General features: G+C 39.1%; 1 protein-coding gene across 5 annotated transcripts; it reads left to right on the top strand.

Annotated features, from left to right (window-relative positions):
* The first annotated feature begins 59882 nt into the window (after positions 1–59882).
* MAGED1 (MAGE family member D1) lies at positions 59883–130370 on the top strand. Of its 5 annotated transcripts, XM_057538212.1 has the most exons (16): positions 59883–59979; positions 71944–72018; positions 91750–91853; positions 91962–92049; positions 124246–124319; positions 125019–125747; positions 126393–127061; positions 127194–127257; positions 127474–127553; positions 127781–127872; positions 128099–128178; positions 128270–128312; positions 128581–128643; positions 129217–129331; positions 129566–129951; positions 130160–130370. In XM_057538212.1, the coding sequence occupies exons 5-15, from the start codon at positions 124275–124277 to the stop codon at positions 129941–129943; spliced, it is 2358 nt and encodes a 785-aa protein (XP_057394195.1). In that variant the 5' UTR covers positions 59883–59979; positions 71944–72018; positions 91750–91853; positions 91962–92049; positions 124246–124274; the 3' UTR covers positions 129944–129951; positions 130160–130370. The 5 variants fall into 5 exon arrangements, with proteins under 5 accessions (XP_057394195.1, XP_057394196.1, XP_057394194.1 ...); XM_057538213.1 differs by lacking the exons at positions 91750–91853; positions 91962–92049 and adding an exon at positions 73604–73637; XM_057538211.1 differs by lacking the exons at positions 91750–91853; positions 91962–92049.
* The last annotated feature ends 13809 nt before the right edge of the window (positions 130371–144179 follow it).

Here is a 144179-nt window from a genome sequence, read left to right as displayed (position 1 = left end):
TCTTCCGTATTTGAAAGTTGATAACTGTATGGTCAGACCACTCCAGATGGCTGTTCTCTTGCTCTCTGTACATCCCCTGCTCGACCAGTGCCTGCTTCACCTATCCCCTACTCACATGACTGACCTTCCTACATACTTGCCCCAGGGCTCAGCTACTGAGGATTGTTCTTATTAAAGGGGCAATGCAGAGCATGCTCCTCTGCTAGTTTCCCTGGTAACCGATGAGCTAACCTAAGGCCAACTCCCCCTATCACTGGCAATCTCCCCTTCTCCCCGGGAGAGAAGACTGCAGCCATGCCCTGCCCGCCATCCGCAGCACACGGTGGGATGTCGCTCCAGGACCTTGCTTCAGACATGTAAGATCCCCCATCCACTAAACCACTGATGTCTCTGTCGCTGACTCCAGGCTCTTTTTTTAGGTCTTGAAGCTGGGCAAGCACAGGCCTTGTAAGCGTGAGGGGTGCCACCCAACACTAAGAGACTCAATCTTCAAAGTTCTCACCGGGGCGGAGGAGAAGATGGCGGAAGAGCAAGATGCGGAGATCACCTTCCTCCCCACAGATACATCAGAAATACATCTACATGTGGAACTGCTCCTATAGAACACCCTCTGAACGCTGGCAGAAGACGTCAGACCTCCCAAAAGGCAAGAAACTCCCCACGTACCTGGGTAGGGTAAAAGAAAAAGAAACAACAGAGACAAAAGAATAGGGACGGGACCTTCACCAGTGGGAGGGAGCTGTGAAGGAGGAAAGGTTTCCACACACTAGGAAGCCGCTTCCCGGGCAGAGACTGCGGGTGGCGGAAGGGGGAGGCTTCACAGCCACAGAGGAGAGCGCAGCAACAGGGGTGCAGAGGGCAAAGCAGAGAGTCTCCCACACAGAGGAGCGGTGCTGAGCAGCACTCACCAGCCCAAGAGGCTTGTCTGCTCTCATGCCGGGGCAGGCGGGGTCTGGGAGCTGTGGCTCGGGCTTCGGTAAGACTGCAGGGAGAGGACTGGGGTTGGTGACGTGAACACAGCCTGAAGGGGTTAGCGCACCGCAACTAGCCAGGAGGGAGTCCGGGAAAAGGTCTGGAGCTGCCGAACACGCAAGAGACTTTTTCTTGCCTCTTTGTTTCCTGGTACGCGAGTAGAGGGTATTCAGAGTGCCGCCTAAAGTAGCTCCAGAGACGGGCACGAGCCGCGGCTATCAGCGCGGACCCCAGAGACGGGCATGAAACACTAAGGCTGCTGCTGCCACCACCAAGAAGCCTGTGTGCGAGCAAAGGTCACTATCCACACTGCCCCTCCCGGGAGCCTGTGCAGCCCGCCACTGGCAGGGTCCCGTGATCCAGGGACAACTTCCCCGGGAGAATGCATGGCACTCCTCAGGGTGCTGCAACATCACACAGGCTCGCCCAAAATCCGTACCACTCCCTCCCCCCAGCCTGAATGAGCCAGAGCACCTGAAGCAGCTGCTCCTTTAACCCCGTCCTGTCTGAACGAAGAAAATACGCCCTCAGGCGACCTACATGCAGAGGCATGTTCAAATCCAAAGCTGAAACACGGGAGCTGTACGAACAAAGAAGAGAAAGGGAAGTCTCTCCCAGCAGCCTCAGAAGCAGCGGATTAAAGCTCCACAAACAACTTGATGTACCTGCATCTGTGGAATACCTGAACAGACAACGAATCATCCCAAATTGAAGAGGTGGACTTTGGGAGCAAGATATATTATTTTTTCCCCTTTTCCTCTTTTTGTGAGTGTGTATGTGTATGCTTCTGTGTAAGGTTTTGTCTGTATAGCTTTGCTTTCACCATTTGTCCTAAGGTTCTGTGCATCCGTTTGTTTGTTTTTTTGTTGTTGTTGTTGTTGTTGTTTTACTTAAAAAATTTTTTTTCTTAAAAATTGTTTAATTGTTTTATTTTAGTAACTTTATATTATTTTATCTTACTTTATTTTATTTTATCCTCTTTCTTTCTTTTCTTTCTAATTTTTCTCCCTTTTCTTCTGAGCTGTGTGGATGAAAGGCTCTTGGTGCTCCAGCCAGGCATCAGGGCTGTGCCTCTGAGGTGGGAGAGCCAACTTCAGGACACTGGTCCATAAGAGACCTCCCAGTTCCATGTAATACCAAATGACGAAAATCTCCAAGAGATCTCCATCTCAACACAAAGAACCAGCTTCACTTAATGACCAGCAAGCTATAGTGCTGGACACCCTATGACAAACAACTAGCAAGACAGGAACACAGCCCCATCCATTAGCAGAGAGGCTGCCTAAAATCATAGTAAGGCCACAGACACCCCAAAACACACCACCAGACGTGGACCTGCCCACCAGAAAGACAAGATCCAGCCTCATCCACCAGAACACAGGCACTAGTCCCCTCCACCAGGAAGCCTACACAACCCACTGAACCAACCTTAGCCACTGGGGACAGACACCAAGAACAAGAGAAACTACGAACATGCAGCCTGCAAAAAGGAGACTGCAAACACAGTAAGATAAGCAAAATGAGAAGACAGAAAAACACACAGCAGATGAAGGAGCAAGGTCAAAACACACCAGACCTAACAAATGAAGAGAAAATGGGCAGTCTACCTGAAAAAGAATTCAGAATAATGATAGTAAAGATGATCCAAAATCTTGGAAATAGAATAGGCAAAATGCAAGAAACATTTAACAAGGACGTAGAAGACATAAAGAGGAACCAAGCAATGATGAAAAACACAATAAATGAAATTAAAAATACTCTAGAAGGGATCAATAGCAGAATAACTGAGGCAGCAGAACAGATAAGGGACCTTGAAGATAAAATATTGGAAATAACTACTGCAGAGCAGAATAAAGAAAAAAAAATGAAAAGAATTGAGGACAGTCTCAGAGACCTCTGGGACAACATTAAACGCACGAACATTCGAATTATAGGGGTCCCAGAAGAAGAAGAGAAAAAGAAAGGGACTGAGAAAATATTTGAAGGGATTATAGTTGAAAACTTCCCTAATATGGGAAAGGAGATAGTTAATCAAGTCCAGGAAACACAGAGAGTCCCATACAGGGTAAATCCAAGGAGAAACACACCAAGACACATATTAATCAAACTATCAAAAATTAAATATAAAGAAAACATATTAGAAGCAGCAAGGGAAAAACAGCAAATAACATACAAGGGAATCCCCATAAGGTTAACAGCTGATCTATCAGCAGAAACTCTGCAAGCCAGAAGGGACTGGCAGAACATATTTAAAGTGATGAAGGAGAAAAACCTACAACCAAGATTATTCTACCCAGCAAGGATCTCATTCAGATTTGATGGAGAAATTAAAACCTTTACAGACAAGCAAAAGCTGAGAGAGATCAGCACCACCAAACCACCTTTACAACAAATGCTAAAGGAACTTCTCTAGGCAAGAAACACAAGAGAAGGAAAACACCTACAATAACAAACCCAAAACAGTTAAGAAAATGGGAATAGGAACATGCATATCGATAATTAGCTTAAATGTAAATGGATTAAATGCTCCCACCAAAAGACACAGACTGGCTGAATGAATACAAAAACACGACCCATATATATGCTGTCTACAAGAGACCCACTTCAGACCTAGGGACACATACAAACTGAAAGTGAGGGGATGGAAAAAGCTATTCCATGCAAATGGAAAACAAAAGAAAGCTGGAGTAGCAATTCTCATATCAGACAAAATAGACTTTAAAATAAAGAATATTACAAGAGACAAAGAAGAACACTATATAATGATCAAGGGATCGATGCAAGAAGAAGATATAACAAGTATAATATTTATGCACCCAACAGAGGAGCACCTCAATACATACAGCAAATACTAACAGCCATAAAGGGGAAATCGACAGTAACACAATCATAGTAGGGGAGTTTAACACCGCACTTTCACCAATGGACAGATCATCCAAAATGAAAATAAATAAGGAAACACAAGCTTTAAATGATACATTAAATGAGATTGACTTAACTGATATTTATAGGACATTCCACCCAAAAACAACAGAATACACATTTTTCTCAAGTGCTCATGCAACATTCTCTAGGATAGATCATATCTTGGGTCACAAATCAAGCCTTGGTAAATTTAAGAAAATTGAAATCGTATCAAGTATCTTTTCCGACCACAACGCGATGAGACTAGATATCAATTACAGGAAAAATCTGTAAAAAATACAAACACATGGAGGCTACACAATACACTACTCAATAATGAAGTGATCACTGAAGGAATCAAAGGGGAAATCAAAAACTACCTAGAAACAAATGACAATGGAGACACGACAACTCAAAACCTATGGGATGCAGCAAAAGCAGTTCTAAGAGGGAAGTTTATAGCAATACAAGCCTACCTCAAGCAACAGGAAACATCTCGAATAAACAACCTAACCTTGCACCTAAAGCAATTAGAGAAAGAAGAAGAAAAAAAGCCCAAAGTTAGCACAAGGAAAGAAATCATAAAGATCAGATCAGAAATAAATGAAAAACAAATGAAGAAAATGATAGCAAAGATCAATAAAACTAAAAGCTGATTCTTTGAGAAGATAAACAAAATTGATAAACCATTAGCCAGACTCATCAAGAAAAAAAGGGAGAAGACTCAAATCAATAGAATTAGAAATGAAAAAGGAAAAGTAACAACTGACACTGCTGAAATACAAACGATCAGAGAGATTACTACAAGCAACTCTATGCCAATAAAATGGACAACCTGGAAGAAATGGACAAATTCTTAGAAATGCACAACCTGCCGAGACTGAAGGAGGAAGAAATAGAAAATTTGAAGAGACCAATCACAAGCACTGAAATTGAAATTGTGATTAGAAATCTTCCAACAAACAAAAGCCTAGGACCAGATGGCTTCACAGGCGAATTCTACCAAATATTTAGAGAAGAGCTAACACCTATCCTTCTGAAACTCTTCCAAAATATTGCAGAGGGAGGAATACTCCCCAACTCAATCTATGAGGCCACCATCACCCTGATACCTAAACCAGACAAAGATGTCACAAAGAAAGAAAACTACAGGACAAGATCACTGATGAACATAGATGCAAAAATCCTCAACAAAATACTAGCAAACAGAATCCAACAGCACATTAAAAGGATCATACACCATGATCAAGTGGGGATTATTCCAGGAATGCAAGGATTCTTCAATATACACAAATCAATCAAGGTGATACACCATATTAACAAATTGAAGGAGAAAAACCATATGATCATCTCAATAGATGCAGAGAAATCTTTTGACAAAATTCAACACCCATTTATGATAAAAGCCCTGCAGAAACTAGGCATAGAGGGAACTTTCCTCAACATAATAAAGGCCATAAACGGCAAACCCACAGCCAATATCGTCCTCAATAGTGAAAAACTGAAACCATTTCCAGTAAGATCAGGAACAAGACAAGTTTGCCCCCTCTCACCACTATTATTCATCATACTTTTGGAAGTTTTAGCCACAGCAATCAGAGAAGAAGAAGAAATAAAAGGAATCCAAATCGGAATAGAAGAAGTAAAGCTGTCACTGTTTGCAGATAACATGATACTATACGTAGAGAATCCTAAGGATGCTACCAGAAATCTCCTAGAGCTAATCAATGAATTTGTTAAAGTAGCAGGATACAAAATTAATGCACAGAAATCTCTTGCATTCCTATACACTAATGATGAAAAATCTGAAAGTGAAATGAAGAAAACACTCCCATTTACCATTGCAATGAAAAGAATAAAATATCTAGGAATAAACCTACCTAAGGAGACAAAAGACCTGTATGCAGAAAATTATAAGACACTGATGAAAGAAATTAAAGATGATACAAACAGATGGAGAGATATACCATGTTGTTGGATTGGAAGAATCAACATTGTGAAAATGCCTCTACTACCCAAAGCAATCTACAGATTCAGTGCAATCCCTATCAGACTACCACTGGCATTTTTCACAGAACTAGAACAAAAACTTTCACAATTTGTATGGAAACACAAAAGACCCCGAATAGCCAAAGCAATCTTGAGAACGAAAAATGAAGCTGGAGGAATCAGGCTCCCTGACTTCAGACTATACTACAAAGCTACAGTAATCAAGACAGTATGGTACTGGCACAAAAACAGAAACATAGATCAATGGAACAGGATAGAAAGCCCAGAGATAAACCCACGCACATATGGTCACCTTATCTTTGATAAAGGAAGCAAGCATATACAGTGGAGAAGAGACAGCCTCTTCAGTAAGTGGTGCTGGGAAAACTGGACAGCTACATGTAAAAGTATGAAATTAGAACACTCCCTAACACCATACACAAAAATAAACTCAAAATGGATTAAAGACCTAACTGTAAGACCAGACACTATCAAAGTCTTAGGGGAAAACTTAGGCAGAACACTGTATGACATAAATCACCGCAAGATCCTTTTTGACCCAGCTCCTAGAGAAATGGAGATAAAAACTAAAATAAACAAATGGGACCTAATGAAACTTAAAAGCTTTTGCACAGCAAAGGAAACCATAAACAAGAATAAAGACAACCCTCAGAATGGGAGAAAATATTTGCAAATGAAGCAACTGACAAAGGATTAATCTCCAAGATTTACAAGCAGCTCGTGCAGCTCAATAACAAAAAAACAAACAACCAAATCCAAAAATCGGCAGAAGACCTAAATAGACATTTCTCCAAAGAAGATATACAGATTGCCAACAAAAACATGAAGGAATGCTCAACATCATTAATCATTAGAGAAAGACAAATCAAAACTACAATGAGATATCATCTCACACCACTCAGAATGGCCATCATCAAAAAATCTGGAAACAATAAATGCTGGAGAGAGTGTGGAGAAAAGGGAACCCTCTTGCACTGTTGGTGGGAATGTAAATTGATACAGCCACTATGGAGAACAGTATGGAGGTTCCTTTAAAAACTACAAATAGAACAACCATACGTCCCAGCAATCCCACTACTGGGCATATACCCTCAGAAAACCATAATTCCAAAAGAGTCATGTACCAAAATGTTCATTGCAGCTCTATTTACAATAGCCAGGACATGGAAACAACCTAAATGTCCATCATTGGATGAATGGATAAAGAAAATGTGGCACATATATGCAGTGGAATATTACTCTGCCAGAAAAAGAAACGAAATGGAGTTATTTGCAGTGAGGTGGATGGAGTTAGAGTCTATCATACAGAGTGAAGTTAGTCAGAAAGAGTAAAACAAATACAGTATGCTAACACATATATATGGAATCTAAGGGGGAAAAAAAGGTCATGAAGAACCTAGTGGTAAGATGGGAATAAAGACACAGATCTACTAGAGAATGGACTTGAGGATACGGGGAGGGGGAAGGGTAAGATGTGACGAAGTGAGAGAGTGGCATGGACATATATACACTACCAAACGTAAAATAGATAGCTAGTGGGAAGTAGCCGCATTGCCCAGGGAGATCAACTCAGTGCTTTGTGATCACCTAGAGGGCTGGGATAGGGAGGGTGGGAGGGAGGGAGATGCAAGAGGGAAGAGATATGGGAACATATGTATATGTATAACTGATTCACTTCGTTATACATCAGAAACTAACACACCATTGTAAAGCAATTATTCTCCAATAAAGATGTTTAAAAAAAAGTTCTCACCAAAAGAAAAGGAATTTTTAAACTATGAATGGTGATAGATGTTAAGTAGAGTTATTGTGGTGATCATTCTGCAATATACAGAAATATCAAATCATTATGTTTTATACCTGAAACTAGTAATGTTGTATGTGAATTATATCTCAATAAAAAATAGATTTTTAAAAAGAGAAGAAGAATGGCAGAAAATGAGCTAAGCATCCATCCTGAGCAGTTAAAACATAGCAAGATAAACGCAAAGAAAAACAAAGAATCATTAAAGTTAAAAATCAAAATAATGAAAGTGAAAACAAACATACAATAGAGCATTTTAACACAACATTTTACAGGCCCTTTGAATAGTCAGTAAAATGGACAAGCCTCTGGTCCGACTTATGTGGAAAAATGAATAAAGGCACAATTTATTAATACCAGGAATCAAATAAGGTGACATTACTAAAGACCTTTATGACAAAATGGAAAATTAAGAGGAAGTGGACACACAGTAAAATACAACTTAATGAAACTGAGAGAAGTTAAAAAACCATGATTTGAAGTAAAAATATGAAACACATGGAATAAAAAATCTCCACAGAGGATCTCTTAGCCCAGATAGCTTCATAAATGAGTTCTGTCAATATTTAAATAGGAGATAATCCCAATATTACATAAAATTTTTAGAGAATAGAGATAGAGAGTACACTACCCTTTTGCGTTTTATGTAGCATAACATTGGTACCAACACTAGACAGGGCACTTTCAGAAGTTTAAGTTACAAACCACCTTGTTTCATAAACAGAGATGAAAGTATCCTAAGCAACATACCTGGAAAAAAATAATAAAGCCCAGGAATATATAGAGAAGATACCATATCATGACCAAGTTGCTTTTATCCCAGGAAAGCAAGATTGGTTTCACATCAGAGAATGTCAGTGTAATCCATCACCTTAACAGATGAAGGGGAAGGGAAAACTAAATATGATCTCCTCAGTAGATGCAGAAACATATTTTGTTAAAACTCATCATTCATTCATGCTGAAACAACTGTTAGAAAAAGAGGTGTAGAAGAGACTCTCTGAAGATTTTTAGGTATAATTTTGGCGTGAACAGGATCTTTCTAGGCATGTTGCAAAAGCAGAATTTTTTTTTTTTTGGCTGCGTTTGGTCTTTGTTGCTGCGCGCAGGCTTTCTCTAGTTGTGGCGAACGGGGGCTGTTCTTCGTTGCAGTGCGCGGGTTTCTCATTGTGGTTGCTTCTCTTGTTTCGGAGCACGGGCCCTAGAGCGCATGGGCTTCAATAGCTGTGGCGTGCGGGCTCAGTAGTTGTGGCTCTCGGGCTCTAGAGCACAGGCTCAGTAATTGTGGCACACGGGCTTAGTTGCTCTGTGGCATGTGGGATCTTCCCGGACCAGGGATCAAACCCATGTCCCCTGCATTGGCAGGCGGAATCTTAACCACTGTGCCACCAGGGAAGTCCGGGAAAGCAGAATTCATAAAAGAAAAAGGGGATAAATTCTAGTACAACGAGACTGAAAAGAGATTCACCAAACTAAATCTATCTAAAGTAAAAACTCAAAAGGCCAAGTTTAAAGAGTATTTGCTATCTATATCACAGACGATGGGCTAATTTCCCAAATAAGAAAATAGTCTTTTATTGAACCATGTTTGGAAAAAGGAACAAAGGCCTCTCTTTGTTTGTGATAACACCAGCTGATGTAACAGAAGGCCTCCCAAATCTCAGTGGCCTTGCACTCTAGAAATGTTTCTTGCCCACGTAAAATCCAAATGGAAGCAGGCGTGGGAGGCTTGGCTCTGCTTTTTGAACTTATTCGGGGACCAACTGACAGAAGAATCTCTGCCACTTTCAGCATTTGGCTGCATTGGTCACTCTGGTGCAAACAGTTTGCCAGCAGATGAGGCAAGAAAGAGAATAGGAGGATGTCACAGGAGGCCTTTAGGAGTCAGGCTGGTCAATGTTGTACATCACTTAGGTCCACTTTCCCTTGGCCAGGACTCAGTCCATAGGCCACAGTTAGGTTCTGGAGGGCTGGGGAACTCAAGGAGGTAAAGGAACAGGTTTGGAGAAGAGCTACTCAGTCTCTGCTACTGGTATGACAAATACGTTCACAGGAGGGAAATTACAAAACGCCTCTAAATATGTTTTAAAAATCCCCAGCCTTGTTCATAATAAGGCAAATGTGTATTTTAACTACAATAAGATAGCACTCATTATTTATCATGTTGCCCAATCTACTGTTTGAAACACACTGTTTTGGTGAGGATGTGGGGAAACAGAAATGCTCCTGCATTGTTAGTGAGGGTGTGAACTGATACAACACCTGGACAGGGCAATTTAGCAATATCTGTCAAAACCATGTGTGCATTTACCTTTTGATCCAGGAATCCTAGTTCTATGATTTTATCCACTGGATGTACTTGCACATGTGTGGCATGATGACACATGTAAGCTTATTCAATGCAGCTTTGTCTGTGATAACATAAGATTGGAAAAACCAAGAGTGGGGGCAAGATGGCGGAAGAGTAAGATGCGGAGATCACCTTCCTTCCCACAGATACAGTAGAAATACATCTACACGTGGAACTGCTCCTACAGAACACCCACTGAACGCTGGCAGAAGACGTCAGACCTCCCAAAAGGCAAGAAAATCCCCACCTACTTGGGTAGGGTAAAAGAAAAAAGAAATAACAGAGACAAAAGAATAGGGACGGGACCTGCACCAGTGGGACGGAGCCGTGAAGGAGGAAATGTGTCCACACACTAGGAGCCCATTCGTGGACAGAGACTGCGGGTGGCAGAGGGGGGAGCTTCGGAGCTACGGAGGAGGGCGCAGCCACAGGGGTGCAGAGGGCAAAGTGGAGAGATTCCCGCACGGAGGATCGGTGCTGAGCAGCACTCACCAGCCCGAGAGGCTTGTCTGCTCAGCCGCCGGGGCGGGCGGGGACTGGGAGCTGAGGCTCGGGCTTCGGTGCTAGCCAGGAGGGAGTCCGGGAAAATGTCTGCAGCTGCCGAAGAGGCAAAAGACTTTTTCTTGCCTCTTTGTTTCACGGCACGCAAGGAGAGGGGATTCAGAGCGCCGCCTAAACGAACTCCAGAGACGGGTGCAAGCCGCAGCTATCAGCGCGGACCCCAGAGACAGGCGCGAGCCGCAGCGATCAGCGCGGACCCCAGAGACGGGCAGGAGATGCTAAGGCTGCTGCTGCCACCACCAAGAAGCCTGTGTGCGAGCACAGGTCACTATCCATACCTCCCCTCCTGGGAGCCTGTGCAGCCCGCCACTGCCAGGGTCCCATGATCCGGGGACAACTTCCCCAGGAGAATGCACTGCGCGCCTCAGGCTGCTGCAACGTCACGCCGGCCTCTGCCGCTGCAGGCCCGCCCCGCCTCCTCTGTACCCCTCCCTCCCCCCGGCCTGAGTGAGCCAGAGCCCCCGAAGCAGCTGCTCCTTTAACCCCGTTCCGTCTGGGCGGGGAACGGACGCCCTCAAGCAACCTACATGCAGAGGCGGGTCCAAATCCAAAGCTGAACCCTGGGAGCTGTAGGAACAAAGAAGAGAAAGGGAAATCTCTCCCTGCAGCCTCGGAAGCAGCGGATTAAAGCTCCACAAACAACTTGATGTGCCTGCATCTGCTGAATACCTGAATAGACAACGAATCATCCCAAATTCAGGAGGTGGACTCTGGGAGCAGGAGATATTAATTTTTCCCCTTTTCCTTTTTTGTGAGTGTATATGTGTATGCTTCTGGGTGAGATTTTGTGTGTATAGCTTTGCTTTCACCATTACTCCTAGGGTTAGGTCCATCCGTTTTTTTGTTTTGTTTTTTTTTTTTTTACTTAAAAAAATTTCTTTTCCCTAATATATGTTTTCTTAATAATTTTTTCCTTATTTTCTACTTTTAGAAATCAAAAAAATTTTTTAATAAGTTTTTTCACATTTTTTATTTTAAAAAATTAATATTGTTTTTCTTAATAAATTTATTCTTAATAATTTTTCTTAATTTTTATTATAAAAAATTAATAAATCTATTTTAAAAATTAAAAAAAATTTTCTGAATACATTTACTCTTAATAATTTTTTCTTATTTTTTATTATAATAGTTTTATTTTATTTTATTTTATCCTCTTTCTTTCTTTCTTTCTATTTTTTTCTCCCTTATATTCTGAGCTGTGTGGATGAAAGGCTCTTGGTGCTCCAGCCAGGCATCAGGACTGTGCCTCTGAGGTGGGAGAGCCAACTTCAGGACACTGGTCCATAAGAGACCTCCCAGCTCCACGTAATACCAAACGGTGAAAATCTCTCAGAGATCTCCATCTCAACATCAAGACCCAGCTTCACTCAACGACCAGCAAGCTACAGTGCTGGACACCCTATGCCAAACAACTAGCAAGACAGGAACACAGCCCCATCCATTAGCAGAGAGGCTGCCTAAAATCATAATAAGGCCACAGACACCCCAAAACACACCACCAGATGTGGACGTGCCCACCAGAAAGACAAGATCCAACCTCATCCACCAGAACACAGGCACTAGTCCCCTCCACCAGGAAGCCTACACAACCCACTGAACCAACCTTAGCCACTGGGGACAGATACCAAAAACAACGGGAACTACGAACCTGCGGCCTGTGAAAAGGAGACCCCAAACACAGTAAGATAAGCAAAATGAGAAGACAAAAAAAACACACAGCAGGTGAAGGAGCGAGGTCAAAACACACCAGACTTAACAAATGAAGAGGAAATAGGCAGTCTACCTGTAAAAGAATTCAGAATAATGATAGTAAAGATGATCCAAAATCTTGGAAATAGAATAGACAAAATGCAAGAAACATTTAACAAGGATGTAGAAGAACTAAAGAGGAACCAAGCAATGATGAAAAACACAATAAATGAAATTAAAAATACTCTAGATGGGATCAATAGCATAATAACTGAGGCAGAAAAACGGATAAGTGACCTGGAAGATAAAATAGTGGAAATAACTACTGCAGAGCAGAATAAAGAAAAAAGAATGAAAAGAACTGAGGACAGTCTCAGAGACCTCTGGGACAACATTAAATGCACCAACATTCGAATTATAGGGGTCCCAGAAGAAGAAGAGAAAAAGATAGGGACTGAGAAAATATTTGAAGAGATTATAGTGGAAAACTTCCCTAATATGGGAAAGGAAATAGTTAATCAAGTCCTGGAAACACAGAGAGTCCCATACAGGATAAATCCAAGGAGAAACATGCCAAGACACATATTAATCAAACTATCAAAAATTAAATATAAAGAAAACATATTAAAAGCAGCAAGGGAAAAACAAAAAATAACACACAAGGGAATCCCCATAAGGTTAACAGCTGATCTTTCAGCAGAAACTCTGCAAGCCAGAAGGGAGTGGCAGGATATAGTTAAAATGATAAAGGAGAAAAACCTACAACCAAGGTTACTCTACCCAGCAAGGATCTCATTCAGATTTGATGGAGAAATTAAAAGCTTTACAGACAAGCAAAAGCTGAGAGAGTTCAGCACCACCAAACCAGCTTTACAACAAATGCTAAAGGAACTTCTCTAGGCAAGAAACACAAGAGAAGGAAAACACCTACAATAACAAACCCAAAACAGTTAAGAAAATGGGAATAGGAACATGCATATCGATAATTAGCTTAAATGTAAATGGATTAAATGCTCCTACCAAAAGACACAGACTGGCTGAATGGATACCAAAACAAGACCCATATATATGCTGTCTACAAGAGACCCACTTCAGACCTAGAGACACATACAGACTGAAAGTGAGGGGATGGAAAAAGATATTTCATGCAAATGGAAATCAAAAGAAAGCTGGATTAGCAATTCTCATATCAGACAAAATAGACTTTAAAATAAAGACTATTACAACAGACAAAGAAGGACACTATATAATGATCAAGGGATAGATCCAAGAGGAAGGTATAACAATTGTAAATATTTATGTATATATATACATAAATATATATATAAATATATATATTTAAGTAACCACTGTCACTGCAGAAATACAAAAGATCATGAGAGATTACTACAAGCAAATCTATGCCCATAAAATGGACAACTTGGAAGAAATGGACAGATTCTTAGAAATGCACAACCAACCGAGAATGAACCAGGAAGAAATAGAAAATATGAACAGACCAATCACAAGCACTGAAATTGAAACTGTGATTAAAAACCTTCCAACAAACAAAAGCCCAGGACCAGATGGCTTCACTGGTGAATTCTATCAAACATTTAGAGAAGAGCTAACACCTATCCTTCTCAAACTCTTCCAAAATATTGCAGAGGGAGGAACACTCCCCAACTCATTTTACGAGGCCACCATCACCCTGATACCAAAACCAGACAAAGATGTCACAAAGAAAGAAAACTACAGGCCAAGATCACTGATGAACATAGATGCAAATATCCTCAACAAAATACTAGCAAACAGAATCCAACGGCACATTAAAAGGATTATACACCATGATGAAGTGGGGTTTATTCCAGGAATGCAAGGATTCTTCAATATACGCAAATCAATCAACGTGATACACCATATTAACAAATTGAAGGAGAAAAACCTTATGATCATCTCAATAGATGCAGAGAAAGCTTTCAAAAAAATTCAACACCCATTTATGATAAAAACCCTCCAGAATGTAGGCATAGAGGGAACTTTCCTCAACATAATAAAGGCCATATATGATAAACCCACAGCCAACATTGTCCTCAATGGTGAAAAACTGAAACCATTTCCATTAAGATCAGGAACAAGACAAGGTTGCCCACTCTCACCACTATTATTCAACATAGTTTTGGAAGTGTTAGCCACAGCAATCAGAGAAGAAAAAGAAATAAAAGGAATCCAAATCGGAAAAGAAGTAAAGCTGTCACTGTTTGCAGATGACATGATACTATGCATAGAGAATACTAAAATTGCCACCAGAAAATTCCTAGAGCTAATCAATGAATTTGGTAAAGTAGCAGGATACAAAATTAATGCACAGAAATCTCTTGCATTCCTATATACTAATGATGAAAAATCTGAAAGTGAAATTAAGAAAACACTCCCAATTACCATTGCAACAAAAAGAATAAAATATCTAGGAATAAACCTACCTAAGGAGACCAAAGACCTGTATGCAGAAAATTATAGGACACTGATGAAAGAAATTAAAGATGATACAAATAGATGGAGAGATATACCATGTTCTTGGATTGGAAGAATCAACATTGTGAAAATGACTCTACTACCCAAAGCAATCTACAGATTCAATGCAATCCCTATCAAACTACCACAGGCATTTTTCACAGAACTAGAACAAAAAATTTCACAATTTGTATGGAGACACAAAAGACCTCGAATAGCCAAAGCAATCTTGAGAACGAAAAATGGAGCTGGAGGAATCAGGCTCCCTGACTTCAGACTATACTAGAAAGCTACAGTAATGAAGACAGTATGGTACTGGCACAAAAACAGAAACATAGATAAATGGAACAGGATAGAAAGCCCACAGGTAAACCCACGCACATATGGTCACCTTATCTTTCATAAAGGAGGGAAGCATATACAGTGGAGAAAAGACAGTCTCTTCAGTAAGTGGTGCTGGGAAAATTGGACAGGTACATGTAAAAGTATGAAATTAGAACACTCCCTGACACCATACACAAAAATAAACTCAAAATGGATTAAAGACCTAAGTGTAAGGCCAGACACTATCAAACTCTTAGAGGAAAACATAGGCAGAACACTCTATGACATAAATCGCAGCAAGATCCTTTTTGACCCAGCTCCTAGAGAAATGGAAATAAGAACACAAATAAACAAATGGGACCTAATGAAACTTAAAAGCTTTTGCACAGCAAAGGAAACCATAAACTAAACCAAAAGACAACCCTCAGAATGGGAGAAAATATTTGCAAATGAATCAACTGACAAAGGATTAATCTTCAAGATTTACAAGCAGCTCATGCAGCTCAATAACAAAAAAACAAACAACCCAATCCAAAAATGGGCAGAAGACCTAAATAGACATTTCTCCAAAGAAGATATACAGATGCCCAACAGACACATGAAAGAATGCTCAACATCCTTAATCATTAGAGAATTGCAAATCAAAACTACAATGAGGTATCATCTCACACCGGTCAGAATGGCCATCGTCAAAAAATCTAGAAACAATAAATGCTGGAGAGTGTGTGGAGAAAAGGGAACACTCTTGCACTGTTGGTGGGAATGTAAATTGATACAACCACTATGGAGAACACTATTGAGGTTCCTTAAAAAACTACAAATAGAACTACCATATGACTGAGCAATCCCACTACTGGGCATATACCCTGAGAAAACCATAATTCAAAAAGAATCATGTACCAAAATGTTCATTGCAGCTCTATTTACAATAGCCAGGGTATGGAAGCAACCAAAGTGTCCATCATCAGATGAATGGATAAAGAAGATGTGGCACATATATACAATGGAATATTACTCAGCCATAAAAAGAAATGAAATGGAGGTATTTGTAATGAGGTGGATGGAGTTAGAGTCTGTCATACAGAGTGAAGTAAGTCAGAAAGAGAAAAACAAATACAGTATGCTAAGACATATATATGGAATCTAAGGGGAAAAAAAAGGTAATGAAGAACCTATTGGCAAGATGGGAATAAAGGCACAGACCTACTAAAGAATGGACTTAAGGATATGGGGAGGGGGAGGGGTGAGATGTGACAGGGTGAGAGAGTGTCATGTACATATATACACTACCAAATGTAAAATAGATAGCTAGTGGGAAGCAGCCGCATAGCACAGGGAGATCAGCTCGGTGCTTTGTGACCACCTAGAGGGCTGGGATAGGGAGGGTGGGAGGGAGGGAGATGCAAGAAGGAAGAGATATGGAAACATATGTATATGTATAACTGATTAACTTTGTTTTAGACAGAAACTAACACACCATTGTAAAGCAATTATACTCCAATAAAGATGTTAGAAAAAAAAAGATTGGAAAAACCATAAGTGTCCATCAGTAGCAGACTGGTAAATAAATAAAAGTGAGTACATCTATATAAAAGGATACCACGCAGCTATTTAAGAAAACAGAATGTTATTTAGCTTAGTGGTTAAGTGTACATTCTGCAACTACACTGCCTGGGTCCAATCCTGATTCTCCCCACTTTTAGCCATGTTACCTTTGACAAGTTATTCACATTCTGTGTGCTTTAGTTTCTTCATCAATAAACAAGGATAATATTTACTTCATTGGGTATGATGAGGGTTAAATCAACAGGTTTAAAGCACTTAAAACAATGGCATGACAAGCACTCTCTAACTTTTGCCTCATTGTGATCACGCAGGAAGACCTCCAAGATACATTAGAAATGGAAAAATTCAGGCCCAGACTCTGTTATTTAACCACTTGCATATAAAGAAGAGAGGTTGAAATACATATATATGCTTGTATATGCACAATATAAAAGAAAGGATATATAAGAACCTGGTGGAAAAGTGTTGTTGCCTTTGGGGAGGAGAACTGTATGATTCTACAACTGCGGTGAGAGGCATACTTTTTTTTAAAAATTTATTTTTGGCTGCGTTGGGTCTTCGTTGTTGCATGCAGGCTTTCTCTAGTTGCAGCGAGTGTGGGCTACTCTTTGTTGCGGTGTGCGGGCTTCTCATTGCGGTGGCTTCTCTTGTTGCAGAGAACGGGCTGTGGCACGCAGTCTTCAGTAGATGGGGCATGCGGGCTTCAATAGTTGTGGCTCGCAGGCTCTAGAGCACAGGCTCAGTAGTTGTGGCACACGGGCTTAGTTGCTCTGAGGCATGTGGGATCTTCCTGGACCAGGGTTCGAACCTATGTCTCCTGCACTGGCAGGTGGATTCTTAACCACTGCGCCACCAGGGAAGAACCAAGAGGCATACTTTTGACTGTATGTTTTGAAAGTTTTGAATTTTATACTGTGCGTGTTCAATTTTTTTTCTTTTCCTTTTTGTTAAAGGCAAGAAGAAAAGACAAAGCAATAACATGGGCTTTGGAGCTGTGCAAACTGAATTTGTGACCTTTTCTACCACGCAGGTCCAACTATATAAGGAGAGGCCTAATGCAAAATGAAAATGTGTGGCTTCTCATTCAAAAAAGCAGTGAAGGGACTTCCCTGGCTGTCCAGTCGTTAAGAATCCGCCTTCCAATGTAGGGAACGCAGGTTCAATCCCTGGTCAGGGAACAAGATTCCACATGCCACAGGGCAACTAAACCCACGTGCTCTAGAGCCCGTGTACCGCAACTACTGAGCCTGCGTGCCACAACTACTGAGCCCATGCACCACAGCAAAAGATCCCGCATGCCACAATGAAGATCCCATGTGCCGCAACTAAGACCCACCCAACGCAGCCAAATAAATAAATATTAAAAAAAAAATTTATTCCCCCCCTTTCTCCCAGTCTCTCTGTTGACCTGCCATTGTGTTTTGTTTTTGCTGTTTAATGCCACGAAGGTCCTCACAGGTATCTTGGGCCCCCTCCCCCTGGACCTGGCACTCTCCACCCTACCCCTTCCTGTACCCACACCCAGGCCCCCACCATGTGTGCCATTAGTTAACTTCTCTGGGCCTTCAATCTCTTCATCAGCAAAACGGAGGTTTTAGAAAATACACAAAACCTCACACTTTTTTGAAACTTCAGTGAGATTTTATGTGTAAAGTGCTTAGCATATTACCTGATGCCGTGCCACAAATCATTACATGTTCAATACAACTATTAAATTACTAATGAGACTATAATTTGTATTATGTTAGGAAAAATGAATAGGTATATCAGAATTCTCATCATTAAGTACTTTATTAAAATACTGTACGGTGGTATAATGAACACATACAAACATCACAACAGGTAGAACCATCGACCACTGTAGATTAAACAGGAGTGTTCCTCCTACAGTTTCAGGTGGAGTTATGTGTCCCATTGCATCCCCAAAGCTGTCACCCGTCTCTAAAGCTGTCAGCTGTTCACCCATCTGCAGATAATATCAGCAAGTTCAGAATGAAGCATCTGACTATCATGAATCCATTTGGGGAAAAGTTGGTCCTGATGAGACACATGTGGTTCACAGAAGCTGGATCAAGTACCTGAGTTTCCATGGCAACCAAGGATATCAAGGAACTCTGTCTCCCATAGAAAATGCAGGGTGAGGCTTTCTCTAAGAGGTAGGCCTGGAAGTTGCTGGGAAGGGTTGGTGCCTCTCTCCACTTTACACCAGGCCCACATCCTTTCTACATACAAAAACCACCTCTTGGAGTGCCATTTTCATGCTTCCATGGAACACCAGTGCCCATGAGTTCAGACATCTTCTGTGTCCCCAGCCCAGAACATATTCCTCCTTGCCTCCACCTGTCCTTCCTTCCTCATGGGGTTGGGTGCTTCTTTTCACTCAGCAAAGTACCGCTGTCCCTGTACATACTCTCTCACTGGAGTTATCCCGGGGTGTGTTACATTCCCCTGCCCCATTAATAGGGTGACCAGGTGGGGCAGTAGCTGCAGGGGAGTGTGGGGGTCAACACAGGAGAAATTATAGCAGGTTTGTGGCCTGATGGGAATGATCATATGTGGCGTAAGGCCGCGACTCAGTGTTAGTTTTCTCCATGTGATGAGCAGGTTCTCCAAATGTTGCCCTTTTCAACAACACGGTGTTGGAAGAGGAAGTCCACCATGGGCCCTGAGTGTTCCTTTGTGGTTTTGCTGGGTATGCCAAGAATTTAAAGCCCTAACCACTCTTAACCAGGGAGATTTCTCAGGGTTTTATTTGTACTGAGCAATCCTGAGGGATAAGGTAACACCTCCCCCAAAGAGCAGGATTGCTTCTGCAGTAAGTCTCCCAAGCTCAGGGCCCCCTCCTGTATCACAACCTTCTGCACGTGCAGGCATCCAGGTAAGTCTACCTTCATCGCCCCCAGGGGACTTTGGGCACATGTAGCACTGGTGCAGACCTGTTGCTCTGGCTACTGCTTTTGCTGCGAGTGTAAAGTCCTTTGTCTGTCACCCAGGAGTCTTCTGTCTTCTGCCAGGATCTGTCAACCTGTGGCAAATTAACTTGTGAACTTGCAAGTAGGATAAAATCTCAGACCCTCCAGTGTCCCTGACACACAGACTTAAGTACATCATGCCTCTGTTTCCTTTGGCTTTAAGATAAAGGCCAACTTAGCCAACATGGTCTTCCAGGCCCTGCCTGGACCGGCCCTGCCTACCTCTCCAGGTTCTTGTGCCACTTTCCCCCACATCTCTCTGCTCTTTAGTCATATGAAGGAAGGAAGCAGTGGTTGATGTGTGGCACTTGCCTGATGGTTACAAGGAGGCCTCAGTGTTGCTGACAACATGTCCTGCTACTCACGGCTAAGCCCTGCTGTTCTCCTGTTGGACATAAACAACCAAATCACCCAACCCAAACTCAACTCCCATAATAGGTCCTGTCTAACATGATCTTCCTGGCACATATTCACGGTTCCACACGACATTCATTTCTTCACTGAAATGAGTAATAAATACAACTTAAATTTATCTCCCTGTGTATTCCTAGTGTTCTTTGGCTAGAAGCCATTAACATATACAATGTCAGTAGTTCTTTCAGCTTATCAAACATGCCAATTTCTTTTCTGCCACGGGGACTTTGAAGATACTCTTCTGTCTGCCTAGAATACTGTTCTCCTCACCTCCTTTCCCTTGCTAACCCCTCCCAATCCTGAATTTGTTGGCATAAATTTTGCTTTCTGTAGAATGTTTTCCTGACTTTCTGAGCAAAATTTGGTTTTATATTCTGATAGCACCATGTATTTTTCCTTTATACACGTGTGTCATAATTTAGAGCATTGATATATATTTGTTACTTTTAATTTTTTTATACCTAAATATAGGTACCACATCTTCCTTGCTTATTACTATTATGCAATATCTGCCAGTAGGTCTGGTACATTGTGGGGACCCAATAGACATCATTTACTTATTCTACAAATATTTTTTTTTTGCCTACCCTTTGCTGGTTACTATTCTATGACCTGCAGATCCAAAGGTGAAACAGATAAAATCGTGGCCCTAGTGGAGATTACATTTTTTCCAGTGAAGGAAACAATATAAGAATTATACAAGTCCCTCCAAACATATTTATTGAGAGCCTGGGAGATATAACACACTGTTCTAAAAGCTAGCGATGCAGCAGAGTACAAAATCAATATAATTTGTGCCCTCAAGATGAGGTTAATTTGATAAGATTTGGCACTAAATAAAATGTGATGTGGTCATAGAGAATGGAGGGGTGCTCCCTCCATTTGATGTGGCAGACAGGAAGGTCTGTCTGAGAAGGTGATATGTGCTCAGAATACTGTGGAATAAATAGGAAATGCAGTCATTGATCATGTATTTTGATGGTCATTGTATTAACCTTTTTTTTCCAAAGAAAATGGAGAGCAATAGGAGGTTGTCGAGCTGAGTAGGTGATTTAGCTTACATTTTACCAGGATTTCTCAGCCTATTGTGAGGAGTACTGACACAGGAGTGAGAGGTGAGGGACAAGAGTGATAACAAGAAAATCAGCTAAGTGGCTACTGAAATTATCCAGGTAAGAAATGATGGTGTCTTAGATCATGATGCTGTGGCACATATATCTGAGATGCACCTGTCATATTCATCTTCAAAATGATACTTGCCATCCAATTGAGAAGAATGTGTTTAACTGACAACTGTTAGCTCTCTGAGCCTGGCTTTGCTTTCCAACTGAACTCCTAATCTTCTCTGCCGGCCCCCACCCAGTAACTGAACAAGATAGTGGTAGCCAAAGTCAAGATTCTTACTGGGTGACTCCCAGCCACCGTCTGAGCAAAGTGGCTATACAAGGGCTTAACCATTTCCACCAAACATGGGCTCCTCTAACAGACAATATTTGCCCTAGAGCTCTTCACTGTGCTGAGAGAGATTTCTCCAGCTCTGCATCATGGTTCAAAGGCTCTCTCTGCTTAATCTCTGTTCTTCCCTTTCATTTCACAGGTGTTACTCCCTATGGTGGTTAATTTTGTGTGTCCAGGGGTTCCCTGACATTTGGTCAAACATTATTCCTGGATGTGTCAGTGAAAGTGTTTCTGGATGAGATGATTAACATTGAATTAGTGGACTGAGTAAAGCAGATTGCCCTCTCTAATGTTGGTGTGCCTCTTCCAATCAGTTGAAGACCTGGATAGAACAAATGGAGTAAGAAGGAACTCTTCCTGCCTGCCCATTGAGCTGGGATATCAGTCTCTTCTAGCTTTCGTATTCAACCTGAAAAATCAGCTTGTTTCTGTTCATACACGTGATAAATAGCAAAACTGAATTTTAATTCAATTCTATTTGACTCCAAAGCTTATGCCATTTACCGCTATATCCTTTCAGTTTGGGCTTAGGTGGTTGGATGGTGGTGGCTTGTCTTTAATAGATACATTTATTTAAGGTAATTCTTAAATCATAAGATGATACAGGAAGTATTCTTGCCTCTTTTATTTTCTGGAAGAGATTGTGTAAAATAGTGTTAATCATTCTTTAAATATTAGGTAGGCTTGTCCAGTGAAACCATCTTGGCATGGAGATTTCTTTTTCTAGAGCTTTTTAATCACAAATTCAATATCTTTCATGGTTACAGGACTAATCAGATTATCAGATTATGTATACTGTCTTGGTTGAGTTTTGGCAGGTTGTGATTTTTGAGGAATATGTCTTTGTCTTCTAAGTTGTCAAATTTATGAATGTAAAATTATTTGTACTCTTCCTTATTATGTTTTTAATTATGTAGACTCTTTAATGATATCCCCTATTTTATTCATGGTTTTGGTGATTTGTGAGTCCTCTCATTTAATTTTTACTATTCTAGCAAAATGTTTACCAATGTTATTGACTTATTCTCAAAGAACTTTTTGTTAATACTTGCATTATATATTTTTTCTATGTTTTCACTTTACTTATGTCATTGAGCTTGAAGTGAGTTTCTTGTAAACAGCAGCATTTGTTATTTTGTCACAGGTTCTTGAGGCTCTGGTTTGTATTTGGTCTACTTCTATGTTCAGATTGAATAAATTCTCTTGATATGTCTTTGATTCACTGATTCTGCCCTTTCTTCTCCACTGTACTATTGAGCTGAATTTTCTTGTTTCAGTATTATATTATTTCTTACTGAGAGTTCCTAATTTTTCATTTAAGAGAATTTCAAATTACTTGTGGAAGCATTTTTATGATGGCTGCTTTAAAATTCTTATCAAGGGGGTCTCAGGCCCTGTGGATGAAGAGGGTTCCTGGGTGGAGCTGCTTGTTGTGGTAGGAGCACTCTGGATCCTGCCACCTTGTTACCTCTTATCTCCTGTAGGGGAGGGTAGGCCAGCAGGGAAGAAATGAATTTTCCCTGGCTGCTTATTATCAGCAGGTCTCCTGATAAATCCTCCTGGCCATTGCCACCAGGCTCCATTGGGTGTTGGTGGTGGTATTTCTATTCACCTCAGGAGAGAAATAAGCCTACCTGGGTTTTCTGCCGCTGATAGGTTGGAGTTTGGGAAATGCCAGGCCTGGGTTTTGTGTGTGTGTGTGTGTGTGTGTGTGTGTGCATGTGTGTGTGTGTTGTGGTGGTTGTGGTGGTGGGGTTGTCAAAAGACACTCTGCCACCATGTTGTTCCTACAGTCCTGGGGCCCTAACTAGCTTGCCTTCCTCTTTCCACCTTTCAGAGTTCCCATTTAGTTCCTTCTTGCATTATTTCCAGAGTTTATAGTTAGAAGGGAGGAACAGGAAAAAATGAGTCCATGGCTGCTCACTTATACCATGTTTAGAATTCCATTTTTATTTATCTATAGTGTTTCTGAGTGTATCTCTCTGTATATATTTTTAGTTATTGTTCTAAGTATTACATTATACACTATACATATTACTCCATTATACATTGTAGGTCCATTACTTATCACAGTCCACCCATGTCTTCATTTTTTAGTTTAAGTAAAGTGTAGAAAACTTTCCAGTTTTTAAGTCCCTTTGCTCTCCCCTATTATAATATAATCATCTTAAATATTTTTCTACATACTTTGTGAACCACTTAAAACAATGCTATAATTTATCCTTCAATTCCTAAACATAGTTTAGAAAACTAAAGAGAAAGAAAATCTACTATATTTACCCCTAATTTTTCTCTTTTTGTTGTTCTTTCTTCCTTCTCAATGTTCCAAGACTCCTTTCATCATTTCCTTTCTATTTAGAAAAATTGTTTCTAGCCATTCTGTTGGGAACAAATTCTCTTAGTTTTCCTTCATCTGAGAATGTCTTGATCTCCTCCTTTTTTCTGACAGATATTTTCTCTGGATATAGATTTCTATGTTAACAGTTCTTTTCTTGCAGCACTTGAAAAATGTTTTACCACTTCTTTCTAGCATCAACGTTTATGATGAGAAATCTATTGCCAATCTAAATTGTTTCTTCCTTATGTATAATGCATCACTTCTCCCTTGCTGCTTTCAAGAATTTTTCCCCCAAATTTGGGAAATTTTCTTCCAATATTTCTTCAAATACACTCACAGCTCCACTCTTTTTCTCTCTCCTGTGAGTCTCTGATGACAGGAATGTTAGGTATTTTGTAATAGTCCAAGTACCTGAGGCTCTGTTCTTTTTTTTTCAGTCTCTCTCTCTGTTCATATTAGGTAATTTTATTGTTCTATATTCAAGTTCACTTATTCAGTTCTCTGTCTTCTCTATTCTGGCTCCAAGTCCATCCAGTGATTTTATTTTGGTTTTTGTATTTTTAGTTTTAAAATTTCTATTTGAGCCTTCTTTATGTCTTCTATTTCTTTGCTGATACTTTATATTTCTTTGCTGAGGTTTTCTACTTTTTTTGTTTCAAGTGTGTTTGTAATGCACATTGAAACATTTATATGATGGCTGCTTTAAATACTTGTCAGATAATACCAATATCTGTGTCATCTCAGTGTTGGCACGTGTAGATTGTCTTTTCTCATTCAAGTTGAGATTTTCCTGGTTCTTGATATGATGAGTGATTTGTGTTGTATTTTGGACATTTTTTGTATCATGTTATGAGACTCTGGATCTTATTTAAATCCTTCGTTTCAACAGATGCCCTCTGACACCATACTAGTGGGAGAAGGGGAAGTGCTGCCTTATCATTGCCAGGTGTATGTGGAAGTCTAGGTTCCTCACTCAGCTTCCCTTGATACCCAGGAAGGGAGGGGCTCCTTGTTACCGTTAAAAGGTGGACAGGAGTTCAGGCTCCCTACTAGGCCAACACTGAGACTACCCTATCTGTATGTTGTGGGGCACCTCATTACTGTTCCCTGTATGGCCTCTACTGAAACCATAGGGGAATGCTTCCTTATCACTGGGTGAGGATAAATGTCCCAGCTCCCCACTGGGCTTTGTCTGAAACCACTCTGATACAGGAAAAGACGTACCTTGTTACAGCAGGTGAGAATGGAAGTTTAAGCTCTCCACTCAGCCTTTATTGACCAAGGGGTGAGGTAAGGCCACATTATTTTCCATGATGTTTGGCTGGAGTAAGGCAATAATTGCCTTAATTTTCCTATCTTGTTATGCTGATGCTTGTTATCTTTTCCCAGTTCTTTGGCTACAGAAATAAGGCTTTTCTTGAAAATGTACCCATTGGCATTTCTGGGTAGCTAGATTCTGTTGCACCCAGTCTTGGATATATGAGGCAAAAGAAAAAAAAAATCTAGGAACTCACTGCTGTGTTGTACTTCATGTCCTGAGGTTCCTAGCTGGTCTGATTTCTTCTTTTCACCTATCAAGTGTAGGGTTTTTAGCTGTTCTTAGTGGGAAGAATAAGGAGAAGCGTGTCTACTTTATCTTGTCCCATAAACCGACAGGTGATTTTTTAATGAGAATTTTAGTTTGCAAGTGGATCAATAATTTATATCTTTGCATCAGTATGTTCTCTTCCTATCTACAATGGAAAAAAGTCCTAATGAGAAGGTTTCCTTGGTGCACAAATGAGTCATAGCTCTTATGGGTTATGATTCTTATGGGTTATGTCAATGAACCTAACATACTCATCGCTCCTACCAAAGGAATTAAATGTTTAAATTTTCTTCTTAATGTACCACTTGCTGGACTCCATACTGACACCCTATTCCCTCTTTGTTTACTAGCTTTTCTACAGCCTGTGTCCAATATAGTCTATTAGATTTCAAGTTTCTTGGATTCTAGCCTATGCTTTTCATATTGTACTCTTGTCATTTTTATTGATCTAGGCATTGCTAAATTACTTCAGACACAAATTTGTAGACATGATTGCAAATACAACATACATGGTAGTCCATGATACATTATACAACAGCATTTTGGTATCTGAATAATACATGATAAATTTTTAAAGTGAAGTTAATATACCTTAATGGCATGATAAAATGACTTCATAAGTTTAGAGAAAGATAGAACTCAATTATCTAAAGTTCTTATGATCTCTAACTTTAAAATATCATAACATGTTAAAGACATTTAAGATGGTATATAGAATTGTACGATGTAGGCCCATGCACCCACCATCCTGCTTAATAAATTAAACTATACTAATGCTAATTTTTTGTGTTCTTTGAACCATTATTATGGTTCTGCAAATTTTGAGTACAGAGTAAGGAACATAAGAGTTGATGTTGGGCCCAGGATCTAGTCCAAGCTTTACTATTGACTAGTTAATTGACTTAGGCAAGTAACTTAACCTCTTTGACACTCAGTTTCCTCATCTGTAAAACTGGGGTAGGGATGGTGCCTATTTCACAAGGTGGTTGTAACAGTTAAATTAGATGATTTCCTTAGTTAAGATGTTTTATCCAGTGCCTGGCACCCAATAAATGTAGTTTCTATTGTCATTTTTGTATCATCCCAAGCAGTGCGAGGAAAACAATAGTGAGTAGGCCATTATTCTAGTCTTCAAGGAGCTTGTCAAAAAGTAAGAAGGATAAATTGGATACAAAAACAGCTACTATAAGAGCTGTGGTAAGATAAATACCATAAGGGTAGGATTGCCAAAATGCTGTGAGAATTCAAAGGTTTGGAACATGGTAGCTGATGTCAGAATTTTGTACCCAATTTTTACATGTGTGATTTTGTTAACACTGAGGTCTGGATATACAGCATTAAAGCTAGGAGGGCAAGTATGCTTCCACCCCCCTTCCTATATCCATGGGCAGACACTACTTCTTGATCTCAGATATGGCCTTAAAAGTTTCTTGACATACTGCCTCAAGTCATCATTATTAATCAACTGGAGTTGTCCCTGAAATAGAGTGCTCCTGGGAGGACATCAAGAAGAAAGGGACATAGGTTAAGAGTGCCAAATAGTAGAAGCAAGAGATAGAAAGGTATCAAATTTTGAAGAAAGTCATCATTGGTGAATTTTGAGAGGCACATTACACTAAATTGGATCCATAGTAAAGGTCATAGAGTTTGGAGCTTGAAGTGGATAGAGTTAATGGCCGTTGGAGTTGTGGGCATCAAGGAGCTTTGAGGCTAAATTTGGATGGATAATCCAAATAAATGTTGAAGTTGCCCATGAAGACAGCAGAAATTGCAGTGAAAAACAAGAACTGACGACAGTAGTCCCACCTTATCCGACGTTTTGCTTTCTGTGGTTTCAGTTACCCACAGTCAACTGCAGTCCAAAAATACTAAATGGAAAATTCCATAAATAAAAAATTCATAAGTTTTAAAGTGCACGCCATTCTGAGTAGCATAATGAAATCTCTGGCTGTCCCGCTCTGTCGCAGGCATCCCTTTGTCCAACATGTCCTGCCTGTTCGTCTCTTAGTAGCCGTCTAGGTTATCAGACTGTTGCAGTATCGCAATGTTTGTGTTCAAGTAACCTTATATTACTTAATAATGGCCCCAAAGCACAAGAGTAGTGATGCTGACACTTTGGATACACCAAAGGGAAGCTGTAAAGTGTTTCTTTTAAGTGAAAAGGTGAAAGTTCTCTACTTAAGGAAAGAAAAATATATGCTGAGGTTACTAAGATCTACAGTAAGAACAAATCTTCTATCTGTGAAATTTTGAAGAAGGAAAAAGAAATTCATGCTAGTTTTGCTGTCGCACCTCAAACTGCAAAAGTTAGGGCCGCAGTGTGTGATAAGTACTTAGTTAAGATGGAAGAAGCATTAAATTTGTGTAATAAGATATTTTGAGAGAGAGAAAGATCATATTCACTTAACTTTTATTACAGTATATTGTTATAATTGTTCTATTTTATTATTAGTTATTGTTAATCTCTTATTGTGCCTAATTTAGAAATTAAATTTTATCATGGGTATGTATATGTAGGAAAAACATTATATATATATATATATATATATATATTTCAGTACTCTCTGCAGTTTCAGTCATCCACTGGGGGTCTACTCTTGGAATGTATCCCCTGCAGATAAGTGGGGACTTCTATACATGCTGAAGAGGAATGACCTAGAACATAATAGACTATAATAAGGAAGAAGATTTGTTTACATGTCTACTCCCTCCCTCTACTAGATTGTGGCATCTCAAAGCCAAGGAATTATATTTTATTTTCTTGGAATCTCAACACCTAATACAGAGTACAAAACATTGAATGAATGGTTGAATGAATAAGGGAATGTTTGGTGATCATCAAGCAAGTGAATGTAGGCAACGTATTTGTAAACAAGTTGAAAAGACCACCACAAAAGAGATTAGACTGGGGACTAAAGAGAAGTGCTGAAAGCTGAGTTTCCCTTGAGCAAATTGTATCTTCCTTTTCCTGAGTCTTCAATAGGTAATTTGCCCTATTAAGCACTCATCCTTACCTCAGTCTATTTCAAAGGCTCTCATCCTTGTCTGCAAGTTAGAAACACCTAAGTAGTTTTATTAAAAATTCAGTTGCCCTAGCTGTACCCCCCAGACCAATCAAATCAGAATCTCTGGAAGTATGACTTAGTCATCAGTATTTTAAAAAGCTCCCCAGGTAATTTGTGCTGCCAAGATTGAGAACTACTGGGTTGGGACTGGCTAAAACAAGGTACAATTGTATTAAATTATTTAATTACACAAAAATTCAGTTTTACAGCCAGAATTAATTTCCAGTACTTTTTTTTAATAAGAAATGAAGTATCTCAGTTCTCAACTTCTGTTTACAATGTTTATTCCACGATTACATAGTGCCTGGAGGCCTACAGACGGGTTGTGTTAGGCCCTCATAGTGCTGAAAAGTTTTGAATTGATTGCCAACATTTAAAAATCAGATTTTACATAAAAATAGTAGCTTCCAACTTCTCCTGAAAATTAGAAGTGCTGGTAACATGATGTTTGCAAAATTTATTGAGAATGCAAGTTCACTAGTGGTACCAATCAGTCAAAACTGAATAGCTGATACCCCAGTTAGATGGAAATAGTCAGTTGTGTTTCCTTTTTTTTCTTTCTTTTTTTTATTCTGATTAGAGATTTACCCATTTTATTGATCTCATAGAACCAGCTTTTTGTTTCATTAATTATTCTGTGTTGTTTTTATCTTTTCTCTTTCATCAGTTTCCACTTTGATCTTCACTATTCCCTTTCTTCTGCTTACTTTGGGATTAATTTTCTCTTCTTTTTCTAGTTTCCTAAGGAGGTCATTAATTTGAAACCTTTCTTATTTTCTAATGTAGACATTCAGTGCTATAAATTTCCTAAGTACTTCTATATTTTTATATAATTGACATGTAACATTACATTAGTTTCAGGTGTAAAACATAATGATTCAATATCTGTTCTAAGTACTTCTTTAGCAGTATCCCACAAAATTTGATATACTGTGTTTTCATTTTATTCAGTTTTAAAAATACTTTTTAATTTCCTTCTTGACTTACCCTATAGTCCATGAGTTATTTAGAAGTTTATTATTTAGTTTCTAAATATTTAGGGATTTTCCAGAGTCTTTCTGTTATTGATTTCTTATTTAATAACTTTAGCATCTGATAATACACTTTGTATGACTTAATTCCTTTAAAATGTATTAGGACTTGTTTTTATTCCACAGAATATGATCTATAACAGCAAATGTTCCATGTGTACTTGAGAAGAATGTGTATTCTACTGTTGTTGGGTACAGTGTTCTGTAAATGTCAGTCAGGTCTAGCTGGTTGATTGTATTGTTCAAGTTGGCTTCATATCCTTGCTGATTTTCTGCTTACATTTTCTATTAGCTATTGAGACAGGAATATTGAAATCCCTGACTATAATTGTAGATTTGAATATTTCTCTTTGTAGCTGTGAGATAATAGAAAATGTATATTGGTCTCAAACCCCAATTTCTGGGACAGAGCTCCTAAAACCCTTGTAAGTTCCTAAGGGATAAGAGTACTAGAAACATCTCTTGTTATAATATTTGGTCTTTGACCCCAGTTCCTGACACAGGGCTCCTGAAACCCTTGGAAATTTCTAAGTGATAATAGCACTAGGAGCATCTTTTGTGCTAATGAGGTGACTCTGGGTGGGCTTCTGGTGGTCACCAGAAAGAAGTCATGGTTAGAAGCTTGGAATTCTCAGCTTCACCCTCTCATCCTCAAGAGAGGGAAAGGGGGATGGAAGTGGAGCTAATAATTCATTATGCCTACCTGAGGAAGCCTTCATAATATCCCAGTAGTATGGTATTCGGAGAGCCTCCATGTACTGGGATGGTGATGCATCCCAACTTCATGGAAACAGAAGCTCCTGTGCTCAGGACCCTCCCAGGCCTTCATCTATGTATCTGGCTGTTCATCTATGTATCTGGCTGTTCATCTGTATCCTTTATCATATCCTTTAATAAACTGGTAAATATAAGTGTCTCCCTAAGTTCTGTGAGCTGCTCTAGCAAATTAATCAAACCTGAAGATGAGGTTATAAGAATCCATTGGTCAGAAGCACAGGTGACAACCTGGACTTTCAGTTGGGAGGGGAGCAGTCTTGTGTGATCTGATGCTATCTCCAGGTAGTGTCAGATTTGAATTGAATTGAGTTAAATTGTAGGACACCCAGCTGGCGTCACATAATTGCTTGGTGTGGGAAACCCACCCAAACATCTGGTGTCAGAGTGTGATAGTAGTGTGAGAGTAAAGGAGAAACACAGGAAGAGGACTGGGTTTTTTTTTTTTTCTAACACAGTTCTATCAGGTTTTGCTCCATATATTTTGATGCGATGTTATTAGGTATATAACCATTTATGATTGTTATGTCCTCTTATTTAATTGACTAATTTATCATTATTAAATATCCTTCCTTTTCTGTGATAATATCCTTTACTCTAAAATGTACTTTGTCTCATAAATTTAGCATCTCCAGGTTTCTCTCCACTAGAGTTAACATTGTATATCTTTATCAAATCTTTTATTATATTTTTGCCTTTGAAACTAACATATATTTCTTATAGGCAGCACACAGCTGTGACTTGTACTTTTATCCAATCTGCCAATCTATAACTTTAAATTGGGGTGTTCAGACCAGTTATATTTTGTCATTATTGATACGGTTTAGTTTGAGTTTAGTATTTTTCTATTTGTTTTCTATTTGTCCCATCTGTTCTCTGTTTCTTTCTTCCTTTTTCTCTGCCTTCTTTTCCATTAGTCAAGTATTTTTGTGATTCCATTTTATCCCCTTTGTCAGCTTATACTATAACTTTTTGTTTTGTTATTTTAGTGGTCAGTCTTGCATTTATGGCATATATCTAACTTATTGTAGCCTAACTTAAAGTAATATTATACCACTTTGGGTATAATATAAGATCCTTAAAATAGCCTGCCCATTCTCCCCTCCTGGTCTTTATTCTATTGCTGTATACATTTTACTTCTACATATGTTATAAAACTTACAATACATTATTATTTTTTTGTTTGTTTAAACAATCAATTTTCTTTTAAAAAGTTTTAAATAATAAGAAAAATATTTTCTTATAGTTATCCTTTTTGGTACCATTTCCAGAGGAAAAACACATTACTGTGTGTCTCCTCCATTCTCAATACTCTAACACTACTTCACTTCTGACACCAGATGTGTCAGGGTGGCAGGGGGTTTCCCCACACCACACAATTCTGCATCAGCTGGGTGCCCTACAACTTAATTCTGACACTATCTACCTGAAGATAGTGTCAGATGCCAAAGGTTAAGGATTCAGTCCCACAAAACCGCCCCCCTCACTTCAGATGTCAATCGCAAGTCCAAGTTGTTACCTGTGCTTCTGACCTGTTGACTATAAATCAGAGGTTTCCATGACCCCCTCCTCATATTCAATTAATTTGCTAGAGCAGCTCACAGAACACAGGAAAACATTTATTCACTAAATTACTGGTTTATTATAAAAGGAATAGTCAGGTGAAAGATTTGCATAGGGCAAGGTACGTGGGAAGCGGCAGAGTTTCCATGCTCTCTCTGGGTTCACCCCACTCTTCTTGCATCTCAGGATGTTCAGCAATCTGGAAGCTCTCTGAACACGTCCATTTGGGTTTTCATGGAGGCTTTATTACATAGGCATGATGAATTAAATATTTGGCTGTTGGTGATTGAACTCAATCTTCAGCCCCTCTCCTTTTGCTGGAGGTTGTGTGTGTGTGTGTGTGTGTGTGTGTGTGTTTTGGGGGGAGGGGGTAAGGCTGAACGTTCCAACCCTCTAATCAAGGTTGTTTTCCCCTGGCAACCAGCCCCCATCCTTAGTGGCTTTCCAAAAATCACCTCATTAACATAATCTCAGACGTGGTTAAAAGGGGTTTGTTATGAATAAATAACAAGACACCCATTTCACCTTTATGCCCTAAAACTATTTCAGGAACTGAGGACAAAAGACCAAATATTATAACAAAAGATGCCCTTATGGCTCTTATGCAGGAAACTGCAAGAATTTTAGGAGCTATGTACCAGGAACAGCAGACGAAGACCAAATATATATTTCTTATTATTAATAACAATATCACACTATTTCTGGCCCTCTTTATTCCTTTCTGTAGATACATATTTCCATCTGGTATCATTTTCCTTTTTCATGAAGCACTTTTAATATTTCTTATAGTACAAGTCTGCCAGTAATAAATTATTTCAGCTTTTATATGTCTGAAAAATGTCTTCTTTTTGCCTTTATTTTTGAAAGATATTCTTGCCAGATACAGAATTTTACCTTACCATTTTATTTCCTTTCAGTATTTTAAAGATTTTTCTCCACTGTCTTCTTACTTGCATCGTTTCCCAGGAGAAATCTGATGTCATCATTTTCTTTCTTCCTCTGTACATAACAAGCCTTTTATCTCTGGGTGCTTTTAAGATTTTATCTTTTTCACTGGTTTTAAACACTTTGATCATAATGTAATAAGTGTAGTTTTCTTCATTTTTCTTGTGCTTGGAATTCATTTATCTTCTTGGTTCTGTGAGTTTATAGTTTTTATCAAATTTATACATTTTCAGCCATTATTTCTTCAATTTATTTTCTGTCTCCTTCCCTTCTCCTCTCTTTCAGACTCCAATTATCCTTTCATTAGTTACTGGTCCAGAGCCCACTGATACTCTGTTCATTTTTTATTATTCATTTTTCTCCCTGTTTCATTTCAGATAGTTTATGCCATCAAGTACATTAATCTTTTCTTATGCAACATCTAATCAGCCATTAATTCTATCCATCATATTTTTCATCATAAAAATTTTATTTTTCATCTCAAGAATGTCTATTTGGGTCTTTTTCATATATTCCACATCTCTACTTAACTTTTTGAACATTTGGAATACAGTTATAATGTCTATTTAAATGTCTATGTCTGCTAATTCTAACATCTCAGCTTTGAATCAGTTCTAATTGAATTTTCTCCTCAATAATTTTTGTTTATATTTTTACGCTTTTTGCATTCTTTGTAATTTTTAATTGAATATTAGCTAGATATTATAGATTTTACCTTGTTCAATGTTAAATATGTCTGTATTCCTATAAATATTCTTGACATAGTTCTGGGAAATAATTAAGGTACCTGGAAATGGTTTGATATTATTGGGTCATGCTTTTGTTTTATTACAGTACTGGAGTAGTGCTCATTCTAGGCCTAATGATTCCCCACTACTGAAGCTACCCTTCTGTGTACTCTACCTCATGCTCCATGAATTTTGAGGTGTTTTAGTGTGGCTGGTGGGAACAGGCATTATTTCTGGCTCTGCCTTCCCAGCATATACTGTTAGTTCTAATCCTTTTGGGTGATTCTATATCTGGCCTTGGGTACTTTCCTCACATGCATGTTCTGATCAGTCATCAACTGAATGCTAAAGGGGAATCTCAGTAGATATCTGAAGTTTGACCTCTGTGCAGTTTCTTTTCTTTAGTACTCTCTCCTGAAAGTTCTAGCCACCTAGATCTCTCTGGACACTCAGCCCCATGTTCTCAATGCAAGGAGTCCATCAGTCTTCTCCTCAATTCTCCCTCCCTGCACTGTAGCCCAGAAAATCTCTCAAAGCAATAAACTGGGGCAATCTTTGAGTTTACTTCATTTGTTTCCTGGATCTCTGGATTGCTGGATCTCTGGATCTCCAGTGTCTTGAAAACTGATATTTCATATTATTTGAAACATCTTTTGGTTGTCCCAGCTTTGAGGGTAAATCTTGTTTTTTTACTCCATATTATCCATAAGCAGAAATACCTGTTCTTTTTTCTTATTGTCTTTTAAATTGAGGTGTTTTACATGAAATAATATGCACTACTCATGTGTGCAGAGCTCAATTATCTATATCCCTGTGCAATCATTGTCCAGATCAAGTTATTAAAATTGTTAAGCACTCCTAGAAGGTTCCCTCATCCTCCTCCACTACTTTGTTTTATTGCAAGCCAGCTACCTTGTTCTTATGCTACAGTCACGATAAATCCATGTAATTTTATTGCTGCCACACTTCAGCTATCAATCCCTGTCTTCTCTCTTCTAGAAGTAGTCTCACTTCAGATATTTTTTTTAACAGATGGCTATTACAGAACAGAGTGGATTTTTTTTTTTACTTTTTAAAAATTGAGGTATAAAAACTGGACAGCTACATGTAAAAGAATGAAATTAGAACATTTCCTAACACCACATACAAAAATAAACTCAAAATTGATTAAAGACCTAAATCTAAGACCAGATACTCCTAGAGGAAAACATAGGCAGAACACTTTTTGACATAAATTGCAGCAGTATATTTTTGGATCCGTATCCTAGAGTAATGGAAACAAAAACAAAAATAAACAAATGGGACCTAATTAAACTTAAAAGCTTCTGCACAGCAAAGGAAACCATAAACAAAACAAAAAGACAACCCACAGAATCAGAGAAAATATTTGCAAACAATGCAACCGACAAGAGATTAATTTCCAAAGTATACAAACAGCTCATACAGCTCAATATCAAACAAACAAACAAACAAACAACCCAATCCAAAACTGGACAGAAGACCTAAATAGACATTTTTCCAAAGAAGACATACAGATGGCCAACAAACACATGAAAGGATGCTCAACATCACTAATTATTAGAGAAATACAAATCAAAACCACAATGAGATATCACCTCACACCAGTTAGAATGGCCATCATCAAAAAATCTACGAACAATACATGATGGAGAGGGTGTGGAGAAAAGGGAACCTTCCTACACTGTTGGTGGGAATGTACATTGGTGCAGCCACTATGGAGAATAGTATGGAGGTTCCTTAAAAAACTAAAAATAGAGTTACCATATGATCCAGCAATCCCACTCCTGGGCATATATCTGGAGAAAACTGTAATTCAAAAAGATACATGCACCCCAATATTCATAGCAGCACTATTTACAATAGCTAAGACATGGAAGTGACCTAAGTGTCCATTGACAGATGAATGGATAAAGGAGATGTGGTAAATATATACAACAAAATATTACCCAGCCATAAAAAAGAATGAAATAAAGCCATTTGCAGTAACATGGATGGACCTAGAGATTATCGTACTAAGTGAAGTAAGTCAGACAGAGAAATACAAATATCATATGATATCACTTATATGTGGAATGATACAAACGAGGTTATTTACAAAACAGAAATAGACTCACAGACTTAGAAGACAAATTTATGGTTATCAAAGGGGAAGGGGGGAGAGATAAATTTGGAATTTGGGATTAACAGATACAGACTACTATATATAAAATAGATAAGACCTACTGTATAGCACAGGAAACTATATTCAATATCTTGTAATAACCTATAATGCAAAAGAATTTGAAAAAGAAATAGATATATATATATATAATTGAATCACTTTGCTATACACCTGAAACATTGTAAATCAACTCTACTTCAATAAAAAAATAAAAATTAAAAAAATAAGTAAATAAGGTAGTGGGAAAGAATGATAAGGAAGAGAAAGAAGCCAAAATAGGTGCACAATTGGAGTTAATCCAGCTGGGCAACTCTGGGAGATAGTGAATGCATCTTAGAGTTATATCAATTAAGGTAGAAGAAACTACTGTATTTAGCCACTCACTCCCATCACTCATTAGTTGAGCGTTACTTCTAAGGGAAATGTCTCTCTAACACTTTTGGCTTGTTCTGATTGAAAATAAGTGTACTCCTGTAGCAAAAAACAAAATCAAAAGGTCCCTCAGACAGAAAGTTGAGATTTTCAATAAGGGCAACCTTCATTGTAAAGATGTGAGTGTCGACAGGATATGGTCAGGGCAAAAATATCTGCCACAGTGTCTATTTGATACTTAGTGATTATGTAGGGTATACAAAACCTTCAAATGTCAAATGTCAAACAAGACATGAGTATTAAAGTGTTAACTGACAATATTAAATACTATAAAGATTTTCTTAAAGAACACGTGGATCAGTATAAATAAAAAGTACAGATAAATCATTTACGTTCAAAGATATGACAGTTCTAGGTGGGAAATGAAAGTAATAAAAATAAGAAAATGCAGTATATTTTTTGATCAGCCAATGTAGTGGAAAACAGATGGAAATCTAAACTTTGAAAAAAAATAAAATTGAGGTATAATTGACTATAACATTATATTAGTTTCAGGTGTACCACATAATGATTTGATATTTGTATGTATTGCAAAATGATCACCACAATAAGCCTAGTTAACATTTGTCACCACACATAGTTGCAAAAAATTTTTTTTCTTATGATAAGGACTTTTAAGATTTACTCTCTTAGCAACTTTCAAATATACAATCCAGTATTATTAACTAACTATAGTGACCATCTGTACATTACATTCCCATGACTTATTTTATAACTGAAAGTTTGTACCTTTTGACCCCCTTCACTGATTTTGCCCACCCCCTACCCCCTGCCTCTGGCAACCACCAATCTGTTTTCTGTATCTATGAGCTTGGTTTTTTTTGTTTCTTTGTTTTGTTTTGTTTTTAATTCCACATATAAATGAGATCATCCGATATTTGTCTGTGACTTATTTTACTTAGCATAGTACCCCCAAGGTTTCCATCCATGTTGTCACAAATGGCAAGATTTACTTCTTTTTTATGGCTGACTAGTAGTCCATTTCATATATATATATATATATATATATATATACACACACACACACATATATTTATACCCATCTTCTTTATCTATTCTTCCATTGATAGACACTTAGTTTTCTTGCATATCTTGGCTATTGTAAATAATGCTGCAATGAACATGGGGATGCTTATATCTTTTCTAATTAGTATTTTAGTTTTCTTTGGATAAATTCCCAGAAGTGGAATTGCTGGATCATAAGGTAGTTCTATTTTCAGTTTTTTGAAGATTCTCCATACTGTTTTTGATGTGGCTGCACCAATTTACATTCCCATCAACAGTGAACAAGGGTTCCCTTTTCTTCACATCCTTGCCAACACTTTTTGTCAAATGATACTGAGCCTGAGTATTTATATTTTCCCAGTTTGACACCAAAACCCACCCAATCTCACTGTTACCAGTTATTTATCATTCACATAGTAGCCTATCAATAGATGCTAGCAGAAGTGAGAGTTGCTAATAGAATTACAACCATGACTCCAATCAAGAAAAGTAGCATGATGCTGTGGAAAAAATAGTGGCTTACCTCTTCTTTTTCATCTTTCCTGTCTAGATAGCAAGTCAAAAACTTTATTTTTAAATCAGTGGTATTCTTTCCTGAGTTTATGATATTTTTTCATCTGCCAATTACCAATTTTTCATGTTTCCCAGACCTCAACAGTCAAAAAAATTAAATAACTAATAAAGGAATATTTCTTTGATTCTGCTCCCACCTAATCTTCAGAAACTTCAGTCATTGCCAAATTCCACCTAAATGACTTTGAGAGAACTCAGGGAGGTTTCTTTTGCCCTCCAGGTTTTCTTACCTTGCTTATCATAAGAATTACCTCAGAATCCTCTCACACCTACCCACTTCCTCCTCCTCCTCCTCCACCTTCTTCTTCTTCTTCTTCTTCTTTTTTTTTTTTTTCAAACATCTTTATTGAAGTATAATTGCCTTACAATAGTGTGTTAGCATCTGCTTTATAACAAAGTGAATCTGTTATACATATACAATATGTTCCCATTTCTCTTCCCTCCTGCATCTCCCTCCCTCCCACCCTCCCCATCCCACCCCTCTAGGTGGTCACAAAGCACCGAGCTGATCTCCCTGTGCTATGCGGCTGCTTCCCACTAGCTATCTATTTTACATTTGGTAGTGTATATATGTCCATGACACTCTCTTACCCTGTCACATCTCACCCCACCCCCTCCCCATATCCTCAAGTCCATTCTCTAGTAGGTCTGTGTCTTTATTCCCGTCTTGCCACTAGGTTCTTCATGGCCTTTTTTTTTTTTCCCTTAGATTCCATATATATGTGTTAGCATACTGTATTTGTTTTTCTCTTTCTGACTTACTTCACTCTGTATGACAGACTCTAACTCCATCCACCTCATTACAAATACCTCCATTTCATTTCTTTTTATGGCTGAGTAATATTCCATTGTATATATGTGCCACATCTTCTTTATCCATTCATCTGTCGATGGACATTTAGGTTGCTTCCATGTCCTGGCTATTGTAAATAGAGCTGCAATGAACATTTTGGTACATGACTCTTTTTGACCTATGGTTTTCTCAGGGTATATGCCCAGTAGTGGGATTGCTGGGTCGTATGGTAGTTCTATTTGTAGTTTTTTAAGGAACCTCCATACTGTTCTCCATAGTGGCTGTATCAATTTACATTCCCACCAACAGTGCAAGAGTGTTCCCTTTCCTCCACACCCTCTCCAGCATTTATTGTTTCTAGATTTTTTGATGATGGCCATTCTGACCCGTGTGAGATGATATCTCATTGTAGTTTTGATTTGCATTTCTCTAATGATTAATGATGTTGAGCATTCTTTCATGTGTCTGTAGGCCATCTGTATATCTTCTTTGGAGAAATGTCTATTTAGATCTTCTGCCCATTTTTGGATTGGGTTGTTCGTTTTTTTGTTATTGAGCTGCATGAGCTGCTTGTAAATCTTGGAGATTAATCCTTTGTCAGTTGCTTCATTTGCAAATATTTTCTCCCATTCTGAGGGTTGTCTTTTGGTCTTGTTTATGGTTTCCTTTGCTGTGCAAAAGCTTTTCAGTTTCATTAGGTCCCATTTGTTTATTTGTGTTCTTATTTCCATTTCTCTGGGAGCTGGGTCAAAAAGAATCTTGCTGTGATGTATGTCATAGAGTGTTCTGCCTATGTTTTCCTCTAAGAGTTTGATAGTGTCTGCCCTTACACTTAGGTCTTTAATCCATTTTGAGTTTATTTTTGTGCATGGTGTCAGGGAGTGTTCTAATTTCATACTTTTACATGTATCTGTCCAATTTTCCCAGCACCACTTATTGAAGAGGCTGTCTTTTCTCCACTGTATATGCTTGCCTCCTTTATGAAAGATAAGGTGACCATATGTGTGTGGGTTTATCTCTGGGCTTTCTATCCTGTTCCATTGATCTATATTTCTGTTTTTGTGCCAATACCAAACTGTCTTGATTACTGAAGCTTTGTAATATAGTCTGAAGTCAGGGAGCCTGATTCCCCCAGCTCCATTTTTCGTTCTCAAGATTGCTTTGGCTATTCGGGGTCTTTTGTGTTTCCATACAAATTGTGAAATTTTTTGTTCTAGTTCTGTGAAAAATGCCAGTGGTAGTTTGATAGGGATTGCATTGAATCTGTAGATTGCTTTGGGTAGTAGAGACATTTTCACAATGTTGATTCTTCCAATCCAGGAACATGGTATATCTCTCCATCTATTTGTATCATCTTTAATTTCTTTCATCAGTGTCTTATAATTTTCTGCATACAGGTCTTTTGTCTCCTTAGGTAGGTTTATTCCTAGATATTTTATTCTTTTTGTTGCAATGGTAAACGGGAGTGTTTTCTTAATTTCACTTTCAGATTTTTCGTCATTAGTGTATAGAAATGCAAGAGATTTCTGTGCATTAATTTTGTATCCTGCTACTTTACCAAATTCATTGATTAGCTCTAGGAGTTTTCTGGTAGCATCTTTAGGATTCTCTATGTATAGTATCATGTCATCTGCAAATAGTGACAGCTTTACTTCTTCTTTTCCGATTTGGATTCCTTTTATTTCTTTGTCTTCTCTGATTGCTGTGGCTAGGACTTCCAGAACTATGTTGAATAATAGTGGTGAGAGTGGGCAACCTTGTCTTGTTCCTGATCTTAGTGGAAATGGTTTCAGTTTTTCACCATTGAGGACAATGTTGGCTGTGGGTTTGTCATATATGGCCTTTATTATGTTGAGGAAAGTTCCCTCTATGCCTACTTTCTGCAGGGCTTTTATCATAAATGGGTGTTGAATTTTGTCAAAAGCTTTCTCTGCATCTATTGAGATGATCATATGGCTTTTCTCCTTCAATTTGTTAATATGGTGTATCACATTGATTGATTTGCGTATATTGAAGAATCCTTGCATTCCTGGGATAAACCCCACTTGATCATGGTGTATGATCCTTTTAATGTGCTGTTGGATTCTGTTTGCTAGTATTTTGTTGAGGATTTTTGCATCTATGTTCATCAGTGATATTGGCCTGTAGTTTTCTTTCTTTGTGACATCTTTGTCTGGTTTTGGTATCAGGGTGATGGTGGCCTCGTAGAATGAGTTTGGGAGTGTTCCTCCCTCTGCAATATTTTGGAAGAGTTTGAGAAGGATAGTTGTTGCTCTTCTCTAAATGTTTGATAGAATTCGCCTGTGAAGCCATCTGGTCCTGGGCTTTTGTTTGTTGGAAGGTTTTTAATCACAGTTTCAATTTCAGTGCTTGTGATTGGTCTGTTCATATTTTCTATTTCTTCCTGGTTCAGTCTCGGCAGTTTGTGCATTTCTAAGAATCTGTCCATTTCTTCCAGGTTGTCCATTTTATTGGCATATAGTTGCTTGTAGTAATCTCTCATGATCTTTTGTATTTCTGCAGTGTCAGTGGTTACTTCTCCTTTTTCATTTCTAATTCTATTGATCTGAGTCTTCTCCCTTTTTCTCTTGATGAGTCTGGCTAATGGTTTATCAATTTTGTTTATCTTCTCAAAGAACCAGCTTTTAGTTTCATTGATTTTTGCTATTGTTTCCTTCATTTCTTTTTCATTTATTTCTGACCTGATCTTTATAATTTCTTTCCTTCTGCTGGCTTTGGGGTTTTTTTGTTCTTCTTTCTCTAATTACTTTAGGTGCAAGGTTAGGTTGTTTATTCGAGATGTTTCCTGTTTCTTGAGGTAGGCTTGTATTGCTATAAACTTCCCTCTTAGCACTGCTTTTGCTGTGTCCCATAGGTTTTGGGTCGTCGTGTCTCCATTGTCATTTGTTTCTAGGTATTTTTTGATTTCCCCTTTGATTTCTTCAGTAATCACTTCGTTATTAAGTAATGTATTGTGTAGCCTCCATGTGTTTGTATTTTTTACAGATCTTTTCCTGTAATTGATATCTAGTCTCATAGCGTTGTGGTCGGAAAAGATACTTGATACGATTTCAATTTTCTTAAATTTACCAAGGCTTGATTTGTGACCCAAGATATGATCTATCCTGGAGAATGTTCCATGAGCACTTGAGAAAAATGTGTATTCTGTTGTTTTTGGGTGGAATGTCCTATAAATATCAATTAAGTCCATCTTGTTTAATGTATCATTTAAAGCTTGTGTTTCCTTATTTATTTTCATTTTGGATGATCTGTCCATTGGTGAAAGTGGGGTGTTAAAGTCCCCTACTATGATTGTGTTGCTGTCAATTTCCCCTTTCATGGCTGTTAGTATTTGCCTTATGTATTGAGGTGCTCCTATGTTGGGTGCATAAATATTTACAATTGTTATACCTTCCTCTTGGATCGATCCCTTGATCATTATATAGTGTCCTTCTTTGTCTCTTGTAATAGTCTTTATTTTAAAGTCTATTTTGTCTGATATGAGAATTGCTACTCCAGCTTTCTTTTGATTTCCATTTGCATGGAATATCTTTTTCCATCCCCTCACTTTCAGTCTGTATGTGTCCCTAGGTCTGAAGTGGGTCTCTTGTAGACAGCATATGTATGGGTCTTGTTTTTGTATCCATTCAGCCAGTCTGTGTCTTTTGGTGGGAGCATTTAATCCATTTACATTCAAGGTAATTATCGATATGTATGTTCCTATTCCCATTTTCTTAAATGTATTGGGTTTGTTATTGTAGGTGTTTTCCTTCTCTTGTGTTTCTTGCCTAGAGAATTTCCTTTAGCATTTGTTGTAAAGCTGGTTTGGTGGTGCTGAACTCTCTCAGCTTTTGCTTGTGTGTAAAGGTTTTAATTTCTCCATCGAATCTGAATGAGATCCTTGCTGGGTAGAGTAATCTTGGTTGTAGGTTTTTCTCCTTCATGACTTTAAGTATATCCTGCCACTGCCTTCTGGCTTGCAGAGTTTCTGCTGAGAGATCAGATGTTAACCTTATGGGGATTCCCTTGTGTGTTATTTGTTTTTTTTCCCTTGCTGCCTTTAATATGTTTTCCTTATATTTAATTTTTGACAGTTTGATTAATATGTGTCTTGGCGTGTTCCTCCTTGGGTTTATCCTGTATGGGACTCTCTGTGCTTCCAGGACTTGATTAACTATTTCCTTTCCCATATTAGGGAAGTTTTCAACTATAATCTCTTCAAAAATTTTCTCAGTCCCTTTCTTTTTCTCTTCTTCTTCTGGTACCCCTATAATTCGAATGTTGGCACGTTTAATGTTGTCCCAGAGGTCCCTGAGACTGTCCTCAGTTCTTTTCATTCTTTTTTCTTTATCCTGCTCTGTAGTAGTTATTTCCACCATTTTATCTTCCAGGTCACTTATCCTTTCTTCTGCCTCAGTTATTCTACTATTGATACCATCTAGAGTATTTTTAATTTCATTTATTGTGTTTTTCATCATTGCTTGGTTCCTCTTTAGTTCTTCTACATCCTTGTTAAATGTTTCTTGCATTTTGTCTATTCTGTTTCCAAGATTTTGGATCATCCTTACTATCATTATTCTGAATTCTTTTTCAGGTAGACTACCTATTTCCTCTTCATTTGTTAAGTCCAGTGTGTTTTGAGCCTGCTCCTTCATCTGCTGTGTGTTATTCTGTCGTCTCATTTTGCCTATCTTACTGTGTTTGGGGTCTCCTTTTCACAGGCTGCAGGTTCGTAGTTCCCGTTGTTTTTGGTATCTGTCCCCAGCGGCTAAGGTTGGTTCAGTGGGTTGTGTAGGCTTCCTGGTGGAGGGAACTAGTGCCTGAGTTCTGGTGGATGAGGCTAGATCTTGTCTTTCTGGTGGGCACGTCCACGTCTGGTGGTGTATTTTGTGGTGTCTGTGGCCTTATTATGATTTTAGGCAGCCTCTCTGCCAATGGATGGGGTTGTGTTCCTGTCTAGCTAGTTGTTTGGCATAGGATGTCCAGCACTGTAGCTTGCTGGTCGTCGAGTGAAGCTGGGTCTTGATGTTGAGATGGAGATCTCTGGGAGATTTTTGCCGTTTGGTATTACGTGGAGCTGGGAGGTCTCTTGTGGACCAGTGTTCTGAAGTTGGCTCTCCCACCTCAGAGGCACGGCCCTGATGCCTGGCTGGAGCACCAAGAGCCTTTCATCCACAAGGCTCAGAGTAAAAGGGAGAAAAAATAGAAAGAAAGAAAGAAAGAGGCTATAATATAGTGAAGTAAAATAAAGCTATTGTAAAGCAAAGCTATACAGACAAAATCTCACCCAGAAGCATATACATATACACTCACAAAAAAAAGGAAAAGGGGAAAAATTAATATCTCCTGCTCCCAGAGTCCACCTCCTGAATTTGGGATGATTCGTTGTCTATTCAGGTTTTCATCAGATGCAGGCACATCAAGTTGTTTGTGGAGTTTTAATCCGCTGCTTCTGAGGCTGCTGGGAGAGATTTCCCCTTCTCTTCCCTGTTCGCACAGCTCCTGGGGTTCAGCTTTGGATTTGGACCCGCCTCTGCGTGTAGGTCGCCTGAGGGCGTCTGTTCCCCGCCCAGACAGGACGGGGTTAAAGGAGCAGCTGCTTCGGGGGCTCTGGCTCACCCAGGCCACGGGGAGGGAGCGGTACGGAGGAGGCGGGGCGAGCCTGCGGCGGCCGAGGCCGGCGTGACGTTGCACCAGCTCGAGGCGCGCAGTGCGTTCTCCCGGGGATGTTGTCCCCGGATCCCGGGACCCTGGCAGTGGCGGGCTGCACAGGCTACCGGGAGGGGCGGTGTGGAGAGTGACCTGTGCTCACACACAGGCTTTTTGGAGGCGGCAGCAGCAGCCCCAGCGTCTCACGCCCGTCTCTGGGGTCCGCGCTGATCGCCGTGGCTTGCGCCCTTCTCTGGAGTTCGTTTAGGCGGCACTCTGAATCCCCTCTCCTTGCGCGCAGCGAAACAAAGAGGCAAGAAAAAGTCTCTTGCCTCTTCGGCAGCTGCAGACCTTTTCCCGGTCTCCCTCCCGGCTAGCTGTGGTGCGCCAACCCCTTCAGGCTGTGTTCACGCCGCCAGCCCCAGTCCTCTCCCTGCGATCCGACCGCAGCCCGAGCCTCAGCTCCCAGCCCCGCCCGCCCCGGCGGGGGAGCAGACAAGCCTCTCGGGCTGGTGAGCGCCGCTCGGCGCCGAGCCTCTGTGCGGGAGTCTCTCCGATTTTCCCTCTGCGCCCCTGTTGCTGTGGGATCCGCGCTGATAGCCGCGGCTCGCGCCCTTCTCTGGAGTTCGTTTAGGCGGCGCTCTGAATCCCCTCTCCTTGCCCGCCGCGAAACAAAGAGGCAAGAAAAAGTCTCTTGCCTCTTCGGCAGCTGCAGACTTTTTCCCCGGACTCCCTCCCGGCTAGCTGTGGTGCGCTAACCCCTTCAGGCTGTGTTCACACTGCCAGCCCCAGTCCTCTCCCTGCCATCCGACCGAAGCCCGAGCCTCAGCTCCCAGCCCCGCCCGCCCCGGCGGCTAAGCAGACAAGCCTCTCGGGCTGGTGAGTGCTGCTCGGCGCCGAGCCTCTGTGCGGGAACCTCTCCGCTTTGCCCTCCGCACCTCTGTGGCTGCGCTCTCCTCCGTGGCTCTGAAGCTTCCCCCCTCCGCCCCCCGCAGTCTCCGCCCGCGAAGGGGCTCCTAGTGCGTGGAAACCTTTCCTCCTTCACGGCTCCCTCCCACTGGTGCAGGTGCCGTCCCTATTCTTTTGTCTCTGTTATTTCTTTTTTCTTTTGCCCTACCCAAGTACGGGGGGAGTTTCTTGCCTTTTTGGAGGTCGGACGTTTTCTGCCAGTGTTCAGTGGGTGTTCTGTAGGAGCAGTTCCACGTGTAGGTGTATTTCTACTGTATCTGTGGGAAGGAATGTGATCTCCGCGTCTTACTCTTCCGCCATCTTCTCTATCATCCTCTTCTTTTTCTTCTTCTTCTTCTTCTTCTTCTTCTTCTTCTTCTTCTTCTTCTTCTTCTTCTTCTTCTTCTTCTTCTTCTTCTTCTTCTTCTTCTTCTTCTTCCTCTCCTTCTCCTGCTCCTTCTTCTGTTAATTTTTTTGTATAGTATGAGGTAGGGGTCCAAATTCATTCTTTTGTATGTGGCTATTCAGCTGCTGAGGACCACTGAAAATACTATTCTGTCACTATGAATTGTCTTGGCACTCTTGGTCTATGGTTGATGAAAATCAATAGACCAATTGCAAGAGTTAATTTCTGGACTCTCCACTTCATTCCATTTATCTATATGTCTATTTTTATGCCAATACCACAATGTCTTGATTGCTCTAGGTTTGTAGAAAATTTTAAGATAAGGGATTCTGTGTCCTTCAGTTTTGACCTTATTTTAAAGACTGTTTTAGCCATTGTGAGTCCCATGAATTTCCATATGAATTTTAGGACTACCTTGTCAATTTCTACAAAAAAATCTATGTAGGATTTGATAAGGGATTCCACTGAATCTGTAAATCAACTTGGAGAGTATTGCCATCTGAATGGTACTAAGTTTTCTGATTCATGAACTTGGGATTTCTTTCCATTTATTTAGGTCTTCTTAAATTACTTTTAATAATGTTTTGTAGCCTAAGAGTATAATTTTTAAACTTCTTTTATTAAATTTATTCCTAATTATGGAGGGGAGAAGATGGCGGAAGAGTAAGACGCAGAGATCACCTTCCTCCCCACAGATACATCAGAAATACAACTACACGTGGAACTGCTCCTATAGAACACCCACTGAACGCTGGCAGAAGACCTCAGACCTCCCAAAAGGCAAGAAACTCCCCATGTATCTGGGTAGGACAAAAGAAAAAAGAATTAACAGAGACAAAAGAATAGGGACGGGACCTGCACCAGTGGGAGGGAGCTGTGAAGGAGGAAAGGTTTCCACACACTAGGAAGCCCCTTCGAGGGTGGAGATAGCGGGTGGCAGAGGGGGAAGCTTCGGAGCCATGGAGGAGAGCACAGCAACAGAGGTGTGGAGGGCAAAGCGGAGAGATTCCCGCACAGAGGTTCAGTGCCAACCAGCACTCACCAGCCCGAGAGGCTTGTCTGCTCACCCGCCAGGGTGAGCAGGGGCTGGGAGCTGAGGCTCAGGCTTCGGTTGGATCGCAGGGAGGGCACTGGGGTTGGCTGCGTGAACACAGCCTGAAGGGGTTAGTGCACCATGGCTAGCTGGTAGGGAGTACGGTAAAAGGTCTCGAGCTGCCGAACAGGCAAGAGACGTTTTCTTGCTGCTCTGTTTCCTGGTGCGCGAGGAGAGGGGATTAAGAGTGCCTCTTAAAGGAGCTCAAGAGACGGGCGCGAGCCGTGGCTATCAGCGCAGACCACAGAGACAGGCATGGGACGCTAAGGCTGCTGCTGCCACCACCAAGAAGCCTGTGTGCAAGCACAGGTCACTATCCACACCTCCCCTCCCGGGACCCTGTGCAGCCAGCCACTGCCAGGATCCTGTGATCCAGGAACAACATCCCCAGGAGAACACACGGCACATCTCAGGCTGGTGCAATGTCCTGCCAGCCTCTGCCGCTGCAGGGTCGTCCCGCATCCGTACCCCTCCCTCCCCCCCGCCTGAGGGAGCCAGAGCTCCAGAATCAGCTGCTCCTTTAACCCCATCCTGTGTGAGCGAAGAACAGACGCCCTCAGGCGACCTACACTCAGAGGCGGGTCCAAATCAAAAGCTGAACCCCGGGAGCTGTGCGAACAAAGAAGAGAAAGGGAAATTTCTCCCAGAAGCCTCAGGAGCAGCGGATAAAAGCCCCACAATCAACTTGATGTACCTGCATCTGTGAAATACCTGAATAGACAACGAATCATCCCAAATTGAGGAGGTGGACTTTAGGAGCAAGATATATTATTAATTCCCCTTTTCCTCTTTTTGTGAGTGTGCATGTGTATGCTTCTGTGTGAGACTTTGTCTGTATAGCTTCGCTTTCACCATTTGTCCTAGGGTTCTGTCCGTCCGTTTATTTTTGCTTGTTTGTTTGTTTTTTACTTAAATTTTTTTTCTTAATAATTATATTTTATTTTAATAACTTTATTTTATCTTTAGTTTATTTTATTTTATCCTCTTTCATTCTTTCCTTCTATTTTTTCTCCCTTTTATTCTGAGCCGTGTGGATGAAATGCTCTTGGTGCTCAAGCCAGGCATCAGGGCTGTGCCTCTGAGGTGGGAGAGCCAACTTCAGGACACTGATCCACAAGAGACCTCCCGGCTCCACATAATACCAAATGGCGAAAATCTCCCAGAGATCTCCATCTCAACACCAAGACCCAGCTTCACTCAACGACCAGCAAGCTACAGTGCCGGACACCCTATGCCAAACAACTAGCAAGACAGGAACACAACCCCATCCATTAGCAGAGAGGCTACCCAAAATCATAATAAGACCACAAACACACCATGAAACGTGGACCTGCCCACCAGAAAGACAAGATCCAGCCTCATCCACCAGAACACAGGCACTAGTCCCCTCCACCAGGAAGCCTACACAACCCACTGAACCAACCTTAGCCACTGGGGACAGATACCAAAAACAACGGGAAATACAAACCTGCAGCCTGTGAAAAGGAGACCCCAAACACAGTAAGATAAGCAAAATGAGAAGACAGAAAAACACACAGCAGATGAAGGAGCAAGGTAAAAACACACCAGAACTAACAAATGAAGAGGAAATAGGCAGTCTACCTGAAAAAGAATTCAGAATAATGATAGTAAAGATGATCCCAAATCTTGGAAATAGAATAGACAAAATGCAAGAAACATTTAACAAGGACGTAGAAGAACTAAAGAGGAACCAGGAAATGATGAAAAGCACAATAAATGAAATTAAAAATACTCTAGAAGGGATCAATAGCAGAATAACTGAGGCAGAAGAACGGGTAAGTGACCTGGAAGATAAAATAGTGGAAATAACTACTGCAGAGCAGAATAAAGAAAATAGAATGAAAAGAACTGAGGACAGTCTCAGAGACCTCTGGGACAACATTAAACACACCAACATTCGAATTATAGGGGTCCCAGAAGAAGAAGAGAAAAAGAAAGGGACTGAGAAAATATTTGAAGAGATTATAGTTGAAAAATTCCCTAATATGGGAAAGGAAATAGTTAATCAAGTCCTGGAAGCACAGAGAGTCTCATACAGGAAAAATCAAAGAAGAAAATGCCAAGACACATATTAATCAAACTATCAAAAATTAAATATAAAGAAAACATATTAGAAGCAGCAAGGGAAAAACAAGAAATAACACACAAGGGAATCCCCATAAGGTTAACAGCTGAAGTTTCAACAGAAACTTTCCAAGCCAGAAGGGAGTGGCAGGGCATATTTAAAGCGATGAAGGAGAAAAACCTACAACCAAGATTACTCTACCCAGCCAGGACCTCATTCAGATTTGTTGGAGAAATTAAAACCTTTACAGACAAGCAAAAGCTGAGAGACTTCAGCACCACCAAACCAGCATTACAACAAATGCTAAAGGAACTTCTCTAGGCAAGAAACACAAGAGAAGGAAAACACCTACAATAACAAACCCAAAACATTTAAGAAAATGGGAATAGGAACATACATATTGATAATTACCTTAAATGTAAATGGATTAAATGCTCCCACCAAAAGACACAGACTGGCTGAAGGGATACAAAAACAAGACCCATATATATGCTGTCTATAAGAGACCCACTTCAGACCTAGGGACACATACAGAGTGAAAGTGAGGGGATGGAAAAAGATATTCTATGCAAATGGAAATCAAAAGAAAGCTGGAGTAGCAATTCTCATATCAGACAAAATAGACTTTAAAATAAAGACTATTAAAAGAGACAAAGAAGGACACTACATAATGAGCAAGGGATTGATCCAAAAAGAAGATATAACAACTGTAAATATTTATGCACCCAACATAGGAGCACCTCAATACATAAGGCAAATACTAACAGCCATAAAAGGGGAAATCGACAGTAACAGTATCATAGTAGGGGACTTTAACACCCCACTTTCACCAATGGACAGATGATCCAAAATGAAAATAAATAAGGAAACACAAGATTTAAATGATACATTAAATGAGATGGACTTAATTGATATTTATAGGACATTCCATCCCAAAACAGCAGAATACACTTTCTTCTCAAGTGCTCATGGAACATTCTCCAGGATAGGTCACATCCTGGGTCGCAAATCAAGCCTTGGTAAATTCAAGAAAATTGAAATTGTATCAAGTATCTTTTCCAACCACAATGCTATGACACTAGATATCAATTAGAGGAAACGATCTGTAAAATATACAAACACATGGAGGCTACACAATACACTACTTAATAACGAAGTGATCACTGAAAATATCAAAGAGGAAATCAAAAAATACCTAGAAACAAATGACAATGAAAACACAATGACCCAAAGCCTATGGGATGCAGCAAAAGCAGTTCTAAGAGGGAAGTTTATAGCAATACAATCCTACCATAAGAAACAGGAAACATCTCAAATAAACAACCTAACCTTGCACCTAAAGCAATTAGAGAAAGAAGAAGAAAAAAACCCCAAAGTTAGCAGAAGGAAAGAAATCACAAAGATCAGATCAGAAATAAATGAAAAACAAATGAAGGAAACGATAGCAAAGATCAATAAAACTAAAAGCTGGTTCTTTGAGAAGATAAACAAAATTGATAAACCATTAGCCAGACTCATCAGGAGAAAAAGGGAGAAGACTCAAATCAATAGAATTAGAAATGAAAAAGGAGAAGTAACCACTGACACTGCAGAAATACAAACGATCATGAGAGATTACTACAAGCAACTCTATGGCAATAATATGGACAACCTGGAAGAAATGGACAAATTCTTAGAAATGCACAACCTGCCGAGACAGAACCAGGAAGAAATAGAAAATATGAACAGGTCAATCACAAGCACTGAAATTGAAACTGTGATTAAAAACCTTCCAACAAACAAAAGCCCAGGGTCAGATGGCTTTACAGGCAAATTCTATCAAACATTTAGAGAAGAGCTAACACCTATCCTTCTGAAAATCTTCCGAAATATTGCAGAGGGAGGAATACTCCCCAACTCATTCTACGAGGTCACCATCACCCTGATACCAAAACCAGACAAAGATGTAACAACGAAAGAAAACTACAGGCCAATATCACTGATGAAAATAGATGCAAAATCCTCAACAAAATACGAGCAAACAGAATCCAACAGCACATTAAAAGGATCATACACCATGATCAAGTGGGGTTTATTCCAGGAATGCAAGGATTCTTCAGTATACTCAAATCAATCAACGTGATATACCATATTAACAAATTGAAGGAGAAAAACCATATCATCATCTCAGTAGATGCAGAGAAAGCTTTAAACAAAATTCAACACCCATTTATGATAAAAGCCCTGCAGGAAGTAGGCATAGAGGGAACTTTCCTCAACATAATAAAGGCCATATACGACAAACCCACATCCAATATCGTCCTCAATGTTGAAAAACTGAAACCATTTCCACTAAGATCAGGAACAAGACAAGGTTGCCCACTCTCACCACTATTGTTCAACATAGTTTGGGAAGTGTTAGCCACAGCAATCAGAGAAGAAAAAGAAATAAAAGGAATCCAAATCGGAATAGAAGAAGTAAAGCTGTCACTGTTTGCAGATGACATGATACTATACATAGAGAATCCTAAAGATGCTACCAGAAAACTACTAGAGCTAATCAAAGAATTTGGTAAAGTAGCAGGATACAAAATTAATGCACAGAAATCTCTTGCATTCCTATACACTAATGATGAAAAATTTGAAAGAGAAATTAAGAAAACACTCCCATTTACCATTTCAATGAAAAGAATAAAATATCTAGGAATAAACCTACCTAAGGAGACAAAAGACCTGTATGCAGAAAATTATAAGACACTGATGAAAGAAATAAAGATGATACAAATAGATGGAGAGATATACCAAGTTCTTGGATTGGAAGAATCAACATTGTGAAAATGACTCTACTACCCAAAGCAATCTACAGATTCAATACAATCCCTATCAAACTACCACTGGCATTTTTCACAGAACTAGAACAGAAAATTCCACAAGTTTTATGGAAACACAAAAGACCCCGAATAGCTAAAGCAATCCTGAGAACGAAAAATGGAGCTGGAGGAATCAGGCTCCCTGACTTCAGATTATATTACAAAGCTACAGTAATCAAGACAGTTTGGTACTGGCACAAAAACAGAAACATAGATCAATGGAACAGGATAGAAAGCCCAGAGATAAACCCACACACATATGGTCACCTTATCTTTGATAAAGGAGGCAAGCATATACAGTGGAGAAAAGACAGCCTCTTCAATAAGTGGTGCTGGGAAAACTGGACAGGTACATGTAAAAGTATGAAATTAGAACACTCCCTAACACCATACACAAAAATAAACTCAAAATGGATTAAAGACCTAAATGTAAGGCCAGACACTATCAAACTCTTAGAGGAAAACATAGGCAGAACACTCTATGACATAAATCACAGCAAGATCCTTTTTGACCCACCTCCTTGGGAAATGTAAATAAAAACAAAAGTAAACAAATGGGACCTAATGAAACTTAAAAGCTTTTGCACAGCAAAGGAAACCATAAACAAGACCAAAAGACAACCCTCAGAATGGGAGAAAATATTTGCAAATGAAGCAACTGACAAAGAATTAATCTCCAAGATTTACAAGCAGCTCATGAAGCTCAATAACAAAAAAACAAACAACCCAATCCAAAAATGGGCAGAAGACCTAAATAGACATTTCTCCAAAGAATATATACAGATTGCCAACAGACACATGAAAGAATGCTCAAGATCATTAATCATTAGAGAAATGCAAATCAAAACTACAATGAGATATCATCTCACACCGGTCAGAGTGGCCATCATCAAAAAATCTAGAAACAATAAATGCTGGAGAGAGTTGGGAGAAAATGGAACCCTGTTGCACTGTTGGTGGGAATGTAAATTGATACAGCCACTATGGAGAACAGTATGGAGGTTCCTTAAAAAACTAAAAATAGAACTACTATACGACCCAGCAATCCCACTACTGGACATATACGTTGAGAGAACCATAAATCAAAAAGAGTCATGTACCAAAATGTTCATTGCAGCTCTATTTACAATAGCCAGGACATGGAAGCTACCTAAGTGTCCATCATCGGATGAATGGATAAAGAAGAAGTGGCACATATATACAATGGAATATTGCTCAGCCAGAAAAGGAAACGAAATAGATTTATTTGTAGTGAGGTGGATGGACCTAGAGTGTGTCATATAGAGTGAAGTAAGTCAGAAAGAGAAAAACAAATACAGTATGCTAAGACATATATATGGAATCTAAGGGAAAAAAAAAAAGGTCATGAAGAACCTAGTGGTAAGATGGGAATAAAGACACAGACCTACTAGAGAATGTACTTGAGAATATGGGGAGGGGGAAGGGTAAGCTGTGACATAATCAGAGAGTGGCATGGATATATATACACCACCAAAGGTAAAATAGATAGCTAGTGGGAAGCAGCCGCATAGCACAGGGAGATCAGCTCGGTGCTTTTGACCACCTAGAGGGGTGGAATAGGGAGGGTGGGAGGGAGGGAGATGCAAGAGGGAAGAGACATGGGAACATATATATATGTATAACTGATTCACTTTGTTATAAAGCAGAAACTAACACATCATTGTAAAGCAATTATACTCCAATAAAGATGTTAAAAAAATTTATTCCTAATTATGTTTTCTGATTCTATGGTTAGTGGAATTATTTCCTTGATTTCATTTTTGGATTGTTCAATGCTAATGTATAAAAATATAACTGAGTTTTGTATATTGATCTTGTACTTTACAAGCTTGCTAAAGTCATTTATTAGTTCTAATAAGTTTTCTTTTGGAGATTCTTAGGATTTTCTATAAATGAGATCACGTCTTCTGCAAATAGAGATAGTTTTACTTCGTACTTTTCAATCAAGATTTATTTTTTTTTTAATCTTGTTGCATAACTGCCCTCTCTAGAACCTCTAGTACAATGCTCTAGTACAATGTTGAATAGAAGTGGTGAAAGTGTATATCCTTGTCTTATTGTTTATCTTACGGAGAAAGCATTCAATCTTTAATTATTAAATATGATAATAGCTGTGCATTTTTCATAGAAGACCTTTATAAGGTTGAGGAAGTTCCGTTCTATTTCTAATTTGGCTTTTTTTTAAATCATGAAGGGGTATTGGATTTTGTCAAATGCTCTTTCTGTGTCTGTTCAGATGATTTGTGGTTTTTGTCCTTTATTCTATTGATTTGGTGACTTACTTCAATAGATTTTCAGATTTCATACCAACTTTGCATTTATAGGATATATTCTACTTAGTCATAACATTACCCCTTGTATATGCTGGTAGGTTTGGTTTGGTAGTATTTTTTTGCAGACCTTTGCATAGAGGTCTGTTGTTTTCTTTTCTTGTCATGGCTTTGTCTGCTTTTGTTAATAGGAAAATACTGGCCTTCTAGAATTTGGGAAATATTTCTTTTCTTATATTTTCTGTAACAATTTGTAAAGAATTGGTATTGATTCTAATTAATCATTTAAAAGTTTGGTAGAATTTATCAGTGTGTCTGGACCTGGACTTTTCTTGTAGGAAGTTTTATAAATTACAAATTCAATCTCTATAGTTGTTATAGGTGTATTTTGATTCTCCACTTCTTGAGTTAGTTTCAGTAGTTAGATGAAATGGACAAATTCCTAGAAAGAATCAAAGTATTCTAATTTATTGGGAACAGTTGCTCATAGCATTCTCTTATATTCTTTCTTGTTTCTTTAATGTCAGTAGTAACACTCACTCTGTCATTCCTCATTTTAGTAATTTGAGTCTTCTGCCTTTTTTCTCTTGGCCATTCTAGATAAAGAGTTATGAATTTTGTTGCTCTTTTCAGAGAATTGACTTTTTTGTTTTGTTGATTTTCAATTTGTTGTTTTATGGCCTAACATATTGTCTAACCTGGAGAATGTTCCACGTGTACTGGACAAGAATATGTAGTCTGCTTTTTTTAGGTGGAGCGTTCTATAGATGTCTATTAAGTCTAGTTTCTTTATAATGTCGTTCAGGTCTTCTAGCTCCTTGTTGATCTTCTGCTTTATTGTTCTATACATTCCTGAAAGTAGAGTGTGAAAGTTTCCAACTATTATTGTTGAATTCTCCATAACTCTCTTCAATTATGCAACTTTCTGCTTCTTTCATTTGAAGCTCTGTTTTGGGGTGCATATATATTTACAAATTTAATATCTTACAGATGGATATACTCTTTTATCCTTATAAATTTTTTCTTTATTTATAATAAACATTTTTGTTTTAAAGTCTATTTTTTTCTAATATTGTTGTTGTCACTCCAGGTTTTATACCTAATAGTGAAAAGCTGAATGCTTTCCCCCTAATTTCTGGAACAAGACAAAGAAACTATTCTTACCTCTTCTATTCAACATTGTATTGGAAGTCCTAAACAGTGCAATTAAGCATGAAAAATAAATAAAATTTACACTAATTGAAAAGGGGGGAGAAAAGTTCCCTATTTGCAGACATAATTGTCTAGAAAAAAATTCCCAAGCGATCTAGTGGGAGGGAGACGCAAGAAGGAAGAGATATGGGGACATATGTATATGTGTAACTGATTCACTTTGTTATAAAGCAGAAACTGACACACCATTGTAAAGCAATTATACCCAATAAAGATGTTTAAAAAAAAAACCCTAGAAGTATCAAGTGAGTTTAACAAAAACTCAGGATATCAGTCAACACACAAAATCAATCATATATCTAAATACTAGTAATGAAATTTTAAAAAATTATACTGACTCCAATATTTAAACAAAATTGAAGAAACAACACAATTTATGATAGCTCAAAGAGGGAAGCAATTAGGTGTGAATTTAACAACAACAACAACAACAAAACAAACAGAATCTGCATATTGAAAACTGTAGGACACTGATTAAAGGAAACTACGAAGATCTAAAGAAATGGAGACAGATCTAGTGCTCATGGATTTGTAGAGTCCTCTTTATAAGATGACAATTATCTTTAGTTAATCTACAGGTTTAACACAATTTCAATCAAATCACAACAGGGTTTTTGGTAGTTATAGGAAACCTGATTCCTTAATTTATAGGGAAAGTCAAAGGAATTAGAATCACCAAGCCAACTTTGAAAAAGAAGAATATATTTGGAGGAATCACACTACTTGAGATTAAGATTTCCTTTAAAACTACAGTTATCGGGATAGCATGGTATTGGTGAAGGGATAACACATAGATCAGTGGAAAGGAATAGAGCGTTCAGAAATAGACCAATACAAATATAGTGAATTGATTTTTTTAACAAAGGTACAGATTCAATGGAGAAATAATTGTCCTTTTAACAAATTGTGTGCATACTAAAATCACAAAGAGATTCTACTACATATCTATTAGAAGGCTAACATAAAAATAGTGTAAAGAATACCAAGTGCTGGCAAGGATGTAGAGCAGCTATAATTCTCACACATTGATGGTGGGAACACAAAATGGTATAGTCACTTTGGAAAACATTTTGGCAGTCTCTTATAAAGTTAAACATCTACACATCATAACCATTTATGAGCAGTCCTATTTCTAGGCATTTCTTTTGAGAAATTAAAATTGATGTTCACACAGAAGACTGCATATGAATGCTATAGCTGCTTAATTCATCATCTTCAAAAGTGGAAACCACCCAAATGTTTTTCAACTGGTGAATTGATAAACAATTTGCAACACATCCATATGATGAAATACACTTCATAAATAAAGACTAATGAATGGTTGATATATGCATCAACTTGGATGAATCTCAAAGGTGTTATCCTAGGTAAAAGAAGCCTGGCTCAAAAGGTTACATATTCTATGCTTCCATTTATGTGACATTTTAGAAAAGAAGAAACTAGATTGAAAGAGAACATTAGGGGTAGGGAAGACTGTGTGACTAAAACAGGATATCATAGGGACTTTTGGGGGTTATGGGATCTGAACCATCTCTCAACCAAGATAATTATTAATAAATTTCCTTGGGCTATGCAGTCCTCCTCTGCCTCTCATCACCTACCCTATCCATCAATCCATATCTTTCTGTTCATATAGGCATGTGTTTCCTTTTTAAAAATCTATTGAAATTTTTTATCCTATTCCATTTAATCCCTCTACAGGTTTAAATGTATGCATTTTTCCTTATTCTGCTTTTTACTCTCACTGTGATTCTGTTATTTTAGTGGTAACTTTTGAATATTTCTTATAATTATTTAACTTAACAACGTCTGAACTTTAAAAATATATTAACCTCTCTCCCAAACAAATGAATTCTGATGTCCACCTCCTCCTGAGTTGTATGATATTTTTGTTCAGAATCTTTGAATCACCATTTTTTTCAACCCCAGCAATCAGTATGATTATTATGTTTTTATACACACCATGTTGTTTTAGATTGACATACATGTTTATCATTTTATTTGCTCTTAATTCCTTAGCTTTTCAGACTGTCCTTCTGGTATCATTTTCCATAACCTGTAGTGCAGTAGTTTTCAATCTTCTCTGTGCATCAGAAAGAAGCTTTAAAGGAGGTTTAAAAATGTATGTAAATGCCTGACCTCACTCCTAAGCTTTAGATTAATTTTGGCTGGGATGGGGATCAGGCATTGGTATTTAAAAAAAGAAGAAAGACGAAAGCTCTCCTAGTGATTCTAACGGGCACCCAGAGTTGAGAACTACTGCTTTATAAGGTCCATATTTATGTTATTTTGTTTATTGCTTGTCTTCCTAACTAAAATGTAAGTTACAAAAATGCAGGGATTTTTTTCACTTTTTATGTATGCATGTATCTCTACTGCCTTGAACAGTGACAATTACACAGAAGTTGACCAACAAACGTTTGTTGAGTGAATGAAAGAAAGTGCTAAGAATACTAAACATGGCAGAGAAGGGGAGCAGTTGTCTGGTTTTGGTTAAGGAGTGAAACGAAACATCAGCAAGGTTTCATGAGAGATAAAGTGTGAGCTGACCTTTGAAAGATGAATATGAGTTAGCAGAGTGTGAACGCACAGAGATTTGAGATCTTGGTGCACTTTCCAAATTATAAACAGTTGTGTAAGACTTGGATTTAGGGTGGGAGAGGCTGAATGATGAGAGATGGGATGAGAGAAAGAGACAGAGTTAGACAACCAAGGCTTTTGTATACCATAGTTGGCATTTGGGGAGTAATATAGAAGGTCTGAACTAAGATAGTGATCCTGGTTACTGAGAGAAGTGGATAAAGTTTATAAATGTTCAGTGAGCTCTTCTGTAATGGCAACCCTCTTCCCGTCCCCCACATAGTGTAATCCCCATAGTACATTGCTCTCCCATTTACCTGGTTTATTTCTATGTAGCGCTTGTCACCATTTGGCATGTGTTTTCTTAAATATTTTATTATCCGTGAAACAAGAATGTAAGTTCTGTGAGGGCAGAAATTTTTGTCCATTTTGGTCATGGTTCTATCCTCAGGGCCTGGTGCATATTAAACTGCTCAATAAATATTTGTTGCATGAAATAATCAAAATTTTGGTTGTGGAGGGCATCAAGGAAAATGCTCAGGTTTCACTGCCTCCGGATTTCTGATAATCCACTGACTATTTTTCTCCAGCTCAGTTCCAAATACAATTAATTCTTAATAGCATAAACCCCTCATTTTCTGTATTTGGTCATTGATTACCACAATAGCCTCTAAACCAACCTCTCTGCCTCCAGGTTGCACTGGTACAACCCATTTTCTATATTTTGGTTTGAAACATTACTAGATGCTTTTTGTTGTTGTTGTTGTTGAGGCAAGAGATAGAGACTTTATTTGGAAAGCCAGCAGATGGAGAAGATGGCAGACTAGAGTCCCCAGGAAACCATCTTGACTAGATGCTTTCTTGCTTAAAACTCATTTTTGGCTTTCTGTTTTCCTCATAATAAGCTCAAACTCCATAACATGGCATGCAAGGTCCTTCTTTGTCTGGTCTCTTCTTACATCCAGGCTTCATCTCTCATCACTGCTTCTTTCACACCACACTTCAAATCCACTGTCATTCTTCCTTTTCATTCATCCATTCAATCATTTATTCAACATTAAACCAGCCTTTATTGAGCACCCTCTAGGAGATAAGGTCTATTTTAGGTTTTTAGTATTCACCAGTCAATTGGATAGCCATAGTTGCAACACTGTCTTCTCTTTACTGATTATTACTGTCACATTATAGTGCTGCTAGTTGTTTATGTGTTCATTTCCCCCACTGGTTGGAGGGTCTTGAAATCCAGGACTATGTCTTATTCTTCTTTATATGGACAATATCAGGAACAGAACCTTACACTGAGTGGTTGTTCAAAATCTGTTGGCTGAATGACAAAATATGAGTCAAATGTTGAAATGAACTATACAAATACTAGCAAAAGTAAGGACCTTGTGCCAGCCCCCGTCATTGCCTTGACCACATTTTGGTCATTTACTCATTCCACAAACATTTATAATCACCTATTTTATGCTATACTCTTATGTGTTTAAATGTCGCCTTTAGCCCCTAGGCTGTGGGCTTCTAGTGTGATGCCTCTGGGTATAGAATAGTGTTTGGTACACTTGTGGATTTATTGAAAATGACCACAAAAGAGGAGGCCTGGGGTACAGATTTTGGGCCCAGAAGAGCTTTCTGGTGGTAATGACAATAGTTAACTCAATATTGAACTTTTAACCAGAGTAAGGATTATTCTTATTATTGAAACTTTTTATCAAATTATCATTGTCTTCATTTTCGGGGGGAATATACAAGTATACAAGAACGCTTTCTAAATGAGTTCACTTTTATTTATTTGGAAATTTGAGTATGGCACGTAACTCTCTGGATACCATTCCAAGACAAAAATGATTCAGATTAAGAATTTTAAAAAATCTTGAAATCGAAGTATACCACTAATAAACATGAATTTATTATTATTTTTTAATGCCAGGAAGCCGTAAATCAGTATCGTAAATACGTAACTGTAGACATCCGAGAGTTAAGGGACTAAGGGTAAGGGAGGTATTTGAAAGTCTGAATCAGGAAGGCGAGGTGACAAATTGGATACGTAGAGTTTGGCGGAGATGCTGCAGTTCCTGGGATGACTAGGGCTAGGATTTGTAGAAAGTTACTGATTCCCTCTTCCAGACATTTGACGTCACTATCCGGGTTCCCATCTGGTGAGAGAACCATTGAGATACAGTATTTCAAGAGCTTGCTAGAGAGGAACAGGAAGTTGTCTGGAGTGAAGGCGGGGGGAGGGTGTGGCTGCCCGGGCTAAAGCTTCCTCCAAACAAAAGAAAATAGCACTTCCGGTCACGCCATCGTCGCGTCGCGGCGTTCTTCATCAAGGTGAGTGTAAAGAAAGGGACTGGTAATTTTCACAAGTGAGTCCGCAGACACCTCAGGGACGGTTTCCTCCTTGCTTCAACACGAGGTGGAAAGAATTTATCCCCAGGGTACATTGAAGGATGTTTCTGACGCTTGTGGTTCCGATCGCTCACTCTCTCCTCTCTCTTACGCCTCGAGAGATGGCTGGCCGTCATCCCCTCCCCCTTCTGACTCTCGTGGTCCTTTTATCCCTGATTATTCTTCACTTCTCCTCTTTATCCCGAATCCTCTAACCAATCTTTCTGAGCTTGGGTCATTCCCTCTACCACCGATTTCTTTCCTACCTCTTACTCCCACCTTCCACCCCACCCCCCTCTTAGCCTCAGAACTTTTGCTACCTCCTTCCCCCAGTCTGAACCTACATTCTTCCTTCTTTTTACTTTCGACCCCAGTATTTTACTCGCCCTGAAGACTTCTGATCTCCTCGGTGCCACTCCTGCAGAGGCCGGTGAATTATATACTTTCTAAAATCAGACGTGACTTCTATTTCAAGGGCAAGGCTGTTTTTTGTTCTTTTTAAAAATAAGAAAAGGAGCAGAAATTTTAGAGCTCTCAGAGACAGGAACTTGTTCAAATTATGTCCGTTTATTTATTTATTTTTTACCCAAAACGAAATCACATATCAGGTATTGCACTGGTTTCAGCCCTCCACTCATGATATTTAAAACAATTTTGGTATACAATTGAATCCCCAAATATTTAGAGTGGCAAACATAGTGGATTTTGCCTATAATTTGGTGTCAGCTTTAGAGGGTGGAAGCTTTCCCATCCCCTTTAGAATTTCTCACAGAGCAGAAATGGTTGACAGATATGACATCCAATCACAAATTTATCGTTTCATATGAGTTCGGTTTATTATGTAAATCTTTTTCTGGTGTCCAGTAGCAACATTGAAGAGCAAGTTGGCAGAATTTTCAGACAAAGATTTTTTTCTAGGAGCTTCACATGTATTATCTATTTGGTGCAGTATGAACTTTGTCTTTTTTTTTCATTTGTTGCAATGTGAAATATATTTTTCTGCTCCATTTATCATGTGTAATTTGTCTTGCGAGAATATTCATTAATTATCACAATTTATTATTTCAATTCTTTACCCAAGGGAGAGGAAATGATCATTAAATTTATGAGTGTCAGGGATTTTTCAGGCTCTAAAGAGGAATTTAACCAGAGATCTCCTTGAACAAGCAACTTATTCCCTCTTCCTCCTGTAGCTAATGTGTTAGGCTTGCCAAAATAAGAGATGATTCTTTTTTCTAGGCCAGGTATAATTTTCAGTTCTTTAACAAGGAGACTGAGGTTTCATGACACCAAAACACTTAGGAACTTTTTCAAAGGGTATTGCTGATGTCTATTTATTCTCTATTCAAATCATAATTACACAGCATTTAAATATCACACTAGCTTTAACCCACTGGGTGTGCATCCATCCATCCATTCATTCAAGAGTTTTTTTATTGAATAGCTGTTATATGCCAGACAGTGTTTTAAGCACTGAGGATACAACAATGGAAAATAAAAACAAGAACAAAGTCCTTTAAACTACTCGAGAGACAATAAGTGAATATATAATAAATATATAATAGGTTGTGATGGGGAGGCTGTACTATGTTAGATAGGATGGTCAGGAAGGCCTCCCTGGTATCGTGACATTTGAGCAGAAACCTAAAGGAAGAGAGAGCACAAACTATACAGTTATTAGTGGAAAAATAGGGTATATCTGTGACAGTGTCTCTGCATTTGTTGGTCACTCTGCTTCCAACATTCCCTCTCCTCCCCTCTGCTTGTGGTCACTTTACTGCATAGCATTAATGCACCACTCTGCATACTCAGATGATCTAATCTGTCCACGTAAATTCCCCATATTCTCTTCTGCTTGGCTAGCTTCTTCCTACCATTTAAGTGAATTGTCAGTTACCAGCCCCTCTAGGAAGACGTATCTCTGTCTCTATCCTCACCTCTTCCTCAATCTGTTTATTTGTGGTGCATTGTGTGCTGTCCTACAGCATACTTGCTTTCCTCTCTCACTGCTCTTATCACTGCGTGTTCATAATATGTTGCCCATAAATGTTTGGTATGGTAAATTGAAATGAATTTAGTGGCTCCCTAATTAATGTTCAAAACCACTCTCTAAAGTCAGTATCATCATTGTCATTTTCCTGATGATAAAACCAAGACTCAGGTGGATAGTAACTTGCTAACTAATAAAACCAAGTTAGTAACTTGCTAACTAATAAAACCAGGACTCAGGTGGATAGTAACTTGGTAGTGGAGTTAATGGAGTTAAAGTCTGTCAGACACTCAGTCCTGGCCTGGTCCTCTCTTCCTCTGTCTCTTTTCATTAATGAGAAATAGAAAATACACAGAATATTTTATTTTATTAGAAATAGTCTGGGTATAAAAATTTCATTTTGTAAGTTTCCTTTCACAAGTCAGATTATATCAGGTGCTTGATTTACTTCCTAGTTATAAATATTAAGAACTGAGAAGTGTGATTACTCTTTTTACTTGAATATTGTTTAATAAAATATTTAAACAAGCATAAGTTGAAAGAAGAGTACAATGAATACTTTTATACTCTGAACCTAGATTCAACAGTTGTTAACTTTTGCCATATTAGCTCATTATTCACTGACTTGCTCACTATTCATCCATCCAATTTTTTAAAATTGAAGTATAATGTTTCATCTATTTTTTGATCTATTTTGGCTGAACCATTTGAGATTTGCAGGCATTATTTTTAAGTAAACTTAAATACATGCAGAAAGGTGCACATATAAGTGTACAGCTCAAAGCATTTTCACCCCTGTGTAACCTACCATATGATCTATCAATTCCACTCCTGGGTATATATCCAGAAAAAATGAAAACACTAGTTCGAAAAGATGCATGCACCCCAGTGTCCATAGCACCACTAATTACAATAGCCAGGATATGGAAGCAACTCAAGTATCCATCAACAGATGAATGGATAAAGATGTGCTGTATATATACAATGGAATATTACTCAGCCATAGAAATGAATGAAATTCTGCCATTTGCAGCACTGTGTATGGACCTGGAGAATATTATGCTTAGTGAAATAAGTGAGACATAAAGACGAATACGTTATGGTATCACTTATATGTGGAATCTAAAAAATAATACAAATGAATGTATATAGACAAACAGAAACAGACTCAGAGATATAGAAAACAAACTAGTGGTTACCAGAAGGGAGAGGGGCAAATTACAGGTATGGGATTAACAGATACAAACTACTATGTATAAAATAGATAAGCAAGGAGGATATGTTGTATAGCACAGGGAATTATAGCCATAATCTTGTAATAATTTTTAATGGAGTATAATCTATAAAAATATTGAGTCACTATGCTGTACACTTGAAACTAATATAATATTGTAAGTCAACTATACTTCATTTAAAAAAATAGAAAATGATCAGTATTTGAAATCCCTTGAATGTATTCCCTACCAGTCACAAACTAAACTCCAAATTAATCACATCTTGGCTTCTATCACTGTATAATAATTTTGCCTGTTTTTGGACTCTATAAAAATATAATAGTATAGTATGTATTTTTTGGTGTTTGACTTCTTTGGCTTAAGATTTTGTTTTTGAGATTGATCCAAGTTATTGGGTGTAGTAGTAATTCCTTCATTCTTATTGCTGTGTATTCCATTGTGTGAATATACCGCAATTGATGCGCATTTTGGTTTTTTACATCTTTGGCCTGCAAATAGTACTGTAAACATTCTAGAACATGTCTTTTGGTGATAATATGTACAGCTTTCTGTTGAGCATACACCTAAGAGTAGAATTGATGAATCACAGGTTATGGATAAGATTAACTTTAGTAGATACTGCCAATTGGTTTTCCAAATTGGTTGTACTAAAAAACTCCTAATAGAAAATTTTAAGAGTTCCATTTGCTCTAGAATATTGCCAACACTTGTCATTGTGTTGTCTTTCTAAGGAAAAAAATAAGTAGCCATTCTAGTGGTTATTAATGGTACCTCATTGTGGTTTTAATTTGCATATCTCTGGTGATAAATGTGTGTCTTTTCATGTTTGTTGGCCTGGGTATCTTTTTTTTGAGGTGCCTGTTCAAGTCTTTTGACCACTTTTTCTCTTGGACTATCCTTTTCTTATTGATTTGTAGGAGATCTTTCTATATTAAGGATGTGAATACTTTGTTAGCTCTATTGCAAATCTCAGTTGCTTGCATTTTCAGTCTCAATGCTGTCTTTTGATAAACTGAATACAGGCACACCTTGGTTTGGTTCTAGACCATTGCAATAAAGTGAATATCACAATAAAGCAAGTCATATGAAATTTTTGGTTCCCAAGTACATATAAAAGTTAATTTTACACTATGCTGTAGTATAGTAAGTGTGCAATAGCGTTGTCTAAAAAACAGTGTACATACCTTAATTAAAAGATACTTTATTACTAAAAAAAGTTAACCGCTATCTGACAACACAGGGTTGCCACAAACCTTTAATTTGTAAAAAATGCAATATCTGTGAGGCGCACTAAAACAAGATATGCCTGTATCTCAATTTTCATATTGTTCAATTTATAATTTTTCCCCTTCATGAGTAGTGCTTGTTTGTCCTGGTTAAGAAATCTTTGCCTTTCCCAAGGTCATGAAGATATTTTTCTATGTGGTGTTATTGTTTAATCTCATTTATATTTCCAATTCATTTGATATTCATTTTATTGTATGTTGCCAGTATGAGTTATGGATATGGGTAAAGGCCCATTGTTTTGTTGTTGTTGTTGAAACGGACATACAGTCAATCCAATACCACTTATTGAAAAGATCATCCTTTCCCTCCTATAGTGTCATCACCTTTTTCATAAATCAAATGGTTAGGTTATATGTGAGGGTTTGTTTCTGGATTCTGTTCATTTTGGTTTCTCTATTCTTGTGTGAGTACCACTGTCATAATTAATGTAACTTTATAATGTATCTTATATATGGTCAGTAAGTCCTACAGTTTAGCTCTTTTCCTTCAATAATGCTTTGGTTATTCTTCGCCTTTTGAATTCCAATATAGATTGTAGAATCAGCTTGTCAATTTTCACAAAAATCCTTCTTGGCATTATGATTGAGATACCACTTTAATAGATCAGTTTGAAGAGCACATATGGCACTTTCCCCATAAATATCTCAGTGTTCATCTCCTAATATTAGGAACATTTTGTAAATAATTTAATTGCCATTATCTCACTAAGAAAAATTAACAATAATTCCCTAATATCATCTAATACCTACCTACTCCATTTTCAAATTAATTTTTTTCCACACAACTATTTTATACTTGGTATTTAAAACCATCAGCCAACGTAACGTGTTTTTTTTTTAACATCTTTATTGGAGTATAATTGCTTTATAATGTTGTGTTAGTTTCTGCTGTATAACAAAGTGAATCAGCTATATGTATACATATATCACCATATCCGTTCCCGCTTGCATCTCCCTCCCACCTTCCCTATCCCACCCCTCTAGGTGGTCACAAAACAGCGAGCTGATCTCCCTGTGCTGTGCAGCTGCTTCCCACTATCTATCTATTTTACATTTGGTAGTGTATATATATCAGTGCTGCTCTCTCACTTCGTCCCAGCTTACCCTTCCCCCTCCCCGTGTCATCAAGTCCATTCTGTACTTATGTGTCTTTATTCCTGTCCTGCCCCTAGTTTCATGAGAACCATTTTTTTTTAGATTCCATATACATGTATTAGCATACGGTATTTGTTTTTTCTTTCTGACTTACTTCACTCTGTATGACAGACTCTATGTCCATCCACCTCACTACAAATAACTCAATTTCGTTTCTTTTTATGGCTGAGTAATATTCCATTGTATATATGTGCCACATCTTCTTTATCCATTCATCTGTCGATGGACACTTAGGTTGCTTCCATGTCCTGGCTATTGTAAATAGTGCTGCAATGAACATTGTGGTACATGACTCTTTTTGAATTATGGTTTTCTCAGGGTATATGCCCAGTAGTGGGATTACTGGGTCATATGGTAGTTCTATTTTTATTTTTTAAGGAACCTCCATACTGTTCTCCATAGTGGCTGTATCAATTTACATTCCCACCAACAGTGCAAGAGGGTTCCCTTTTCTCCACACCCTCTCCAGCATTTATTGTTTGTAGATTTTTTGATGATGGTCGTTCTGACTGGTGTGAGGTGATACCTCATTGTAGTTTTGATTTGCATTTCTCTAATGATTAATGATGTTGAGCATCCTTTCATGTGTTTGTTGGCAATCTGTATATCTTCTTTGGAGAAATGTCTATTTAGGTCTTCTGCCCATTTTTGGATTGGCTTGTTTGTTTTTTTGATATTGAGCTGCATGAGCTGCTTGTATGTTTTGGAGATTAATCCTTTGTCAGTTGCTTCGTTTGCAAATATTTTCTCCCATTCTGAGGGTTGTCTTTTCGTCTTGTTTATAGTTTCCTTTGCTGTGCAAAAGTTTTTAAGTTCCATTAGGTCCCATTTGTTTATTTTTGTTTTTATTTCCTTTTCTCTAGGAGGTGCGTCAGAAAGGATCTTGCTGTGATTTATGTCATAGAGTGTTCTGCCTGTGTTTTCCTCTAAGAGTTTGATAGCGTCTGGCCTTACATTTAGGTCTTTAATCCATTTTGAGTTTATTTTTGTATATGTTGTTAGGGAGTATTCTAATTTCATTCTTTCACATGTAGCTGTCCAGTTTTCCCAGCACCACTTATTGAAGAGGCTGTCTTTTCTCCATTGTATATTCTTGCCTCCTTTATCAAAAATAAGGTGACCTTATGTGCGTGGGTTTATCTCTGGGCTTTCTATCCTGTTCCATTGATCTATATTTCTGTTTTTATGCCAGTACCATATTGTCTTGATTACTGTAGCTTTGTAGTATAGTCTGAAGTCAGGGAGCCTGACTTCTCCAGCTCTGTTTTTCTTTCTCCAGATTGCTTTGGCTATTCGGGGTCTTTTGTGTTTCCATACAAATTGTGAAATTTTTTGTTCTAGTTCTGTGAAAAATGCCGTTGTTAGTTTGATAGGGATTGCACTGATTCTATAGATTGCTTTGGGTAGTATAGTCGGTTTCACAATGTTGATTCTTCCAATCCAAAAACATGGTATATCTCTCCATCTGTTTGTAGCGTCTTTAATTTCTTTCATCAGTTTCTTATAGTTTTCTGCATACAGGTCTTTTGTCTCCTTAGGTAGGTTTATTCGTAGGTTTTTTATTCTTTTTGTTGCAGTGATAAATGGGAGTGTTTCTTTAATTTCTCTTTCAGATTTTTCATCATTACTGTATAGGAATGCAAGAGATTTCTGTGCATTAGTTTTGTATCCTGCTGCTTTACCAAATTCATTTATTAGCTGTAGTAGTTTTCTGGTAGCATCTTTAGGATTCTCTATGTATAGTATCATGTCATCTGCAAACAGTGACAGGTTTACTTCTTCTTTTCTGATTTGGATTCCTTTTATTTCTTTTTCTTCTCTGATTGCTGTGGCTAAAACTTCCAAAACTATGTTGAATAATAGTGGTGAGAGTGGACAACCTTGTGTTGTTCCTGATCTTACAGGAAATGGTTTCAGTTTTTCACCATTGAGAATGATGTTGGCTGTGGGTTTGTATTATATGGCCTTTATTATGTTGAGGTAAGTTCCCTCTATGCCTACCTTCTGGGGGCTTTTTATAGTAAATGGGTGTTGAATTTTGTCAAAAGCTTTTTCTTCATCTATTCAGATGATCATATGGTTTTTATCCTTCAATTTGTTAATATGGTGTATTGCATTGCTTGATTTGTATATATTGAAGAGTCCTTGCATTCCTGGGATAAAACCCACTTGATTATGTTGTACGATTCTTTTAAGGTGCTGTTGGATTCTGTTTGCTAGTATTTTGTTGAGGATTTTTGTATCTATGTTCATCAGTGATATTGGCCTGTAGTTTTCGTTTTTTGTGACATCTTTGTTTGGTTTAGGAGTGTTCCTCCCTCTGCTATATTTTGGAGGAATTATAGGTGTTAGCTCTTCTTTAAATGTTTGATAGAATTCGCCTGTGAAGCCATCTGGTCCTGGTTTTTTGTTTGTTGGAAGATTTTTAATCACAATCTCAATTTCAGTGCTTGTGATTGGTCTGTTTATATTTTCTATTTCTTCCTGATTCAGTCTCAGAACGTTGTGCTTTTCTAAGAATTTGTCCATTTCTTCCAGGTTGTCCATTTTATTGGCATTTAGTTGCTTGTAGTTATCTCTCATGATCCTTTGTATTTCGGCAGTGTCAGTTGTTACTTTTCCTTTTTCATTTCTAATTCTGTTGATTTGAGTCTTCTCCCTTTTTTTCTTGATGAGTCTGGCTAATCGTTTATCAATTTTATCTTCTTTAAGAACCAGATTTTAGTTTTATTGATCTTTGCTATCATTTCCTTCATTTCTTTTTCATTTATGTCTGATCTGGTCTTCATGATTTCTTTCTTTCTGCTAACTTTTGGGGTTTTTTTTCTTCTTTCTCTAATTGCTTTAGTTGTAAGGTTAGGTTGTTTATTTGAGATGTTTGTAGTTTCTTGAGGTAGGATTGTATTGGTATAAACTTCCCTCTTAGAACTGCTTTTGCTGCATCCCATAGGTTTTGGGTCATCGTGTTTTCATTGTCATTTGTTTCTAGGTATTTTTTGATTTCCTCTTTGAATCTTCAGTGATCTCCTGGTTATTTAGTAGTGTATTGTTTAGCCTCCATGTGTTTGTAATTTTTCACATTTTTTCCTGTAATTGGTATCTAGTCTCATAGCGTTGTGGTCAGAAAAGATACTTGATACGATTTCAATTTTCTTAAATTTACGAAGACTTGATTTGTGACCCAAGATATGATCTATCCTGGAGAATGTTCCATGAGCAATTGAGAAGAATGTGTATTCTGTTGTTTTGGGGTGGAATGTCCTATAAATATCAATTAAATCCATCTTGTTTCATGTGTTATTTAAAGCTTGTGTTTCCTTATTTATTTTCATTTTGGATGATCTGTCCATTGGTGAAAGTGGGGTGTTAAATCCCCTACTATTATTGTGTTACTGTCGATTTCCCTTTTTATAGTTGTTAGCATTTGCCTTATGTATTGAGGTGCTCCTATGTTGGGTGCATAAAAACTTACAAGTGTTATATCATTTTGGATTGATCCCTTGATCATTATGTAGTGTCCTTGTTTGTCTCTTGTAGTTGTCTTTATTTTAAAGTCTATTTTGTCTGATATAAGAATTGCTCCTCCAGCTTTTTTTTTGATTTCCATTTGCCTGGAATATCTTTTTCCCTCCCCTTAGTTTCAGTCTTTATGTGTCCCTAGGTCTGAAGTGGGTCGCTTGTAGACAGCATATATGCGGGTCTTGTTTTTGTATCAATTCAGCCAGTCTATGTCTTTTGACAGGAGCATTTAATCCATTTAAATTTAAGGTAATTATTGATATGTATGTTCTTTTTACCATTTTCTTCATTGTTTTGTGTTTGTTTTTGTATGTCTTTTTCTTCTCTTGTGTTTCCTGCCTAGAGAAGTTCCTTTAGCATTTGTTGTAAAGCTGGTTTGGTGGTGCTGAAATCTCTTAACCTTTGCCTGTCTGTAAAGGTTTTAATTTAACCGTCAAATCTGAATGAGATCCTTGCTGGGTAGAGTAATCTTGGTTGTAGTTTTTTCCCTTTCATCACTTTAAATATGTCCTGCTAGTCCCTTCTGGCTTAGAGTTTCTACTGTAAGATCAGCTGTTAACTTTATGGGGGTTCCCTTGTATGTTATTTGTTGCTTTTCCCTTGCTGCTTTGAATATTTTTTCTTTGTATTTAATTTTTGATAGTTTGATTAATATGTGTTTTGGCGTGTTTCTCCTGAATTTATCCTCTATGGGACTCTTTGCACTTCCTGGACTTGATTGCCTATTTCCTTTCCCATATTAGGGAAGTTTTCAACTATAATCTCTTCAAATATTTTCTCAGTCCTTTTTGTTTTCTCTTCTTCTTCTGGGACCCCAAATGTTGGTGTATTTAATGTTGTCCCAGAGGTCTGTGAGACTGTCCTCAATTCTTTTCATTCTTTTTTCTTTATTCTGCTCTGCTGTTGTTATTTCCACTATTTTATCTTCCAGGTCACTTATCCTTTCTTCTGCCTCAGTTATTCTGCTATTGATTCCTTCTAGAGAATTTTTAATTTCATTTATTGTGTTGTTCATCATTGTTTGTTTACTCTTCAGTTCTCCTAGGTCCTTGTTAAACGTTTCTTGTATTTTCTCCATTCTGTTTCTAAGATTTTGGATTATTTTTACTATCATTTCTTGAATTCTTTTTCAGGTAGAATGCCTATTTCCTCTTCATTTGTTTGGTCTGGTGGGTTTTTACCTTGCTCCTTCATGTGCTGTGTGTTTCTTTGTCTTCTCATTTTACTTAACTTACTGTGTTTGGGGTCTTCTTTTTGCATGCTGCAGGTTCATAGTTCCCATTGTTTTTGGTGTCTGCCCGCAGTGGGTGAGGTTGATTCAGTAGCTTGTGTAGGCTTCCTGGTGGCTGGGACTAGTGCCTTTGTTCTTGTGGGGGCGGCTGGATCTTGTCTTTCTGCAGTGTTGCGTCCAGTGGTGTGTTTTGGGGTGTCTGTGAACTTAGTATGATTTTAGGCAGCCTGTCTGCTAATGAGTGCAGTTGTGTTCCTGTCTTGCTAGTTGTTTGGCATGGGGCATCCAGCACTGGAGTTTGCTGGCCGTTGGATGGAGCTGGGTCTTAGCTTTGAGACAGAGATCTCTGGGAGAGCTCTTGCTGATTGATATTACATGGAGCCGGGAGGATTTTGGTGGTCTAATGTCCTGAACTGAGCTCTCCCACCTCAGAGGCTTAGGCCTGACACCAGGCCAGAGCACCAAGACCTTTTCAGCCACACGGCTGCCGAATCAACTAGCCCTGAAAATGGATGGCACTGGAGTGTGGGGCCCACACCCTCCATTGATGGCAGACGGAGAGGTCAGGGGTGACGATACAGTGTCCTAACGTGTTTTTATATTTCTTAAGATTTTATTGTCATCATTTTCTATATTTTATTAAACTTGTTATATATTTAGTACTTTTCAATTCTTTGCAGTCATTATTTCTTCTATTGCTCAAACTGTCGAGTTTGGAAGGAGCCAGTTGGAACTCTTTCACATTGGCTTGTGTTTTTTTTTTATTGTTGAAATTTTCAAATAGATTTAAAGTAGAAAATAGTAAAACACACACACACACACAGAAAAACCGTGCCTGACTCTATTCCTAAGCTTCAACAATTAATACTATTTTGCCAATTTTGTTTGATCTTTTCTCCTCACCCACTTTTTTCACTGGGACATATTAAAGCAATCCCAGACATCCTGTCATTGCACAGATAAATAACTCATTCTGTATCCCTAACTCATAGGTGTGTTATATAAGGAACCAGTAGTCCATTATATTTACCTAATAAGATTAACAATAATTCTTTATATTATCTAATGCTCAGTCCATATTCAAATTTCCATGATTGTCTTAAAAATGTCTATTTACAGTAGCTCTGTTAAATATATATCCAAAGGCCATTTATTGCTACTGGATGTTTTTCTCTTGAGTCTCCTTTCCTGTAAATCCTCTATACACCCCTCCCCCCCCAATTTTAAAGACCATTGATTTATTGGAGAAACGAAATCATTTGTCTGATTGACAAATGGATTTAAATGATTGCTTCTTTGAGGTGGTTTTTATTGTGTTTCCCCCTCCCCATGTTTCCTGTTCACTGGCATTTAGAGCTAGAGGCTTGAGTAGATTCAGTTTAATTATTTTTTAAGGGAAAGAATCATTTCAGGCAGTGTTACACACTTTTGCATTTCATCATGTGTCATTTCATCTTTTTAACTGATGCTGGGATTGATTTGTGTTTGCAGGTGATCTCAGCCTGATACCTCCACTGTAGCATTTCCTACCACCCTCTCTCCTGTTGATTTTAGCAGCCATTGAAGGTAATTGTCTAATTCATTATTTCAGTAGTGGTTGGAAAGTAGTGGTCTAATTCTAGCACTCATTCTGCATTTGTTAGCTGGGATTATTTTATAAAGGAGACCTTTTCCTTACCAGGTATCTTTTTCATCCTGAAATATGTTTCATGAAAAGAAAGTCAAGATTTACAAACAGAAATAGACTCACAGACATGGAAAACTAACTTATGGTTACCAAAGGGGATAGCAGGGTTGGGGGGAGGGAGAGATAAATTAGGAGTTTGGGATTAATGTATGCATACTACTATATATAAAATAAGTAAACAACAAGGACCTACTGTATAGCACAGGGAACCATACTCAATATCTTATAAAAACCTATAATGAAAAAAAAAAACCTATAATGGAAAAGAATCTGAAAAATTATGTATATAATATATATATATATACACTTACACATATGTGTGTGTAAATGAATCGCTTTGCCATACACTTGAAACTAACACAATATTGTAAATTAACTATACTTCAGTTAAAAAATGAGTTAACGTTAAGAAACAAAAGGATAAATACTTTTTTATCATTTATTAATTTTCAGAGAATTGGTTTGCTAGAGACCTTCATTGTTTAATATCGTTAGGAATTCATGGATTTGTATGTATTTAATGCGTATCCATTGTGATGAAAAAATTTTTTTTACTGTAGTTGGTTTACAATATTGTGTTAGTTTCATGTACAGCAAAGTGATTCAGTTACATTTTTATTCAGATTATTTTCCATTATAGGTTATTATAAGATATTGAATATAGTTCCCTGTGCTATACAGTAAATCCTTGTTACTTATCTATTTTATATATAGTAGTGTGTATCTATTAATCCCATACTCCTAATTTATCCCTCCTCCCCCCACCCTTTTCCCCTGTGGTAATTTTAAGTTTGTTTTCTATGTCTGTGAGTCTGTTTCTGTTTTTTTAATTTATTTATTTTTATTTTTATTTTTGGCTGCATTGGATCTTTGTTGCTGAGTGTGGGCTTTAGTTGGGCGAGTGGGGGCTACTCTTCGTTGCGGTGCGCGGGTTTCTCATTGCAGTGGCTTCTCTTGTTGGGGAGCATGGGCTCTAGGCATGCGGGCTTCAGTAGTTGTGGCTCGCGGGCTCTAGAGCACAGGCTCAGTAGTTGTGGCGCACGGGCTTAGTTGCTCCACAGCATGTGGGATCTTCCCAGACCAGGGCTCGAACCCATGTCCCCTGCATTGGCAGGTGGATTCTTAACCACTGTGCCACCAGGGAAGCCCTGTTTCTGTTTTGTAAATAGATTCATTTGTATTATTTTTTAGATTCCACCTATAAGTGATATATGATATTTGTCTTTCTCTGCCTGACTTACTTCACTTAGTATGATATTCTTTAGGTCCATCCATGTTCCGGTGGCAATATTTCATTTTTTAAGTCTGAGCAGTATTCCATTGTATATAAATACCACATCTCTTAAGCCAGTGGTCTGTTGATGGGCACTTGGGTTGCTTCCATGTCTTGGCTATTGTAAATAGTGCTGATATAAGCATTGGCACGCATATATTTTTTTGAATTAGAGTTTTCGTCTTTTCCAGATACATGCCCAGGAGTGGGATTACTGGATCATAGGTTAGTTCTATTTTTAGTTTTTTAAGGAACCTCTGTACTATTTTCCATAGTGGCTGCACCAATTTACATTCCCACCAACTGTATAGGAGGGTTCCCTTTTCTCCACACCCTCTCCAGTACTGATTATTTGTAGCATTATGATTTTTTTTGATGCTCAAATTGTGCCATTTAATTTAATTTAATTTATTTATTTAAAAATTTTTTATTTTTATTTTTTAATTATATTTTTATTTATTTTATTTATTTGGCTGTGTTGGGTCTTCGTTGCTGCACTTGGGCTTTCTCTAGTTGCGGCGAGTCAGGGGCTACTCTTTGTTTTGGCGCATAGGCTTCTTATTGCACTGGCTTCTCTTGTTGCGGAGCATGGGCTCTAGGCACGCGGGTATCAGTAGTTGTGGCATGTGGGCTCAGCAGTTGTGGCTCACGGGCTCTAGAGAGCAGGCTCAGTAGTCATGGCGCACGGCCTCAGTTGCTCTGCAGCATGTGGGATCTTCCTGGACCAGGGATCGAACCCGTGTCTCCTGCATTGTCAGGTAGATTCTTAACAACTGCGCCACCAGGGAAGTCCTATTTATTTATTTTCTTAAATTAATTTTTATTGGATTATAGTTGCTTTACAATGTTGTGTTAGCTTCTACTGTACAGCAAAGTGAATCAGCTATACGTATACATATATCCCCTCTCTTTTGGATTTCTTTCCGATTTAGGTTACCACAGAGCATTGAGTAGAGTTCCCTGAGCTATACAGTAGGTTCTTATTAGTTACCTATTTTATACATAGTGTCAACAGTGTATATATGTCAATCCCAATCTCCCAGTTCATCTCACACCCCCCTTGGTGTCAATACATTTGTCCTCTACATCTGTGTCTCTATTTCTCCTTTGCAAATAAGATCATCTATACCATCTTTCTCGATTCCCCATAAATATACGATATTTGTTTTTCTCCTTCAGACTTACTTCACTCTGTATGACAATCTCTAGGTCCATCCATATCTCTACAAGTGACCCAATTTACTCCTTTTTATGGCTCAGTAATATTCCATTGTATATACATACCACATCTTCTTTATCCATTCCTCTGTTGATGGACATTTAGGTTGCTTCCATGTCCTGGCTATTGTAAATAGTGCTGCAATGAACATTGGGGTGCATGTATTTTTTGAGTTATGGCTTTTCTCTGGGTATATGCCCAGTAGTGGGATTGCTGGGTCATATGTTAGTTCTATTTTTTAGTTTTTTAAGGAACCTCCAGACTGTTCTCCATAGTGGCCGTGTCAATTTACATTCCCACCAACAGTACAAGGTTCCCTTTTCTCCACACCCTCTCCAGCATTTATTGTTTGTAGGTATATTTTGATGATGGCCATTCCGACTGGTGTGAGATGATACCTCAGTGTAGTTTTGATTTGCATTTCTCTAATACTTAATGATGTTGAGCACCTTGTCATGTGTTTGTTGACCATCTGTATGCCTTCTTTGGAGAAATGTCTATTTATGTCTTCTGCCCATTTTTTGATTTGGTTGTGTTTTTTTTGGTATTTAGCTGCATGAGCTGTTTGTATATTTTGGAGATTAATCCTTTGTAAGTTGCTTTGTTTGCAAATATTTTCTCCCATTCTGAGGGTTGTCCATTTGTCCTATTTATGGTTTCTCTTGCTGTGCAAAAGCTTTTAAGTTTAATTAGGTCCCATTTGTTTATTTTTATTTTTATTTTCATTACTCTAGGTGGTGGGTCAAAAAAGATCTTGTTGCATTTTACATCAAGCAGTGTTTGCCTATGTTTTCTGCTAAGAGTTTTACAGTGTCTGGCCTTACATTCAGGTCTTTAATCCATTTTGAGTTTATTTTTGTGTAAGATGTTAGGGAGTTTTCTAATTTCATTGTTTTACATGTAGCTGTCCAGTTTTCCCAGCACCACTTGTTGAAGAGGCTGTCTTTTCTCCATTGTGTATTCCTACGTCCTTTGTCATAGATTAGGTGACCATAGGCGTGTGGGTTTATCTCTGGGCTTTCTATCCTGTTCCATTCGTCTATATTTGTTTTTTTGTGCCAATACCATACTGTCTTGATTACTGTAGCTTTGTAGTATAGTCTGAAGTCAGCGATCCTGATTCCTCTGGGTCTATTTTTCTTTCGCAAAATTGCTTTGGCTATTCGGCTTCTTTTGTGTTTCCATACAAGGTGTAAAATTTTCTGTTCTAGTTCTTTGAAAAATGACATTACTAATTTCATAGGGATTGCATTGCATCTGTAGATTACTATGAGTAGGGTAGTCATTTTCTCAGTTATTTTTTTTAACACCTTTATTGGAGTATTAATTGTTTACAATGGTGTGTTAGTTTCTGCTTTATCACAAAGTGAATGAGCTATACATATACATATATCCCCATCTCTCCTCCCTCTTGCTTCTCCCTCCCATCCGCCATATCCCACCACTCTAGGTGGTCACAAAACACCGAGCCGATCTCCCTGTGCTATGTGGCTGCTTCCCACTAGCTATCTATTTTACATTTCGTAGCATATATAAGTCCATGCCACTCTCTCACTTCCTCCCAGCTTACCCTTCACCCTCCCTGTGTCTTCAATCCATTCTCTACGTCTGCGTTGTTTTTCCTGTCCTGCCCCTAGGTATTTGAGGACCATTTTTTTTTTTGAGATTCCATATATACGTGTTACCATACGGTATTTGTTTTTCTTTTTCTGACTTACTTCACTCTGTATGACAGTCTCTAGGTCCATCCACCTCACTACAAATAACTCAATTTAGTTCCTTTTTATGGCTGAGTAATATTCCATTGTATATATGTGCCACATATTCTTTATGCATTAATCTGTCGATGAACACATAGGTTGCTTCCCTGTCCTGGCTATTGTAAATAGAGCTGCAATGAACATTGTGGTACATGTCTCTTTTTGAATTATGATTCTCTCAACGTATATGCCCAGTAGTGGGATTGCTGGGTCGTATGGTAGTTCTATTTTTAGTTTCTTAAGGAACCTCCATACTGTTCTCCATAGTGGCTGTATCAATTTACATTCCCACCAACAGTGCAAGAGGGTTCCCTTTTCTCCACACCCTCTCCAGCATTTATTATCTGTAGATTTTTTTATAATGGCCATTCTGAGTGGTGTGAGGTGATACCTCTTTGTAGTTTTGATTTACATTTCTCTAATGATTATTGATGTTGAGCATCCTTTCATGTGTTGGCAATCTGTATATCTTCTTTGGAGAAATGTCTGTTTAGGTCTTTTTCCATTTTTGGATTGGGTTGTTTGATTTTTTGATATTGAGCTGCATGAGCTGCTTGTATGTTTTGGAGATTAATCCTTTGTCACTTGCTCCATTAGCAAATATTTTCTCCCATTCTGAGGGTTTTTTTTTTTGTCTCGTTTATGGTTTCCTTTGCTATGCAAAAGCTTTTGTTTCACTAGGTCCCATTTGTTTATTTTTGTTTTTATTTCCATTTGTCTAGGAGGTGGGTCCAAAAGAATCTTGCTGTGATTTATGTCATATAGTGTTCTGCCTATGTTTTCCTCTAAGAGTTTTACAGTGTCTGGCCTTACATCTAGGTCTTTAAGCCATTTTGAGTTTATTTTTGTGTATGGTGTTAGGGAGTGTTCTAATTTCATTCTTTTACATGTAGCTGTCCAGTTTCCTCAGCACCACTTATTGAAGAGGCTGTCTTTTATCCATTGTATATTCTTGCCTCTTTTATCAAAATAAGGTGACCATATGTGCCTGGGTTTATCTCTGGGCTTTCTATCCTTTTCCATTGATCTATATTACTGTTTTTGTGCCAGTACCATACTGTTGATTACTGTAGCTTTGTAGTATAGTCTGAAGTCAGGGAGCCTCATTCCTCCAGCTCTGTTTTTATTTCTCAAGATTGCTTTGGCTATTCAGGGTATTTTGTATTTCCATACAAACTGTGAAATTTTATGTTCTACTTCTGTGAAAAATGCCATTGGTAGTTTGATAGGGATTGCATTGCATCCATAGATTGCTTTAGGTAGTATAGTCATTTTCACAATGTTGATTCTTCCAATCCAAAAACATGGTATATCTCTCCATCTGTTTGTATCATTTTTAATTTCTTTCATCAGTGTCTTATAGTTTTCTGCATACAGGTCTTTTGTCTCCTTAGGTAGGTTTATTCCTAGGTATTTTATTCTTTTTGTTGCAGTGGTAAATGGGAGTGTTTCCTTAATTTCTCTTTCAGATTTTTCATCATTAGTGTATAGGAATGCAAGAGAATTCTGTGCATTAATTTTGTATCCTGCTACTTTACCAAATTCATTGATTAGCTCTAGCAGTTTTTTGGTAGCATCTTTAGGATTCTCTATGTATAGTATCATGTCATCTGCAAACAGTGACAGCTTTACATCTTCTTTTTCGATTTGGATTCCTTTTATTTCTTTTTCTTCTCTGATTGCTGTGGCTACAACTTCCAAAACTATGTTGAATAATAGTGGTGAGAGTGGACCACCTCGTCTTGTTCCTTATCTTAGAGGAAATGGTTTCAGTTTTCCAACATTGAGAACGATGTTGGCTGTGGGTTTGTCACATATGATCTTATTTATGTTGAGATTAGTTCCCTCTATGCCTAGTTTCTGGAATGTTTTTATCATAAATGGGTGTTGAATTTTGTCAAAAGCTTTTTCTGCATCTATTGAGATGATCATATGGTTTTTCTCCTTCAATTTGTTAATATGGTGTATCACATTGATTGATTTGCGTATATTGAAGAATCCTTGCATTCCTCGGATAAACCCCACTTGATCATGGTGTATGATCCTTTTAATGTGCTGTTGGATTCTGTTTGCTAGTATTTTGTTGAGGATTTTTGAATCTATGTTCATCAGTGATATTGGCTTGTAATTTTCTTTTTTTGTGATATCTTTGGTTTTGGTATCAGGGTGATGGTGCCTCATAGAATGAGTTTGGGAGTATTCCTCCTTCTGCAATTTTTAGCAGAGTTTGAGAAGGATACGTGTTAGCTCATCTCTAAATGTTTGATAGAATTCTCCTGTGAAGCTGTCTGGTCGTGGAGTTTTGTTTGTTGGAAGATTTTATTTTTTTGACTGTTTTGGGCGTTCATTGCTGTGTGCGGGCTTTCTCTAGTTGCGGTGAGCGGGGAATACTCTTCGTTGCAGTGCGCGGGCTTCTCATTGCAGTGGGTTCTCTTTATTGCAGAGCACCGGCTCTAGGCCCACGGGCTTCAGTAGTTGTGGCACACGGGCTCAGTCTTTGTTGCTCACGGGCTCTAACACACAGGCTCAGTAGTTGTGGCACACGGGCTTTGTTGCTCCACGGCATGTGGGATCTTACTGGACCAGGGATCAAACCTGTGTCCCCTGCATTGGCAGGCAGATTCTTAACCACTGTGCCATCAGGGAGGTCTGTAGGTTGTTTATTTGAGATTTTTCTTGTTTCCGGAGGTAGGCGTGGATTGCTATAATGTTCCATGTTAGAACTGCTTTTGCTGCATCCCATAGGTTTTGGGTCGTCATGTTTTCATTGTCATTTGTTTCTAGGTATTTTTTGATTTCCTCTTTGATTTTTTCAGTGATCTCCTGGTTATTTAGTAGCATATTGTTTAGCCTCCATGTGTTTGTTTTTTTTTTTTTTTACAGTTTTTTTTCCCTGTAATTGATTTCTAATCTCATAGCGTTATGGTCAGAAAAGATGCTTGATACGATTTTAATTTTCTTAAATTTACCAAGGCTTGATTTGTGGCTCAAGATGTGATCTATCCTGGAGAATGTTCTGTGTGCAGTTGAGAAGAAAGTGTATTCTGCTGCTTTCAGATGGAATGTCCTATTAATATCAATTAAGTCTATGTGGTCTAATGTGTCATTTAAGGCTTGTGTTTCCTTATTAATTTTCTGTCTGGATGATCTGTCCATTGGTGTAAGTGGGGTGTTAAAGTCTCCCGCTATTATTGTGTTACTGTCGATTTCCCCTTTTATGGTTGTTAGCATTTGCCTTATGAATTGAGGTCCTCCTATGTTGGGTGCATAAATATTTACAATTTTTATATATTCTTTTTGGATTGATCCTGTGATCATTATGTAGTGTCCTTCCTTGTCTCTTGTAACAGTCTTCATTTTAAACTCTATTTTGTCTGATATGAGTATTGCTACTCCAGCTTTCTTTTGATTTCCATTTGCATGGAATAGCTTTTTCCCTCCCCTTAGTTTCAGTCTGTATGTGTCCGTAGGTCTGAAGTGGGTCTCTTGTAGACAGCATACATACAGGTCTTGTTTTTGTATCCATTCAGCCCGTCTGTGTCTTTTGATTGGAGCATTTTATCCATTTGCACTTAAGGTAATTATCAATATGTATATCCTTATTACCATTTTCTTAATTGTTTTGGGTTTGTTTTTATAGGTCTTTTTTCTTCTCTTGTGTTTCACTCTTAGGGAAGTTCCTTTAGCATTTGTTGTAAAGCTGGTTTGGTGGTGCTGAATTCTGTTAGCTTTTGTTTGTCTGTAAAGTTTTTAATTTATCCATCGAATCTGAATGAGATCCTTGCTGGGTAGAGTAATCTTGGTTGTAGAAATTGTGCCTTTTTAGAAATTACGAGTCCTTTTTGTTTGGTTCCTGTGTCATTTTCACATGATTTCATTAGATCTTGACTTCACTGCTCTTTGATATATTTTCAACTCATCATGTATACTCCCTGCTCCAGCCCTGGAATCAGTCATTTTGCAAGGAATTGTGTATTCTTTCAGTAGGGATTGGTACTTAGAAAACAAGACGTGAATTCTCAGGGGATTTGTTTTTTTTTTTCAGTCCTGCTGCCTGACCTTTTTTTATGCCATTTTCCTCACTATTTTGAACACATTTGAATGACTCCATCAGCATTCCATTGAAAATTTGCTGAGCATGACTTTTATTTGTTTATGTACTCATTCATTCAGCAAAAATGTATGGAACACTTACAACCAGGTATATGGTCTTATGTTCAGTGCAGGAGATGTGAAGGTAAACCTGACTGGTTTCCAGTCCTTGATGAAGATTCATTATTGTGGGGATATGAGTAAATAAACAGGCAATGTCTAAAGACTATGATCAGTACTATGGTGGACATAGGCAAGTGGGATTGACAGTCTGTGGGAGCACAGAGCGGGCATCTGAAAATGCTTTGGAAAGGGGAGATAATGGTTGATATTGGATGAGTAGAAGAAGTATGAAGGTGGAGGAGCCATGAAGGGTGTTCCAGTCAGAGGAAGCTTGAGGCAGTGGGATCTTGATGTATTCAAGGAGAGGTATGTATGTAGTTAGTTATAAGTGGAACATAAATTTTATGTCGGGGAGGAAAGACAAAACTGGAGACATGGATGGGGGCCAGGACATTGAGAGCCCCAGAGGTCAGGTCAGAGAACTGGAATTTCATTCTGAAGGGTATGAGGGAGAAGTAATGCAGTTGTCTTAAGCAGATGAGATATATAATCACCCCTGTGATGTACTGATGATGCATTGGGTGGTGGATGGGAGTGGGGCAGTATGAGAATGGTAAGGAGGAGAGAGGTATAACTGTCAGGAGAGAGATAATGTCATGTTACAGTGCACTTTAGATGTGTGTGTGATATGTGGGAGAATTGTGTGTGTGTGTGTGTGTGTTACAATAGGTTATAATGTACATACCATAGGTTATATATACACACACAATAGGTTATATATATTATATATACGGTTGTATACAACCGGTTATGTATAAAACACATAATATATAATGTATATACATATATACATACACATAACTTTCCCACATACCACACACATGTATAGAATAATATATAATATATACAAAATAGATCTGTGCATATACATGGATGTAGTGTTGTGTGTCTGTAATTCTGTTTGCTCATGTATATCCAGGGGCCGTCTCATTGCCACAGGTCTAAAATAGAGAATATTTCAGTGGAGAAACATCCCCCAAGGAAAGCTGAAGAGTGGGAAAGGGCTAGCAAAGACTGTCTCCTTGACCAAACTTTAGTCATGTTCCTTTGAGCCCTCTTTTCAACTAAACCTCATCTTTGGGCATTGTCTTTGGCCTGCTTAGCTCAGTTTTAGAAAGGATCCTGCTAATTCGATTTAGCCAGAATCCCCCAACCCTTGCTTGATATTTCAACACTCTGGTCTGCCTTCAGCGAGAATCCCAAGTCAGTTTAGCAACCATCACCTTGGTCTTGACGTTTCCTTTTAGTAATTTTCTATAGCTCCTTGGCTATATATCCCCAGCTGTCTTTACTGTACTCAGAGTTGAGTCCAATCTCTCTCCCCTATAGGAATAGTCTTGACACCTATCACAATAGTCCTCAATAAAGTCTTTCTTAACATTTTAACAAGTGTCAGAATAATTTTTTCTTTAACAGGCCACACCAAAACTTTTGCCTATTGTGCTCTTCCTCTTCAAAGCTCCACCAGTTGGCACCGAGGCCCAGTTGTGTATCCTTGAATAATCTGAGAATTCCTCTTCCTCCTCTCCTTCCTGGGATTTAAGGGTATGAGGGGGAGTGAGGTGATTTTTTTTCAGCTTCTCCCAGAGGTTAGAATGTAGCTTTAACAGTTATCTCTGGGAGGGTGGAATGATGATTGAAGATGCTTATCTCCTTTTATGTGTTTCTCTGTGCCAGGCACTGTTGTACACTAATGAACATGTATTGCACTTCTTTTTTAAAACTACTATCTTAAACTTTTAAAAATATAAAATGTGAAATTTATCTACATGGATATATAACATGTGGATTTGAGAGGGTTCTGTTAGGTTAAGGATTTAGGGGAAACCAGGGCAGTGAGCGTGTATGGATCAGTGCATTGATGAAGGCTAAAATACAGCAGGCCAGTAGTGTAATTGGCGAAAGTGTTGATGAAGTGAATGTAGACTACTGTGTCAAGACTCTTGTCTGTGAAAAGTAGAATAGATAACAAATGGTATATATATATTTTTAGGATGAGAGATTTGAGCATGTTTATATGTTCTGCAGAGGAGGAGCTAATAAAAACAGAGGTTATTGAAAATACAGGAGAGAAAGGGGGTAACTGGAGAAGCAAATGTGGAAAAGATGTGGTATAGAGAATACGTGGAAGGACTGGCCATGAACAAGAGAAAGGGCATCACTTCTGATATCAGAGTTAAAGAGGGTCAGAAAGGCTTGTTTGTGAGGTTTTGGAAAGGCAAGAGATTAAGGGAGTTTCTTTCTTGCCCCAATATAGTCTCTCTGAATAAGGCAGTAAGGGCATTCTGGAGTGTGAGAGGGGATGACCAGGAGCCAGAGGAAAGAGGAAGAAGGTTGCACCCTTCTTTGGGGAATGAGCGAAGATTGATGGGCAGTAATGAACACCTCGCTGAGCTGGAAATAAAATGTTTTTAGTCTTGTCCTTTTTTCCAGCTGTGTTCGGCTGCCAAAAAGTGGGAGCAAGGAAGGCAAACATTGGGTTTGATTTTAGACTTGTGAATGTGTGATGATGATTTTGGGTGGTGGGAGGTTTGAGGGGCTAAGTAGATTATTGAGGTTACCGATGAGATAACTTCAGGTTATAGACCATGGGATTTAGTATCATCAGGAAAAAGTGTGTTCTCAGGAGGATTCTGTAGAACCAGAGGAGAAGCTGTGTGAATATGTGGGTGGGTGTCAGTGAAGCTGTGTGGAGATTTCAAAGCTCAAAGAGTGGATGTTAGATAGAGGTGGAATGGCAGACAAGAAATCATGGTCAGAGTAAGATATAGGAGCTTAAGATTTCAGAGGGAAAGTAGTTCTGGATGATGAGAAGGTTCCGTGGGTGGGTGAGTTGGAGTAGAGGAGGTCAAGGAACTGTGAAGCTGGGGTGATGGACAAGTTAGCCATGAGATCATCAAAGATAGTAGGAAAGGTTTAGGGTGTAAGAGTAGAGAGGAAGGTGAGAAAGATGCTCTTTTGTGGAAGAAGGGGTGAGTGTAGCTAAGAGGCACATGGCATGACAAAGGAGTGAGGATTTTTACAGAAGGGAGGAAGAGTTAGGGAATGGAAGCAGAAATGGCCAGCGTAAGTAGTTGCTCTTAACCAGCTTTGCAGCAGATCCCTTGGATAGTCCTGGCTTTGTTTCAACTTTGTCGTTACTTCACAAACCTTATTTTATTTTTTATTTTTGCCAATAACCAGGGCCAAGAAAGGACTGGTGGTAAAATCTTGAATGTAAGGGGAGCTAAGATAGCATTCTATTCACTGATTCCTGTACCTGGAGGGACTTGAACAACTGCCCTTAGCAACTTTAAGGGAAATGGCACTGCTGGTAAGACCCTGGCCTGCCCAGGCTTCCCTTTCCAAGAATCCTATTGTAAATGAATGTGGATAACCAGTCCCCATAGCTTTTACAGAGAGGTGGATGCTTTTTATGTCATTCCTTATCTCAGAAAGGTTGAGAACATGTGCTCTTAGGGGATGCTTTAAGGGAGTTCCATAGGGAGGCCCGAATTCTTTCTTTTCTTTTTTTTTTTTAATGTTTTTTGAATTGTGCAATATAACAAAAATACCAAAAGTTGCATAAAATGTAAATGTACACTAAAATGAATAATTATAAAGTAAACACTCATAAAAGAACCTTCCAGGACCAAATATAGAGCATTGCAAGTTATCCAGAAGCCTCGTCTTATCCCTGTTTCTCTCCCAGAGGTAACCATTTATCCTGACTTGCCTTTTATGGTAATCATTTCTTTGCCTGTGTATACAGACACATGTGCACACACACATCTGTCTATACATTCTACTGTTTATGGACATTTGGATTGCTTTCAGTTTTTGGGTATTGTGAACGGTACTGCTGTTCTTATATATGTCTCCTGTTCCACATGTGCTTAAGTTTCTCTAAGATATATATCTGGGAGAGGGATTATCTGGTATTAGTTTATGCATATTTTCAGCTTTACTAGCTAATGGGAAATTGATTTTCAAAAGGATTGCATCAATTTTAACTCCCACTTAAAGTATATGAGGATACATACCTTGGTTCTTTTCTCCCCCAGTCTTGAGGCCAGAAAACTATGGCTCAGAGATGATCAGGGATAGCCAGGACTTGTAATTTGCTGTGGATATGGGGGTCTTGGTTACTATTTCACATTTCTCCTGGAACAGTTGCCCTTAGCTGCTTCAGTAGGAGAACCTTGGTTTGGTCCTATCTTTTCCAGAATTTCTAGGCCCAAGAATTGGGCCCTAGAATTGAGTGTGGTTGCTCAGCCTTTGAGGCCATTTGAGAATGAAGACGGCTGGGTTAGCATCCTACAATGCTCCTCTTTCTTGGATGGTCCAAACAATTGATCTTAGCAATTAGCCAGGGGTTCTGTGGATGGGCTCTGACTCAGTTAACTCTTCCTCAAACTCAAGGGTCAAGAACCAGAACCAGGAAATGATCAGAGATAATTAGCATCTATGGATAGCAGAATATGAAGACTGGGGTAGTGGCTTAGATGACCCTATGTCTTCGGAGGATCCGTGAACAACCATCTTTAGCCATCTCCAAGGAGGGAGCTGGCTTGTTCCTTTCTTTTCCACAGTCTGTCCCTTAGGGAGTCTTTTCCTTAGGGAGGGCCCTGGCTTGTTTGTTTCTTTCCCCAAATCTCAAAGATTGAGAACCTTGGTTGGTTTATTTCTGTGGCCAGTTAGAAGTGAAGATGGCTGGGTAGGCATTTGGATTGCTTCCTAGAGTCTCATCTTATGTTTGTTTGTTTATGGCACACCTTTAATTTCCTGAATTTTGTAGAAATACACTTGTAGTGATCAAAAATTGCATATGAGTTTATCAACTTTCAGAAAATTGACAAAATGTTTTATATGAAGGTGTGAAATATTATACATATGTATTGTTTTTTAACTGTAAAACTAGTAATGGAATAATAAATAATTCCAAACCTTAATTAAAATTAGTATTTAATGTACTTATTGGACCTGATTTATTTCGCTAATATTAGAGCATATTTAAAATTAAGAGATGCTTATTTCGTATTTTAGTTCGCTGTTTCTTTACTTTTTACTACTGTTATTATTTTTGCTTTCTGTATGCATGTTGAGAATTTGAATTTTCAAGATATTGAAAACAGTGGCATATTTATTGTGGTTCTCCACTTGATGTCCTTTCATCCTTTGGCTTCTATTTGTGTCAATCTGTTTAATGCTCTTGGCTGCATTTCCATACATACTCACAAGGCAGAGTTATTCTAGAAAACATCATCCTTCTTTACTACCAGTTGAACACTACAGTGTAGTCCTACAATACAGTTAGTATAGGACCCTGTTATCTTTTACAACATGTTGGGCTCTGCCCTGTATCACAGGGCAAGCCACCTGAGGATGTCCATCTGACAGATACTGCTTGAGTAGCATGTTATGCAGAGGTTTCACATACCAGTGTGTGTCGTTTACCAGTTGGGAATTTTGAGGCCAGGGATGTGGGAGAACCAGCAGGCTCAGGAGAGAACTATTTCATTTATGGCTAGAAGGTGAATGAGGTGTTCTATACATCACTGAAGGGTGTGGTAAGCTTATTTTTCAAGGAGGGGGATCCTGGAGGTCACAAAGGAAAGATTCTAGGTGGGAAGGAGAATAGTGAACTGACAGCTTCAAGAGGCAATGAGCGTGGCTTGCTACTTTTCATTCCCTCTGTTTTCTTGGTTATCAGAAAAATATTTTCCCAGGGCCCTGGTAGACACGAAGTATGAGTGAAGAAAGAGGGAAGTTATAGAAGGTGAGAGAGGAAAACATACATAGTCTGAGAATGTCAGAAGTGTTAGGATACCCGTGGGGAAGATAGATTGATTTCAAGCCTTAGAAAAGTTAGCTAGACCATTAATTAATTAATCAATCAAGAAAATAAGTAAAAAATGTAGTGATATAGACTCTTTGCTGCATAATGAGGACATGTTGTTGAATTAGATATATTTTCTACTGAGTCTGGTGGGTGAGATAGACACAGACATTACAACAGGGAGTGTTATGACAGAGAGACCAGGGTGTGGTGCTTTCATTAGAAATATGGAGGGAGGGTATCTCTAACCCCGGGGCTCAGAGAAGGCCTCCTGGAAGGCACCATGGTAAGAACTTAATTTTCCATAGAAGTAGCAGTTAATCTGGCAGTGGCTGAGAATCCTCTGAGTGTGGGGACCAGAGAGCAGGTGGTCATTTAGACCATGTACGGTAGCTGCCTGGGTCTGTCATCTAGCCTTGAGCTTGAGAAGTACCTGAAGAAATGAGCAGTTGAGAGGCCACTCTGGTCTAGAAGAGCTAGGGAAAGGGGGCAAATAGAAATAGTTTCATAAATGGTTCAGTTTATGCTATAATATTGATCACCTTAGCCTTCATGGAAGAGCAGCTACTTCCATTTCCCCATGAAATTATCAGTTTCTCTTTATGACATGTTTTTTGCATCTTGTTTAGGGAATTCTTTCTCACCTTGATTTCATACAGGTGTTTTACAGTATCTTCCTGTAAAATTTTTATAATTTTCTTTTCACAATCAGGTTTATGATTCACTTGGAATTTATTTTTATGTACTGTATGATGTAGAGATCTTAATTTTTTTTCTGAATGATTAATTGGTGGTTCAAGGACTATTTACTGAGTTGTCTGTTCTTTCTCCACAGATTTATAATGCTGTCTCTATAATATACCACGTTGTAATGTATGCATATATCTGTTTCTAGGCTTTCTGTTCTCTTCCACTGTTCTATTTGTCTATTTCTATACTAGTATTGCACTGTTAATTACTATAGTTTTGTAATGCATCTTAATATTTGGTAGGGAGAGACCCCCTTCCTTAACTCTTCCTCAAAAGTATATTCTTTGCCTTTTACTTTTCCATATGAATTTTGAGATAAGCTTAATATGGTCTCTAAGAAACTGAAATTTTGATTAGAACTGCATTTTAGTTATATATTATAGATACAGAAATGGCATCTTTACAACAGTGAACGTGGATTATCTCTCCTTTTATCTAGGTTTTTTTTTAAAATTTATTTACTTATTTATTTTTGGCTGTGTTGGGTCTTCGTTTCTGTGCGAGGGCTTTCTCCAGTTGCGGCAAGAGGGGGCCACTCTTCATCGCGGTGCACGGGCCTCTCACCATCGTGGCCTCTCTTGTTGCGGAGCACAGGCTCCAGACGTGCAGGCTCAGTAGCTGTGGCTCATGGGCCCAGCCGCTCTGCGGCATGTGGGATCTTCCCTGACCAGGGCTCGAACCCGTGTCCCCTGCATCGGCAGGCAGATTCTCAACCACTGCGCCACCAGGGAAGCCCTATCTAGGTATTTTTAACGTCTTTGAAAAAAGTTTATTATAATTTTCTCTGCAAGGGTCTCATGCATATTTTGTTAGGTATATTTCTGTGTACTGATAGTTTTTGTTGCTCTCACTAATATTTTAAATTACATTTTGTAATTCATTGTGAGTGGTATATGGGAATGCTTATTTCTGGTGTATAGTTTTTAGATCCATTCACCTTACTAACCTCTTTCTCTAGATCCAACTGTTTGTTTGTAGATTTTATTGAGTTTTTATATAACATTTATGTAAATCATACTTAAAAGTACATGAATTATACCTGTACAGCTCAGTGAATTATCACAAAGTGGTTTTGGTTTGTTAATGTAATTTGTGAATAACTGTAATTATTTTTCCCTTTCAGTCCTTATACCTCTGTAAGTTGATATCATTGTGTATAAAGTAAAGTAGAATTCTTTTCTGAAACAATTTCACTTGAGCATCTCTGAGGCCTCATGCTCTAATGAGCTGTGTTTGACACGTAAATACTTTAGAAGTCATCAAAGAAAGGAAATTACCTTTATTTGGAAATTTTAACAGTACTTAATAAAAGAGTCTACAGGGTGGTAGTATTTCAGTTAATTGACTACTGTCCAGGATTTGGTCTTTAGCATTTGTGAAATGCTAAAATGAAACTTGGTGATGAACAAATACAAATTAACTTACTGAGACTAAGATAGGTTCAGAGAGAAAAGCACACACGTCTCACACTAATATTTTCTTGTGGCGAGAACACTCAGGTCCTCTCTCTAGGGTATGTCATTTGGGGTACTTGGGAAGTCAAACTAAGAAAACAGCATGTTGCTTACTGTGAGAGCATCGAGTTAAAGCAAAAAAGGTAGAGTATCTCACAAACATGGAGTCTTTTGTGCAGCTCTGGGTTGTTTGAGGAATACATTTAGATGTTCTACCCTGTCTTCATCACACCCCAAGCAGCTTGAGAGACAGCAAGATGTAGTGAAATAATACTGGACTTTGTAGCCAGTAGACAGGGGTTTAAATCCTAGCTTATAGTGTACTGACCTTAGGGGTTTCATTTTTCTCACTGATGAAATAGAAATCATGACACTGTTCATTTAAAAGAAATATATCCTCTCAAAGTATTTGTTATATAGTAAATCCAGCAGAATCATGGATTTATATTTGTTTATCCATGCCTATGGGTAGAGAGGAAAGTGCCAATGATCTTTTCCTAATTTGTCAGAATGGTCTTAGAAGTATTAATCTGTTTTTAAATATAGAGATGGCAATTTCAGCTTTACCAGATGTATTAGTTTCCTATTACTGCTGTAATAAATTGTGGCAAACATAGATAATAAACACAGATTTATTATCTTGTAGTTCTGGAGGTCAGCAGTCCTAAAATCAAGGTGTTGGCAGGGCCGAGCTCCCTCCAGAGGCTCTAGGGGGAAATCGGTTTCCTTGCTTTTTCCGGCTTCTTAAAGGCTGCCGGTGTTCCCTTGGTTAATGGTCCTTTTCCCTATCTTCAGATCTACCAGTATATCGTCTTCAACTCTCTGCCTCTGACCTTCTACTTTCATGATCATATCTCCTTCTCTGACTCTCATCCTCCTGCTTCCTTCTTATAGACTCTTGTAATTACATTGAGCCCACCAGTATAATTTAGAATAATCTCTCCATCTCAAGATCCTTAATCACACATGCAAAGTCCCATTTGCCGTGTAAGGTGACATACTCACAGGATCAGGATGTGGACATCTTGGGAAAGCCATTATTCAGTCTACCACACCAGGTTAATGAATTACCAAATAAGATACTTAATTAGAATTACACATTTCTTTTGTGGGTTATTTTCATAGAAAAAAGCATCAATTTCTAAAGTTGCAGGAGTCTTATAAAATGCTTTTCTTTAAATAATACTTCTAAGGAAAGATATGTATTAACAGAGAATAGAATTAGTTGGTAGCAGTTATGAATATTCATAAGTCTCCATATTGTAAAAGAGAACAAGATTGACATTCTCATTAAAATTCTCAATTTAACATCTTTCAAATTTAGATTATTTGAAATAATTGTGAAGCAAAATGGTTTCCACCCCTCCAAGGCTGTAGGGAGAGAGTACAGAGCCCACATCTCTTTTTGAGTTTCCTTTTGTTGATTGTGAACATTTGCATTTGTAAAGTTAGGCTCTGGAATTTCACTAGCTATTTTTAAAGAAAAAGCAGGTCTGGAGCCCAATTTTGCTTGTAGAAATGGAGAAAGGTCTGAAAAGGATTTTCTGTATTATCAGTGAAATTATATATTTTGTGCCTCATAAAGTAGTTGTTAAGATTCAGTGTGATCACTTTTACAAAATCCTGACACCTGCTTCAGTGAGTGAGAGCAGTTTGAGTCTCTTACACTCTTCTGTACTTTCCATCTTTTGTCTCTTATTAATTTCCTCTGACTTGTTTTAAATTTTCACAAATTATTTTCCTAATCTCCTGATTAAAGCTATCCCTTGAGTTTTTCATTTGGGGTATTGTATTTTTTTTTAAGTTGATTAGGTTTAATTATGATATACCACTTGTTACAGTTTCCTGTTGCTTGGAAATATCTTTAAGTTTGTTACTTATTTCTTTATCCATGGTAAAATACTGATTTTATGGTTTGTGTTTGCTAATCCCAGTGTTTGAAGTCTTTTCTGTTATCAGCTGATCCTGTTGATTTGCTTCTTTGTCTAATTCAAGGTTCAAGGATCCAGGGGAAGTCCTATAGTTCAACCTGAGCTACAAAATGACCTGCTTCCCATTCATCCTACCCCGAGATGGTAGTCTTTGGGGTCCCAGCTTATTGTAGGGAGGGTCTCCTGATAGTTTTCCTACTCTGTGTAGTTCTGGGCTTTATCTGTTTCCTTTGCCTTTCAATGCAACTGAAATATAGAAAGTTAAATTTTGGGGGGATTGCCTCTCTGCTTATATTTACTTCTCTAGGTTCCCCTTTTCCCATGGTGTTGCTCTGGTATTTCCATATTTTTATTGCCCTCTCTTTTTGTTGTTTTCAAGTAGTTGTTACTTCTTTTTCACCAAGATTTTTTTTAGTTGTTTTATCATGAGGGTTTGTCCAAACAAGCTGGGGGGCAGAACTAGCAAATTTTCCTAGAACTCTTTCATTTTCTTTTGAGATTAGGTTTAGGCTCAGAACGTCTCATTACCTTTTGGGTTTTTATTTTCTTTATTTTATAGAGGAAAGATCTGTTGGCTGAGGAAATATGTACAACCTAAAAGTAGAGAGTTAAGTTTGATTCGGGGACCTTACTGAGGGAGGAGACAGGGTATATAGGAGTTCTTTGCTGGAAAAAAATGTAGTCGAACATCAAAATATTACTGCTAATCACAAAAATAGACATCTCAAGTTAACAATTTTAGTACTTTTCTGTGTATGGGAAGATGCAAGAGTCTGGGCTCAAATTATTCCTTAGATACGCATCTTATAACTGTCTAGGGCCAGTACCCCCAGCACAGAATGCTTCCTGTTTTTCTCCGTCGTGAATTCCCTTCAGGGCGCACCATAAGGGAGGGGTGGGGGGCAGCTGCAGTGGCTGCTGACTTGATGGCTGGCAACATTTGTTGTTTACTGGAATGGCAGGCAACACTCCCTTTGCACACATCCAGTGCTCAGAAAAGTAAGGATATTTGCCCAAGGTCCAATAGCAAGTAAAAAGTAACATTGGGATTTTAGCCTTGCTCTATTCAACCCTGAAGCCTATGTGCTTAACCAGTTCAGTGCACTGTAACCTTTGGATTCCAGTGTTTTTTGTTCCTGGATTATGGAACAAATCCATGGAGAGTAAATGACTTGTGTTTTTCTTATCAGGTTTTCATCCCTCAAGGTCAGCGCCCTCTCCGTGGCTCTTGGGAACACAAGCATTTCTATGCCTCTTTCACAAGACCTTTGCCTGGTTCTAAAACATCTAATAAGTAAGAAACCCCCTTCCATCACCCCCACCCCGTACCTTCAGAACTGAATTTAGGGACATGCAGTACCCCAGCTCTAACCACAAACTTTTATTTCCTTTTCAACTGCAGGATTTTCCACATCAAAAGACCAAAATAAATTCCCAGCTGAATTTGGAAAGAGCTAAGGACAAAAGAACCCAGAAAGAAATCCTCTTAGGTGAGCAAAGGAAGGAAACTGAGGTAGGGAGGGACTTGTGAACTTACAGCTTTATTAGATAGTGTTAGGATAGTTTTGGAATTTTGGTTGGTGAATGCCCACAAGGCCCCTTTGCAGGGTGGAAAACACAGGAGCTTAAGAGCCAGGCATACTTGAATTGGCTGTCAGTTCCCCTACTTACTAATTCTAAAATATTGAGTAACTCAGTTTCCCTCTCTGACCATCAGTTTCTTCATCTATACATTTGTAATAATAATACCTATCTCTCAAGGTTTCCATGTGAAATATAGTATTTCAGTGAGTGTTTGTGCTTGGTATATGCTTACTAAACAGTTGTAGTAGTTGTTGTCTTTATTGTTGCAACTGTAGGGGCGGGAAAATTTTCCCTTCTTCCTTTATAGGTCCCTTGACTGGTCTAATAATTAAACTGACATAAGACAGATTAACAGGAGAAAAACAAATTTAATTTTGTATGTACAGGAGTCCCACAAAAATGTGAGACTCAAGTGATCAGAGCAGAGAGCTGTTATACCTTGTAGATTAAAAAAACAATGTATTTGTGAAGAATCGACAAGGCAAAGGGGTTTGGCCTAGAAATAGTAAATAGTAAAGAATTAACAAGGTTTGTTTGTACAGCCCTCTCGGGCCCTAAATTCCCTATCTCTGGTGATAAGGATGCCTTCTACCCTTCTGGTACAGGGAGGATATCTTTCTCTTGAGAAAGTTTTCTCCTGCTTTCAGGGGGACAAAGGAGTGTCAGAGTACTGTTCTTGCACCAGCTGGTTCTCAAGTACCTTTAATTCAAAATAATCAATATGCCAACATGGCATATTTTGGGGTGACATATTCTAAACCCCTCTCAAACTCTCCATCTGGTGGGTGCTATAAAATCAGGCAAAAGAGAATCTTTCTTTTCCTATTTTCTTTTTGGTTACCTTTTTGTTAGCATGCCCAGTTACTTCTCCCTTCTCTATTGCTTCCCCTTCTTCAGTGCCCTGAAAATGAATCTCTTGCTGTCTCCCTTCTTCCAAATCCTTGCTTTTCTCTCTTAGTTCTACACATTCAACACCTCCTTTGTTCAGGTCATCTTCCCATTTCCACTCAGTTGAATCTCTTTCGTTGTCTCTGCCATTAGCCTCCAAACAAACTAGTCATCCTCACATCACTTTGCTTCTCCAAGTCCCTCTCTCCCTGAGTTGGGAGGCCACCTAAAAATGAGACAAAGCCATGAAGTCCCTAGACCTTAGTTTTCTGACTAATTTTCTTTCTACCTCATTTTGGCAGCTTCATTTCATCAGGTAAAAGTTACATGTGTTTTTTCTGTCTATTCTTTGTTTGCTTATGGATATCTTTATCTTTTTTTTTTTTACATGCTTTGTATTATAAAGGTAGACACATGCTCATCGTGAGGATTTTGGAGAACAACAAAACTTTATAAGGAAGGAAATAAAAATTGTCCATTTCATTACCCGGATATAAATCGTATTAACTAATTGATATATTTCTTTTGAGTATATACAATTTTGTATCCTGCTGTATTAGTTTGCTAGGACTGCCATAACAAAGTACCACAGGCTGGGTATCTTAAATGGCAGAAATTTATTTCCTCAGAATTCTGAGGCCTAGAAGTCTAAGATCAAGGTGTGGACTGGGTTGGTTTCTTCTCAGTCCTCTCTCCTTGGCTCGTAGATGGCTGTCTTTTCCTCCCTGTGTCTTCACATGGTCTTCCCTCTTTGTGTCTCTATGTTCTAACTTCTTCTTATAAGGACACCAGTCATATTGGATAAAGGCCTACCCTAATGATCTCATCTTAACTAAATTACCTCTTTAAAGGTCCTATATCCAGATACAGTCACATTCTGAGTTACTAGAGGTTAGGACTTCAACATGTGAATTTTAAAGGGACACAATTCAACCCATGCTTTCTCCTCTAAGACCTGCTTTCTTTAAAAATTATCTCACATGAGAATCTCCCTTGTCAGTAACAATTTTGGGCAACATTTTTGTTGCCTGCATAATATCCCATCATAAGAGTATACTGCAATTTATTTAACCATTTCCATGTTTTTGGATATTTTGTGTGTTTCCATTTTTTCACTAATATAAATACTTCAATGAATCGTTTTGTACATGAATCTTTATTTGCATATCTGACCATTTTGTTCGGTAGATTGTTTAAAGAGTAATTACTGGCTCAAAAGGTACGACTATTCTCTGGCTCATAATTACACACTGGAAAGTTGTTTTCTAGAAGTTTTTACCAGTTTACATTCATACCAGCAAGGACAACAGTCAAACATGCACTCATATAAACTGCGTGGTGAGAATGAGAGGAACAGTTAATCTCACGTGGTTGTTTCAATTTACAGTTATTGATGACTGATAAGGTAAAATATTTCATGTATTTATTTTTTATATTTCCTTTTTTGTGACTGGTTTACTTATGTTTTTTGCCCATTTATGTTTGAGGATCTATCATTTTAGATGATAAGGTTATGACTAAGAGTAGGATCTATTTCAATGAGGGAAATCTCAGAAAAAGCCAAATTCTGAAGAATATTATGGATCCAGAATCCAAGAACAATTGGTCAGAGTCTTTTCTGTGGAGAAGACTTGGCATGTGATGACATAGGCTGCAAGAAGGCTTGGCAGGGAAGAATCTAACATATTCCTTTCTCCAGGCAAGTCTGTTGCGGGCACAATACTGCCACTTATAAAAATAATCCTACTGAAGGGAAAGGCTGAGAGTGCATTGGCTGAGAAAAGGCTGAGCTAGATGTCTGTTATATGAGGAAAGCCCCTAGGAGAAAGAGCATAGAGATATGGTTCATAGGACTATGACTCTGCAAAGTTTTTAGAATGTGTGAGACACTGGGAAATTTTTGATGCACAGAAGCCCTACATGTATGATTAGTGTCTAAAAGTCTTTTGTTAGTGTTCAAGGTTGATGCCTCAGAGTACTCTAGTAGAGAGAAATCCTGTGAAGGTAATGAATATAAAGGAATTTTTAGTCATGAGGCCAATCTTAATTTGACATCTGAGGATTCACACCTGAGAACTTATTAATATGGCTGTAAAAATGTGGGAAGGCCTTCAGGCAGAACTCGGTTCTCTTTCAACACCAGAAGTTTCATAGGGTGGGGAAACTTTCCCAATGTGAAAGAAATTGCAGTGAATAATCAAGGTTTTTCCACCATATGAAAATGCATAGTGAAGAGAAACCCTATGAGGGTATTAACTGGGAGAGACTTCAGGACAAGCTCAGACATTTTCTTTTGAAATATGAGAGTTCCAAGGGAAGAAAAACCTCTATGGTTGCAGTGCCTGTGTGGAAGGCTTTTCAGATCTAGCTCAGATCTTATTAAGCCAAAAAAGAATTCATGGTGCAAAGAAAGCTTATACATGTAATGAATGTGGGAAAGGGGTTTTGTTGATATGAGTCCTTATAGAATATCAGAAAATTCATAGTGGAGATGGAAGGAGATCCTTGTTTATCATCTGCAAATTCATAGTGGAGAGAAACTACTAGAATGAATAAGCCTTCAATTACAGGCTAAGTCTTATCTATCATTAAGTGATTCATAAAGGCAAGACCCTCAATGTATGTAAAAAATATGAGTATGCTTTCCTTAGGATTTAGCCTTATTTGGTATCAGTGAGTTCATAGTGCAGTGAATGTAGAAAGGCCTTCAATTTGAAGTGTAATCTTGCTCGGCATTAGACAGTACAGGAATCTGATTAATGTAATGCTGTGGAAAGGTCTTTGTGAGAAAAATCAGATCTTGGTAAAAATGAAAAAAAGATTCATAATAAAAGTTAATTAAAATACTTTCCATTTATTGCATATAATTATACACCTACCATGTATACTACTACTATAAGAACTTTACATAGTTTGTTTAATCATTTAATTCTTGGAACAATCGTATAATATAGGAACTCTCATCCTTGTTTTACATGTGAAGAAACCAAGAAAAAGAGATGGAAGAATTTTCCCAAGGTCACACAGCTATCACTGGAAGAGCCAGGGTTTGAATCCTAGACAGTTTAATTATTCTGGGTTTATACTGGCAATGTGTAAATCTTCAGAGATTTGTTAGCCTTTATTCATCATTAAGTGATTCATTCCAGAAATCACAATTCACTCTTCAGTGCAGTGAGTTTTGGTAGCCTTCAGTCAGTTTTGGAATCTGGTAAATACTCCCAGAAACTCCACATTGAGCTCCAGAAAATGGAGTAAAGGGTATAAAGAGTTTATCGCTTTGAATAGGGATCACCTCCAAACTTGAAAGATTTCATTAATAACTGGATTCTCTTCTCAAATGTTCACCGTAACCACTTCTCATGGTGTAGGCTCTGAAATTGGCTAGGTCAGTTTCATCATCACGAAATACGGGAGAATTGTCCAGTTCTAAAAAAGACTGAGTAAGAATGGAGGCCAGACAGATGTGTGTGCTGGAAGCTTCAGGAAAGGTTCCAGATCATTTTAGGAATTATAACCAGAAAAGCCAAAATAAACCGAGAAAATCTAGCCGATAAGAAGTGGAGAAACTAGGGTATATGGAATGATTTTCCTCCCGGTATGGGTATAGACATAGGTTGCTTGTCTGTCACCCAGTATTCAGAGGAACTACTGCTTGAAATTGCCATAGGAATATTCAGTGCCTTAGCATTGACAGATCAGTGTGACTTCCAGAAACCCAAGGTATAAGAACTCTAATACATTGATTTTTATATCCTCTCACTTTAAGAAGGCAGCATGGGGATTTCCCTGGTGGTCCAGTGGTTAAGACTCTGCGCTTCCACTGCAGGGGGCATGGGTTCAATCCCTGGTCGGGGAAATAAGATCCCACATGCCGCGTGGCACGGCCAAAAGAATAAAAAAAAAAAGAGGAAGCATGGTAGAGCAGAAAAGTATTTATGTTCTAGAATCAGCTATACCTGGGTTTATTTACCAGCTTAACCACCTTCTAGCTGTGTGACCTTGGTTATATTTAATAAATCTCTCTGAGTCTCATGTTGCTCATTTTTTAGGTCAGAATATTAATACCACAACAAGTTGTAAAGATTCAAGGGATTTTAAGGGTTATAAAGTGTCTAGTGTAGTGCCTGGCACATAGTATACACTTAATGAATGTTTGCTATAATTTTTTTAGTTCTGCCAGGGCCTCAACCCTCTATAATACAGAGCTCCCCGACCCCAGTGTTTTACAGCTGTGTTGAGATATTAATCACTTTAGACCATGAGCTTCTGCTAAGTCATATGGTACCTTTGTGTGAATTGGAATATGGTATCTCTTCCTCAAAACATTTTATTACTACCTGCCAGAAAATTGTCATAATAAATGCAAATATCTATGATGTGCACAGTGTGAATGATACCCTGCAGAATCATGTGATGCAAAGCTTGCACAATCTGCAAATGGTAGGCTAAATAGTGGACCTCCAAAGATGTCTGTCTTAATTCCCAGAACCTGAATATGAACCTGATATGTTACTTGAAATGGTAAAAGGTTAAGGATTTTGAGATATGGAGATTGTCCTAGATGATTAGGGTGGGCCTAGTATAATCACAAGGCTCTTTATAAGAGATAGGCAAGAGGGTCAGAGTTATAGAGAGAAGATATGTGGGCAGAAGCAGGGGTCAGAGAGGAAAGAAGATGCTAAGCTGATGGCTTTGATGATGAAGAAAGGGACCATGAGCCAAAAACTGTAGACTCTCTAGAAGCTAGAAAAAGCAAGGAAATGGATTTTCCCCTAGAGCTTCCAGAAGGAATGCAACCTTGTGAACCCATTTTAGACTTTCGACTTCTAGAACTGTAAAAGAATAAACTTATGTTGCTTTAAGCCACTAAGTTTGTGGTAATTTGTAGTGACAATAGGAAACTATTACACTGTACAGGCAGCCCAATTTGCCTGGAGCTTCCAGGCCAGTTACTACTGGCAATGAACAGTCTTGTCCAGTATAGCCCCATGTCTGTACCTATGTTATCATTTTGTATATGTGTTATGGTCTTAAGATTTGGAAACAGTGCTCCAATAGATTGTTGTTCCATTTGAGAAAGGAGTTTTTCTCTTCTGTACTTTCCCAGGGGTTCTGGATGCAGAAGGAATGAAGATAAGTTGATCCATTGTTTCTCCAAGTGTGATATGCCTGGTAGCTCAGGTGCAGCACTTTGCTTGTTATCAGATTTCTGATCCTTAGAGAGGAATATTTTCTGAATCAATTGAGGTGAAATTGAAGTATAAATCAGAATACCAGTATATGGGGTTTTGTCTCTTCGGATGACAAGATGTCTCTTCAATGGGTAGTGCTGGATGTATACAGACAGAATTTACCTCCTGATACCAGTTTTTGCTACAACATACTGTTGCAAAGAGTGTTTAGGAGATACTCTGCCATTAGTTATGTTAATTCTCCCATGTTAATTCTCTTAGATCAACTCCAGTAATTGCTGAGGCACTCCATTGTGACAGCCTACATTCCAGGATAAGAAATAAATTTTATATCTTGTGCCAATTCCAATTGATTGAAATCGGTTTTCATAATATGCTGGCTTGACAATGATTCTGAGGTGCAAGGGGACAATTCTATGGTAGATTACTGATGTCTGCCATAGATAGGAGATTGGCGTCAGGCTGGCCTCATATATTACATCCTTATGATGATTCTTTTATTTATTCAGAAACATTTGTTAAGCATCTTCTTTATACCAGGCACTGTGATATATATTTTGAATAGAGAGATGAAAAAGATATGTTCCTGGTCCTAGAGAAGCTGATATTAGTAGAAGAGACACATAAACAAATCTACACAGCGAAATATCACAGATGCTTGATAAAAGTCTATATAGAATACATTAGAGACACAGAGGAGGACATAGTTAATTCTGTTGGGTGGGAGAGCATTCCAGAAAGAAATTAATGCTTAAGTCCTGAAAGGTGTGTAGATGTTGTCAGTTTTAACTGTTGGGGCTGAGAAATAGAAGAGAGTCATTCCAAGCGGTGGTGGTATGAGCAAAGACACATTATATGAAATAACTCAATGTTTTCAGTATATTTATGGTATATTCAAAATGGTTAGTATACTTGAAACATAGAAAGTGAGAAGGTATTTAATGAGACGAAGATAGTGGCCAGATCATTGAGAGCCTTGAATGCTATACTAAGAACAGTGGGGAGATATTGGGATTTTAGTCAAGGGATTAACAGGATCAGTTTTGCATTTTAGAAATATCCAGTGGATGAGTTTTTTTAAATTAATTTTTATTGGAGTATAGTTGCTTTACAATGCTGTGTCCATTTCTACTGTACAGCAAAATGAATCAGCCACACACATACATATATCCCCTCTTTTTTGGATTTCCTTCCCATTTAGGTCACCACAGTGCATTAAGTAGAGTTCCCTGTGCTATACAGTATGTCCTCCTCAGTTGTCTAGTGGATGAGATTTTGATGGATAGACTGGAGAAGACAGAACTGGGTACAGGGAGACCAGTTCAGAGGCTATTACAAAAGAGGAGAGATGTTGAAGCCTGAGTTAAGGCAGTGGGAATGAAATTAGAATACATGTATGTGAAAAATTAAGAACTCAGTGGCTGACTGGAGGATATAGGGAGGCCGATGAGAGGAAGGAATCTAGGATGATCTTCAGTTTTCTTTCTGCCTTGGGTGGTTGAAATGTAAAAGCCATTCCATGAGCTGGAGAACTCAGAATAAGGAACAGGTTTGAGGGGAAAAAATGATGAGTTCAATTTTGAACAAAGTCTGAAGCACCTTTGGAATGCCCAAGAGGAAGTATCCAGTAAGCAGTCAGGAATTTATTCTGCTGTGAAGCAAGTAGGGTTACAGATAGATTTGGAGGTCATCAAGCGTAGAAGTGGTGGTTTTAATTAAGGTATGAATGAGCTTGCCCCAGGAGAGTGTGTGGAGTGAGAAAAGGTGGGGGCGGGGCAGAATCTCAGAAATACAGGCATTTGGGAGTGGGGATGGGGCAAAAAAGCTAAGAATGAGCAGCAAGAAAGGTAGGAGGGGAACCAAGGGAAATACTACATTCTTCTTGTGCCCTCTTGTGGCAGTCTGAGTTTCTTTCCCAGAATAAATTTCCCCTCTCCTGTCTTCAGTCTCCCCTGTCTCTGACTATCTTGGACCCATAATTTCCAATTCTACTCTACCTGTGAGACTGGGGCTACCAGGTCCTCTGGTGGTCACTTCTCAAGTATAAAACTCCCCTTTGACTATTGCTACAATTTAAGAACAATTTGGAACACCCACTTCCATAAGTTGCAAAAGAATAAAAGGCAAACATTCATGTAGTGAATGAAGTGAAGGGGCCCTTCACTTTCTACATTTATATGCTCCTCACCTCTTGATCTATTCTGTTGGCCGTATTAATTTCAGTAAGTCCCAGTTCTCATCATATCCCTTTCCTTTATAATTAACTAGCTCCCTTTATAATGAAAGTATATTCTATTTTGTATTTTTATTATAGTAAGTATAATATTTAGATACAATATATTCTATATTATAATAAGGCCTATATATGGCTTAAAAATATATAGTCATAACAAAAAATAGCAGTATTTAGCTTCACCTCCCCACACTCACCAGGCTCAAATGCCTGAAGTAACCAACTTTGAAATGTGTTAGCTATTTATTTTGGTTTTTATCTCAATAATTCTAAACAATACGGCTATACTATTATTTCTTGAGTTACTTATTTCAGGTATTAGCTGTTGACTTCCCATTATGGTAGATGAAGATTAAACTTTCACTTTTCCTCTCCTACTTCCCTTCTCCATCCTTTTTTTTTTTTTAATTTTTTTTTTAATGATATTCTTGTCTACTTACATTCTTTTTATGTATGTATGTATGTATGTATGTATGGCTGTGTTGGGTCTTCGTTTCTGTGCGAGGGCTTTCTCTAGTTGTGGCAAGCGGGGGCCACTCTTCATCGCGGTGCGTGGGCCTCTCACTATCGCGGCCTCTCGTTGCCGCGCACAGGCTCCAGACGTGCAGGCTCAGTAATTGTGGCTCACGGGCCGAGTTGCTCCGCGGCATGTGGGATCTTCCCAGACCAGGGCTCGAACCCGCGTTCTCTGCATTGGCAGGCAGATTCTCAACCACTGTGCCACCAGGGAAGCCCCATCCTTTTAATATAGTTATAGCATACATTTTTAATGATAACGTTTACGTTATTGTGTGTGCATTGTTCACTAAAGAGACCAATAGTGAATTGTGATTACATTTTTCTTGTACACATTTTTATCAATTCTAGATTTAATAATTGCTTTTCACCTGCATTTTTTATATATTACTATCTTTTCCATCTAATCTGTATGTCTGTTGTTTAGTTTTTGTTTTTGTTTGGGTTTTTGCAACATGCTCAAGTAAGTTAGGTTATCCAGAAAATTTATTTTCTGGAAATCCCCTTTCTAGAGCTTTCTTTCCTGTTCCAATCTGGACTATTTCCACCCCCCAACTCCTGGAAACTTTTAGAATTTCTACTTTATCACTGATATTCTGAAATTTCATGGTGATGTGTGGATATTTGTGTATCTATTGTACTGGACACTTGGTAGACTCTTTCAGTGTGTATGTTCTTGTGCTTAAGCTCTGGAAAATTTTATTGCAAGCTCCATAAGGACGGAGATTTTTATCTAATTTATTTCTGTGTCCGCAGTGCCTGGAATAATGCCTGATACATAATAGGCACTTATTATTTGTTGAATGAATGAATTATTATTTACATTTAAAATAATATGAATAAAATAATGCCAGTAAACCCACCAGCCAGGACAAGAAATAGAACATTAGCCATACCTTAGTGCCCCCCCCTCCCATGTGCCCTTCTCCAATCACCCCTCCCGTCTACCTCCATCTAGAGATAACACTTCTCCCTGACTTTTGTATTAACAATCCCCTTGGTTTTCTTATAGTTTTATCACCTTATATGTATGTCCCTAAACAATATATTGTTAATTTTTAAAAAATTGAAAAGCACACATCTAATTGCATGAGAAAAGGGTAGTATTGCCCCTGTTAGATAATGTGTCCTAGGAAAACATAGGTTCTGAGTCAAAGACTGACTTCAGCGTCCCTGAGAATTTAGTAAAGCCATTTCTGGGAAAATTAGTGATTGAGATCATGAAGTTTCGTGTAAAGTTCTTTGCCTGTCTGGCTTTAATTTTTCTATTGTAGATAATTTTTCTTTCTATCTGTAAGCTTGTAAGATGTTTTCTTTATTCTTTGAGTTCAGGAATTTGATCAGGGTATGCCTAAGTATGTTTTATAATGTAAGCTTCATGAAGGCAGGGATTTTTGTCTGTTTTGTTCACTGATATATCTCAAGGGCCTTAGAACAGTGCCAGACACGTAACAGGTCCTTATTAAATGTATTGATTAGATTAACATATAGCACCATAAAGTAATGAATGGATAGGTGAATGGATAAATGAATTAGTCAATGAATCAATCTTGTCTGGAATTCAGAGGGATCATATGGTAGTTCCATTTTTAGTTTTTTGAAGAGCTTCCATACTGTTTTCCATAGTGGCAATTTACATCCCCACCAACAGTGTACAAGGGTTCTCTTTTCTCCACATCGTTGCCAACATTTGTTATTTGTAGACTTTTTGATGATAGCCATTCTGACAGGTGTGAGGTGATATCTCATTGTGGTTTTTTTTTAAATTGAGGTAGAGTTGCTGTACAATATATGTTTCAGATGTACAATATCCTAATTCACAATTTTTAAAGGTTATATTCCATTTATAGTTATTATAAAATATTGGCTATATTCCCTGTGTTGTACAGTATATCCTTGTAGCTTATTCACTTTATACCTAGTAGTTTCTGCCTCTTAAACGCCTACCTCTGTCTCGCCCCTCCCCCTTTCCCTCTCCCCACCAGTAACCACTAATTTGTTCTCTATATCTGTGAGTCTGTTTCTTTTTTGCTATATTCACAAGTTTGTTTTATCTTTCAGATTCCACGTATAAGTGATTTCATAGAGTATTTATCTTTCTCTGTCTAACTTATCTCACTTAGCATAATACCCTCCAAGTCCATCCATGTTGCTGCAAATGGCAAAATTTCATTCTTTTTTTATGGCTGAGCAGTGTTTCATTGAATGTATGTGCCACATCTTCTTTATCCATTCATCTGTTGATGAACACTTAGGTTGCTTCCATATCTGGGTAATTGTAAATAGTACTGCTAATGGATTAGCAGTATTGAGCTTATTGTATTTGGGTCAGTACCACTAGAACACCCAACTATGTGCAAGTATGAAAAGTGTTCCTATGCAAAAGAGGTCACATGTGAAGTCCAGTTCTCACACTGCTTTATTTCCAGAGAACAGTTGGCATTTCTGTACAACACAAATTGTCCTAGGGTAAAAACTGAAAATTCCAATATTTGGGCCTAGTTACCTTGGACACAAATTGTACTCTGAAATGGTGTTATTTCACTAATAAGCAGACAAGCACAGTATTTAAGTTTGTATGCAAGGGCTCAAAAGCTAGCACAAAGCTAGCTAGCAAAAAGAAAAAAAAAAGAGAAATAGCCAAAATGACTGTTAGAGTATAAATTTCCAGAAAACTTGTTAACAAGAACATCCTATCAGACTAAATTCTAGTTTTTTATTAAAAGGGTTTTTTACCCCTTAAGAAATGGTTCACCGATGTATAATCTGTCTTTCTCTAGTAAGGCTTCCGTACATCTGGATGAATATCTAACTCCTTTCTAGTATTTCACATAAAGATTTGCCACCCTATCCCATGAAAGAGTTCTAAGCAATCTTAAGTGCTAATCAAAAACAAACTCCACCTAGAAACTTGTTTGTGTTAAAAGACGGATAAAGCCAGTAAAGAGAATTTACATGATTTCAGTGGTCTACATCGTGTGGGAATTGTAAGGGATCAATAAATAACACTTGTCTTCCCTGCCTAGGTTCAAAACCAATTAAAATATAAATGTAGGAATCAGATAGATGGAGATCAAAACATCATCTTCATTACTAATAAAGCTGGTTGGAGAAGATGGTTTTAGTGTGGAGTTCCAATTAGTGTGGACCACAGAATTAGGCAAATTTACCCAGACAACTGCAAAACCACAAGACTCCAGGCCAAAGTAGGCGCCTTATTGTATGGCAGGGAGCCAGTCAGAATGCATGTTCACTATAGGCACACAGATTCCTGAAAGGGAAGCAGAGAGCAAGGGCCCAAGCCAAGCCTACTCAGATATTTCTCCTAAACATACTAGTCATATAACTCATTTCTTTTCCCATGGACAGAAAAGCAGGAGTGTTAGTCTAGTTGAAGTTCTTCCACATGGAAACATGAGAAGTAAAGATTAAGCATTCCATCTAACATAGCTCAGTGATATCTTCAGTATTGCCATTTGCTTGAACCTGTCTATCCTCTTCAGTACCAAAAATATCACAATTTTGCTTTTAGCTTCACAAAAAAACTGTTGGGATATTTAAGGAAGACTTAAGTATAGTGCACATAACTGCATAGTTTCATATTAAAGTAATATCAATGGAATATTTAAAAACTCCATCTAAATGCAGTAACAAAACATGAAGAAATGCTTCTTAAAGGCAAATGTACCAAAAGGAATCCATTTACAACTAGCTAAAGTGCGAACACAAAATATTGTAACTTTTGAGCATGGTCTGTTCCTCTACTTACTAAAGCTCTGAAATGAAGCTTCAAGTAAGAAATTTCCCTACTATATCTGCATTCATGTAATACCCACATATTGGGAAAGTATGTGGTATGGGGGCAGGAGAGAAGAGAAGGGAAGGGAAAAAAGAGAGAGAAAATGCGAAAGATTGCAGGGGATGGGCACCATGTGTAAAGTTGTGGATGATAGCTGTGTATTTGATGCAGAGATGGGGAGAGTATTGAGTGACAGTGGGATAGTGGGGGTGATGTGAGCAAGGTATGTGTGATCATGGTGGCAATGGGGACGGTGTGAATAATAGTGGAGGATGGTATGAAATCACTGAAAATGAAGTCAGGGGCAATGTGAATGATAGTGACAGGACAAGATCAGAAAGTATGTGATAATGATAGGGATGCAGTGTATGTCATACTGTGGAAGATGAGAATTGTGCATATGTATGGTTGTGTGAAAGAGTAGGGAGGGAGAGAAAATAGTGAGAAAGGACACGATGTTAATGAGACACTGGGATGCTTGTGTGTTTGAAAATGTGGATGGGGCATTTCAAGCAATAATAGGAGGACGTAGACAGTGGGTGGAATGGGGAAAATGTAGTGTGATGGTAGAAGATAGGTACATGGTGGAAGTGATAGGGTTAGTGTGTTTGTATGTTTGAGTGTGTGATGCTGGGGACAATAAGAAGTGTATCAATTAGTGGGGGGCAGATAGGTACAGTGAGCATGCATGACAATGGGGAATGGTAATACTTATGATAACTTAGAGCATGGAAATCATGAGTGTCTGAGTGGAGTTGTTGAACAAAGTATGTGATGGGTAAATGCAGTTTCTGAGTGTCAGTGAGGAATGGCAAAAGAATGTGTGAGAATGGAGGTGATGTGGTTATTGATTGTGAGTGTGTATGATATGGAGATGGCATGAGCATGTGGGAAGGGGATTTTGGAGGATGATGGAGGTTTTATAGTGGGGATGTGGACTGTATGTATGTTAGTGGGTATGGATAGGCACTGTGTGATAGTGTAGGGATTGAGTAATGGTAGATGTGACTGAGTGATGGAGATGGTGTGTGTGATAATGGAGGTTGATTAGAGGTACTTGTATTTGACAGTGGGTGTCATGGTACTGTATGGACACTTGTGTGTATGATAGTACAGGATAGGATAATGTATGTGCAGAAATGGGAGTAATAAAGACAGTGTGTGGGTTAGTGTGATAGTTTGGAGAATTGGGACAGTGTGTTAAGATCATAAATCATAGTCATTATCATATAAGTCATAGAGGGAATCATGTATGAATGAGATAGTGTATTAAAGATTCTGTGTGTGTGTTTGTCAGAGAGAGAGAGAGAGATTTCATGTTTTGTGATAGGCATTTGGAATTGCATTTGGATATGAGTAACAGAGATCTGAAAAGTAAGTTGCTTAAAATGACTAGGGGATATCTTTATCTTACTAAAACAAATCCAATGGTATAAAGCCCAGGACTTCCATGATTTCATCAGTGTCTCAGGTACCACATATTTTTTTGTTGTTATTCCATGATCTTTAGCATGTGGCTCCCATCGGTTGCAGGATGGCTGCTGCAACTCTAGCCATCATTTATATGTTCCAGGTAGGAAGATGAGGAAGAGGAGAGGGCAAAATACCTTGTCAGTAGAATTCATCTCCTTTATACAGAGCTTTCCCCCAAATCCTACCCAACAACTTTCATCTACATCCAGTGGACAGAACTGTGACACATGACCACCACTGTCTGCAAGGGTGTCTGCGAAATATGTTTACAATTGGGAACATTATCACCCATAATAAAAATCAAGGTTTATTTACTAAGAAAAAGGGATGTTGGGTAGGATATAGCCAGTAGAGAAAGAGGTTGAAGATATGGGAGAGAGGGTATAATTAATAGATTAAAATCCCAGAGGTGAGAGACACAGTATTCAGGGTACAGGAACACTATATGATTGGCACAGTTTGAGTTGCTGGGGATATCATAGTAGGCAAAAATAAACATGTTTTCTCTGCCCTCATGGAACTTACTGTCTTGTGAAGAAGACAGACATTAATCACAGACCAAATTTTTGTGAAGTTGACACTGCTGTGGAGGGGAAGTATGGGGTTTTGTGAGTAGGTTTAAAGAGGATTTGATCTACTCAGGGAGGTGAAAGATGGAGGAAGTGATGATTGAGCTGAGATTTGAAGGCAGATTCAGAGTTAACTGGATGAAGGATGGATGGATGGTTGGGATGGGGGGAAAGTGTTCCCAAAAGAGGAAACAGCATAAACAAGAGCATTTATGTGCTGTTTGTTTTTAAATTTTTATTTTTATTTAATTTAGAATATTTGCTATTGTTATGTCTTCAAGTTCACTAATCTTTCCTAGTTAATTCCATCCAGTGTATTTTTTCTTTCAATTATTCTGCTTTTTATCACTAAGCCTGTGATTTGCACCTTATTAAATATATCTCATTTCTCTACTTAACATGACCATTCTTTTTTCTAGCCTTTTGGACATATGGAACATAGTTATAATAACTTTTTTAATGTGCTTGTCTGCTAAATATAGCATCTGTGTAAGTTCTGGGTCAGTTTGGATTGATTGACTTTTTTTTTCCTCCTCACGATGGGTCCCCTTTTTCTGTTTCTTTGTATGCCTGAGTTTGTTTTTTTTTTTTAATTGCATGCCAGGCATTATGAACTTTACTTTTTGGTAAAATTTTGGTGTAAAGGTTTACCTTTTGGTGCTATTATTGTATTATTATACATCTTCTTGAGCTTTATTATGAGAGAAGCAGTTACTTGGAAGCAGTTAAATCTTTTTCAGGCCTTGCTTTTAAGATTTATTAGGCAGGACCACAGCATTGTTCTGCTAAATGATCCCAGCCTACTGAGGCAAGTCCATCTGAATACCCCATGCCTCAGGAATTGAGTTTTTCTGCTCTGGATGGTGGGAACAGGCATGATCCCCAGACCTGTCTGAGCTTCTGACACTGGTTCCCTCTAACACTTTCAGGTGGTTCTTTTCCCAGCCTTGGATAATTTCTTTATATGCATTCACTAATCAGTACTCTCCTGAATATTTTATGGCAATCCTTCAAAGGTCTCTGGAGTTCTCCCTAAGTGCAGTGCTCTCCTTTTTGGTATTCTGTTCTCTGAACTCCAGCCACCTTGGTCTTTCTGGTCTCATCTCTGTCACCTAAACTGAGTGAATCCTCTGGACTTTGACTGCATTCTCCCTCATTGCACCACAAACTGGAAACTCCCCCAAGTTTTAAAGGTTCACCTCATTTTCCCTCATCTCTCAGGGATCACTGGTTTTCATTCCCAGATGTCCAGTGTCTTGAAAACAGTTATTTCACATTTTTTGTCCTCCCTTTTTTTAGTATTTTTGTCAGGTTGGAGGGTAAATCGAGTCTCCAGCTTGCCTCTTAGGAAGCTATATGGTGGAGACTTGTTTAAGAATTCTTTCCTTTCTTTTCTTTCCATTTTCATTTCCATTTCCTTTTTCTCTTCTTCTTTACTCTTCCTCTCCTCTCCTTTGAGCTGGTTGGTTTCCTCATTACTGCCAAGTATCAGATATAAGTGATAGCTGTACTTTAAAAATTTGTGTTATCAGATGAGGAGAAAGAGCCTGAAAAAGAACAAGAAATTTATTCAAAATCAAGGATTTGAGGAAGATTTTGGATCATGGGGAATGTGACCACATATTCCAAGGATAGCTCTTCATGACTCTGAGTTTAAGAAACTTCTGAGTGTAAAGACAGGTTAAAGAGATAGATTAACCTCCCTTCAAAGGATAGATGTTTAAGCCTTAGGATAGATACTCACAGAATTGGCTCCCAGCCAGGGAGCTTCCAAGACTATAGTAAGTATTAGAGTAACTGTGCTCTAATCTTAGACACTGTCCTACATTAGGATGAATCTGTACATAGGACAGACAGCCCATGATGTGGGTCACATGATCATAGCTTCAGTCCAACTTCAGAGATCATAAGTCACCAAGAAGGTCATTACAGTGAGAAAACATGTGCAAAGAGTATTGAAGAGCCTTTAACCAGGCTTCAGATCTTGTTAACATCAGAAAATTCATCAGCAGAGATAAACCCTATGTATGTAGTGATCATGGATGACCTTTCAACCAGAGTTCAAGTTACTCAACATCGCTAATCATCAGAGAAATGCAAATCAAAAACACAGTGAGGTATCACCTTACACCTGACAGAATGGCTATCATCAGAAAGAACACAAATAACAAATGTTGGCAAGGATGTGGAGGAGAAGGAACCCTCTACACTGTTGGTGGGAATGTAAGTTGGTGCAGCCACTATGGAAAACAGTATGGAGGCTCCTCAAAAAACTAAAAATAGGGCTTCCCTGGCGGCACAGTGGTTGAGAGTCTGCCTGCCAATGCAGGGGACACGGGTTCGAACCCTGGTCTGGGAAGATCCCACATGCCACGGAGCAGCTGGGCCCGTGAGCCACAATTACTGAGCCTGCGCGTCTGGAGCCTGTGCTCCACAACAGGAGAGGCCACGATGGTGAGAGGCCCGCGCACCGCGATGAAGAGTGGCCCCCACTTGCCGCAACTAGAGAAAGCCCTCGCACAGAAACGAAGACCCAACACAGCCATAAATAAATTAAAAAAAAAAAAAACTAAAAATAGAACTACCATGTGATCCAGCAATTCTACTCCTGGGTATATATTCAAAAAAAACCAAAAACACTAATTCAAAAAGATATGTGCACCCCAGTGTTCATAGCAACATTATTTACAATAATCAAGATAAGGAAGCAACCTAAGTGTTCATCAACAGATGAATGCATAAAGAAGATGTGGTATATAAATACAATGGAATATTAACCATAAAAACAAATGAAAGTCTGCCATTTGCAACAACATGGATGGACCTAGAAGGTATTATGCTTATTGAAATGTCAGACAGAGAAAGACAAATACTGTATGTTATCACTTATATGTGGAATCTAAAAAATAAAACAAACGAATGAATATAACAAAACAGAAACAGACTCCCAGATACAGAGAACAAGCTAGTGGTTACCAGTGGGGAGAGGGAAGGAGGGAGGGGTAGGGGATTAAGAGGTATGAACTACCATGTATAAAATAAATAAACCACAAGGATATATTCTACAGCACAGGGAAATATAGCCATTATTTTATAATAACTTTAAATGAATATAATCTATAAAAATATTGAACCACTATGTTGTATACCTTAAACTAATATAATATTGTAAATCAACTATACTTCAATATAAAAAAAAAGTTATTAAGTGTAGTTGAATACATGGTGAAGAGAAGCCATAGAAATGCACTCAATGTAGAGAGGGCTTTAGGAGCAAGTCAAACCTTAGTAATCAGCAAATTCCAATCTGGAGGGAAACTGTTGACTCTCCAAAATGTGATAAAATACTCCCCTCTCTTCTTATCTCATGCAGATTCCCCCAATCTCTATATGTGGTTCTTTGGATCCCTCTTCACATGGCTTTGGCAAGGGAGTCGCATGCCCTTCCCTTCCTCAAGGGAGGGAAAGACACTCTTTCCCAAGCCAAGGACACTCTTTCCCAAGCCAAGGACTCACAACACTGTAAATTGTTCTCTAATTCTTTCTAGTCTCTAAGTACATTTGGGCTGAGAAGGAATGGAATAAGTATCAGTAGCATGAGTAGTCTGCCACCCCTGCCTAAGCCCTATTGGATTGTGTTCAGGACTCCTTGGTGGCTCTCTTTAGAATATGGGAATACTTGGCTTTTTTTTTTTTTTTTTAGCTATGTGGCTTTAACCAAAATTCTGAGGCAACTGTAAAAGTCCCAGTGAATATCCTGCTGAATTTGTATTGTGTTTTCTTACTTTATACTTCATGGTTCTGTCATGAAAATCATCAAAATAATTCAGATTTTTATCATTTCCCACTTAGAGCATAGTCTTGAAAGGTAAGTTACTGAGAAAGTATTTTTAGGCCCTAAATACACATTTCCAAATTAATTTCCAGAAAAATGAATATTTATTTGGCTTTTGGATTGGGAAGGACATCTGTAGCATTAAAAATATAGAGTAAATGACAATGGAAAAGAAAGTAATGGTTTACATTTTTTCCTAGATCAAGAATTCATAAACAAAATTAAGAGGCAAGCCACAAACTAAAAAATAAATTGCAGCAAATGAGCTAGATATAAGGTTAATAATCTTAATATTTAAAGAACTCTCACAGCAGAAGTACAAATGTCTAATAAACACTGAAAGTGTGTTCCACTTCATTAATCATGAAAGAAATACAATTTAAATCAATTAAATATCATTTTGTCTATCAAACTGGAAAATATTTTTCAAGCAAACACTCAACACTATCAGAGGTACATGTGACCTCTTCTACATTACTAGTATTGATCAAAATCTTTCTGGAAAGCGTTTTGGTATTACTGAATAGCAACCTTAAAATAGTTCATACACCTTTGACCTAGTAATTCCATTTCTAATAATATACCATGAGAAAATAATTTGAAATATGCACCGAAGTTTGTGGGGAAAAAAATCACCACAATGATAATTTAATGAACAAAAATAAATAGAAATAATACTTTTGTTAATTAGTCATAGGTAAATTCATATCATTGGATATTGCATAGTTATTATAAAGGAAGTTTGCAAAGGCTTTTTAATGTCATGGAAAATGTTATGTCAAAATAATTGTGATGTAACATCATGTACTAAAAAACAGTCTCAGGTGGAATATATCATTTACCATTGTGCATGTGTGTGTGTGTGTACAGTGTTGGAGTTGGTATGGTATCCCAGTGCTTTTCAGATTATCCTTGTTTCATAAAATGAAATCAGGAAATGCCATAAAGCTGAAGTATGTGATGACTTGTCTAAGCCCAGCTCCCTGTTATAGTTGTCGTTAAAGCTTTGTGATTCTCAAATTAGGCGGTTTAGAAGTTTTATATTGATGCTGAACATTAAAAGACACATATGGAGCTAAATCATATCCCAGGTATATGAGGACATTCAGATATACCTCTGGATTTGCCAATGCAAATGATAGAGGGCCTGTGTGTCACAAGATACCAAGAGCCCTTATGGCAAGATCATCTGGTAAAATATCAAATATCCTCAAACTGTGTGGAAGTTCTACTTGCAGGCTTCTTCCTCTTGTCTCTTCTGGTAACCCTCTGCTTATTAATGGAATATTAATTGCTAGGTGGTGGGAGGGAGGAATTAACTGGAAGGGAAATGTGGAGTATGAAGGAAGGTGTAACCTATTTAAGTTTATAAAAAAATCATTTGATGTAACCTCGAGATGTCAGTTTGGCTGATCCCGTGATACAAATTGGCATGAAAAACTCAGTAAGGTTTCTTAAAATTGTGTGAGTGTGACTGGGCTCAGTTTGTTTACATTAGACTGAGATCCATTAGTCCTTGAAAGCAGGTAATATGTGTGTTTTTGCTCATCATTATTTCCTCAGCACTTACCACAATACATAGCACCTCTTAAGCATACAGTACTTTAAAATTTCTTTCTACATTCTTACACATATGTAAATGAAAGAGATGAAATCAAGTTACCTCCATTCCAGAAAACATGGAAGAGGGATTTAAGAATTCCATAATGCTCATTTTGAGGCACCATAATGTTTTATGTTTGGGCCTCAATGAACAGTATCTTTTTAAGAGTTTTAAGAATCATATTTTGAATGACTAGTCTATCATTCACTTAGAAAGGGGTGTTATAATAGCATGATATGATTTTGGTTTTATTATTCCTTCTTGCACATCTATTAAATTATGATTTGTATATTATTCTGTTTACATTATGCAGTGAACTTTTAATCTAGAATGTTTTGCCTTAAAGTACTATGTCTAATATTAATACATCTTCTTTTGTTTATTAATTGTGTGCCATAACTTAATTCATCCTTTTATTTTATCCTTGCTATATGTTTATGGTTGAAATATTTCTATTGTGAATTGCATGTAGTTGTTTAATAATGGAAAAATGTATTGCATAAATTTCCTTTGATTAAAGCATCCCAGAATATGTATAGTTGTAGTTTTGATTTCCTCTTTGAAGGAAAGCTTCATTTATTCCCTCTCTGATGCTTTTCCTGTCTTTATGTAGTTCTACACTTCTGCCCTATATCATTTTCCTTGTGCCTGAAAAATCTTTTGACACTTCTTGCAGGGCAGATCTACTGGTGATGAATTCCTTCAGTCTTTGTTTGTCTGAGAAAGTCTTTATATCTCCTTCACTTTTAAAGGATACTTTTGCTAGACATAGAAATCTAGGTCACTGGATTTTATTCTTTTAACATTTTAAATATTTCACTCCACCCTCTTCTTGCATGCATGGTTTCTGATGAAGTCTTCTGTAATTCTTTTTTTTTTTCTTCTGTAATTCTTATCCTTGTTCTGATATAAGTATACTTAGAATTTTTTTTTCCTCTGTCTTCTTTCAATAATTTTTCTTTGTTTTTGGTTTTCTGCAGTTAGAATATGATGTTCCTCAGTGTAAATTTTTTAGTATTTACCTGCTTGGTGTTCTCTGAGTTTCTTGGACCTGTGATTTGTTGTCTTCATTAATTTTGGAAAAGTCTTAGCCATTATTATTTGCAATATTCTTCTGTTCCATTCTCTCTCTTTTCTCCTTCTAGTGTTCCAGTTATGACATAGTTGTATCCTTTGAAATTGTCTCACAATTCTTGAATGTTCTGTTCTGTTTTTTTCATTCTTCTTTCTATTTACATCAGTTTGGGAAGTGTCTCTTGCCCTGTCTTCAAGTTCACAAATTCTTTCCTCAGCTGTGTCCAGTCTACTAATGAGCCCATCAAATGCAGTCTTTATTTCTGTCATGAGATTTTTTTATTTCTAGCATTTCCTTTTGATTCTTTCTTAGGATTTCCATCTCTCTGCTTACATTACCCATCTGTTCTTGCATGTTGTTTGCTTTTTTCATTAGAGCCTTTAACATATTAATTATAGTATGTTAAATTCCCTAATAATTCCAATAGCTCTGTCATATTTGAGTCTGATGCTTGCTTTGTCTCTTCAGACTTTTTCTTCCTGCCTTTTGGTGTGCCTTGTAATTTTTTTGTTGAAAGCTGGACAAGTAATAGGAACTGAGAGAGAGAGAGGCCTCTATTGTGAAGATTTATGTTAATCTTGCTAGGAGTTGGGCTTTGTTTAAAATTTACTTCAGCAGCAGGTGGCAGAGGCTTCATATTCCTCTAGCGTCCTTGATATTGTCTCCTCTCTTGACTCTGGGCTTCCTTAGAAAGTCTCTGTCTTGCAGCTCATTCAGCTATAATCCACTATAATATAGTGGAGCCCTGTTGGTATGGTGGTATGGTGTGGGGGAAAGGGAGTGTTTTGTAATATTCCAATTAAATTTCAGTGTTTTAGTGGGCCTGTGACCCTTACAAGTACTTCTTCTTGTATAGTCCCCACACCTCCACCCACACAACTCCCCCTCTGCCACACACACACCTTAGGTGAGACAAGAAAGCTAGAGAGGGGCTGGAGTGAGAAAAATAATGTCCTACCTTCATGGCTCTGGGACAGGGCTCTGGTAGTCCTTCCTCCTGGAAAGTAGGACGTTGTTATGGATAAGGCTCTGGGCATATTTCACAAGGATAATCACAAAGACTCTCACCCTCCTCCTGCTGGGGCTGCCAAGGTGTCTTTCTCGGATCTTTACTGTGAGAACCTGGTGAGATTCCTGGAAATAAAGCCCATGAAAATGTGCTTTCTCAACAAGACTCCCACTCCCAGGAGTTTCTCACTCTCATTCTAGTCCATATTCAGCCTCTAGCAGTTTGTCAAAATTTTCATTTAAGAGTTCCTACAAGTTTATGGCTCTAGTGGCTTCTGCCTTAGGTAAGCAGATCTTGTCTGTGACTCTTGATTTGCCTGTCCCTCAATATTTCAGGATGGTGGTTTGCTCTGAAACCTTGTTTCTCTTTCAAGTCCAAGAAAAGTCATTGACTTTTAGTTTGTCTAGCTTTTTGTTCTTGTTAGCACTTCTTTTCAAGACTGTCTCTAGCCTCATATTCATTCTTTTGGGAAGAAAAGCAAAGAAGAAGTAAGAAGTCAGTAGATATTGTGGGTTACTGAAAAAAGGAGAAACCTAGACCCTGTGTTCCAGGGATGGGAAGAAACCCAAGATAGGTTTGTAAGATCCTCTAGCAATGTGGCCTTGTGCCTCACTTCTTGGGTAAGGCCAGGAAGAGGACAAGGACAAGACTACAAAATAAAAATGGTTGTGTGGTATCTATATGCGTTCTGAGCTTTGGGCTTCCTCACATAGTTTCTCTCAGCTCAGGATATCATGGGAGTATAAGAAGAATATGTTAATCAAAGACAGACTCACAGAGATGAACAAGCCTCAGCATATGATAAGAGTTAGCAGAATATTTCCCATGTATATGAGCGGGATATGACACCCTCAGAGAGAGTTAGACCCCAAAAGGGGCTTTGTGGTAAAGAATGAGGCTCAACTCAACAGCTACCTGCTTGGACAAACATTGGTAAACCAGATATGACATCATGTCATGCTGGCATGGATATGTGATACTCAACATATATCACCCATCCTGATGTTTTGCCACTAAGATACCATAACTTACACACAATCCCAAAGAATGGGGTGAGGAGAACTTCACACCACTGGAGTTGAGTTTCAACCACTCAATAGATCGGGAACTTGACAGAATTCAAGTTGAGTTGCAGCGAAAAAGAAAACTTACATTTCCTGCATACCTAAATTTGTCAGATAATATCCATACCTGATGAATAACGAGCAGCAGAAAGTATGTGATAAATGCTGAGTATCACACACAAATTTATCTATTCAAAACGTGGAGCACGTGGCTCTTACTGGTTGAAAACCACAGTGGTCTTACCTCCAGGCAAGAGTGACGTCCTGTGAGAAATGACCTCTGGCACTTTGATGGGTACCAAATATAAAGGGAACTAGGTATTTGAGGAGAAAACAAAAGAAGTTCTAACATTAAGCATTCTTCTCTCTGCAGAGTGAAATCTGCTAATAGTGAGGTGTGATTCCACATCATTCCTCCTTCTCCCTCTCCCCCCATCCCCCTTCCTCTTCCTCCTCCACCCTGCCCCTCTTACTTCAGACACTTCTCTTTTCTCCCTAGTTATTTCCTCTACACTCTCCTTCCTCTTTTTCTTCCTTACCCTTGTTTATTTTCCTTTCTTTTTCATTTACCCTTTAATCTCTCTATCTTCTTCCACCTCCCTTTCACACTCTTCCATCCTACATCTCTTCTCCCTTATGCATTCTACTTCCTCATTCTCTTTCCTCCTGCTTTGTCTATTTCAACTTAATATCCATTCCTTCTCCATTCTCTTATTTCTCCTTATCTTAATAATTCCATTTACTTGCAACTGCTATTGTCACTCATTCTTTCTTTTATTACCATTTTCTTTTTTCTTCTTTCCTTCCTCCCTTCTCTTTCTCTTCATCCCCTCTCTTTTCAACTTTTTTCTCTCCATTTCTCCCTCTCTTCATGCATCCTTCTAGCAACAGGATGATGAAAAGTGAGAGAATAGAATGGAATCGAGGTGTACTTAAATGGTAGAATCAACAGGAATAGGTGATGGATTAGATTTGGGAACAAGGCAGAAAGAAACATGAGTAACTAAGTAAAATAGGAAGAGAAATAAACTACTAAATATGTTGTTTGAAAGCTACTTTTAAAAAAGCAACAAACATTCTAAATGGTGAAATGGTAAAATCATTTCAAGAAAAAGAAAGGGATGTTACTTTTTGAGATTATTACCCAATATTGTTTTTGATGTTTCAGATTATTGCCCAATATTGTTTTTGTTATTTCAGCAAGTCATATAAGACATCGAAATGACTGCAATATATATTGTTAATTAAGTGATCAAATTATTTTTTTCTTATAATATGATTTTACATTAGAAATCTCAATAGTTATAATTTTTTTAAAAGTCCCCAACTAGAATTGGGGACTTCTGCTTCCAGCAGGAAAAGGTAAATGGTATAGATGTACTCTTCCCTATTTGTCCCTGAGCATTATATATAAACCAAACATGAGATGACCCTGAAGGTAGGCGATAAGATGGCATGCTCTCTAGGGAACTTGGATCCCAAGCAATGACGTGGTGGTGAGTTCCCTGGCTATGTAATTAGGTACCCGGTCTCTCCCAATCAGGGTGGTATCAGTAAAAGCTTAATATGGAGCTGGAACTCTCACTTAGCCCTCAGTAACAAGAAGCCCCTCTCTCCCAGGTATCAGTTGAGGCTGAGTAGGAATGTGGACTTCCACCCACATGTGGTAAACCAGAAGATTTAAATAAGATTCAGATCCTTATAAGATGCAAAATATCCTGGATACAATTGAAAATCAATTGTCATATCAAGAACTATGATAATCACAACTGGAATGAGAAAAGACAGTCAACACACACCAACACCAAGATGACAGATATTAGAATCATCTACAAGGGTTTTTAAACAGCCTTGATAAAAATGTTTCAATGAGCAATTGTTCATAGGACACATGAAAGAATAGAAAGTCTCAGCAAAGAAATAGAAAATCTCCAAAAGAATAGAAGATATAAAGAAGAATTAAAAAGAAATTTAGGAACTGAAAAATCCAATAAATGAACTTAATCAATAGATGAACTCAACAGCAGAATAAGATGACAGAAGAATGAATTAGTGAACTTGAAGGCGAAATGATAGAAATTATATCTGACAGAGAAAAATAGACTGAAAAACAAAAATAAGTAGAGCCTTCAGGTATTTGTTGGACTATTGCAAAAGATCTAACATAGTTGTCATCATAGTCACAGAAGGAGAGAAGGAGGAAGGGCTGAAAAAGCGGCTGAAAACTTCCCAAATTTGGAAAAAAGCATAATCAGATAGACTCAACATCATCAACCAACAGGATCTAATTGATATGTATAGAACACTCCACCCAACAACAGCAGAATACACAAAACTCTGATGAAAAAATCAAAGAAGATCAAAATAAAAGGAGAGACATACTGTATTCATGGATTAGAACAATCAACATAGGAAAGATGTTAATTCTCCCTAAATTGGTATACAAGTTGAATGCAGTTGCTATCAAAATTACAATAAGATGCTTTGTAGATATAAATTATTCCAAAATGTATGGAAAGACAGAAGAACTAGAATAATAGATAAAATAATTTTGAAAAAGAAGAATAAAATTCTATCCAACTTCAAGACTATTGTATAACTACAGTAATCAGGACTATTGCAGTATTGATGGATGAGTAGACACATAGACCAATGGAACAGAATAGAGAACTCAGAAATAGCCTCATGCAAGTATGGCCAACTGATTTTTGACAAAGGTGCAAAGATAACTCAATGGAAGGATTATCTTTTAAACAAACTGTGCTGGAATGATCGGATGGATTTCTGTAGCTCTGCCTCTCCCATCCCCCCAAATAAAACTCGACCTAGACCTCACATCTCATTCAAAATTTAAATCCAAGTGGATGATAGACTCCCATATAAAAGTTAAAACCATAAGACTTTTAGAATATAATATAGGATAAAATCTTCAGATCCATAGGGCTTGTTGAAGAGTTCCTAGAAATGCCACAAAAACCACAGTCTTTGAAAGGAAAAAAAATCAATAAATTGGACTTCTAAAAAGTTTGCCATGTGACTCTGTTAAGAGGATGAAAACACAAGCTACAAACTGGGAGAAACCAGTTTGCGAACCATGTATCTGACAAAGGACTCATACATAAAATATATAAATTCTCAAGGTTCAACACTTAAAAAAAAAGAAAGAAAACAAACAATCAATTGAAAAATGGACAAAAGACATGAAGAAACATTTCGCCAAAGAGGATATATTGATGGCAAATAGGCACATGTTAAAAATGTCCAACATCATTAGCCATTAGGGAAATGTAAATTATAACCACAATGAGTTATTATTTCACATTTATCAGAATTCCTAAAAAAATACAACACATGCTGCCAAGGATTTGGAGAAAATAGATCCACTCACATATTGTTGGTGGGAATGTAAAATGATACAATCACTCTGGGAAAGTTTGGCAAGTTTCTTATAAACCTAACATGCTCTTATTACACAATCCAGCAATTGCCCTCTTGGGCATTTATCCCAGAGAAATGAGAACTTATGTTCACAGAAAAAACTGTACAAAAATGTTTATAGCAGCTTTATTCTACTAGCCCAAACTGGAAACCACACAGATGTACTTCAGTGGGTGAATGGTTAAACCAACTGTGGCACATCTATACCACTGAATAGTACTCAGCAATAAAAAGGAGAAAAACACACAACTTGGATCTATCTCACAGGCATTATGCTGAGTGAAAAAAGTCACTCAAAATGTGACATACTGTATGATTCCAATTTTATAACCTTCTTGAAATGTTAAAATTACAGAGATGGAGAACACATTAATGGCTTCCAAGGGTTAGGGATAGTGGCGGGAATGGAGGTAAGTGTGACTATAAAGGGGTAGTGCAGGGAAATCTTTGTGGTGACAGAATAGTTCTGTATCTTGGTTGTTGTGATTACTGTGGAAACCTCCACATGTGATAAAGTGACATAGAACTATACACACATGTGATACCAATGTCAATTTCCTGGTTTTGATATTGTATTATACTTATATAGATGTGCTCACTGAGGGAAGCAGCTAAAGGGTACATAAGACTTCTCTGTACTATCTTTGCAATTTTCAGTGTATCCATAATTAATTAAATTTTTTTTAAAATTCTTACGTATGTTAAAGTGGTAGAATTAATAAAATAATTTGCTAAGAGCAGCTGGCCCAGCAGTATTTCAAAAATCATGCCATAAGTATTGGCATGGTTGGATACTATTACTGTCACCACTGAATACTGTATACTGGATGCTGCCCTTGGCCCTGCTACCAATGCTGCACCTAGAAACTGGATTTTCTTGCGGTTCCTGCTCCCACCATCACAGATATGGCATTGAATTCCATCATTGAATCTTTGAATCACTCCTTTCAGATCAAGTGTTAGGTTGGAATTATGACTGTGCAGTAGAAGACTTGACTCGGCAGGTCTGGGGTGTTCAAACCCTGTGCATTCCGAAAAATGTCTGCACATTCCAAAGAAAGGTCCAGCTCTTGACAAACCCCTGGGAGATAACCTCTAAGCCTTTGGCATATCGTGCCTGATTAGAGTCTCTTTGTTCACCCGGGGCTTTGGGCCAACAGATGGTTATGTTAAGAGTATGATTTATAGTGGGGCCTTGAGCCTTGCGGCATTAGTTTGACCTCTGCACAGGCTGAAGACTGAATAAACTAAGGTTAGCCACCCAGGTGTTCCATGCCTACGTGACTGACCTCCAGTAAAATCCCAGGTGCCAAGGCTCAGGTGAGCTTCCCTGGTTATCACACATCTTGCTGGGAGAATTAAGCACTGGCCATACAACTCCACTGAGAGAGGACAACTGGAAGCTCATCCCTGTTCTCTCCTGGACTTTGACTTATGCACCTTTTAGCTTTGTGGATTTAAATCGGTATCCTTTCATTGTAATAAACCATAGCCATGAATGTAACACCTATCCTGAGTTCTGTGAGTGCTTCTAGTGAATCAGTGAACCCGATGGTGGTCTTCAGGACCCCACCACACTGGTAAATCCTAGATCACATTCTCTTAGCTGCTAAGGGAATGTGCAGAAGTGAATATATCTGGCCTTTGTGGCTCTTGCAGTTGGAACTGTTACATAGTATAGAGTATACACACTTACTAAAATGTGAAAAAAACATTTGCAATACGTCTAGCTCTAAGGGATTTCAATAAGCATCTGTAGGACTGTACAAAGAAGTCCCCAAAATAATTAAGACAAAGACAACACAAGAAAAATAGGTAAAAGACTTGCATAAGTACTTTCCAAAAGAAATCCAGTAGGTCCATTCTTATATGAATATGTGGTCCACTACTTACTTATCAGAAATGCAAATTAAAACCACAAGAAGATACCAATAAAATACACATAAGATTGGAAAAAAATTGGAAAAGTCTTATGACACCAAACGTAGAGTATATCAGTCTTACTCCTGGGCATCTGATGTCATAGGAATAAATATTGAGCATTAAAATATAAGGATATATGTACAAGTATTTTATTGCAATGTTGTTGGTATATGCTCCCTCCCTCCGCCAAAACACCTGAAACCAAAATGAATTACCATCAGTGAGAAAATGGTTGAATACATTGTGGTCCATCCCTATTATGGGATATTATGCAGCAATGTAAAAGAATGAATCAGAGGTAGATTAGCATTAACTAAGATAAATCAGATGCATTAAAGTGTATATAATATGATCTTAATTTTTGTAAAACAAAACACATGGAACATGTTTGAACATGAAAGGATATTAAAATGGCTGTTAAAAATGCATGTCTCAGATGAGGGTATAGAGGTGAAAGAAAGTGGGAGGCAGTAAGTAAAAGAATGCAATTTAAAGTATGGCATATATAATGTAATCCTATTTATGTAAGAATATATATGCATAAAGTGTTGTATGAAAAGGTAGCATCAAAATCTTAATAGCAGTTATCTCAAGGTGGTGAGATTTGGAGTGATGGCTACTTAATTTCTAAAATATTTGGGTAATGTTTGAATTTTTAATGATGAATAATAATATGAATATTATTTGTGTAATGAGTAAAAGTAAGTGAATTCATCACAGGAAAGAAAAAAGAGTGCCTCTCAGTTTTCTTGCGTAAGCAGTAGGGTGGATGGTGGGATTCATTCATTCATTTTTGAGCATATAACATATGGCAGGCATCATTTTAGGTGCTAGGGATACAGCAATGAATAAAACAAACAAAAATCCATCTCTCTGAAAGAGAGAGAAGGGCATGACTAAAGGAGAAACACAATGTGCTGAGGAGGAGGATATATGGGACCTGTTAATTGTAAAAGTACCGAGACAATTGCAGAAGTGAGGTAGGCTGTTGGATTATAGATCTAGAACTCATAAGCCAAGTCAAGAACTGGAGATACAGATTTGGGAGCAGAAAGCATATAACATGGTGTTTCAGACCTTTCCTGAGTCTGATCACGTCCCACTGCAGACACTTTACAGAGGAAGTGCTGAGGAAAAACAGGCAGCTGACAGGGGAGGTTGCTATGCAACAGATGAGGAAAGTCATCCAGCCAGGCAGAATTGATGTTGGCCCTTAGGGACCAAACGCTGCAGTTCTTCCCAGCATTAGCTTCCTTTCATATGTTGGCTCCTGGCAGGAGCTGATGCAAGAACAAATGTGAAGTGTACAAAGATCTACCTTGGATTTTTGGAGAGTATCAGTTCAATTTGCATCATTTCACATCTGTATATAATTTTCTGCCTTTTTGAGCCTCTCCAGTCATTCTGGAAGTGCAGCATGTTTGTTGTTGGGTAGGACCCCAGTAAGTGCTACTTGTGCTTCCCATTGAGAAGCCGGGCTCAGAGAATTCCAGTGGCCTGAGTGGGCTCATGCAGCTAGTGACACACTGGTCCAGCACTCCATCCCACGAATTGAGGCCCAGCCCTGGAAGTAAGGAGGACAAACGTTTACTCTCAATCAAGGCTTGCCATGGCTCATACATACAGGTGCCTGATTGTCCTGGCTGCTCCAGCGGGCACCAGGAAGGCCTCAGGGACAGCGTTTGTGCCACTCATAGCAAAGAGGCCTGACGGAGCAGGGAGTGGACCCCAAGGAGCAATTTGCACACCGGGATGGACCCACGTAGAGCAGGCGGGGAGGAGGGCGCGGGGGACTTCCACCTGTGCCCTCCGGGATGCAGAGCGTGAGCTTAGGTCTCAGGGAACAGAACCCTTGCTTGTTTGGGACAGGTGTTGACAGAGCAGGGGAGGTGGGGCGGATCTGTTGCTCAAACTGGAGAAGGGAGGGTGCCTCAGTCCCCGGGCCAGCGATGGTGCAACAGGGGTTTTAGGGTCTGGAAGACCCAGGCCCACATTTTGCATTTTCTGTTTACTGGCTCAGTGTCCTTGTCTAGTTCATGTAATGTCTGTAGCTCAGCGTCTTTATCTGTACAATGGAGATGCTGACATCCACCTCCCAGGGCTGCTGTGAGAGGAAAACAAGCTCCAGCGTAGATCGTGCTGTGAAGTACACGTTGTGCCCTTCCCTCCCCTCCTCCCCGCCTCCACACACAAAATAAATAGCTGGAGCTGCAAAAGGGCAGGAAAGAAGCTAATGTTTATGAGTCTGGAAGCTGTTGGGTGGGGGGGGGAAGATCATGTAGAGTCACGTGGCAGGCACAGACTTTTTCTACCTCCATTAATGTATCCTCTCTGGCCATTCCTTTTCCTAGGCCCCCTAAGTGGATGAGCTTATTTTTAGCAGGAGCCTAGAACTTGTTGCAATTAGAGACCCCACACAGAGACCTCCTTAATAGTGACCTAAGTGCTGCTAGACTAGAGGGTGGAGTTGCATGCCCACCTGACAGGAGGGGCCTTGAGAGGGAGGGATAGAACAGAGACGCATTGCGGAAAAGGTGTGGGGCAAGGGGTGGGATCTAGAGGCACAGCGCATCTGTTTGGGGGAGGGGATATAGAGGAAGGGGAGGGACCGCTGTAAACTGTCCACCTGGTTGGTGGTGGGGTGGTGTGTTGGCAAAGGGGCGGGACTGCTTCCCGCTGCACATGCGCAGCATAGTCTTCAGGGCGAAGCTTTTGTTGGGGAAACGGGAGGGACTCTTATTTGGTCGGTCAGTTCTTGCGCATGCGTACAACCATGTGAGGCGGTGGGAGGTATATTAGGCGAAGAGGCGGGGTCGTCCTAGCTGCCGCGCTGGCATTTTCTCCTGGACAAGGAGAGGGTGCGGCTGCTGAGAGCAGAACACTGCAATCCCGATCCTCTGAGTCGTGAAGAAGGGAGGCAACGAGGGGGTTGGGGTTGGGGCCTGAGGCAAGGTGAGAATTAGCCCCCAGACAGGGCATCTTGCCCCCTGGTGCGGGCCCCCCATTTTTCATCCCGATCCCTTTACCCCGGATTCTGATCCCTCTTCCACTCCCCGAACCCCGATTCACACACCCCTCACCTGATCCTCCCTTATTCAGAATCCCTGTTCGCTCTCTGAACCCCTCCCATCGTTCAGAATCTCTACAGATTTCTCGACCTCGATCTGTACTGTTATACGATTCCTCCTGATTCAAAAACTCCATTCAATTTCCCAAATGCGAATCCCAACGCAATCTGCCTGGATTCAGAACTCTTATATCAACCCCGATTTGAAGCTTCTCCCCGTCGTAGCTTCTCGGGATTCAGAACCTCCATCCGGACACCCATTCACTTTTCGCACTCCGATCTGGCCCGTTCCCCTCACATTCAGCACCTCATCCGCCCCCACAATCAAACCTCAAACACCACCATCTCCCCAAATTTGTTCCTTCGCATTTGCCCTCTGTAGTATAACGCCCAACTCCTCCTCCACACCCCCCAGGCTCTGCTCTTGCCAGAGGGACAAGAACCATGTCTCAGAAAATGGACTGTGGTGCGGGCCTCCTCGGCTTCCAGGTGAGATCTCCACTCCCCTCCCCACCATTTCCCTAGCCGACAGTTCCCCCCGGACCCCTTTGGCTGTCCAGACGCCTGGATCCGATTTTGCCTTCTTGGTGCCTAGATTCCATCATTTTTCAAATTCCCATGGTTTAAGGGCGCGGGGTGGGGGGGGGGGGTCGTCCCTTTTCAGCCATCAGTCCCTGCTCAGAGAAAGGGGAGACCCTGTTAGTAGTCAGGGCAATCTGCCCAGAGAATGCTGGTTGGGTAAGGAACCTTTTTTTTCCATAGTCCTGAGGCTTGTAGAGCTCTCTGCCGCCCCCTCCCCCAACCTCCCGCCTCCACCCTCCCTTTCTCCAGCATTCCCCACCCCCTGCGACCCCCTTATTCTCCTCAACTCCTCAAGGCGGCACTCTTGCTCTGCCTCCTCCTCCTGAGCTCCTACCTCACTCTGCATTGCCCTGTTCTAACCTCACTCCTAGATCAGCACCCCCCCTCCACTTTGGCCCCACCCCTTGTTTAGCCCCTGCCCCACTCAGCCCCTACCAAAAGGTTTGTTATCCCCTTAACCCACGCAGGCCGCTAGATCTCTTCCTCAGCCTTCCTCTTTTTGCACCAACCGCTCGCCTGCACCTCCCCTGCGTGTTCTCTCCCGTATCCTCTCAACCCCACTTCGCAGACCCAGAGATTTAATTTTTTTTCCCCCTGTATTTGCAGGCTGAGGCCTCCGTGGAAGACAGCACCTTGCTTATGCAGACCCTGATGGAGGCCATCCAGATCTCAGAGGCTCCGCCTACCAACCAGGCCACAGCAGCTGCCAGCGCGCCGAATGCTAGTCCTCAGAGTTCACAGTCCCCAACAGCCAATGAGATGGCTGATATGCAGGCTTTAGCAGCTGCCACTAAGCCTAAGACAGCTTTTAAGGCCCAGAATGCCACCACAAAAGGCCCAAGTGCTGCCTATGATTTCTCTCAGGCTCTTAATGCCAAGGAGACTCCCAACACGCCGCCTACAGCAGCCTTTAAGTCCCAGAATGCCCCCCCAAAGGGCCCAAATGCTGCCTATGATTTTTCCCAGGCAGCAACCACCAGTGAGTTAACTGCCAACAAGTCGGAGATGGCCTTTAAGGCCCAGAATACCACTACTACGGTGGGCCCAAATGCCACCTACAATTTCTCTCAGTCTCTCAGTGCCAGTGAGATGGTCAACACTCATCCCAAGACAGCCTTCAAGGCTTGGAATGACACCACTAAGGCCCCAGTAGCTGATACCCAGACCCAGAATGTTAACCAAGCCAAGATAGCCACTTCCCAGGCTGACATAGAGGCTGACCCATGCCCAAGTATCTGTGAATCTGATGGTGCAGCTGCACAGACATCAGCAGATGGTTCCCAGGCTCAGAATCTGGAGTCCAGGACTATAATTCGGGGCAAGAGGACCCGCAAGGTGAGATCCCTGCTAGTCCCACTTTGCTTTGGGGGCTCTCTTTTCTTCTCTGAGGTGGTTCATTTGTTCTAAACAAAACAAAACTGAATATATATAACTGTCTGTATTTGACCAGGTTGTAGGTGTTAATTCCTGTTCTCTGAGTGTCCACAGACTAATGGGGAGATGAGACATGGACACATAATATATACAGCCTGTATGTAATTCACTTTACATTTTGAAAGTAGCCACCATGTGTTAGGTCTTGGCCTAGGCACATTCACACAGGTTATCTCACTCACTAAATCTTCAAGGTACCTCATACCAGCTAGGGATCATAGTTTCAGTTTTATGAGAAGGAAACAAAGTCCCAGAGAGGTGAAGTGACTTGAGTGATTTGTCCAGGGTGGTACAAGCAGAGCCAGTGGTGGACATGGGAAGAGGAGAAGCCTCAGGCCCCACCCTTGGGTTGCTCCTGGCCTGGTTCAGAGATGAAACTCCTGCCTGGAAGACAGTGAAAGACAAGCCCAGGACTCAGGGTGACCATTGGCTAGTGGGTCAGGCTGTCACTACAGGTGAGGGTTTTAGGGGGCCTTCCTGGAATAGATATGGTGAGGACATAGAAACAGTTGGTGACCCTGACCTTCCTTTTCTCTGATGATGCAGATTAATAACTTGAATGTGGAAGAGAGCAGCAGTGGGGATCAGAGGCGGGCCCCACTGGCTCCAGGGACCTGGAGGTCTGCACCAGTTCCAGTTACCACTCAGAGCCCACCTGGCGCACCCCCCAATGTGCTCTGGCAGACCCCATTGGCATGGCAGAACCCATCAGGCTGGCAAAACCAGCCAGCCAGGCAGACCCCACCAGCACGTCAGAGCCCCCCAGCTAGGCAGACCCCCCCAGCCTGGCAAAACCCAGTTGCTTGGCAGAACCCAGTGATCTGGCCAAACCCAGTGATCTGGCAGAACCCTGTGATCTGGCCGAACCCCATTGTCTGGCCTGGTCCAGTTGTCTGGCCGAACCCATTGGCCTGGCAGAATCCACCTGGATGGCAGACTCCACCTGGATGGCAGACTCCACCAGGCTGGCAGGGTCCTCCAGATTGGCAAGGCCCTCCCGACTGGCCACTACCCCCCGATTGGCCACTGCCACCCGATTGGCCGCTTCCCACTGACTGGCCGCTCCCACCTGACTGGATCCCCACCGATTGGCCAGTTCCACCTGACTGGCAGAACCTGCGCCCCTCACCAAACCTGCGCCCCTCTCCCAACTCGCGTGCCTCACAGAACCTGGGTGCCTCACAGCCCCGAGATGTGGCCCTTCTTCAGGAAAGAGTAAGAACTGTAACTCCCCAGTCACTTCTCCCCCCACCCCTTGCTCTTTTCATTGTTGTCTTTCCATCTATAATTCAACCAAGTGTTCTGTAAATATCTTATAACTTTAATGATTTCCTTTTTCCCTCCCAGGCGAATAAGTTGGTCAAGTACCTGATGCTTAAAGATTATACAAAGGTGCCCATCAAGCGCTCAGGTAGGTATCCAGTGCCCTCTCCTGGAGCTCTGCTCTTCCCCTCACCCTGTGCTCTGTGGACATCTCTTTGCTTGTATGTCCCCTCCTCTTCAATCCCCTCCTTCCATGGTTGAGTCTTCCTTTTTCACTGACTGTGCTCCCCTGGGCAGGTCTGGCAAAGAGGTCGCAGCTCTGTGACCCCTGCTCAGCTCAGGTGCTCCCTCCTCTCTCCTACAGAAATGCTGAGGGATATCATCCGTGAATACACTGATGTGTATCCAGAAATCATTGAACGCGCATGCTTTGTCCTGGAGAAGGTGAGAAGGCAGCCCTGAGGAACAGAATGATGGGGAAAGGTTTCTGGTTTTTGTTTTTGATAGATATCACAGGAAAGTCTTGATTTAAAAGATTCATGGGATTCCTACTGGGAGTTTAGGGCAAGTCTCACAGGGAGGCGAAGGAGTAGCTGAGTGTGGGTAGTACTGAGTGTGGGTAGCTTATGCTAGATTTTGTAATTTCATAGTCTGTTTTCTTGTCCCTGTAGAAATTTGGAATTCAGCTGAAGGAAATTGACAAGGAAGAACACCTGTATATTCTCATCAGTACCCCTGAGTCCCTGGCTGGCATACTGGGAACGTAAGATGGGAAAGGAGGTGGAACATTGCCTTTCTCAGTGATGCTTTTTTCCTGGAGTTTCGAGTAGGTCAGGGTCCAGGATTCAGGGTCACATAGCAGGTCATGGGCAGACCTGGGGTAGAATTATCCCCTAGCTGAGGAATACTTGGGAAGCTAGATGGGTAAGCTGCCTGGGGTGTCTCATGCAAATGACTGCTGAAAATATATTCTTTTTGTACTTCTTTAGGACCAAAGACACACCCAAGCTGGGTCTCCTCTTAGTGATTTTGGGTGTCATCTTCATGAATGGCAACCGTGCCAGTGAAGGTGAGTGGCTGGGCCAGCAGCTGGGGGTTGGCTACCGCCTGATTTCCACGCTCATTTTCCGTCCCTTGTCTCCCCTTGCCTCCCATTGCAGCTGTCCTCTGGGAGGCACTACGCAAGATGGGACTGCGTCCTGGGTATGATTGGGCTCTCTCATCTCTTGCCTGTTTATATCATCCTTTGGCAACAGAGGATGGTCCCAGGATTGCATCAGCCTGGTGGTCTAAGGGAATTGGTTTGGGGAGGTACAGAGCCCAAGGATGTGACCTGGGTGGATGGGGAAATAGTCCTGACCTCTCTGCCTCTTCTCTTGTCTCTGACCTCTGTGCTGGAAAACTCTTTTCTTTCCTTGCAATGTCATAGTCTCTGATTATGGATCCCTTTTTTTTTTTTTGTTACTATCAGGGTAAGACATCCCCTCCTTGGAGATCTGAGGAAACTTCTTACTTACGAGTTTGTAAAGCAAAAGTAAGTGATGCCTAAGCAGCTTTGTCTGGTCTTCATGAATTCTGTGTGCTGGTCAGCCTCAGAAAGCCCTTTCCATGCTCATTTCTTATACTAACTATACCTATACCTATGCATATACACACACATATGTACGCAGGAGTATTTATTGAGTATACTCCTTGTGGTTGGATTTTCCTGCAGTATAGTGATCTTGCAAGTGGAGCCTGTCCACCACGCCCACAGTAGATATTCCAAAGGCTGGGCTTAGCTGAGGCTTTGCAATGGGCCTATCTGTGGTTCAATGACAAGATTATAAGAACTTGGAGCTAGAGTTGTAACAGAGGGGGTGAAATTAAGTGTTGTCCTTTCTATGACCCTACACAAGCCACCCTCCAGGCCTAGGTGACTGCTTTGTGTAGAAGCACTGGCACAGGAATTCAGAGGCCTGATTATTAGAGGGTAAATCTGTGTTTAGGAATGAGACTGGGGCGAGTTGCTACCTGAAATCTGGGATGTCAGAATCTCAGATTATTATGCATTGATGGACTGTCATTCTGCCTGGGTAGAAACAAAGGCCTTTCTCCTCTTTCTAAGGTACCTAGACTACAGACGAGTGCCCAACAGCAACCCTCCTGAGTATGAGTTCCTCTGGGGCCTCCGTTCCTACCATGAGACTAGCAAGATGAAAGTGCTGCGATTCATTGCAGAGGTAATAGAGGAACTGCAAGACTCGATAGGTTAAGGGATGAAGTATGACTGGCTGGGAAAAGTCCAGAGCAGGAATGAGATTTTAGGTACCACACATGGTAGGTACCACATTATTGGTGGTATTTGTTGTTACCACATAAACAGTATCACAAAGTAGGATGCTAAATATATAGTAGGTGCTTCATAAATATTAACTAATACTATTATGGGTTTTATTTTCTACTCCTCATCTCAGGTTCAGAAGAGAGACCCTCGTGACTGGACTGCACAGTTCATGGAGGCCGCAGATGAGGCCTTGGATGCTCTGGATGCTGCTGCAGCTGAGGCTGAGGCCCGGGCTGAGGCAAGAACCCGCATGGGGATTGGAGATGAGGCCGTATCTGGGCCCTGGAGCTGGGATGACATTGAGTTTGAGCTGCTGACCTGGGACGAGGAAGGAGATTTTGGAGATCCCTGGTCCAGAATCCCTTTTACCTTCTGGGCCAGATACCACCAGAATGCTCGCTCCAGATTTCCTCAGACCTTCGCCGGCCCCATTATTGGCCCTGGTGGTACAGCCAGTGCCAACTTTGCTGCCAACTTTGGTGCCATCGGTTTCTTCTGGGTTGAGTGAGATGTTGGGTAGGTATATCACTTTGGATTGGGCACTTAAGGTCATTGGGAGATACAGAATCCATGGGAATGTATTTATGTGCTCTAGCTGGGAGTCCTAGGAAACACGTGGTGGGGAGCTGAGGGAAGTATGGGGAAGCAGTATTTATTTATGTTCCTTACTATTTGGTATATATAGCATTGATTTTTACATTTTTTTTCTTTTTTATATTCACAGATATTGCTAATCAGTTGCAATAGTCTTTCCCCTGAGTGAGGCTGAAGCCTCAGAATCCTTCTAAACACAGCTATCTAGAGAGCCACATCCTGTTGACTGAAAGTGGCATGCAAGATAAATTTATTTGCTGTTCCTTGTCTATTGCTTTCTTCCCCCCTTGTGTGCTGTCAAGTTTTGGTATCAGAAATAAACGTTGAAACTGCAAAGTGAATTAGATGTGCTCCCTGTTTTTTCTGTGTTTAGGGAGAGATCAACATGTTTATATGGGAGAGATGGGGCCTCAGTTCTAGCCTGAAGGGCAGATCAGCTTTCTGACTAATGGATAGGGAAACAAAGGAGGGATTGATGAACACGAATGTTAATGAGGTCTAAAAAAAAGTATGGTATTAAATATCACTGAAGTGACTCATATGTGATAGATATGCTGCTAGGTGTTTTGAAGTGACATTGAAAGATGAAAGAATGAGAGAGGGTGTAGGTGGTCAGACAGTTGCATTTAAGAAGACGGAGGAGGTAGAACTCCAGGTAATAATAATAAAGTTCGGAGAGTGGGTGGTTGAAGGTGAGGGAAGATAACTGTTCCTGGAGATAATGTTCTGGGGACTCCAGGGTGTTGGTTGTATTATCCATGTGGAAAGTGAAATGACCCCAGGATGGGGGCAGGAATAGGAGCAGAGAACATGATGAGCCAGGTGCCAGAGTTTCCTGTGTGAGAAGGAAGATCTCATACCCCTAGTCACATTGCCCATAAAGGGGCAGTCCCACTGGCGCCCCTTACCTCTGGAAATGCTGCCCAGGAATCTGCCTCTAGAAAGCCTTCACAATCCCCACCCCCACAGGAGCAGGGCCTCATCACAGAGACAAGGTCTCATGCATAGTGAAGGAGGCCTCACAATGGCCACTTCTCCCCCTCCTGCAGGGAGAAAGAGGAACCTTTGTTGCTCAGGGAACAAGAATTGAGAAAGTAAGACAAAGCTCCATGCAGAGCCAGACAGTCTTTTGGCTGTGACTGTGAACGGGGATGGCTTGAGCTGCTGAGGTCTTGCTGGAAGCAGAGCTCTCTCGCGGAGGATCAACTTAGAGGCCATAACTTCCTCAGAGGTTTAGTGTTACCTAAGCATATGGGCAAGGGCAGACGCAGGAGCTCCTGGGGTAGAAGAAAGCAGGAGCAAAGGCAATTTAGCCTCCTGGGAAGGGCTCAGTAGTGGGCAGGGACAGTGTCCAGGGCTTCCTCAGGTTCCCAGGTGACGTCCACATTCTGAGAGGAGAGAACCCAGTATTAGCAGGAAGCAGCCAGCAGTGTGGAGCCCCCGCCCCTCCCTGCCTCTTGTCCTCACTGCCAGGCTCCCCTCTTTCAGCCAGGCCTGGATCCTGACCCTCTTCTCAGGCAAGCCTGGGGGAACCTCAGCCAGAGGCCTTTTAGGCAGGGTTGCTCTAGCTGTGCGTGTCTATGGTGCCTCGGGTCTGGGCTGCGGTTCCTGCATTTCTGGGTGCTGGTTATTCTACCTGTTGGTGGAAACACCCAAGCTCTGTGGGACTGGGGCTGCCTTTCTGCAGGGGAGGGTGCTTTCACCACGTGCCAGCTTAGGCCACAGAGTCCCTCACCTACCTCAGGCTTCTCCCGATGTGTGTCTACAGCCTCCACGTTCAGGTAGATGGACTCCACTTTGCAGCCTCAGAAAAGAACAACCCATTCATCCATAAGCCACCCGGGTAAGCACAGGTCTTCCCTGAGGTGTCATTCCCTCCTCCACCCGTCACCACCGACACCCCCAGCTCCACGCTGTGTGCAGACTGTGACTGCCCTTTAGGGAGGGGAATTTAGACCACGTGTGTGATGTCAGGGGAAGACACTAGGCCTAAGAGACAGGAACGGGTCATCCCCCCAGCTCTGCCCCTAATAGTCTCAGATTTCTCTGAGCCTCCCTTGCCCAGTTGTCAGTGGGAATGAGAGATGGCAAGAGATGATTTCTGCACCCCTCCCCAGCTCTTGTCTGTGAGACAGAAACCTAATAATAACAATGGAGCTCTGTGCATCCTCCCAGCTGTGTTAGGTGCTAAAGTGGTGGAAGAGTCCTGGGGCCTCTGCCTTGCGGCGACCAGTCCCAGGTAAAGTTTATTTCCAGAACTATGCGGTTATGGCAACATCAGAGGTGTGGAAGGTCACAAGGGAGTTCTAGGGAGCCTGAAGAAAGAGGAGGGTGGTATCATTGGGGCCTGGAGCTGGCAGAGGAGGCCCAATGCCTATGGAAGCCCCCTTAGCTCCATCCCTGTGGATTGAACCCTAATCCAGGCTTCAGTACACCATCTGCCCTGTTCATACCCCAGAAGAGATTTAATTCTTTCCCTTCACTGCTCATGAAATTCTGGTGTAATTTGGACAGTTGGCAAAATCTGAATAAGGTCAGTTAGTGGTCTGTTAGTATCAATGTTAGTGGTCTGATTTTGATTATTATACTGTTTTCTATAAAAGAATGTATTTGTAACTTATTCTCAAAATATTTTAAAATTTGTGTCCACATGTATGTGTGTATAGAGTGTGAGAGACAAGGAGAATAATACAAATATAGTAAAATATTTACATTGGAGAATCTAGGTTAAGTGTATATGGGAATTCTTTTTACTATCCTTGCAACTTTTTTGTAAGTCTTATCAGAATAAAAAGTTAAAAAATTATTTTTACTTTAACTAATATTTACTGAAGTTCACTTATCCAACATCTACACACACTCCTTGCCATTGCACCCTTTGGAAATATGTATGTATATATAATATGAATATATAGGATATTGCATCCAGATCTAAGTCCAGGGATAATGGTTCATCCTAATTAGCAGAGATTTTGAATGAGAACATTTGGGAAAATGGACACAAAACAGATCTAGGGAAGCGGTATATGGACTTCTTGGAACCGGTCAGGAGCATGAGGCTATTAGTGTTAGATGTGACCACTCACATCAATATGCTTTCAGTAATCAGGTGGGCAATATGACCCATTCAGTGGAGGTCAGTAAACCTCTTTTCTCAGCCACTCCTGTGCTTTCTTAATGGGCACCTGTAGAAAGTGGTCATGGTGGCATGAACAGAGGCTATACATGACCTCAGCAACATGGTTTCACTTTACAAAGGCTGATGTGACCACCCCTGCTGCTGAATGCCCAACTTGTCAACACTGTACTGAATTCCTGTTACATACCAATCTCAAGGGAACCAGCTAGGTACCTGGGGGTAAGTTAATTAATTTGGAGCCATTATATCATGGAGGAGTTAGTTGGCTTTATAATTTCTCTGGAATAAGTGAGTATTCTAGACATGGATTTGCCTTCACTACCTGCAGTACTTCTGTCAGTACCACCATCTGTGATCTTACAGAATGTTTTATCCATAGTTGTGAAATCTTATGCAGACTTGCTTCTGATCAAGGGACATTTTAAAACCAAAAAAGTGTGGTGATTGGCTTATACCTATGGAATTCATTGTTTTATCATGCACCCCATTACCCATAAAAAAAGTTGTCCTTATACAGTGGAATAATGACTCTATTGAAGACAGTTATGCCACAAGTTGAGAGACAACACCTTGTGTGTTAGAGGTGCTGTCCTACAATATATACTATGTGTCTTGAACTAGCCACCAGTATACAATATATAATGTCATCTAGTCAACAACCAGAATTCCTAGGTCTAAGAACTGAAGAATGGAATTTAGAGTTGCTCCTAAAGACCTATTCACAAAATGTTTCTGGTCCCTTCAACTTTGGACTCTACTGGTTTAGAATTTTTAGTATCCAAGGAAGGCATGTTCCTATCAGATTATTCAACAATGACTCCATTGATTTGGAAGTTTAGATGGCCACCTGGCAATTTTGGAATCCTCATGCCGATAGACAAATAGGCAAAAATTGGGGCTTTCGAATTGGCTAAGATGACTGATTTCTTTTCTTTCTTTTGTTTTTTTTCAGAGTGTAAGGATTTTATTTAAAATAAGAGGTATAATTCTCCTTGTAGAAAGTAAAGGAAAAGATTCCCCTCCCTTCTTTTTTTCATTTACTTTAGAAACCCTAAAGTTGTAATTTTTCCTCTCTTTGAAATGTAGACAAATCCTTTCGAGAACTAGATAAGTCTTGTCAGCTATACAACCCAGAAATGCCTTTCTCAAAGACTGGGCTCCATCTCTTTAAAATGCAAATGTCCAGACAGATAGCACCCCTAACTCCCATTTTCTGGGAGGTGGGGTTAGGAGCCTAACTTCTGTGCGCACCTGGCTCCAAGCTGTATAGCTACCTTCAGTCATAAAGAGATGAAAAGTTTGCTTTTCCTCTGTATAAAGCCAATTAGCTGACGCAGATGGTCACCCCAATTACCGGATAAAGTTAGTGACAAATGGTGCTGTCAAGCGCTAAGATGACTGATTTCAATCTTCAAGGGGAAGTAGGGTTTTGGTTTTTTTTTGTTTTTTGTTTTTGTATGGGTAAGAGTAAGATCCTTCTCTACCACGGTAGCAAGCCAGTAGATGTTTCTAGATTAATTTTAAAAATAAAAGAAGTATAAGCATGTTATGTAGAAATGCGAAGGTAAATATTAGAAGAAACAGCTAAAAGAGGTGAAAGTGTTACTTCTAGAGAGCAACCCATAGGGGATTGCTAGTTTTCATTAAAAGTCTTATAGTATTTGTTTCTTTTTAAACCATGAACATGTATTACTTGGATAAGAATTAAAAATAAATTCTCAAATACAAGCCATGGAGTGGCTGCTACATAATGGGCGCAGCAAGGAGTGTGTCTGGAGACCAGGAGATCTTCTAGTGTGCCTTATCATGTCCCAACATGGTTAAAATTATTAGACAGCTACAGCAATCCCATACAGGCAAGGCTACCAATCTCTCAGACTGCACATAAATAAATGTTTGAATCATTCTTCTAGATAACCCATCCAACCCAGTCAACCCATGCTGAGTGGATGAAAAGAAACATAACAGGAAGAGTGAAGAAAGAAAGTTTATATCAACTTTGACCTTGTAACCAGTTTTAGAAATGAAGGTTGCAGTAGTTACCATATTTGATTCTTTGCAAAAATATGCATATATGTATATATTTTAGTGTGCCCCTTTTTATTACTTTCTTTTTACTATTACTCTCTTTGTTTACTATTTTATACATGGTGAGTTGGTGGTAGTTTTATTTTTTATTTATCCATCTTATTACAGAATATTGATGCAGTATTGTATTGAACTAGAGGAAGAATGGATGCCATCTGAAGACCCTGAACTTGCACATGGATACTATGACTGATAACACTTCAGGTTTGGCTCCCTTTGGGGATGAGTGAATACATTTCTTCTTGTATGAGGAATAGTTGCATGTTGCCATTTTCCAAAGTATAAGATGGCAAAAAGTATGTGTAGATGTTGGACAAATGGACTGTAGAGAATATCTGTCTTGTTGGTATACATTCATTTTCCTAATGGCACTCAATTTCCTTTTAAGATAATAGAGTTCCCCCATTTTTGTGGTAGAAAGAATTCTAGGATGACTCACAAGATCCCCACCCCTGGTGTACATACACCTTCTCACCATTATTCAATAAAACACTAATCTAGACACTACTGTGAAGGGATTTTCCACATGTAATAAGGTCCCAAATCAGTTGACCTTAAAACAGGACGGTCATCCTGGGTGGGCCAGACCTAATCAGATGAGGTCTTAATGGGGCCTGCACTCTTCCTGTTAAGAGATATTTGAAGACTGAGAGGGATTTAATACATGGAAATTATCCATTCCTGGATTTGAAGATTGAGGGGCTATATGGCAAAGAAAATGGGTGGCCTCTATGAACTAAGTAAGGCCTTCAGCTGATAGCCAGCAAAGAAACGAGGACCTCAGACCTACAGCTCAAAGACAGGAGTTCTGCCAATAATCTGAATGTACATGGAAGTGGATTCTTCCCCAGAGGTTCCAGAAAGGAATGTAGCCCTGCTGACACCTTGATTTCGGGCTTGCCTGAACAGAGAACCCAGGAAAGCCATGCCTGGACTTCTGACCTACAATTACTATGAGATAATAAATGGATGTTGTTTTCCACTCAAATTGTGGTCATTTGTTTTTCATTAATAGAAAACTGATACATAGTCTTTGTGGGATGACATGTTCACATGTGTGCCTCCTCCCACTGAAATGTTATAAGCCAGATTCTTCCTCTCCCTGTCCTGGTATTGTCAAAGGACCGGCATGCAACCTACTCTTCTCAATCACATGTCCTTTCCTTGGACTTTGAAACTTAAATGATTGACACAAGAGTAAAAAAAATGGTTTATGGGATTTTTATCCCCAGGGCAGCATTCTTATCAGACTATTTCTGTCTTTGTGCTCCCTATCCAGTTCTTAAGTTCCTTTCTCCAGTCTCCCTCCAGTTCTGTGAGTCTCTGATACCTTTCTAATAAAGCCTACTTATTTACTTTGGCAAGAAAGACTTCCTATTGCTTATGAGCAATGATGTGCTGGGGCCAGCTTGCCCCTGTGTGCACTTCATCCTGCCTTTACATTCAGTGAAACTGGTAACTTGAAGTTGACCATGGTGGGATTATGTACTCTATGAAAAGTGGCAAAGACTACCAATCAGGGATATTTTTGTTTTGTTTTGAGAACCAGTTGTTAACCATTTACCAGCATACCATTGCTTACAATAAAAGTCTTAAATGATGGAACATGTGAGTGCGTGGAAAAGGGCTGGGATACTGTGAGCTCTAGGAGGGCTGAGACAGCAGGATGTTGTAGAAAGAACTTGGACTTTGCCATCAGAGAGCCCTAGCTTCTAATTCTGCCTCCCCCAGTGGTGTCACTTGGGGCAAGTATTTTCTCTTCTCTGTGTTTTAGCTTACTTATCTATGAAAGTATATGAGATAGCCCATATACGACAAACCCACAGCAAACATCATTTTCAATGGTGAAAAACTGAAAGCATTTCCTCTAAGATCAGGAACAAGACAAGGATGTCCACTCTTGCCACTTTTATTCAACATAGTTTTGGAAGTCCTAGCCACGGCAATCAGAGAAGAAAAAGAAATAAAAGGAATCCAAATTGGAGAGGAAGTAAAACTGTCACTGTTTGCAGATGACATGATACTACATGTAGAAAATCCTAAAGATGCTACCAGAAAACTACTAGAGCTAATCAATGAATTTGGTAAAGTTTTAAGATACAAAATTAATACACAGAAATATCTTGCATTCCTATATGCTAACAATGAAAGATCAGAAAGAGAAATCAAGGAAACAATCCCATTTACCATCTCAGCAAAAAGAATAAAATACCTAGGAATAAACCTACCTAAGGAGGCAAAAGACCTGAACTCAGAAAACTATAAGATACTGATGAAAGAAATCAAAGATGTCACAAACAGATGGAGAGATATACCATGTTCTTGCATTGAAAGAATCAATATTGTCAAAATGACTATACAACCCAAAGTAATCTACAGATTCAATGCAATCCCTACCAAATTAGCAATAGCATTTTTCACAGAATTAGAACAAAAACTTTTACAATTTGTATGGAAACGCAAAAGACCCGGAATAGCCAAGGCAATCGATTTTTTTGGTTTATTTTTTAAATTTAATTTTATTTTTTATACAGCAGGTTCTTATTAGTTATCTATTTTATACATAGTAGTGTATATATGTCAATCCCAACCTCCCAGTTCATTCCACCACCACCCCCTCCCTCCACGCTTTTCCCCCTTCGTGTCCATACGTTTGCTCTCTACATCTGTGTCTCTATTTCTGCAGCCAAGGCAATCTTGAGAAAGAAAAATGGAGCTGGAGGAATCAGGCTCCCTGACTTCAGACTATACTACAAAGCTACAGTAATCACGACAGTATGGTACTGGCACAAAAACAGAAATATAGATCAATAGAACAGGATAGAAAGCCCAAATAAACCCACATACCTATGGTCACCTAATCTATGACAAAGGAGGAAAGAATATACAATGGAGAAAAGAGAGTCTCTTCAATAAGAGGTGCTGGGAAAACTGGACAGCTACATGTAAAGGAATGAAATTAGAACATTCTCTAACACTATACACAAAAGTAAACTCAAAATGGATTAAAGACCTAAATGTAAGACCAGATACTATAAAACTCTTAGAGGAAAACATAGGCAGGACACTCTCTGCCTGATCTTTTTTGATCCACCTCTGAGAGTAATGAAAATAAAAACAAAAATAAACAAATGGGACCTAATGACACTTAAAAGCTTTTGCACAGCAAAGGAAACCATCAGCAAAATGAAAAGAAAACCCACAGAATGGGAGAAAATATTTGAGAATGAAGCAATCGACAAGGGATTAATCTCCAAAATATACAAACAGCTTATGCAGCTCAATATCAAAAAAAACAAACAACCCAATTTAAAAAAATGGGCAGAAGGTCTAAATAGACATTTCTCCAAAGAAGACATACAGATGGCCAAGAGGCACATGAAAAGATGTTCAACATCACTAATTATTAGAGAAATTCAAATCAAAACTACAATGAGGTATCACCTCACACCGGTTAGAATGGCCATCATTTAAAAATATCTACAAACAAGAAATGCTGGAGAGGGTGTGGGGAAAAGGGAACCCTCCTATACAGTTGGTGGGAATGTAAATTGGTACAGCCACTATGGAGAACAGTATGGAGATTCCTTAAAAAGTAAAAATAGAGCTACCATATGATTCAGCAATCCCACTCCTGGGCATATACCCAAAGAAAACCATAATTCGGAAGGATGCATGCACCCCAATGTTCATTGCAGCACTATTTACAATACCCAGGACATGGAAGCAACTTAAATGTCCATTGATGGAGGAATGGATGAAGAAGATGTGGTACATATATACCATGGAATATTACTCAGCCATAAAAAGAATGAAATAATGTCATTTACAGCAACATGGATGGACCTAGAGATGGTCATACTGAGTGGAGTAAGTCAGACAGAGAAAGACAAGTATCATATGATATCCTTTATATATGGAATCTAAAAGAAAATGGTACAAATGAACTTATTTACAGAATGGAAATTGAGTCACAGATGTAGAAAACAAACTTATGGTTACCAAGGGGGAAAGGGTGGGGGGATAGTGACATATAGACGCTACTATATATAAAAGATAACTAATTAAAACCTACTGCATAGCACAGGGAACTCTATTCGGTGCTCTGTAATGACCTATATGGGAATGGAGTCTAGAAGAGAGTGGATATATGTATATGTATGGCTGATTCACTTTGCTGTACAGCAGAAACTAAATCAGCTATACTCAGCTGTAAATCAGGTATACTCCAATAAAAAAATTAATTAAAAAAAAGAAAGTATATGAGGAAAATTCAGTATTTGGCAACAAAGCAAAAAACAAACCAACCAACAAAAAAACTCACCAAAACCACTTAGTGCTTACTTTTCCCAGGCACCTTTGCAATTTTGTTGGGATCATCTGACTATGTCTAGCCAATGGATAAAAGTAATATGTGCATTTCCAGGACAACACCTAAGAACCCATATATCTTTGAAATAATGTGTAACCAGCAGACTCCTGGAGGAGGTTCCCTGCATGGGTAGTTGGATGTCATGGTGGAAGTGGGACTGATAGTAGTAGAATGAGAACATGGAAGGACTGGGGTGGCCTCTAAATCCGGGGTCTGCCCCAACTTTCTCTATCTCTGCCAGACCACTGAAGTACAAAAAGGTTCACATGCAGAAGTAGTTGATTTTAGTAATTTGGTTTGTTATGGAGAGGTGCAAGTGAATGACATAGACAGACTGGATTGGGGGGTCCCAGTCCAAAGGGAAACAGAGGAACAAGTGTAAGCTGGGACCAGATTAAAGAAAATCCCCATAGACCACCCTGGCCAGCTTAGACTCTCTTCTGGGGTATTAGTCATCCACGCACATGATGCCAATTTTTTCACCCACTAATTTTAGTATCATTGATGATTCTTGCCTCATTCAGTTATTACCATGCTTATTGTCCAGAGATGACTTTCTATTTTCATCACTTTTTCTACTTTTTAAAAGTTGGATTTCTACTATTGAATTCTCTGCTATAAAGAAATTTCTTTCTCTTCTCATGTAAGAATGTATATACGTATGTATGTATGTATGTGTGTGTGTATGTATATCAGTGTTGACTCTGATTATTATTCTATTCAATACAGTATAAACCTTTACTAAGATTATTTATTTAGATATGCAAATACTTACAGATTTGATCAGTAGGAACCCCTTCTAGTTGACTCTTCAGTTCATTTGATGCATCCCCATCATTTATTGAGCATTTCTTACATTTGGCACAGCAAGATAATACAGACTCATTTTGTATGTTTCCTGCCTCAGCCATCATACATTTCACCATGGAGCTCTTACTTTTTTTTCTTCAGTGGGAAATGGTGTTTATAAACGAAGACCTGTGTGCTAAGTGTGCTCACTGCTATTGAGGTATCATTGCTACAGACCATCTCAGAAGACAGATCTAGGAGAATTGTGTGTGTGTGTGTGTGTGTGTGTGTGTGTGTGTGTGCATCCACATTTTAATCTATTGATATTTTACATCCATTTTAAAAACAATGAGTTCATACTGTTACCCCACTTCCAGTCCAACACAGGATTCATTTCAACCTTCTCCCTTTCAATAATTGTAATCTCCTTCTCCAACAGTGAGAAACCTGGCTCTCATTATCCACTAATTTATTTATTTGTTCAATGCTAGTCTACACAAAATTTAGTTTCAGAATTTTTAACCCATACTTCTTAAAGAAAAATCAAATCAACAACAAAAACGACAATAAAACCAATACTTAGAGTTCAATATTTAAGTTGGTTTTTGTTGTTAGTCCTAAGGCATACAATGCACTTTTCAAAAGTCACTTTGGGGGACTCTTGCTTCCAGAAATATGGAGTAGACGTACTTAAAAAAAATTCCTTCCAGAAATAAAACCTTTAGACAGTAACTGCAAAACATCATGAAAAAACTGCAGTGCACTCCAACACCCTCACCCCCAGTGAAGGTCAAATGGAGAGCCTAGATGTCTACCCTCGCATGGGTGTAGACAGGCACTCCAGACTCTGACCTTGCCAGGATGGTGTCAGAGAAAGGTAAATGGGGATCCAGAACTTTTGTCCTGTCTGGGTGGCAACTAGTTCCACTCCTCACCTCAGATGTCAAGACCATGTGCAGCAGTAATGAGTAGTCCTTCCCCCTTCTGATTGTGGTGATGTCAGAGAATACCTAAGTAGAGAGTCAGAAATTTCACCACCTCTAGGGTAAGGAGTCTACCATCATCTCTGGAAGCGTCAGTGAAGGCAATGTGAGGAGCCTGGACTTCTACACCTACCCAGAAATAATGAAGCACTCCTCCATCCCCACTGGGATGGTGTCAGAGAAGGTCTGTAGAGAGCCATGACTATCACTACCCCTTATCCTTAACAAGGCCACCATACCACTGTGTCAGTAGAAACCACATGGGGTGCAGTAACAAAACACTTCTGCCTCTACCAGCCAGGGTGATATCAGCAGAAGCCTAAAGAGGAGCCTGAATGCCTGCCCCTGCACAGTGGTAATAAGGAGTACCTCTTGCACTCTGGGTATCAACAGAGGCCAAGTGGAGAACCTGCACTTCAACTCCTACCTAACAGGAATGAGGCAATGCCACCTTTCAACAGCTGGAGCAGTGTCAGAAGATGCTTGCTAAAACATAAATTTAAATAAGATATCGAGTCCCATCACAAAATACACCAAATTTCCAAATTTCAATATGAAATCACTCATCATAGTAAAACTCAATTTGTGTTTTAAATATCTTAGTTCAATTTTTTTTATTATGGCAAAATACACATAACATAAAACTTACTATCTTAAGCATTTTAAAGTGTACAGTTCAGTGGTATTAAGTACATCCATATTGTGCAACCACCACCATCATCCATCTCCAGAATTCTTCATCTTGCAAAACTGAAACTCTGTACCATTAAATGATAACTCCACATGACCCAGCCTCTGGTAACCACCACTCTACTCTTTGTTACTACAAGTTCAGGTTTTTTGTTTGTTTGTTTTTCTTATATTCTACATATAAGTGAAATCATGTAGTATTTGTCTTTCTCTGACTTATTTCACTTAGCATAATGCCCTTAAGGTCCATCCATATTGTCACAAATGGCAGGATTACCTTCTTTTTATGACTGAGTAATATTCCATCATATATAATTGGCTATTGTGAATAATGCTGTAATGAACATGGGGGTGCTGATCTCTTTGAGATAGTTGATTGCATTTTCTTCAGATATATACCTAGAAGTGGGATTGCTGAATCATATGTTAATTCTATTTTTAGTTTCTTGAGGAATGTTCATACTGTTTTCCATAGTGGCTGTACCAGTTTACTTTCCCACCAAGAGTGCGTAAAAGTTCCCTTTTCTTCACAGTCTCTCCAACACTTGTTGTTGCTTGTCTTTTTGATAATCGCCATTCAAACAGGTGTGAGGTGATAGCACATTGTAGTTTTGATTTGTATTTCCTTGATAATTAGTGAAGTTGAGCATCTTTTCATCTGCCTGCAGGCCATTTGTATGTCTTTGGGGAAATGTCTGTTCAAGTCCTTTGCCCATTTTTTAATAGGATTGTTTATTTTTTCGCTATTCAGTTGTATGCATTCTTCATACGTTTGGATATTAACCTCTTATCAGATAGATGGTTTGTAAGTATTTTCTCTCAGTCTGTAGTGTACCTTTTTATTGTATGGATTGCTTCTTTTTCTGTGCAGAAGCTTTTTTTGTTCCATGCAATGCCACTTGTTTACTTTTGCTTTTCTTACTTGTGCTTTTGTTGTCATATCCAAAAAAATCATTGCTAAGACCAGTTTCAAGGAGGTTTTTACCTGTGTTTTCTTTTAGTAATTTTACAGTTTTGAGTCCTATGTTTAAGTCTTTATCCACTTTGAGTAAACTTTTTGTGAGTGATGTAAGATAGAGGTCTGATTTCATTCTTTTGCATGTGAATATACAGTTTTCCCAACACCATTTGCTGAAGAGACTATCTTTTCCCCATTGAATATTCTTGGCTCTCTTATCAAATATTAGTTGACCATATACGCATGGGTTTATTTCTGGGCTCTTGATTCTATTCCTTTGGCCTATGTGTCTGTTTTTATGCCAGTACCGTATGGTTCTGATTACTATAAATTTGTAATAAAATTTGAATTCAGGAAGTGTGATGCCTCTGCTTTGTTCTTCTATCTCAGGGATTGCTTTGACTATTCGGGGTCTTTTGTGGTTCCATACAAGTTTTAGGATTATTTTTTCTTCATCTGTGAAAAATACCATTGGCATATTGATATGGATTTCACTGAATCTATAGATGGTTTTGGGTAGTATGGATATTTTAACAATATAAATTCTTCCCATACATGAACATGGAATATCTTTCCACTTGTTTGTGTCTTCCTCAATGTCTTTCATCAGTGTTTCATAGGATTCAGTGTACACATCTTTCACCTCTTTCATTAAATTTATTCCTAAGTATTTTATTGTTTTTATGGTATTGTAAATGGGATTATTTTCTTCATCTTTTCAGATAATTTGTTGTTAGAAACACAAGTGATTTTTGTATGTTGACTTTGTATCCTGCAAATTTAGTGAGTTTGTTTATCAGTTCTAAAAGATTTTTTTGTGGAGTCTTTAGGGTTTTCTATCATGTCATCTGCAAACGGAGACAATTTTATTCTTCCATTCTGATTTGTGTGCCTTTTATTTCTTTTTTCTTGCCTAATTGCTACAAGAACTTCCAGTACTATGTTTAATGGGAATGGTGAGAGTGGGCAACCTTTTCTTATTCCTGACCTTAGCAGAAAAGCTTTCATAGTTTCACCATTATGAGGTTAGCTGTGAATTTGTCATATATGGCCTTTATGAGGTTGAGGTACATTCCTACTACAGCCAAGTTGGTGAAAGTTTTTATTATGAAAGGATGCTGAATCTTGTTA

Source organism: Balaenoptera acutorostrata, chromosome X, assembly GCF_949987535.1.
Source record: "Balaenoptera acutorostrata chromosome X, mBalAcu1.1, whole genome shotgun sequence".
NCBI classification, from domain to species: Eukaryota; Metazoa; Chordata; class Mammalia; order Artiodactyla; family Balaenopteridae; genus Balaenoptera; species Balaenoptera acutorostrata.
Note: the sequence above shows the minus strand (reverse complement) of the source record. Positions and strands in the feature narration are given on the sequence as shown.

Coding starts and splice junctions, on each gene's coding strand:
- MAGED1 (XM_057538211.1), top strand. CDS start 124,275: ATGTCTCAGAAAATGGACTGTGGTGCGGGCCTCCTCGGCTTCCAG. Junction 124,320..125,018: donor CGGGCCTCCTCGGCTTCCAG/GTGAGATCTCCA, acceptor CTGTATTTGCAG/GCTGAGGCCTCCGTGGAAGA. Junction 127,062..127,193: donor TGGCCCTTCTTCAGGAAAGA/GTAAGAACTGTA, acceptor TTTCCCTCCCAG/GCGAATAAGTTGGTCAAGTA.